This window comes from Drosophila mojavensis, unplaced genomic scaffold (genome assembly GCF_018153725.1).
Source record: "Drosophila mojavensis isolate 15081-1352.22 unplaced genomic scaffold, ASM1815372v1 contig_19, whole genome shotgun sequence".
In the NCBI taxonomy this organism is placed as follows: Eukaryota; Metazoa; Arthropoda; class Insecta; order Diptera; family Drosophilidae; genus Drosophila; species Drosophila mojavensis.
The window spans coordinates 5954452-6098630 of record NW_025318726.1 but is presented as its reverse complement, the minus strand read 5'-3'; the positions used below and the strand labels follow the sequence as shown (position 1 = coordinate 6098630).

Below are 144179 nucleotides of genomic sequence, written 5' to 3'. Positions count from 1 at the left end.
CCAGCTCCCGCCACGCGAGGTAGGAAGCGGCAGGGAGCACTGTCCCTCCGTCCCTAATCCTGCCTCGAAAGTCGCGTCGCGAGCCAGGGAGCCAGAGGAACTATGGACGAGAAGGGGCAGCCGATGTGAAGACGTGGGGCCGAAGCCGACTCCGCGACGCCCGTTGGAGAGCGATGCAGTTGAGAATCGCCGCCGCGGTTCCACGCGAGTCGCATGTCGCTATATTCCTGGGGCCGTGGAGAACAGGCGTCGACTGGCAGATCCAGTCTATCGGTCGGAGCGGGCGAGTGGACGGCCCTGGGTGGACCGCCGAGACCGGTATGCTGGATCCCACGCATGCCCAAACGTCGCTGAAACATCAAGCTGTGGTGGGACAAGTAGGAGACGGGCGAGCTCAGCGGAGCCGCAACCGAAGTGGCGAAGACTGGACGATTCCCGCATGGGTGGATCAAACCACCAGCGAGAGCTCGGTGATGTCCGCGAAGGGTGACTGTCGGACGAGGCGTCCGGGTCGAGCGTCGAAGATGGCGCGGAACGAGAGGCGTTCCTTCCGTCCTGCGGAATTGGACGGTGCGCCCGGCTGGCAGTGTTGCCGAAACTTTTTCAGCAAAAGTAGCAAAACCGAAGGCTGAAAGTAGCTAGAAGTAGCCAACTTTCTTCTAAAATAGCTGAAAAAGTAGCAAAAAAGAAAACAGTGCTGTTTTTTCATATAAAGTCAACTTTATTAATTTAATTCTAATAATATCTAATCTATGACCACCAGCTCGTCATTCTCACCATTGTTGCTTTTATAATTTGCCTTTTTAAGGTAGTTGGGTCGAACGCTATACTCATAGAAACATTTGCCATATCGGCGTAATCCATATGTTTTGTGGACATACAATCTTAATGAAACTTTCAAAACGTGATCATATGGCTAAAATGTGTGTACATTCCAAAGCACAAGTCTCTAGTACTTGAAATGCGTTTTTTACAAAATGATGGCGTCAATGGGTCAGGGTATAAAAACTGATAAGAAATGAATTTTGCATAGCATATTAGAAAGCTTACCTATTCTTCAGTTGTAGTATTAATTCTACACAAACCTCAGTACATTTACATTTAAAATATCGAAGCGAATTTTGTTATAAGTTCGCTTGCATTTTAGCTAAATTTAATATTTGAAAATAGCCAGATTTGTAGCTAATAGCTGTTTGAAAATTTTTGTAGCAATCGGCCTTAAAAAGTAGCCAGATCTAGCTACAAAATAGCTGATTCGGCAACACTGCCGGCTGGCACGAATCTGGAGGAGGAGGTTGTTGAACTAATAAAAAGAGAAGCTGGCGCCTGCAGTCGACGACATCGCCGCACGCGCTTCAAGGTGTCGTCGGAGAACGGCGTCTACAACGTTACGGTGGCGGCCACAGGAGCCGTGGTCGTCTCCTTATTAAGTAAGGGGGCGGCTCGCCTATCACCGCCTCACAAGATTAGTCGATAAGCAGAAATAGGTTTTTTAAGTTGAATTAATGAACACGAAATATGAAGTATTAAATTGAATTTATATAAAATAGGTTTTGAGTTGAATTAATGAACACGAAATATGAAGTATAAGTTGGATTTATATAAAGTTAGTCAATAAGCGAAAATAGATTTGGAATTTGACTTGAATTAACTAAATGTTGAATTGGATTTATATATTTTTTAAGTTTAGTTCGTTAAGGTTAAGGCTAAGATTTAGGTGTAGTAATTAGAGTTTAAGTTAATCAATTAAGCAGCACTAGTGTTTGTTTAAACTTGTAGTTGAAAGGGCCGCCCAAAGCGCTGATGATATATCGGCGATCGGTGGCACAACCGTGGGTGGAGAGTTTTGAGCGGAGAGTTGCGTCGCCGATGCCGAGCGCTTTGGGCGATCGAGAGAAAAAAGTGAGAGTCAGTGGGGGTTAAGCAGCAAAGGTCGTCGGACGACGAGGAGTCGGCGTTGAGCAGCAAAGGCCGTCGGACGCCGAGGAGTGGTGAAATTAAATTGCGCGAGTAGTTTCTTTGAAGAGTGGTTATATTAAGTGACTTGTAAAAATAAAGACAATTTGGCAACAGAAACAGAAGAAGTTGATCTATTGAGAGAAGCGGCGGAAGCAGATATGGAAGATTGATACAGGATCTGACGGCGGGCGGACGACAGCGAGCGGAGGATTCGATTGCGTAAAGATGCACGTGAGTGGTGGTTTCTTATTAATTTCCCCTCTTTCCCTATTCCCGGTCATATTACTAAACATCCCCCCCTCACTTTTCTCACTTCTCACTTTCTCACTTTTCAAATAAATATTCTTGTGAGAGTACCCTGGGCAGACTGAAAATTTACTACTTTACAGCTCTCAGAGGTCTTAGAACCAACACGGCGCCAGGCCCGGACGGGATCCCAAATCGTGCGCTAAAGCTAGCCCTCGCCTTGCACCCTAGGACGTTCGCCGAATTATTCAACGAATGCCTGATCCAAGAGACGTTCCCTACAAAATGGAAGACCCAGAACCTGGTGTTGCTCCCAAGGCTGGCAAACCACCAGACGAGCCATCTTCATACATTCCGATCTGCCTCTTAGACACCATAGGAAAGGTGTTTAAGAAATTGATCTGCTCTAGACTGGAGACTGCTATTGCTAGCGCCGGAGGCCTATCACCAAATCAATTTGGATTCCGGAAGGCCCGGTCAACAACGGATGCTCTAGAAAAGTTGTTGTTCTGATGGAGGCACGGGACGAAGCAATACTGCATCATCGCGACCCTGAAAGTTAAGAACGCCTTCAACACAGCTAGTTGGGATATGATACCGAATGCGCTGTCACAATATAATATCCCTAAATATCTAAAAGAGATAATAAAGAGCTACTTCAGAGGAAGAACACTGGTATACAATACGAGTGAGGGTCCCCAATCTCATACAGTGTCAGCTGGAGTACCCCAAGGCTCAGTGCTGTGGCCTCTCCTATGGAATATCATGTACGTCGGCGTACTGCGCTTGGAAGTACCAGCAGGTGCGCACACCATTGGCTTTGCTGATAATGTGGCTCCATAGGCAAGGAGCTTAAAGATACAGAGAATATGTGCAGCGAAAGTATCAATCGCATACGAAGCTACTTGACAGGAGCTGGGCTCGAGCTTGCGGCGCACAAGACGGAAGTCGTCCTAGTAAGCAGTCGCAAGAAAGTGGAGACTGCCAATATAAGGATAGGTAGCGTCACCATTGCGTCAAAGAGGGCGATTAAGTATCTTGGCGTCATGATAGATGCAAAATTAACGTTCCGCGAGCACTTAGAATATGTGCATAAAAAGGCAACTGATTCTTGTAGAGCTCTCTCAAGAATTATGCTTAACACGCGGGGACCTAAACAGCAACGACGTCTTCTTCTAATGAGCGTTATTAGGTCTGTCATCCTCTATGCTGCGCCAATATGGTCAAGAGCGATGGCAACGCCGAGCTACAGCCTACAGACTACAGAGTCAGCTGCGCTTTCAGGACTATCTCCGATGATGCGGCGCTTGTCATAGCCGGCATGGTGCCACTGGAGTACCTGGCGAACAGCATTGCACGATGGCAAAGGAAGTGGAATAGCTCAGCTAAAGGGCGGTGGACTTACAAGCTCATCCCGGAGCTCGAACCATGGGTTAACCGCAAACACGGCAAGGTTAGCTTCTATCTTTCGCAGATTCTCTCGGGCCATGGATGCTTTCGGAGCTATTTGAAGCGCTTTGGTCACGAGGAAAATGACGAGTGCCCCTGGTGCGGGCGAGGGCATGTGGAAGACGCCAACCACATCCTTTTCGTATATGGACGGTTTCTGGAGGAGAGGCGTCGTCTAGAAGAGGCACTGGGCCGCTACATCAGAGCGGACAACATAGTCAACGCCATGCTGGAATCGGAGGATGCTTGGGAACTAACAAGCACCTCGCGGCGACAGTGATGATGGAGCTGCGCAGAGTCGAGCGAATGAGAAGACGAGCTGTACCAGGCTAAGGTAGTGAATAGTGCTTGCGAAGCAATGCTTTACGGCCGTCCCGCAAGCATCGCGCGCTATCCGAGCCACCACTCAACTTGCAATTTGTAGTATTATAAGATTGTAAATAAACGAATATAAAACAAGTAAGAAAGCTCTAGTCGAGACTGCTCGACTACGAGATCCCCTGAACCCTTGGAGCAATAGATATTTCAATAATTTTTCGCGTCTTTCAGCTTACACAAGAAACACGCACACACACACACACAACGGCGCACGCACGTACGCACACACAGGCATACATACACACACACGCATACGGACACAAACGCATACACACACTCACATACACAAACACATACACACACATACACACGCATGGGCTGCAGTGTGCGCTTACTATGAGAACTTAATTGTTTAATAACTTTTTTTATGGACGTACGATCTTCATGAAACTTATAGATTATGATTATAACATGAATATGCATGTAATTGCTAAAGCACAAGTCTATAGAATTTGAAATACGCTTTTTACAAAATTGAGGGTGAGAGGGTGAATTTAGAGGTAGGGGTACATTTTAACAAAAACCGAAATTGTATAAATTGCATATAAGCATACATTAAAAATTTGGAGACTCTAGCAATAAAGGTGTAGAAGATATAATTTTATAACTGGTTTTCGATAAGGTTTTTTATCGATAAAAAAAAGATCGGGATGAGTTATCGATTTTTAATGATAAACTTGATATGCGCGCTGTAATTACGGACATTTTAAAAAAAAATTTGAAGTCTCTAGCTCTTATATCTTCTGAAATCGACGCGTTTATACATACGGACAGACGGACGGACGGACAGACGGACAGACAGACGGACAGGGCCAAATCAACTCAGCTCGTCGCCCTGATCAAGAATATATATACTTTGTGGGGTCTGCCACGCCTCCTTCTGCCTGTTACATACATTTCAACAAAAACATTATACACTGATTTCCCATTGAAAATGGGTTCAGGGTATAACAAGTAAGAAGACTCTAGTCGAGACTGCTCGACTAGGAGATACCCTGAACCCTCTAATCTGATATTCTAATCAGTCTGCACTTCTTTTCGACACACATACATACACACGCACGTATTAGAACGCGCTCTGCTAACTGCGCAGTAAGCAGCGACTGCGCTTGGGCTGCGCTGTAGTGTGGGCAACATTATAAGAATTTATTTCTTGAATAATTTAATTTCTAGACGTACAATCTAAATGAAACTTTTAGAGCGTAATCATATGGTAAAAATGTATGTACATTCCAAAGCAAACGTCTCTAGTACTTGAAATTCGCCTTTTACAAAGGTGATGGTGAGGGGGTGGATATAGGGGTGGGGGGTAAAATACAACAAAAATCGAAATTATATAAAATACATATAAGTCTACATTAAAAATTTGGAAGCTCTAGCTTCAAAGGTGTAGGAGATATTATTAAATAACTAGCTTTCGATAAGGGTTTTAATCGATAATAAAATATCGGAAGTAATTATCGATATATATAAAACAAGTAAGAAGACTCTAGTCGAGACTGCTCGACTAGGAGATACCCTGAACCCTCCAATCTGATATTCTAATCAGTCTGCACTTCTTTTCGACACACATACATACACACACGTATTAGAATGCGCTCTGCTAACTGTGCAGTAAGCAGCGACTGCGCTTGGGCTGCGCTGCAGTGTGGGCAACATTATAAGAATTTATTTGTTGAATAATTTGATTTCTAGACGTACAATCTTAATGAAACTATCAGAACATAATCATAATGCTCAAATGTATGAACATTTCAAAGCACAAGTCTATAGTATTTGAAATACGCTTTTTACAAAGGTGATGGTGAGGGGTTGGAAATAGGAGCGGGGGGTAAATTGTATAAAATATATATAAATCCACATTTAAAATTTGGAAGCTCTAGCTCTAAAGGTGTAGGAGATATAATTAAATAACTAGCTTTCGATAAGGTTTTTAATCGACATTTAAATATCGAGAGTATTTATCGATATAAAAAGAAAAACTTGATATGCGCGTGATATACACGGACCTAGGAAAAAAATGTCAAGTCTCTAGCTTTTATATCTTCATTATCATTAAAAATCGATAACTCATCCCGGTCTTTTTTTATCAATAAAAAACCTTATCGAAAACCAGCTATAAAATTATATCTTCTACACCTTTATTGCTAGAGTCTCCAAATTTTTAATGTATGCTTATATGCAATTTATACAATTTCGGTTTTCGTTAAAATTTACCCCCCACCCTTAAATTCACCCCCTCACCCTCACTTTTGTAAAAAGCGTATTTCAAATACTAGAGACTTGTGCTTTGGCAATTACATGCATATCTATGTTATAATCATAATCTGAAAGTTTCATGAAGATCGTACGTCCACAAAAAAGTTATTAAACAATTAAGTTCTCATAGTAAGCGTTCACTGTCGCCCATGCGTGTTTATGCTTGTGTGTGTATATGTATGTAAATGTTTGTGTATGTGTGTATGTGGCTATGTATGTGTGTGTGTATGCGTTTGTGTGTGTATGCGTGTGTGTGTGTGTGTGTGTGTATGTGTGTCTGTATGCGTGTGTGTGTATTTATTTTTATTTATTTTCTTAAAGCTATTGACAAAAACGAGAGTCAATTTTAATTTAAAAAAGCCTATACAAAGTACACGATATAATTTCAATAGTAACACCAACCCGATGGGGGTATTTTATTTGCCAGATCGGCCGGCTATGCCCACGTCTCACAGCCAAATATGGTCAGTGATACTATTGAAGCTATGAAAAGAAATTGTTAGTAAGAAAACTTAAAAAAATAAAATATTAAAATGTAGTTTATTAAACAATATTTAGCATACTTAAAATAATTCTTAAAATAATAATAAAAAATAAAAAAATAATAATAATAATAAAAAATAAATAAAATAAAATAAATAAATAAATAAAAGGAGTTAAAAAAAAAACAATAATAAAAAAAGAAAAAAAGAATAAAATAAGAAGAGATAAAGTATAGAAAAAGAAAAAGGCCGGTAATAAGAGAAGTTGCAAGAAAAGTTAATAAAAAGAATAAGAAATAATAAAAAGAAAAGAGTATTGGAAGAGGAACCAAAAAATTTAGACGACCCAACAAAGAGGACGAATCAATATCACCACTAATCAATTTATGCAGAAAAACAATTCCTAAAATTGTTCTGCGATTGGTTAGCGATGGAAGATCAATTAGCTGGAGCCTACTATGATAAGACGGTAATCGTAAATTACTGTCCCATCTAAGGTCTCTTAAGGCAAAGAGAAGAAACTGTTTTTGGACCGATTCGATACGATCCTGATACAGTTTATGTTGCGGAGACCATACGACAGAACAATACTCTAGGATAGGACGCACAAGCGAAGTAAATAAGCGCTTGGTAATAAAAGGATCTTTAAATTCCTTAGACCAACGTTTAATAAAGCCAAGCACACTTTTGGCTTCATTAATTATGGTAGAAATATGAAGATTAAAGTTAAGTTTACAGTCAAAGAACACACCAAGATCTTTGACTGTAAAGATGCGTCGTAAGGAATTATTGCTAATTTTATAATCAACAATTAGAGGAACGGTACGACTGAAGGTCATTGTCATACACTTTGAGCAATTTAGGTCAAGCTGGTTTGCCACACACCAAAGTTGAAATGCATTTAGGTCATCTTGAAGGTGAAGATGTCCATTTGCCCTGGAGTATGGAAGGCAAAGTTTTACATCATCAGCATACATAAATATAGTGGAATACGAGGTACAACTAGGAAGGTCATTTATAAAAAGGGAAAAGAGCAATGGGCCCAAATGGCTACCCTGTGGTACACCAGACGAAACAAAGATAAGTTTAGACATAGCTGTTCTCAGCAAGACTCTTTGGGTTCTACCCGTTAAATAGGATGAAATCCAAGAGACAAGACTGGGTGAAAATCCTAAGCGTTCAAGCTTAAGAATTAGTATGTAATGATGTACTGAGTCAAATGCTTTACTGAATTCCGTATAAATAACATCGGTTTGCATTTTTTTGGAAAAGCTGTCATTAACAAGCGACGTGAACTCAAGTAAATTAGAGGACGTAGATCGATTTTGAACAAAACCATATTGAGATGGTTGAATAATCGATTTGCAAAAATGCTGCAAGGCCGATGTTATGATTTTCTCAAATAACTTCGGAATAGCATATAATTTCGCGATGCCTCTATAATTGGAAATATCAGATCTTCCACCTTTTTTATATAAGGGAATGATGAAAGATTCTTTCCAAATTGAAGGGAACACAGAAGTATCCAAGGACAAGTTAAACAATTTTAGTAATTGTGACTGAAGAGAAACACTGCACTCTTTAATCACACAACTAGGAATATTATCAGCACCAGGAGAGAAAGATGATTTCAATGTCTTAATGGCTGCAGCCAGAGAGGATGCAGTAACTTTGGGAGTATTTATAGATCCATATTCAGGAAGAGAATAAGGATATGAGTTGCTGTAGAGATCAGCAAAAGAATAAGTGGATTGAAAAAAATCAGCAAATAGATCAGAGGAATCCTGATCATTGCATGTTTTTTCACCTCCAAGGACAAATGAGGACGGCAAACCAGAGGATTTACGCTTCGAGTTTACAAATGAGAAAAATTGTTTGGGATCACGAGTAAACTGACGTTTGCAACGTGTAAGATAATTCTCATAACAGCTAGAATTTAAAAGATTGAAGTTTGACTTGCCAATGGAATATTTGGACTAGTCAACACTTGAACCAGACTTTTTATAATTTTTAAAACATTTAGTTTTAATGTTTCTTAAGGTCGAAAGAGACTTGGTTAACCAAGGTGGCTTATTTGAAACTGGCGAAATACGGCAGAGAGGGACACAAACATCCAGAATAGAGTTTATGGTAGAATAAAAAAACTATGCTGCTAAATTAATATCAACCGACTCATATAAAATAGACCAGTCTGTTGAATTAATTAGTTCGTTAAGCAAAACGAAATTGCATTTACGATAACAGCGACTAAGTTTAGAAGGCATTGGAGTAGTAGAGGGAGGATTGTCGATAGTTAATAAAACCTCTAAAGTGGGATGATATATATCCTCAGGTAAGGAGAAAGGAGTTGATCTCGCGACATTAATGAGCGAATCATGATTAACAAACACCAGATCAAGAGTGCGATTAAGATGGTTTGAAATAGAGTTCATCTGAAACATAGACAGGTTAAACAATTCATCAAAAAGATAGTGATCAATTGTCGGAATAAAGTAATTTGCATTACAAGTTGAAGACCAAGAAGTGTTCGGAATATTAAAATCACCCAACACAAGAAGACAATCTCTATCATTTACATGTTCATTAACTTGTTTAATACAATTTATGTGGTGAGCATAAACTTGTACATCAGAAGAGGGAGGGATATAAGAACATGTGATGTATAATGAGCACGATGGCAGAGTTAATTTAACCGCTATAATCTCCACATCATAAAGGGACGAAAAGGTAAACAATTCAGAGTGGATAATGGACTTAACCGCAATTAACACCCCACCACCTCTGCGCGACGAACGGTCGAGTCTATAAATAGTGAAATTACTTGAAAGAATTTCACTATTATGAATATTACTACTTAGCCATGTATCAGTGAAAGCGATAATATCCTATTGTACACTGAAACTATGCAAGAAAAGACTTTTAAGTTTTGAGTTTAAGCCACGTACATTTTGATAAATCAGGGACAGCTGAGAAGAGGTTTGTAAGTAATTTAGTTTTTTGGTACAACGTTTGATGAAGATTGCACCGAAGGTAAATTTACTGAAATAGGCATCGATCTGTTACGATTTTTATACCCTGAACCCATTTTCAATGGGAAATCAGGGTATAATGGTTTTGTTGAAATGTATGTAACAGGCAGAAGGAGGCGTGGCAGACCCCACAAAGTATATATATTCTTGATCAGGGCGACGAGCTGAGTTGATTTGGCCCTGTCCGTCTGTCTGTCCGTCTGTCCGTCTGTCCGTCCGTCCGTCTGTCCGTCTGTCCGTATGTATGAACGCGTCGATTTCAGAAGATATAAGAGCTAGAGACTTCAAATTTTTTTAAAAATGTTCGTAATTACAGCGCGCATATCAAGTTTATCATTAAAAATCGATAACTCATCCCGATCTTTTTTTATCGATAAAAAACCTTATCGAAAACCAGTTATAAAATTATATCTTCTACACCTTTATTGCTAGAGTCTCCAAATTTTTAATGTATGCCTATATGCAATTTATACAATTTCGGTTTTTGTTAAAATTTACCCCCACCCTTAAATTCACCCCCTCACGCTCACTTTTGTAAAAAGCGTATTTCAAATACTAGAGACTTGTGCTTTGGCAATTACATGCATATCCATGCCATAATCATAATCTGAAAGTTTCATGAAGATCGTACGTCCACAAAAAAGGTATTAAGCAATTAAGTTCTCATAGTAGCCGCTCACTGCCGCCCATGAGTGTTTATGCTTGTGTGTGTATATGTATGTAATTGTTTGTGTATGTGTGTGTGTGTGTGTGTGTGTGTATGTATGTGTGTGTATGTATGTATGCCTGTGTGTGTGTATGTATGTGTGTGTATGTATGCCTGTGTGCGTGCGTGCGTGTGTGTGTGTGTGTGCGTGTTTCTTGTGTAAGCTGAAAGACGCGAAAAATTATTGAAATAGCTATTACTCCAAGGGTTCAGGGGATCTCGTAGTCGAGTAGTCTCGACTAGAGCTTTCTTACTTGTTGGGTTTAAATTCATGAACAAAGTGTTCTACAGGCACATTGATTTTGAACGAAGCAATTTCACGCGGTGTCGCAAAACTAAACTTCGATATAAAAACATTAGCCGGAATCTTGTTTGAGATAAAAGCCGATACTGCCTCGATGGTAGTGTCAGATGAAAGCCTAGATAAGAAAACTTGCTTTCTAGGAGAGACAACAGATAAGGTAATGCTATGAGAGGCTGACTTATTGTCACTCTTTGTTTGAGCAACAATAGAAGTAGCATCCAAATTTGGGCCAGGGGCTTGAGCTTCAATAGAAGCCTCAATAGGAGAAACAGATATGGGACAAGGTGAAGGAGGATCTAGAGAATTGGGAGCCGACGACAAAACAGAAGCGCAAGGTGAGGGAGGAGCAAGCGAATTAGGTGACGGTACTATTACAGAAGGAGTTACCGACAACAAAGGAGTATCCAATTGAGAGAGAGGACTTTCAAAGCCGTACTGATTTAAGATTTCCTCAGCAGCAGCCATGTCACTGGTCAACTGCATAGAAATCTTCTTCAGTTTTAAAAACTGAGACCTCACAGCACTATACATTTTAGAAAAGTTTATTTGTTTTTCCAAACAAATCGGACAAGACCAGCGTATGCCTCCACTACCAGCTTTAGTAGTAGACATAATCTTGTCCTATTCACGCCCAGTAAGACCTGCACACTTAGTATGCATCATGTTATCACACAGCCAGCAACTTATAAATTGCGCTTGTGCAGAATCAACTGTTTGCCTGAAAGTGCAAGCTTTTTTGCAGCAACTCATATTGGCAATCGGGATAGATCACAAAATTACTGAATGTAAACAGAAATGTCAAAACAAAGAGAGGTATAAATGTGTTGAGAGCGAGTCCAACAACAAACAGCCGTTACAGAGCGCAACGAAAATATATGTTGAGAGAGCGAGTCAACAACAAAAACAGCCGTTACAGAGCAGATCAAAAGTCCTCAGCGAGAGAGTATACTTGCACACCACAAAAATCAAAGATTCAAGAGAGGCAAATACAACAACCGTAGATAGTGAGAGCAACTTATGCACACACTCACACAAACTTAGAAAGAGTGAACTGGGGAGAGCGCCAACAAATAGAAACACTAAAGCAAAAATGCAAATAATAAAACTAATGAACCGACACTGCACACAAAGCTTCACAAATTAAAAAAGCAAATTATTAAAAACGCAGTGAACAACGGATCAAACCTTGCACAGGATAATATAGATAATTGCTATATACAACCGAACCGCAATTATGTGAAATTTAATAAAAATAATTAACTAAGAAAACAAGAATAATTGAAGAGCACAATAGTAAACACGTCTGTTAACTCTCACTGAGAACTCTCTTTTTGTTATGAGAATTTATTTGTTGAATAATTTCTTTTGTATACATACAATCTTAATGAAACTTTCAGAGCGTAATCATATGGTCAAAAAGTATGTACATTCTAAAGCACAAGTCTCTAGTACTTGAAATGCGTTTTTTACAAATTGGGGGCGAATGGGGCGTGGTATCCAAAATCTGTAAATTACAAAATCTTTGTATCCATTAACTTTATATACACCCCAATTTGAAGTCTCCAGGTCTAAAAGTGTTCAAATTAGGCTGAAAAAACAATGTCGATTTTTCGATTATTCTCGATAAAAAAGTTATCGGATGAGTTATCGAAAAAATAAAGCAAACTCGTACTGCCTATGGTATACACGAGAATGCATGCCAAATTTCAGTTCTCTAGCTCTTATATCTTCTGAGATCCTTTTGCTCATACGGACGGACGGACGGACGGACGGACAGACGGACAGGGCTATATCGACTCAGCTCGTCGTCCTGATCAAGAATATATATACTTTATGGGGTCTGCGATGATTCCTTCTGCCTGTTACATACTTTTCACAAAACCATTATACCCTGATTTCCCATTTTCAATGGGTTCAGGGTATAAAAACATAACTTCAACCGCACACCATCACCAGACAGTAGGTACCGTGGAACGAAGCCACAGAACACTTAACGAGTTCATACGATCTTACATATCAGTTGATAAGACAGATTGGGACATATGTTTAAGATACTTCGTATATTGTTTTAACACAACACCCCCTATGGCACATGACTTCTGTCCATATGAGCTCGTGTTCGGCAAAACGTCAAACTTGCCAAAAGATTTTAATAGCATAGATACAATAAAGCCACTTTATAATGTAGAAGACTATGCTAAGGAATCAAAATTTAGACTAGAACAGGCATATAAGAGAGCTAGGATAATGCTAGAAACAAATAAGAACAAGTAACAAGACTCTAGTCGAGACTGCTCGACTAGGAGATACCCTGAACCCTCTAATCTGATATTCTAATCAGTCTGCACTTCTTTTCGACACACATACATACAAACGAACGTATTAGAATGCGCTCTGCTAACTGCGCTTGGGCTGCGCTGTAGTGTAGGTAACATTATAAGAATTTATTTGTTGAATAATTTAAATTTTGGGCTTTACAATTTGCACAGGCTGTTGTGCACAGAAAGAATACATTTTCGCGACGAGCATGCACACACACATTTACATCCTTGCTACGTGTATGTGCTTTTGTGTCAATTCTTTCTCAATATTTTCGTCTATTATCAGCCCAAAATTTGCCGTTGGTCTGCCTTGTGAAGTGAGCACATGCATACATACATTTGTGTATGTGTATGCTTGTATGGGATGGCAAACTAATTGTCTCTGGATTTAGTAGTTTGTAAATTTTGTATGATTCGAATCGTAGGGTGACTATCAAATGGGCCATTATGACTTAATTAGAAATTTTTGACAATAATGAGTAAAGCTTGAGTATAATATGACATGTGTATTTCATATATTGCAAAGCATTTAATAAAGTTAGTAGTGTTTTACGATAATTTTTTCGGTTGAAAATGTGTATAAAATAATTTTAATTATGTATAATTATTTACGGATATAAACACATTTATAAACATGATTAGCAATAATAATATATAAATGTACTTATGTACATATGTATGTATGTTCATACATAGTACATCTGTGTAAAGTGGTTATGACAGTCCGTTAGACCGACCAAATGCAAATGCTGGGCTTTAAAATTGCTACAAGCAGCAAGAGAAACGCACGCAGGTCACAAATGCTCATACATGTAGCAAGGGACTACAAGTGTGTGTGTACTTGTCCGTCGCGAAATCATATTGTTTATGCGTATCAACGCTTTCATACCCTTCCCACGAATAACCATCGAAACGCTTACATTTTGTTTGCATGAACGTGACAAATGCTTTTATGATTTCGGTATACCCTTCACTCAAGAGGAAAGAGCTGGGATCGTCGCGAACAATATTCAATTTTTGTGCGCTGCTGCTATTCGAGACCATAGAGAGAGACCATAAAGAGAGGGAGAGAGTGAGTAAGGGAAAAAGAGCGCATAGCCGTGCTTCATTTGGTAATGCGTGCATTTCGTGGCAGCCGTCGCAGCACACTGATTTTGTCGTGCCTTAATTTCACTGCCTGAGCCTCAGAAGACCGGGCCGACCAAATACGAAGTTGTCCGGTCTGTTCAGCGCATTTTTTCGGTGTTGAAAAAGTTTGTTCTACATGTCTAGTCTATGTGTTCTCTGGTCAGTGATGTTGGTGAGGGTCTGGATATAGGGGTTAGGGGTAAATTTTAACAAAAACCGAAATTGTAAAAATTGCATATAAATCCACATTAAAAATTTAGCTTTAAAGTTGTAGGAGATATAATTTTGTAACGGATTTTCAATAAGGTTCTTTTTTCGATAAAAAATATCGAGTAGCTATCGAATTTTAAAGCAAAGCTCGATATCCGCGTGGTATACACGGACATTTTACAAACCAATTGAGGTCCTAGCTCTTGTATCTTCTGAAATCGACGGACGGACGGATAGACAGACAGACGGACAGGGCTAAATCAACTCAGCTCGTCGCCCTGATCAAGAATATATATACTTTGTGGGGTCTGCCACGCCTCCTTCTGCCTGTTACATATATTTCGACAAAACCATTATACCCTGATTTTCCATTGAAAATGGGTTCTGGGTATAATAATTCTAATTTTTATACTCATTCACGAAAGTGAATTAGTATATTGGTTTTGAATGTCCCTCTTTTCCGTCCGTCTGTCCGTATGAACGCAATTTTTTTCGGCGCTATTGAACCTAGAGACTTGAAATTTCGAATACATACTCGTGTATATCTCCGATCTATAAAGTATTAAGATTTTCCGATCCGCCTACTGGGGGCGTGGTAAATAGGAAAATGCATTTTCCAATATACCAGAAATCATGTTAGTTGAGCTAGAAAGCGTCGACCACCCAAGATCACGAGCTATGGCGGATATATCTCCGCCTATTAGGGGCGTGGCAAATCGAATAAAACTGTATCTCCAAAAGTTGATGGCTGAAAAAATTATATATCTACGCCTACTAGGACGTGGCAAATCGGACCTGAAAGATATAGTGATTTTTCGAATTCTGCTATATTTTAGGCACTATTGATGCTAGAAACCTGAAATTTGGTACGCGGGTTGACAACTCAAGTCTAACGAGCTATGGTAGATATGTGTCCGCCCACAGGGGGCGTGGCAAAACGCAAGTTTATATCTCCTAAAGTATAATAGCTATAAGTTTCAAATTTGGAAAATTATAGTTTTTGAACAAATGGCTTTTATATTTGCATCTAAAGTCAAAAATTGCATTTTTGTTTCTTGACAAACTTTATATTGTAAAACTTTACAAATTCAGAAATGCTGCCATGACTACGAGTTGCTAAAAACCTTTTAATGACTTGGAAATTATGTATCGATACGTCGGATATCTAACAGAGCGATATGGACAAAGTCGGGAGTACCATTCTGACAATTCCAGAATCAAGTAGGACAGACAGGAAATACTCAAAGGTGGAGGTGTGGTTTACAAGTATTATTTTGGGCCGGCCAACGCGCGTTTCCACATAGTGCTTAGTGCTTATAGTTTTTATTATTTTTCTTCATTAGAACATATTATCCCAATCAATGAGCTAGCATATTTGTAAATTAGAAACCACAAAACATCAGCACTTTAATGCGTTTATTCTGACAATCAATTTAATTGCATTCGAAAAGCTTATTCCTCGAATTTCGGAGCTGCACTCTTCGTCTTAGAATAATCTCTTATGGGAGAGTAAAACTGAAATTAGTCAAAAGAAAAAATAACAAATATACTGAAATATAAATGTGAATTGAATTTAGTACCTTATATTGCTTGTCCTTATATTCTTGCCATGGTTCAGGATTGGATGAGCGATTCCATGTAACATCCGGATTCCTTGTAGCTAGACGAGTCATATAATAAACGGCTCCAATCGCTCCAGCAGCCACGCAAACGTATAGTGGAATCAACTAAATATTAATAAAAAAAAAAAAAGAAAAAAATTCCCTTCAACTTAATATGGTTATGTAATATATGAAGAAAATGAAATTACTTACCGCTGGATTTTTTTTAAGACTTTGTAATCCGAGCCCCTGCATGATGTAGGTGTACTAGTTAGAGATAAATATTTACAAAATGTACATATATTAAATTAAATACATTGTCTTACTTCTTTACTTTTAATCAACTATGGATTGATATTAACTGTCTTACTGAGTGTTAGAGCTGGGCAACAATCGATGACACTATCGAGATATTTTTACCTCTCTGCACAATGGGTGATTTCTGTCATCGATATTCTTGAGATATAAAAATCACCTCACTAACCAGATTACACGCAGACCGGACCAGTGTTGCCGTTTAGGCTCATTTTCGGCCAGATCGGGCTAATTTCCGAGTGCGATTCGTAAAAAAAATTTAGGAATTGAGGATAGCGGAAAACCTGGATTATTTAAGAATCGAAACAGCTAATACTTATTTTGATTAATATCTCATATTAGTCACAATAAAGTTTCTCAATTACCGATCAATAGACAAATTAACAAGCTGGCAACTACACTAACCATAGAACCACTAACCAACATGGGAACACAAAATCATTTCACTTCATGCGCTCGGCCGAGATGGTCGACTGTTGAACAAATGGTCCCTCTGCGCTGAATGTTTCCCTTGTTCTCTCTCACTCACGATGCTCTCTGCTCTCTCAAATATGTACATATGTATATGTATGTATGCATGTGAACACAAGCAGCAGCTCACGAAAATTGAAATTTCGTCGCAGCAAGAACCCATGTCTTTCCTTCTGAGTGAAGAGTATTCCGAACTCTTCAAGCCGTATGCCATGCGTTTTCGTTATTCAAAATCATTCACACCATTCTAAGTTGACGGAGGCACACGCCAATGTTCATGTCCAATGCATACAAACAAACATATTCACACACGCACAGGTAAAGGCACACAGACATACAAATGCTTCTACAAATGATATCCCATAATTGTGAGCCGTGCATCCCATGCGTACACACAATCAAATGTATATACATACATACATATGTATTTGAGCACTTCACAAGATGGACAAAATGCAAATGCTGGGATTTAAAATTGCTACAGACAGCAAGAGCTTCGCACACAGGCATACAAATGTTCATAGTACATGCAGCATACTGTAAGTGTGTGTGCATGCTCGTCGCGAAAACATTATGCGCACCAACGCTTTCATACCCTTCCCACAAATAATAACGAAAACGCATGGCAAACGCTTTGAAAAGTTCGGTATACTCTTCACACAAAAGGGAAGGCATGGGTTCTTGCTGCGACGAAATTTCAATTTTCGTGAGCTGCTGCTTGTGCTCACATGCATACATACATATACACATTCGAGAGAGCAGAGGGCATCGAGAGAGAGAGAGAGCAAGGGAAACATTAAGCATAGAGGGATCTTTTGTTCAACATTTGACCATCTCGGCCGAGCGCATGCAGCGAAATGATTTCGTGTTCCCATATTTTCGTAACCCGAACCTAAAAGTTAGGAGCCGAGCGAATACGAAGCTTTACACTACTTGTCCGGTCTATGTGTTTTATGGTTAGTGATATTGATGTCCAGGGCTGCCAACTTTACGTTTTCCCGGCCAGATCTGACCTTAAGCGGGGTATACACAGTCGAATTTGTTACACGAACATGTTCGCCGCGTTTGCCTACTAACTATGCGAACATTTTCACGAACATGTTCGCGAACATCATTTTAAAACAAATTCTGGACTGTGAACATGCCAGCGGAAGAAAAAAAATCGAGCTTAATGGCAATGAATTTTTATTTAAAACAAAAGAAAGCACCTAACTTTACGCTTCTTTTTATTTTTTCCAGTTCTCGCCTTTATGAAGCATGCAGGCAATTTACTTTTGCTTTGATGACATTAAATGTGGCGTTTTCTTGGAAAACTTTATATTTTAATTATAATTCGTCCTATGATTTGTTGCGAAAGTTTTTATTTTTATAGTTTTTGCTTTTATTTTGAAAACAATCAAGAAATTTTCTGTTCATTTTGGCCTATGTTAACTGTTCGAAATATTTGTAGAAATGATGTTCGTGCGAACACTCGAATCCATTTTCGAACATGTTCGCACGAACATCCGTAAGATAGAAACATTTCTTTTTTTATGCGAGCACAAACGGCGATGAAAATGTTCGTACGAACACTCCTATCCACATTCGAATATTTGACGCACACAACATGATGCGGCGGGAAATTTGGCATTTTAAAATATCAAATCATCATTATTTAAAGTGCCTCCAAAGTACTTGAATATTATTGGCACAAACATTTCGTACACTGCCGAGGAGAAAATCGATTTCATTGAGCTAGATAATCGTGTGTCAATTTTCGAATAAAAATATAATTCATAACAAGTAAGAAAGTTCTAGTCGATAATTTCTTTATTTGTTATGTGAATCGCACAAATGATACTATATTACCAATACCAATTATGACTAATTGTTTGTTCCTTTTCCAGCCAACCTGTGTGACAGACACAATTTAGTTAGAGAGCATTGCGTATTGTGGCCTAGGTCGTGACAGCGATAGCACATAATACAGTCGGAGCACTGCCGGAAGTGTGGCAAAAATAAGTAAAGTCATAATAACCGATTTTGTATTTTTTGATGCTATTCGGTTGGAAACTAACCATAGGGACAGAATCCCAAAGATTTTTGAAAATAGATTAATTTTAAGAGTAGTTATGACCTCTTAAAGTTGGATAAATTTGCAAAATAAAGCAAAACATCGAAAAAATTTGTAAATGTCGCACTTTTTGACCAAAAGGAAACAAACATAATGTACGAATAGTTTTTATATTGGTATCGTTGGGAAGATTGGCTTATTCCCAACAAAATAAAAGAAAAACAAGTAAGAACTTAGCAGTCGGGCGTTACCGACTGCGGAATACTCATTCACATCCCATCAACAATTTAGTAGTTAAGATTCGCTCTAATACTGTAGAATATACAGGTTTTTCCGATTTGCCACGCCCCAACTGGGCGTAGACACATCATTTTTGGTCAGTTTTTAGAACGAGATAACGGTACCCTAACTGCAAAGTTTGAATGCTTACCCTCAAAAAAATTGAAAATTACAGGGTATTTTTCGATATGCCACGCCCCTAAGGAGGCGTAAAAATTTTTTGGGGAATCGATAGGGGAGGCTACCAGTAACTCAACTATCCATTTTAAAGCTTCTAGCTATTATACTTTAGGGCATATCAACTTTTGCGGTTTGCCACGCCCCCTGTGGGCGTACATATGTCCGACAAAGCTTTTTGGTCTTGGGTGATCAGCCCGAGTGTATATACAAAATTTGGGGTCTCTGGCATCAATAGTGTCCAAAATATAGCAGAACATAAAAAATCACTATATCTTCAGGTCCGATTTGCCACGCCCCTAATGGGCGTAGACTTATAATTTTCTTTTTATACCCTGAACCCATTTTCAATGGGAAATCAGGGTATAATGTTTTTGTTGAAATGTATGTAACTGGCAGAAGGAGGCGTGGCAGACCCCACAAAGTATATATATTCTTGATCAGGGCGACGAGCTGAGTTGATTTGGCCCTGTCCGTCTGTCTGTCCGTCCGTCCTTCCGTCCGTCCTTCCGTCCGTCCGTCCGTCCGTATGTATGAACGCGTCGATCTCAGAAGATATAAGAGCTAGAGACTTGAAATTTTTTTCATAAATGTGTAATTACAGCGCGGATATCGAGTTTATCATTAAAAATTGATAACTCATCCCGATCTTTTTTATCGATAAAAAACCTTATCGAAAACCAGTTATATAATTATATCTTCTACACCTTTATTACTAGAGTCTCCAAATTTTTATGTATGCTTATATGCAATTTATGCAATTTCGGTTACACACATGTTAACCATATGATTACACTCTGAAAGTTTCATAAAGATAGTCTTACTAAAAGAGAAATTATTTAGCTAATAAATTCATAATATTGCCCACACTGCAGCGCAGCCCAAGCGCAGTCGCTGCTAGCTGCGCAGTCAGCAGAGCGCATGATATACGTGCTTGTGGATGCGTGTGTATGCATGTGTGCATAAAAGAAGAAGAAGAATGCGTAGAATGGATGGTTCAGGGTATCTCTCACTCGAGACTGGGGCTTACTTGTTACTACTCTCTCTTTTCTGTCTCCATGGGGCCTCAAATCATCAAGTTCAGCAGCGCACAAAAATTGAAATTTGTTCGCGACGATCTCCCCAAACAATCTTTAAGCGTTTCGATAATTATTTGTGGGAGGGGTATGAGAGTATTGATGCGCATAAAGAATATGATTTCGCGACACACTTGCTACTTGCTTTATGAGCATATGTGGTCTGTGTGCGTTACTCTTGCTGCCTGTTCAAATAGTAAAACCCAAAATCTGCTGCTACAAGCAGCAAGAGCTTCGCACGCAGGCATACAAATGCTCATACATGAATAATACTGAAAGTGTGTGTGTGTGCATGCTCAATGCGAAAACATATTCCTCTCTCCCACAAATAATCATGAAAAATGATATGAAGAGTTAGGTGTACTATTCACACAGAAGGGAAGAAATTTTAATTTTTGTGAGCAGTTGTTTGTGCTCACATGCATACATACATATATATATTTGAGAAAGCAGAGAGCATCGAGAGAGCGAGAAAGCAAGGGAAACATTAAGCATAGAGGGATCTTTTGTTCAACATTTGACCATCTCGGCCGAGCGCATGCAGCGAAATGATTTCGTGTTCCCATATTTTCGTAACCCGAACCTAAAAGTTAGGAGCCGAGCGAATACGAAGCTTTACACTACTTGTCCGGTCTATGTGTTTTATGGTTAGTGATATTGATGTCCAGGGCTGCCAACTTTACGTTTTCCCGGCCAGATCTGACCTTAAGCGGGGTATACACAGTCGAATTTGTTACACGAACATGTTCGCCGCGTTTGCCTACTAACTATGCGAACATTTTCACGAACATGTTCGCGAACATCATTTTAAAACAAATTCTGGACTGTGAACATGCCAGCGGAAGAAAAAAAAATCGAGCTTAATGGCAATGAATTTTTATTTAAAACAAAAGAAAGCACCTAACTTTTCGCTTCTTTTTATTTTTTCCAGTTCTCGCCTTTATGAAGCATGCAGACAATTTACTTTTGCTTTGACGATGAGTTATCGAAAAAATTTGATAAACTTGCCTATGGTATACACGAGTATGCATGCCAAATTTCAGCTCTCTAGCTCTTATATCTTCTGAGATCCTTTTGCTCATACGGACGGACGGACGGACAGACGCACAGGGCTATATCGACTCAGCTCGTCGTCCTGATCAAGAATATATATACTTTATGGGGTCTGCGATGATTCCTTCTGCCTGTTACATACTTGTCACAAAACCATTATACCCTGATTTCCCATTTTCAATGGGTTCAGGGTATAAAAACGCATTTCAAGTATTAGAGACGTGTGGTATGGAATGTACACACATATTCGCCATATGATTACGCTCTGAAAGTTTCATTAAGTTCGTATGTCTACAAAAGAAATTATTCAACAAATAAATTCTCATAATATTGCTCACATTGCAGCGCAGCCCAAGCGCAGCCGCTGCTTACTGCGCAGTTAGCAGAGGGCAGGCTTATGCGTGCGTGTGGATGCATGTGTATGTATGTGCACATAAAAGAAGTGCAGAATAATTAGAATATCAGCTTAGAGGGTTCAGGGTATCTCCTAGTCGAGCCGTCTCGACTGTAGCCTTCTTACTTCTTTTTATCTAAAAATATGTGCTGCAAGCTTTATGTTAAATATTAGTGAAATTATGTCTAATGCACTCATGATGGAATTAATAAGTAACAAGGGGGCGGGGAGAAGGAGTGGTTTAATCGTAGAGAAAAGCATTCGAAATTCTAACTTAGTCTATCTTAGGTGTATGTAAAATTTCAACCTCCTAGCTCTATTTTTAGAATTGATGCCGATATTTCGGGCTTTTTTCCTATAGTGCAATGGAAACTTAATAACTATACAACAATGCCTTATGAACTACAAATGATAAGATATGAATAATAGCCTTACACACTCAGCAATAGAAGCACTAGATTTAAGAGTTGAAAATATGCATGAGTCTGGTTAAACAAACCCAGGCTCATAAGAATAAAGATGAATACGAAACTAAACACTATCATAACACTAACCTAAGAATACATAGACTAGACATCTAGAACAAAATATTTCCACGCCGAAAAATGTATTTCGTACATATTTGCTCAGCTCGATATTTTTTGGCGGGTTAATGAAAGATAACACGATGAAATCAGTGCTCTACAAGCACGCAAACGAAATGGTCCCGTTGTATGCGCTCTGCGTTTTTTGTCCAACTCTCTCACACTTTATCTCTCTTCTCTCTTTCTCTTTATGGGCTCTCAAATTATCAAGCTCAGCAGCGCATAAAAATTAAAATTTAGCTCTTCCTTTTGTGTGAAGAATATACCGAAATCTTAAAGGCGTTTGCCACGCTCATGCAAACAAACAGTAAGCGTTTTGATGATTATTTGTGGGAAGGGAATGAAAGCGTTGATGCGCATAAAGAATATGATTTCGCGACGGACATGTACACACACACTTGCTACATGTATGAGAATTTTTAGCCTGTGTGCGTTACTCTTGCTGCCTGTAGCAATTTTAAAGTCGACCGTTGGTTGGCCTTACGGCCTGTCATATCCACTTCATACAGATGTATGTATGTACATACATATGTATATTATTATACATAATCATGTTTATAAATTCGTGTATCGATAAAATACTATAATTATAAATAATTACAGTGGAATCCGGCTATAACGACTCCGCTTAAAGCGTCCAACTGGTTATGTCGGTTATCGGCTGGAAATTTTTCCCAGATGGAATATTTCCTCAAAATCTTCAAAAATGAGTAGTTCAATATTTCAACTATGAATGACAAAAAACTTTTTCACTTTAAATTAACGATTTAATAACGATTTCTTAAAAAGAAGTAAAAAACAAAGAAAAACAGCACCATTTGCTGTATCAAAATTATAGCCCATATTCATATTTTGGTAAAAAAAAAAAACCCTAATTCGTTGCGGATTGATGGAAAAATAATGTCAATACTTAGTCTGGCCTCCATTTGCCATAGTTAACTCAAAAATTCTCTTCCTTCTCGAAATTCTTGTCCTTTTCGAAACTTTGTCATTCATTTAGAATTTGCGTTTTAAGATATCCAACTGTCTCCAATTGGCAATTTTTGGTATACACACGTCTTGTTAGATTATCCCAGACATTTTCTATCGGGTTGAGATCTGAAAAACATAAATATGGAATGAGACTACTATCCAGAGTCTGAATATACTCTTCACTGTTCATTCGGCTCGTTACAAACTTCAATTCCCAGGTACCAAATGAAAAAAATGTTCCCCAAATCATGACGGAGCCACCTCCAAAGTCTGTCCTTGAAAAAAACATAGGATCCTTTACCAAATCATGCTAATAAGAATCAAGCCCATCAGGACCATCCAAGTTAAGCCATTAGACCATTAAGTTAAGTTAAGTCCCATCAAAAAATATGACGTGTAAGGGTAAAAATTTTTAAATATACTGTAAGCCAAAAAACGATGATTCAAACGCGCGGAGTAACGCGCGGTCGCAGTATGTCTTTCGGCAAAATCAAGTCGAGCAACCTTGTGGCGACTTAGCAACTTGGGTGGTTTGATCAGTTTAGATCTCTTTGTGATTCCTGAGCTCTTAAGTACTCGCCAAACAATCATCGCTGACATAGATTCGCCCACATGTGAGGCCAAAGCTTTACAAGCGGTTGAGCTGTTGCTGGCTTTCTTAATAATTTTGCGATTATCGTGAGCAATTAGTAACGGTTTTCGACCAGTACGTGTTCTTGATCCTTATTCTTCGGGGCTATCCAAAAAAAAATTTTAATTACACTTTGACTTCTTTTCAAAATTCGTAAAATACTCGAAATAGACTCTGCTGACTCGAAAAGTGAGAAAATACGGCCCTTTTCATAATAAGATAATTGTTTTCCCAGCGGCATCTCTTAAAAACTATCTAAATTTGCCTAATTACAATGTCTGTAAAGCCAAAAGTCTGTTCCGCAATTAAAAAACTAAAATTTGCGACAGTGGGCTATAATTATGATACACAAAAATGCAAGCGGTTCTTTCTTAGTTTTCCATAAATTGCAAAAAAATTTTGATAAAATCTACTGAACATGCTCCAGTCTATAAAGTGCTGTAAAATTTATTTTTGAAAAACCTTAAAAATGTTGTTACAACGGGCTCAAAGTTTAAGTTGCAGGGTGGGCTATAATTATGATAAGCACTGTATTTCAATGTTATGATTACGATTCAGCGATAGTCCATCGACAAGAAAAGTTATGGAACAATTAAGTTCTCATAGTAAGCCAACACTGCTGTCCGTGCGTGTTTATGCGTGCATGCCTCTGTCTGTATGTTTCTTGTGCAAGCAGAAAGACGCGAATAATTATTGAAATATCAATGCTTAGAAGGGTTCAGGGGATTTCGTAGTCGAGCAGTCTCGACTAGAGCTTTCTTACTTGTTATTATTATTATTTTATTTTTTTGGCTATACCTGATCTTCAGAGCACAACTAGTTACCAATGAAAATAGTAATTAATGAAGGGACAGTATACCGATCCACACCAAAGAAATATAAAAGATAAGTTTAATTACCAAAAGTATTGCTTGAACGATAATTTATTTAAATTTCGAAAATATTTACGTACTTTTACAATTTGTTAGTTAGATGAATTTAATAACATTTTATAGTGAGCAATAAATGTTAAACAATTTCATCCTATTCATGTTATAAATTTTACCTAAATTCATTTCAAACGGATACAAAAATGTACATTTTTCTTCCGCATAATAAATACGTTAAGTAGTGAAATTACGTGTCTTATTAATAAAAAAAAATTCATAAATGATCGGTAAGTTTATACAGATTTATCTATACAGCTTTACAAATCGTTATTTTTTCACTTCTAAAAGCAATATGTATTTTTTTCATTATTTCTCCTGCGAATATTTAAATACGATAATAGATACAGAAATTTTATGAGATTCTTATAATAAATTTGATTTTCAAATCTTGAATAGATTTTTTTTTTTTTTTAGGTTTCTTTCGAAGACATGAGAATGTAGTGGAATTGAAATAATATTCACAAAAATTAGAAAGAGTTTTATATTATATATATAAATTAAAATATGCAAATAAAAGCTACATTCATTCACAAACCCATTCACAAGTATGGAAGCTCTAGTCGAAACTGCTCGATTCGATCCCCTGAGCCCTTCGAGCAACTCATATTTAAATATAGTGGTGGATAAAGGGGTGGGTGGGTAGACTTGAACGAAAATCTGAACTCTATAAGGTAATCTACATACATTTAAAATTTGGCGACTCTAGCTCTGAAGATGTAGAAATATGAATTAATTACTGATTTTCGATATTGTTTTTAATCTATAAAAAATAACGGGACAAGTTATCGATTTTAAAGAAAAAAGTGCGCGCGTTGTAAATTTTAAGTGTCTAGCTCTTATATCGTCTGAGATCGACGTGTTCAAACATACGGACAGACTGACAAGGCTAAATCGACTCAACTCGTCGCTCTGATCAATAGTATACATATTTATTTTATGGGGTCTACCACGGCTCCTTCTTCTAAAAAAAAAAAACAATTTACCCTGATTTCCCATTTTTATTGGGATAAGGGTATAAAAACAAGGTAAGGAAAACCTAACACCATCAGTGGAGATGTGCGATGCATTCACAATGCAGATCTGAACTAAAGTATCAGCTGACAGTTATATTAAAGCTCTATCGCAATTGCGAATATCAGAATGTAATAAAGCACACACATAATCGCATTTGTACGAACATGCATTTATATAGAACTATATGTATATGCCATGCGCTCTTGTCAGATTCAATTGAAAACTTAATTTTTCTCATAGGATCAACATTTTCTACTTATGTGTGTATATACATATTTATCAATTTATCTTTTTTATATAGCTGTATACATACATACATGTATGTTCGCTATTGAATAAATTATATGAAAATGATCAGATTCATAGTCGGGTTTCAAAATAAAAATATTACGAATGCAACTATGCATATAAAATTAAACTAGCTCTAAATGATATAATAGATTTAATTTAATATTTGAAGTCCTATATGAGCAAAAATATTTTTTCACAGAGGATTTTAAAAATCTGTTTTTTTTTTTTTTTAATTTGCAAAAATGTATATATATTTATATGCTTCAATATGAGGATAAAATTGCTTAATATGTATATTGAGCATTTAAGAGCTTGACAATTGTGGTAAAAATAATTTATTTATTTAATTCAATATGTTCATGTTATTTACAACTGTTGGAGCACTAAGCAGTTACAAGAAACTCATCTTTTTTTATATAAAACTGATACCCTTTGAATAAATTTTGGTATATACATGTATCAGTTGAGATCGACTTATTTTAAAAGCTGGTGGGCTCGTTGATTGGCTACAGCTATTCTTGCTTCGTTAGATTCACCCTGCAATAAAAAATTTACAAAAAATACATATGTATAGCTTATTAGTTGTTTGATTGTATGAGTTAGAGATTAGGAAATACGATAGTAATATAAAATCAAATGAAGAATTTACTTTACATTTACTTTACAATAGGACATAATTTTGAATAATAATGAGATTCGTTGTTTATATATCGGCGAAAAGGGCGTGGTATCCAAAAATCTGTATTCGTAATCCTCTCAAAATATATACACAGTAAATCTGCTGTTTCCAGGTCTAATAGTGTTAAATTTAGGCAGAACAAAGAAAATCGATTTTTCGATTATTCTCGATAAATAAGTTATCGGATGAGCTATCGAAAAAATATGATAAACTTGTACCGCGTATGGTACTCACAAGTATGCATGCCAAATTTCAGCTCTAGTAACTTCTGAGATCGACGCACTCATACGGACGGACGGACAGGGCTATATGGACTCAGATCGTCGTGCTGATCAAGAATATATATACTCCTTCTGACCGTTACATACTTTTCACAAAACCAATTTATCCTGATTTCCCATTTTCAATGGGCTCAGGGTGTAACAAGTAAGAAAACTCTAGTCGAGAGTGCTCGACTAGATACTACCCTGAACCAAACTAATAAAAACGCACATTTAGTATGCTTAAAATTTCAATTTCGATGCATTTAAAAATATAAATGAAATAGAAAACTCATATAATTAAATATATACATATAAAATAAATTAACATCAGTTGCGCGCTCTGGGTTCGATCCTGTGATTTCTCGATCGAGCGTCACGCTGCTAGTCACATCGCCACCTCACTTTTCGAAGTTACGTTGGCAAAAATGAAATAGATTCACTGCTGCAGCGCCAGCAAAACTAAACCAAAGTAACTGCTGATGTGATTCTAAGAATGTGCTAGCTACTGCACGTGCGTTTCTTAATTGGCCAAACATTTTATTATTATACCCTGAACCCATTGAAAATGGGAAATCAGGGTATAATGGTTTTCTTGAAATGTATGTAACAGGCAGAAAGAGGCGTGGCAGACCCCATAAACTAAACTCCTCTATCGATGAACAAAAAAAAATTGTTACGTATTTTTAGGGACGTGGCACATCGAAAAATACCCTGTAATTTTCATTTTTAGAGCGTAAGCATTCATTTTATGTTACCGTTAGCTTGTTCTAAGAAGTGACCAAATGAATAATATACGACCACTAGGGGCGTGTCAATCAGCATTTGTAGTGTCAAATTGCGACATTTATATGCATGAGCCATCTATCTATATAACGGGATTTGAGCTCGCACCATAACCATGTTTGTCAAAATAACTAAAATGAACATCACCGGCCCCTTTACATAGAGCGCCACCGTCTGGCTTTTGACAATAGTAAGCTCAAGCTCGCACCTTCCCAATAAAACATCTTATATAAAATTCTTGTGTCACGGTGTTTGTTGTCAAACTCCTCCGAAACGGTTCGACCGATTCTCATAAAATTTTGTGTGTAGGTCGGGTAGGTCTGAGAATCGGCTAAATACAATTAAATACAATTAGAACGAAGAGAATCACGCTGATTCGTAGTCAACGACGTAGAGGATTGACCGACAACGTCAACAAGTACTTCGAGCATTTACATCACATTCAGTTCTTCGCCTAGAATTTCATTTTATGAGCTTAATGTTGAATGTTACGCTCATTCAAAAGTGGTCATTGGTACATTTGACAAGGAATGTCCTCACTGTTCACAAAAATTGAAGTACCGCGGGAACCATTGAACGGCCTCCCTATAGCTGATCCAGATTCTTCGCTGTTTTTGCCGTCGATTCGAAAATTCAATTCATGTTTTCCAATGAGATTGTTTGAAGCAATGGAAATAGTTAAAAATATTGCTGCAAATTTTTTTTTTTTTTTTTTTTTAATCTTTATTTGTTTATTTACAATCTATCCTTTTGGACAATCAGTAAATTGTTTGGCAAGCTTTAAAGGGGGGTTACAAAAAGTGAACATTGGCGGGGGCTAAAAGTAGCGGAATCACAATACGTATGTGTGTGGGGAACGAGGAACTATGAATTACTGGTCCGCAATGTGCGGGAGGTCTAGCGGATGGTGTCTTCTCAGTCTTCTGGTTGTGGCGCTATTGTCTAGTAGGTTGATCGCTAGAGGGTTGGATGTGCCTGTCCAGACGTGACAGGTAGTTGGTTGACAGTCTGGCCACTTTGTCCTTCACAAAAGGGACGCCAAGCACTTCGTGTAGTTCCACGTTAGTGGTGTAGATGTTGGCGTCAGAGATCAGTCGCAGGGCTTTGTTTTGGAAGCGTTGAATGAGATCACGATTGGTGGCGTTAGTGGTGCCCCAGATCGAGATTCCATATGTCCATAGGGGTTTTATAATGACCTTGTATATGAGAAGCTTTAGCCTTATTTTTAGCTTCGATTTTTTGCCTAGTAGCCAGAGGTGTTTTTTCAGTCTCTCGTCCAGCTGCTTACTTTTTGATAGCAGGTGGGGCTTCCATGTGAGTCTTCTGTCGAGAATGAGGCCGAGGTACTTTGCTGTTTCGCTTTCAGGAATAGTGGAGCCGTCTAGCTGGACGGGGGGGCAGTTTCCTCTTCTTAGTGCGAAGGTTGCGTGAGTGGATTTTTCGGCATTGACCATTATATTCCACCTAGTCAACCATGTGTTGACTAGGTCGAGCTGCCTTTGCAGTATGTTGGAAGCGATTTGTGGTGATGAGTCGCTGGCTAGAAAGGCTGTGTCATCAGCGTAGGTGGCGGTTAGCAGTCTGGCGTCCGGGACGATGGGCATGTCAGCGGTGTAGAGCGTGTAAAGCACTGGGCCCAATACGCTTCCCTGGGGGACTCCGGCTCTAACCTCTCTGATGTCGGATTTTTCGTCGCCACATTTTACGTAAAAACTTCTGCCGACAACAAAAGATTTAAGGAGCATGTAGTACGGTGCGGGAAGAGCTGCCTTGAGTTTAAAGAGCAGACCTGTGTGCCAGACTCTGTCGAAAGCCTGTTTGACGTCCAGAAACACCGCAGCGCAGTACTTCTTTTCCTCATATGCCTCCAGTATTTTCTCGACGATCCTGTGGCATTGCTCTGGTGTTCCGTGACATTCCCTGAAGCCAAACTGGTGATGGGGGATCAGACCGGCCTCTTCCAGTATTGGGCGAACTCTACGCAGAAGTAATCTCTCGACTACTTTGGAGAGTACCGCCAATAAACTTATCGGGCGATATGAGGCGAGATTAGCTCCAGGTTTCCCAGGTTTTCGGATCAGGATTATTCCGGCGCATTTACACTGGGTGGGGAAATGTCCTAACTGAAAGCATTTGTTGACTATGTTGAGTAGAAGTTCTCGACCAGACTGCGGTAGAGCTTTAATGGCAGGTACATCGACTCCATCATATCCAGGCGACTTGGATGCTTTGAGCTTGCGGATCTTTAATGACAGCTCTTCTGTGGTGACTGCGGGAATTGGGGGAGCCATCTGACAGGGAATGTCAAGGAAGTCCGCTGTCGTGTTTTCATCCTCGTTAGAGCACCTTGTAAATGGGGTGAAGGCATCGTGTAGATGGTTGGCAAATGCCGCTGCTCTTTCGCTGTCAGATCTGCACCACGTTCCATCTGCTCGCTTAACTGGGTCTTTTTTGGTCGTTGGCCTTTTGATGTTTTTAGTGATGCTCCAAAGGTCGTGTTGGGGGTGTCCTGGCTCCACTTCTTCTAGGAACTGGTTGAGGGATTGCCTTCTCAGGTAGTAGAGCAGCTCGTTGAGTGCTTTTGCAGCTCTGTTGTACTCTGTTTTGTCCCTGGGGTTACGAGAGTTGTGCCAGTTACGACGGAGGCGCCTTTTGTCGGCGACCAGAGCAGCTCTTTTATGGGATCTAGACGGAGGAGTGGCGTGAGAAACGGCGTTGTGAATTTCAATGTTGAGTTTCTCGACGGCGCAGTCCAGGTCGGCGTTGGTTGTTATTGCGAGCTCTGGATCTAAGCTGTTCTGTAACCACTGTTTGAATATCTGTATATTAGTATTACGTTTGAACAGTCTGCTACTCTTGGAGTGGGTGCAGGCAGGCATATTGACCAGTAGTTTGACAGCACTGTGGTCAGAGCACAAGTCGATTGCTTGGCCAGTGGCGATTTTGTGTTTCGGGATTCCTTTTGAAATGGCTATGTCCAGCACATCTGGGATCTTGTCACTGTCGGTGGGCCAGTAAGTAGGTTGGCCATCAGAGTGGGTGTCGAGAGAGCTTTCTATTATGCACTTGTACAGCGCTCTGCCTCTGCCTCTGCCTCTTCAATGTACCTTATACCGCTTCTTATTATGACAGCCGCTCCTCCGCGGGCAGTGCCATTTGGGTGGTTGACAGATATAACGTCGTAGCCGTTTAGGGTGAAGTAGGATTTGTGGGAAAAGTGGGTTTCAGAGACGAGGAGGATGTCCACGCTTCTAGTTTTCAGGCAGTGCTCTACCTCTGGCCTGCTTTTGCACAGTCCGTTTGCGTTCCAGATGATAATATGGAGATTTATTTGCATTGCTGGGCCACAAGTGACGTGAGCAGTTGCGTTATGGCTGCAAATTGGTCGAACAATTTCTCCATCATGGCTTCCAGTCGGTCCAGTCTGGAATTGGTTTGGGCGGGAAGAGGTGTGTGTGAGGCGTGAGGTGTACCTTGCTGTTGTGGAAATTGTTGTGTTGGCTGCTGTAGACCACGGACTTTACTGGCGTACGACATCCCGGGCACAGTAGGCTGTGAGGGGCGGTTTGAAGTTGTGGGTATGTGTCTAGGTTGTGGCGAGTGGAGCTCTTTGGCCTTCTGATAAACCTTGCAGCCTTTATAAGAGGCTGCATGGTTTTCATTGCAGAGAGCACAGCAAGGCGGGGCTTCACGACTCTTAGTGCAATCAATTGAGAGGTGATCCTGTCCGCATTTCACACATCTTGGAGGTAGCTTGCAGTAACGTTGGGAGTGGCCGAGTCCTTGGCAACGATAGCACTGCAGTACGTCCTTGCTTTTGAGCGGAGGCTCAACTTTTACAACGCATTGGCACAGGCGTGTGATGGTGAAAGCGTCCTTATTGTTGCTAGCTGGCTCTATGTTTACAAAGAACATTGACATGGGCTTTTTATTGTTACGGCTGATGGGGTTTTTGATTTCGAGCCCACGTACAGTATGTCCTTTAGTGGCTAGGTCTTCCTTAATGCTTAATGGGTCTGTGGAGTGATGGAGCCCCTTTACGACGATGCGGTAAGCTCGCTCGTCCTTCGGTTGGAAGGTTTGATAGTTGACTTTGTTGCCATTAAGATAAGCCTTAAGCTTCGAAAAACTTTCCTTATCGGGAAGATTTATCCGGACGCTGCTATCCTTGCCAGACTTATAGTCAAAATTGGTGTTGCCGATGGCCAGAGCAACGTCAGTGATCAGACCTTTAATGTCGCTAACATTCGGGATGAAGATTGGGGGCGGCTTGATCTGCTTGGCCGGTGCAGTCTGGGTGGCTGAGGTGGTTGGCAGTGGGTCCGTCGTCGTTTCCATATCGACTTCATCCAAGTCGTTATCGCTATCGTCAGAAAGGGCTGAGAACCGGTTCTCTCTGCTAAGACTGTTGACATAGTTTAAAAGCGCGGATTTGCGAAAGGGTTCTTTCCTTCTGGTTTCCCCTGGCTCCAGGCTGGAGTTGCTAGCTTCATCCTCACTCATTTCCTTGGTGTGTGGGCTCTTGGTTGAGGCTTTCTCGACCTTTGCTTGCTTGGCAGTAGAAGCACCTTTCGCTCTCTGCGCCTGTGGGATCCTGGTTGGCACTGTCTGCCAGCTTGGCTTGGAGGGCGCTGGATTGTACGACCCTGGTCGGTCCATGTTGCCCGTAGCGTGCGCCACAGGTGGCGGAAGTTTAAGCTGAACGGCTTAAATCAGTTGCAGGCGCTGTTATAATGTGCGCTTGAAAGGATGCTAAGGATACTGGTTGCGCCCGAGGGTATGCAACACTTACTGATGAAATTACGACCTTAGGGTATACTACACTTAGGTGCGCATCTCGGAATGACTAGCCAATCAGAGTGCAGTAACGGTGCTTGCTGATCGATATCAGCGAGATGCGCGTTATAAGCACTCTTCGCGTAGGTTTGTTTGCAAAAGTTTTGATCTGCTGTAAAGAAGCGGTAAATAGATATCACTTTGAACACAAGACCGGCTTTCAATAAATTGTCCGCGAGCACGTCCATTCAGTTAGACTGTCAGTTTGCTACTGATTGCTGCAAATGGTCAACAATTTGATTCTACATTCAAAATCAAAGGAAAAGTTTAACACAAAGTCGGTACATTGCTACAATGCCAATCAAACCTAAATTTTTAAAAATTTACTTTATGGGTGGGAAAACATTCCATTATTCGTTACTTCTTGCCGAGATACGAGCAAAAAAAAAAAGGCATTGCGTTAGCCGTTGCATCATCTTGCAGCTACTTTATTAGATGGATGCAGAACAGCTCATTCGGCATTCAAGCTGTCACTGAAAATTCAAAATAATCCAGATGCAGATTGTAACATTAAACAAGTACGAAAGCTCTAGTCGACACTGCTCGACTACGAGATCCCCTGAACCCTTCAAACAACTGATTTTTAAATAATTATTCGCACTTGCACACAGACACGCACACACACAGGCATACGTACGCACGCATAAACACGCATTGCCTCCAGAGGCTTGGTTTGGGAAATTAATTGTTTAATAACTTTTCTTCTGGATGGACTATTTTCATGAAACTTTCATATTATGATTATAACGTAGATTTGCATGCCAAAGCACAAGTCTCTAGTATTTGAAATACGCTTTTTACAAAGGTGATGGTGAGGGGGTGAATATAGGGGTGGAGCAGGGCCGAACATCACTTGCGTCGCCTCAACCATCCACACTACTGTTTTGCTTTTAGCTAGTAGCTAAAATGAATAACTTCATAAAAGCACAGTAACGACTAGAAAATCCCAGAAAAGAAAATCCAATTCTTAGAATATGCTAGAAGGCGCGCCTTTGTCTGTACGCATTGAATAAACGATGAATGTGTGCACATGTATAGGAAAATCGCGTTTATCTGCTACTAACTTGGAGCCGGTAACCAAAATATAACACAAGTAAAAACGTTGCAATCGGGCAAAGTACTCACTCACATCCCATCAGAAATTTAGATGCTAAGTTAAACTCTAATACTGTAGAAAATTCGGAAAATGCATTTTCCAATATGCCAGAAATCATATAAGCTGAAGAGCTAGAAAGATGAAATTTTGTATGTAGATCTGCGTCGAATACCCAAGATCATGAGCTATGGTGGATATATCTACGCTCATTTGGGGCGTGGAAAGCCGCAAAAGTTGATATCTCCTAAAGTATAATAGCTAGTAGCTTCAAATTCAGATAGTTAAGTTACTAGTAACCTCCTCTATCGATGACCCAAAAATAATTTTTACGCCCGTTAGAAGCGTGGCATATCGAAAAATACTCTGTAATTTTCACATTTTTTGAGCGTAAGCATTCAAATTTTTCAGTTAGGGTACCTCTATCACGTTCTAAGAACTGACAAAAAATGAGGTGTCTACGCCTAGTATGGGGATGGCAAATAGGAAAAACTGCATTTTCTACAGTATTAGGCGAAACTGAGCTACTAAATTGCTGATGGGATGTGAATGAGTATTCCGCAGTCGGTAACGCCTGACCGCAACGTTCTTACTTGTTGAAATATCAGTTGCTCGAAGGGTTCAGGGGATCTCGTAGTCGGGCAATTGCTTTCCAAATAAAAGTTATAAGCAAATATTAACGAAAGTACCAGTGCGTCTAACCCAAGACCAGCAGTGTATGTTAACTTCATTTGATTTTTTTTTTTTTCAGAAAGTATCATGAAAACAAATTATTTTCTCTGGAATACATATTATGCGTATTTAAAATGTAATGTACCTTGCGATTAACTCGGTCAATTTGACGGTTCTGATTTTCCAGCTCGGAGCCCATATCCAACGCCATATTCCGGAGATTACCTATCATGGTATTAACCTGGCCCATATTTTCTTCCATTTCATCTTCTCTTGCATCGTTTGTTATTCTGAGAACAAAATATAAATAATTGCATTAATTAATCTGTTATTTACAATGGAATAATTTGAAACCTTAGAAATTTTCTTCGTTTCGACGATTTACTAACTTTAAATTACATTAAATTATACAATATTTATACTCATTTTACTTTTGTGAAGTAAAATGAATATATTGGTTTTGTGCAATGTCCGTTTTGTTGTTCGTCCGTATGAACGCAGTTTATTTCGGCGCTATTGAAGCTAGAGAAATTTGGAACACATGCTCCTGTATATCTCCGATTTATAAAGTGATAAAATTTATCCAATCCGCCCACTCGGGGCGTGGAAAAACGGAAAATGCATTTTCCGATAGAAATCTGTAATTTAGTATGTAGATCCGCGTCGACCACCCAAGATCACGAGTAATGGCGGATATATCTACACCTATTGGGGCGAGGCAAATCAGATAAAACTGTATATCCTAAAGTTGTAAATCTAGAATGCTGATATAGATATAGTAATTTTTCGAATTCCGCTATATTTTAGGCACTATTGATGCTATAGAAAATTTGATGTATATACGCGAAATTGAAATTTGGTATATATACGCAGGTTGACCACCCATGTCCAACAAGCTATTATGGATATATCTCCCTAAGCGTAAGAGTTCAAATTTTCCTAATTATACCCTGAACCCATTTTCAATGGGAAATCAGGGTATAATGGTTTTGTTGGAATGTATGTAACAGGCAGAAGGAGGCGTGGCAGACCCCACAAAGTATATATATTCTTGATCAGGGCGACGAGCTGAGTTGATTTGGCCCTGTCCGTCTGTCCGTCAGTCCGTATGTATGAACGCGTCGATTTCAGAAGATATAAGAGCTATAGACTTCAATTTTTTTTTAAATGTCCGTAATTACAGCGCGCATATCAAGTTTATCATTAAAAATCGATAACTCATCCCGATCTTTTTTTATCGATAAAAACCTTATCGAAAACCAGTTATAAAATTATATCTTCTACACCTTTATTGCTAGAGTCTCAAAATTTTTAATGTATGCTTATATGCAATTTATACAATTTCGGTTTTTGTTAAAATTTACCCCCCCACCCTTAAATTCACCCCCTCACCCTCACTTTTGTAAAAAGCGTATTTCAAATACTAGAGACTTGTGCTTTGGCAAATACATGCATATCCATGTTATAATCATAATCTAAAAGTTTCATGAAGATCGTACGTCCACAAAAAAGTTATTAGTCAATTAAGTTCTCATAGTAAGCGCACCCTGCAGCCCATGCGTGTTTATGCGTGGGTGCTTGTGTGTGTGTATGTGTGTGTGTATGTGCGTGTGTGTATGCGTTTGTGTGTGTATGCGTGTGTGTGTGTGTATGTGTGTCTGTATGCGTGTGTGTCTATGTATGCCTGTGTATGCGTACGTGCGTGTGTGTGTGTGCGTGTTTCTTGTGTAAGCTGAAAGACGCGAAAAATTATTGAAATATCTATTGCTCCAAGGGTTCAGGGGATCTCGTAGTCGAGCAGTCTCGACTAGAGCTTTCTTACTTGTTTTTAGGTTACCGTTAGCTCGCTCTAAGGATTGGCCACTACTGCCACTAGGGAGTGGCAATCGGCATTTATAGTGCCCAAATTGCGACATTTACATATATGCGTGAGGCATTAAAACAAAAGCCAATTAAAAACAAGTAAGAACGTTGCAGTCGGGCGATACCGATTGCAGAAGACTCATTCACAGCCCAAACGCTGTCAACCAGAGTATATAGTGCAATTTTCAAGTCTAGTGCGCAGCAAAAAACACGGCATTTTGCCATTAAAATTGGAAAATCATCGATAGCTATTGTATTCAAATTACATACATATATAATTTATACAATTTTGATTTTTATTATATATGTATTTATATCCATACATTGGATACCGGCTTCAAGCTAACAGCAGATCAGCGCGATTTTCCTATGCTTGTGCACACACTCATCGTCTATTCTATGCGTACAGACAGAAGCGCGCCTTTTCTCACATTCTTAGAATTTCGATTGATTTCTGGACTTTCTAGCCGTTACTGTAGTTTTGTCTGATGACGCTCTCTTATTAAGCTATTCTATTTTAGCAACTGATTTCTCGATCAAAGCAGTGGCGCGGGTGCTAAGGGCGACACAAGTAATGTTAGAGTAGGGGAGGTTCGAACCTCTACTATGTTATTATTATTATTTTTTTTTCATACATATTTCGTTTTTTATAAAATAGATATTTTATTGGGAAGGTGCGAGCTTGACTGAATGGCACTTAATACTTTTCATTTTCTTAGTCGAATAATTTTATAAGTTTAAATTTGTTCTTCTTAAATAGCCCTCAAATACATATACGCAAATACATACATATGTATATATAATTATATATGTTTGCCTGCGCGCATAGCATCAAGCATTCCAGCCTTATACACGCGCTCATTTGTATGTGTGTATGTATGTACACATAAATGCGTGCTCTAGCATATTCTAAGAATCCCGTTGCGATTGATTTGTCTTTGCATTGTTTTTGAATTTCCAGCCACCACTCTGGCTTTTCTTTGCTATGTGGCGTCATAACAATAATGTGATTTCATTTTAACTACTATTGATCGAAACGACGCGGTGGTGCTGTAGGCTGAAGCGCCGGCGATCTTTATTTTGACAAACATGCTGTTTGGGTTGGGTGCGAGTTCAAATCCCGCTGAAAACAATTTTTTGTAAATTGCAAATTTTTTTATTATTTTAGCTTTTTTATATTTTATTAATTTTATAAAAATGTTTCCTTCCGTGCTATCAATGCCTATAAGCCTACTTATGTGTACATATACATAAATAGATGACTGACGCATATAAATGTCGCAATTCGGGCACTGTAAATGCCGATTGCCACGCCCCTAGTGGCCGTCGACTCCTCAATTTTAGCCAGTTCTTAGAACGAGCAACCGGTTACCTAAATGCAAAATTTGAATTCTTACGCTCAAAAAATGTGAAAATTACAGGGTATTTTTCGATATGCCACGCCCCTAAAGAGGCTTAAAAATTATTTTTGGGGCATCGATAGAGGAGGCCACCAGTAACTTAACTATCCAAATTTGAAGCTTCTAGCTCTTAAACTGTAGGAGATATAAACTTTTGCGGTTTGCCATGCCCCCTATAGGCGGACATATATCTACCATAGCTCGTTGGACTTGGGTGATCAACCCGCGTATATATACCAAATTTCAGATCTCTAGCATCAATAGTGCCTAAAATATAGCAGAATTCGAAAAATCACTATATCTTCAGGTCCGATTTGCCACGCCCCTAGTGGGCGTAGATATATAATTTTTTCACCCATCTTCATAGAATTAAAACATTAGCTTACGTGCAAGATTTCAGCATTCTAAGTTTATAACTTTAGGAGATACAGTTTTGTCCGATTTACCACGCCCCTAATGGGCGGAGATATATCCGCCATAGCTTGTGATCTTGGGTGGTCGGCGCGGACCTACATACCAAATTTCAGCTTTCTAGCTCTTCAACAAACATGATTTCTGGTATATCAGAAAATGCATTTTCCGATTTGCCACGCCCCTAGTAGGCGGATCGGGAAAATTTTAACACTTTATAAATCGGAGATATACACGAGTATGTGTTCCAAATTTCAAGTCTCTAGCTTCAATAGCGCCGAAATAGATTGCGTTCATACGGACAGACGGACAGACGGACGGACAGCAAGACGGACATTGCACAAAACCAATATACTTATTTCACTTTCGTGAATGAGTCTAACAAAAGTTTTATGCGGAGTTCCAACCACCGCAATCTACAGCCACAAGAGGTGTTGCGAATCGGCATTTGTAGCTCCCAAATAAGACATTTATCTGCGTATGCCACTAATAAATATATATAAATAAACTTAATAGATATTCATAATTCGAGAGAATCATTTTTATGAAATTTAAAACAAGTAAGAACGTTGCAGTCGGGCGATACCGATTGCAGAAGACTCATTCACAGCCCAAACGCTGTCAACCAGAGTATATAGTGCAATTTTCAAGTCTAGTGCGCAGCAAAAAACACGGCATTTTGCCATTAAAATTGGAAAATCATCGATAGCTATTGCATTCAAATTACATACATATATAATTTATACAATTTTGATTTTTATTATATATGTATTTATATCCATACATTGGATACCGGCTTCAAGCTAACAGCAGATCAGCGCGATTTTCCTATGCTTGTGCACACACTCATCGTCTATTCTATGCGTACAGACAGAAGCGCGCCTTTTCTCACATTCTTAGAATTTCGATTGATTTCTGGACTTTCTAGCCGTTACTGTAGTTTTGTCTGATGACGCTCTCTTATTAAGCTATTCTATTTTAGCAACTGATTTCTCGATCAAAGCAGTGGCGCGGGTGCTAAGGGCGACACAAGTAATGTTAGAGTAGGGGAGGTTCGAACCTATACTATGTTATTATTATTTTTTTTTTTTCATACATATTTCGTTTTTTATAAAATAGATATTTTATTGGGATGGTGCGAGCTTGACTGAATGGCACTTAATACTTTTCATTTTCTTAGTCGAATAATTTTATAAGTTTAAATTTGTTCTTCTTAAATAGCCCTCAAATACATATACGCAAATACATACATATGTATATATAATTATATATGTTTGCCTGCGCGCATAGCATCAAGCATTCCAGCCTTATACACGCGCTCATTTGTATGTGTGTATGTATGTACACATAAATGCGTGCTCTAGCATATTCTAAGAATCCCGTTGCGATTGATTTGTCTTTGCATTGTTTTTGAATTTCCAGCCACCACTCTGGCTTTTCTTTGCTATGTGGCGTCATAACAATAATGTGATTTCATTTTAACTACTATTGATCGAAACGACGCGGTGGTGCTGTAGGCTGAAGCGCCGGCGATCTTTATTTTGACAAACATGCTGTTTGGGTTGGGTGCGAGTTCAAATCCCGCTGAAAACAATTTTTTGTAAATTGCAAATTTTTGTTATTTTAGCTTTTTTATATTTTATTAATTTTATAAAAATGTTTCCTTCCGTGCTATCAATGCCTATAAGCCTACTTATGTGTACATATACATAAATAGATGACTGACGCATATAAATGTCGCAATTCGGGCACTGTAAATGCCGATTGCCACGCCCCTAGTGGCCGTCGACTCCTCAATTTTAGCCAGTTCTTAGAACCTAAATGCAAAATTTGAATTCTTACGCTCAAAAAATGTGAAAATTACAGGGTATTTTTCGATATGCCACGCCCCTAAAGAGGCTTAAAAATTATTTTTGGAGCATCGATAGAGGAGGCCACCAGTAACTTAACTATCCAAATTTGAAGCTTCTAGCTCTTAAACTGTAGGAGATATAAACTTTTGCGGTTTGCCACGCCCCCTATAGGCGGACATATATCTACCATAGCTCGTTGGACTTGGGTGATCAACCCGCGTATATATACCAAATTTCAGATCTCTAGCATCAATAGTGCCTAAAATATAGCAGAATTCGAAAAATCACTATATCTTCAGGTCCGATTTGCCACGCCCCTAGTGGGCGTAGATATATAATTTTTTCACCCATCTTCATAGAATTAAAACATTAGCTTACGTGCAAGATTTCAGCATTCTAAGTTTATAACTTTAGGAGATACAGTTTTGTCCGATTTACCACGCCCCTAATGGGCGGAGATATATCCGCCATAGCTTGTGATCTTGGGTGGTCGGCGCGGACCTACATACCAAATTTCAGCTTTCTAGCTCTTCAACAAACATGATTTCTGGTATATCGGAAAATGCATTTTCCGATTTGCCACGCCCCTAGTAGGCGGATCGGGAAAATTTTAACACTTTATAAATCGGAGATATACACGAGTATGTGTTCCAAATTTCAAGTCTCTAGCTTCAATAGCGCCGAAATAGATTGCGTTCATACGGACAGACGGACAGACGGACGGACAGCAAGACGGACATTGCACAAAACCAATATACTCATTTCACTTTCGTGAATGAGTCTAAAAATAAAAGAAGCTAAAACAACAACAAGTAAGGACGATGCAGTCGGGCTTTACCGATTGCAGAATACTCATTCACAGCCCAAACGCTGTCAACCAGAGTATATAGAGAAATTTTCAAGTCTAGTGCGCAACACTACACACACATTCGCACATTCTTAGAATTTCGATTGATTTCTAGACTTCCTAGCCGTTACTGTAGTTTTGTCTGATGGCGCTCTCTTATTAAGCTATTCTATATTAGCAACTGGCTGATCAAGAAAAGCAGTGGCGCGGCTGCTAAGGACGACGCAAATTATGTTAGAGTAGGGGAGTAGGTTCGAAACCTCTTCGATGTTTTTTTTTTTCATACATATCTTATTTTATTGGGAAGGTGTGAGCTTGAATGAATGGCACTAAATACTTTTCTTTTTCTTAGTCGAATAATTTTATAAGTTTAAATTTGTTGCTTCTTAAATAGCCCTCAAATACCTATACGGAAATACCTACATACATATGTAAATATGTATAAGTCTGCACGCATAGCATCAAGCATTCCAGCCTTATACACACGCTCATTTCTATGTGTGTATGTACACAAAAATGCGTACTCTAGCATATTCTAAGAATCTCAGTTGCGATTGATTTGCCTTTGCATTGTTTTTGAATTTCCAGCCGCTACACTGGCTTTTCTTTGCTATATGGCGTCATAACAATAATCTGATTTCGTTTTAACTACTGTTGTTCGAAACGACGTGGTTAGTTATTTTGACATGAACATGCTATTTGGCTTGGGTGCGAGTTAAAATCCCGCGGAAAACTCATTTTGTAAATTGCAAATTTTTGTTATTTTAGCTGCTTTTATATTTTTTTAATTTCATAAAAATGTTCTTTCCGTATTATGAATATCTATTAAATAGATGGCTGACGCATATAAATGCCGCGATTCGGGCACTATAGATGCTCCTAGTGGCCGTAGACTCGTCATATTTGGCCAGTTCTTAGAACGAGCAACCGGTAACCCAAATGCAAAATTTGAATGCTTACGCTCAAAATATACGAGGTTACTGGTAACTCAACTATCCAAATTTGAAGCATCTAGATCTTAAACTGTAGGAGATATAAACTTTTGCGGGTTGCCACGCCACCTATGGGTGGACATACATACATATATCTACCATAGCTCGTTGGACTTGGGTGGTCAACCCGCGTATTTATACCATATTTCAGGTCTCTAGCATCAATAGTGCCTAAAATATAGCAAAATTCGAAAAATCACTATATTTTCAGGTCCGATTGCCCACGCCCTCTAGTAGGCGTAGATATTTTTTCACCTATTTTTATAGGTTTACAACTTTAGGAGATACAGTTTTATTCGATTTGCCACGCCCCCTATGGGCGCCGATATATCCGCCATAACTCGTGGTCGGGTCGGGTGGTCGCGGATCTACATACCAAAGTTCAACTTTCTAGCTCTTCAACTAACATGATTTCTGGTATATCGGAAAATGCATTTTCCGATTTGCCACGCCCCTAGTGGGCGGATCGGGACAATATTAACACTATAAATCGGAGATAGATTGCGTTCATACGGACAGACGGACATTGTACAAAACCAATACACTCATTTCACTTTCGTGAATGAGTATAAAAACATCCTAAAAGGTTTCGAGCCTCCGCTACTCTAATATAACTTGCGTCGCTTTTAGCACCCTCGCAACTGCTCTGGTCAGCCAATAGATAAATTAGAATACCTTAATAACAGATTGTAATCTGAGTCAGATTACCTGACAAAACTACAGTAACAGTTAGAAAATCCCTGAATCAATCGAAATCCTAAAAATATGCTAAAAGTCGCGCTTCTGTCTGTACGCATAGAATACACGAGTGTACATGCACACACACACGCACACATACAGCCATACGCACGCACGCATAAACACGCATTGGCTGGTGGTTTACTATGGGAACTTAATTGTTTAATAACTTTTCTTAAGGGTGGACTATCTTCATGAAACTTTCAGATTATGAATATAACATAAATATGCATATATCTGCCAAGCACAAGTCTCTAGTTATTGAAACACGCTTTTTGCATTAAAAATTTTGTGACACTAGCTTTAAAGATATAGCAGATATGAATTTAACAAAACCTTTATACCCTGATTTCCAATTTTCATCGGGTTCAGGGTATACAAAAATATATGTATTGTATTATTATTTTCGTTTAAATTAACTTTGCCTATTCAACATACGCTGATGCGGCATTAAATTAATAAATCGTATTGCCACATTTTTTTGTGTTCATAAATGATTGGAGCCAGAGTTTCCGAAAAAGTTCAGCAGCTTCCAATAACTATAATACTCGTATTTTCCAATTTTAATTGGGTTAAGGGAATGAAAATACTGAACGAACATCAAGCAGAAAAAAAGAAAATGATACCTTCCAATATATCCGGCTTGAGCCATCATTCCGTTTCTATCATCCATTACTCTTTGCGGCTGATTGTTTACAACTTTTCCATCATCATTGCCTTTCCATGTACCGTCATCCTCTTTAAATGATTGGCTTCTGAAAAATGTAAATTTTCGATGTAATATTGGTCGGTCTTACGAATACAAATCAAATAATGTTTTGTATATCACGGTATAATGGTTTTGTGAAAAGTATGTAACAGGCAGAAGGAATCATCGCAGACCCCATAAGGTATATATATTCTTGATCAGGGCGACGAGCTGAGTTGATATAGCCCTGTCAGTCTGTCCGTCCGTCCGGGCGTTACCGACTGCGGAATACTCATTCATATCCCATCAGCAATTAAGTAGCTAAGTTTAGCGCACTACTTGGTGTAGACACCTCATTTTTGGTCAGTTCTTAAAACGAGCTAACCGGTACCCTAACTGAAAATTTGAATGCGTACGATCTAAAAAGGTGAAAATTACAGCGTATTTTTCAATTTGCCACGCTTCTAACGGGCGTAAATATTATTTGTGGGTAATCAATAGAGAATTGTTACTCAATTCCTATCAACTCAACTTCTCTATCGATGATTCAATCATATCGAAAAATACCCTGTAATTTTCACATTTTTTGAGGGTAAGGGTTCAAACTTTGTAGTTAGGGTACTGTTATCACGTTCTAAAAACTGACCAAAAATGAGGTGTCGACGCCCAGTAGGGGCGTGGCAAATCGGAAAAACCTGTATATTCTATAGTATTAGAGCGAAACTAAACTATTAAATTGTTGATGGGATGTGAATGAGTATTCCGCAGTCGTTAACGCCCGACTGCAACGTTCTTACTTGTTTAGATTATGATTATGACATGGATATGCATGCATTTGCCAAAGCACAAGTCTCTAGTATTTGAAATACGCCTTTTACAAATGTGACGGCGAGGGGGTGAATATAGGGGTGGGGGTAACTTTTGACAAAAACCGAAATTGTATAAATTACATATAAGTATACATTTAAAATTTGGACACTTTAGCTGTAAAGGTGTAGGAGATATCATTAAATAACTAGCTTTCGATAAGGTTTTTAATCGATAATATCGGGAGATATCGGGAGTAGCTATGGATATTTAGAGAAAAATTTTTCGGCTCCGTCCCAATCAACTATATACTGTCGTCCGCTTAATTTACCTGTGTGCACTATCGATTATTCTTTGCATAGTGCGTTTCATGTTTTTATACCCTGAACCCATTTTCAATGGGAAATCAGGGTATAATGGTTTTGTTGAAATGTATGTAACAGGCAGAAGGAGGCGTGGCAGACCCCACAAAGTATATATATACTTGATCAGGGCGACAAGCTGAGTTGATTTGGCCCTGTCCGTCTGTCCGTCTGTCCGTATGTATGAACGCGTCGATTTCAGAAGATATAAGAGCTAGAGACTTCAAATTTTTTTTAAAATGTCCGTAATTACAGCGCGCATATCAAGTTTATCATTAAAAATCGATAACTCATCCCGATCTTTTTTTATCGATAAAAAACCTTATCGAAAACCAGTTATAAAATTATATCTTCTACACCTTTATTGCTAGAGTCTCAAAATTTTTAATGTATGCTTATATGCAATTTATTCAATTTCGGTTTTGGATAAAATTTACCCCCCACCCTTAAATTCACCCCCTCACCCTCACTTTTGTAAAAAGCGTATTTCAAATACTAGAGACTTGTGCTTTGGCAATTACATGCATATCCATGTTATAATCATAATCTAAAAGTTTCATGAAGATCGTACGTCCACAAAAAAAGTTATTAAGCAATTAAGTTCTCATAGTAAGCGCTCACTGCCGCCCATGCGTTTTATGCTTGTGTGTGTATATGTATGTAATTGTTTGTGTATGTGTGTGTGTGTGTGTGTGTGTGTGTGTGTGTGTGTGTGTGTGTGTGTATGTATGTGTGTGTATGTATGCCTGTGTGTGCGTGCGTGTGTGTGTGTGTGTATGTATGTGCGTGTATGTATGCCTGTGTGTGCGTGCGTGTTTCTTGTGTAAGCTGAAAGACGCGAAAAATTATTGAAATAGCTATTACTCCAAGGGTTCAGGGGATCTCGTAGTCGAGTAGTCTCGACTAGAGCTTTCATACTTGTTTTTTTTTTTTTTTACAATTTGACCGATTGGGCAAAATCATTTTAGCAATTTCACTATATGTTATGTTTCTTTATTTAAAGCTTCGCAAATTTGAATTTTAATATAGAAAATTTTGTAAGAATTCAGCACATTTTTTTACTTTTCTTAATAATGGCACCTAAGCTAAAAGAGACATCGATAGCTCAGAGGAAAATTATCCTGCATTTGCATGATCAAGGCAAATTTTATGCATAAACTAGAGAGATAATGGAAAGAACCCGATTTTCTATTCGATGCTACGTACAGCGCTCCAAGGAAGCCCGCAATCTGCAAAGTTCATAAAAATACAGGAAATCCTTCGAAAGGTGCAAGTGAATCCCAAAATAACATCTACCCAGATTGCTGCTGAAGCTACAAAACAAATGCACAAGGCCAAATACAAAGTGCGTGTGGCTAGACGAAACCCGTGCATCAAAGGTGCTTATAAAAAGAAGCGTTTGGAATATTTTAGCAAGCCATCTGATTATTGAAGTCAAGGCCTGTTCTGTGATGAGTGCAAATTCAATATATTTCGATCGGATGGGCGTAAACTGCTTAGAGAATGCCGAATACTTCGTTTCACAAAAACATTATTACGCCAAGCGTTAAGCATGGTGGTTGTGGGGTGAGGGTCTGGGGTTGCATATCTGCTGCAGGTGTCCGCGAATTGGTATTTGGTGACGGTATAATGAACAAACATTTGTATCTAAGTATTTTGAGCAGAGCTTGCAAATGAGAGTAGAGCGTTTTTTTGTTTATTCTCTTTCTCGCATCATAACAAAAAAAAATTGTGTAGACACGTCTCTCTCTGTTTTCTTTAGCATCTGTTTCGCTCAGACGCAATGCGATCACTCATTCGTGTGACGCTCTCACATGAGTGTCGCGTAAAACTAACACGATTTTCCCTCACACAAAGCCTCTCAGCAAAAAACACTTTGACTAAAAAACTCAGCAGAAAATGTTTTTGCCTTCGTGTGCATGTAAATACACGCATACATACATACAAAAAGAACGCAGCAATCGCGCGTGATTACCCATACAAACGCAACTTACCGTTACTTCTTTAACTCAAGCAAACGATCAGTGTTTGACTTGAGGAAACGAAAACAGAAACAACTATCTCCCTCAGAGCGCGAGAGAGCTAAGCCAGACGCGACAAAAACAGTTTCTGTCTGAGTTTTTTTGACTGTGTCAGTGAAAGACACTTTTTTGCAGACAACGAAAAAGTGTTAACAATTATTTGCGAGCTATGATTTTGAGTGATGACCTTTAAAAATTTTTTGAAAAGCTACAACTACCAAACTTATTCACATTTTAACATGACAATGACCCCAAGCATTATGCCCATATCGTCAAAATAAGGCTGGCGTATAATACCACCTATGTGTTACCGCACCCACCACTATCTGGATAAGCGCATCTCAAAACGGGTAATAGCAAAACAAGCTGACCTAAAAAAAGCTCTTATTGAAGAATGGCAAAAAATTGGTGTAGATGTCACTCAAAAATAAATTTTATCGATGCCAAACCTATTATCAGCCATTATTAAAGTTTAAAGAATATATACCTAATGCTAATTATAATTATCAATTTTTTTCATAACATTTTTATGTTTTTATACCCTGAACCCATTGAAAATGGGAAATCAGGGTATAATGGTTTTGTGAAAATGTATGAAACGGGCAGAAGGAGGCGTGGCAGACCCCACAAAGTATATATATTCTTGATCAGCGCGACGAGCTGAGTCGATATAGCCCTGTCCGTCTGTCCGTCCGTCCGTATGAGTGCGTCGATCTCAAAAGTTATAAGAGCTAGAAAGCTGAAATTCGGTATGCATACTCGTGTGTACCATACGCAGTACGAGTTTGCTTTATTTTTTCGATAAATCGTCTGATAACTTTTTTTATCGAGAATAATCGAAAAATTGATGTTTTTTTTTGCCTAATTTGAACATTTTTAGACCTGGAGTCTTCAATTTTGCGTTGTATATAAAGCTAATCGATACAAATATTTGTAATTTACAGATTTTGGATACCACGCCCCCTTCTCCCCCAATTTGTAAAAAGCATTTCAAGTACTAGAAACTTGTGCTTTGGAATGTACACACATATTCATCATATGATTACACTCTGAAAGTTTCATTAAGATGTCTACAAAAGAAATTATTCAACAAATAAATTCTCATAATATTGCCCACACTGCAGCGCAGCCCAAGCGCAGTCGCTGCTTACTACGCAGTTAGCAGAGCGCAGGTTTATGCGTGCGTGTGGATGCATGTGTATGTATGTGTGCATAAAAAAAGTGCAGAATGATTAGAATATCAGATTAGAGGGTTCAGGGTATCTCCTAGTCGAGCAGTCTCGACTAGAGCCTTCTTACTTGTTTAATTTTTTGTTTTTGATGTGCCAATAATTTTGTTCAGCAAAATCGAGGTTTATTTTTGGTTATTGAATTTAATTTAAATCGAGGTTTATTTTTGGTTATTGAATTTAAAAAAGAAGTACGTTGAAGTTTTTCGCAATATTTTTACTGTATAATTTAATAAATACCCAATTCTATTTAGTAAATTTTTTGTTTCACTAAAAAAACGTTAAAAACAAGTACAAAGTTGCTTTAATGTTTAAAAAGTTTGCTGTGTCAATAATTTAGTTCGTCACTGTACATGCATAATCATGTTATAATCATAATCTACAAGTTTTATGAAGAAAGTACATCCACAAGAAAAGTTATTAAACAATTAAGTTCTCAAAGTGCACACTGCAGCCCATGCGTGTTTATGCAAGGCTGCTTGTGTGTATGTGTTTGTATGTTTATGCGTGTGTGTGTATATGTGTGTGTGTGTGTGTTTGTGTGTTGCAAGTTATGTGGCGGCTAGGATAGCGCGTTGCTTGCGGGACGGCTGTAAAGCATTGCTTCGCAAGCACTATGCGCTCGTCTTATTCGCTCGACTCTGCGGAACTCCATCATCACTGTGGCCGCGAAGGTGCTTGTTAGTTCCTAAGCTTCCTCCGATTCCAGCATGGCGTTGACTATGTTGTCCGCTCTGATGGAGCGGCCCAGTGCCTCTTCTAGACGACGCCTCTCCTCCAGGAACCGTCCACATACGAAAAGGATGTGGTTTGCCCTCGCCCGCACCAGGGGCACTCGTCAGTTTCCTCGTAACCAAAGCGCTTCAAATAGCTCCGAAAGCATCCATGGCCCGAGAAGATCTGCGAAAGGTAGAAGTTAAGCTCGCCGCGTTAGCGGTTAACCCATGGTTCGAGCTCCGGGATGAGCTTGTGCGTCCACCGTCCTTTAGCTGAGCTATTCCACTTTCTTTGCCATCGTGCAATGCTGTTTGCCCTGATAGCGTTGTGTCGCACAGGCGCGTGCGAATTCCGCTCCACGGCTTCGGCGACCAAGTACTCCAGTGGCACCATGCCGGCTATGACAAGCGCCGCATCATCGGAGATAGTCCTGAAAGCGCAGCTGACTCTGATTGCGCTGTCTGTAGATCGCGCAAATGCCCCGGCTGTAGCTCGGCGTTGCCATCACTCTTAACCATATTGGCGCAGCATAGGATGACAGACCTAATGACGCTCTTTAGAAGACCTCGTTGCTGTTTAGGTCCCCGCTTGTTAAGCATAACTCTTGAGCTCTACAAGAATCAGCTGCCTGTTTATGCACATATTCTAAGTGCTCGCGGAAAGTTAGGTGTGTGTTTGTGTGTGTGTGTGTGTGTGTGTGTATATGTGTGTGTGTATATGTGTGTGTGTATATGTGTGTGTGTATATGTGTGTGTGTATTTGTGCGTGTGTCTTGTGTAAGCAGAAGGACGTGAAAAATGATTGAAATAGCTATTGCACAAAGGGTTCAGGGGACCTCGTAGTCGGACAGTCTCAACTAAAGCTTTCTTACTTGTTTCAAATAACTTCGGAATAGCAGATAATTTCGCAATGCCTCTATAATTGGAAATATCAGATCATCCACCTTTTTATATAGGGGAATAATGAAAGATTCTTTCCAAATTGAAGGGAACACAGAAGTTTCCAATGACAAATTAAACAATTTTAGTAATGGTGATTGAAGAGAACCACTGCATTCTTTAAACACACAACTTGGAATATTATCGGCATCAGGAGAGAAAGATGGTTTCAGCGACCTAATGGCTGAAGCCAGAGAGGCTGCAGTGACCTTAGGAACCTTAATAGAACCATATTAAAAAAAAAAAAATCACTATATCTTCTGATCCGATTTGCCACGCCTAAGGGGCGTAGACATATAATTTTGTCATTAGACTTTATAAAATCATAACATTAGCCTACGTACAATTTCTACGATCTATCTGTAAAACTCTTGGAGATATATATCCGTACATATCGTAGATATATCCGCCATAGCTCGTGATCTTGGATGGTAGACGCGGATCTACATACAAAATATCAGCTTTCTAGCTCTTCAACTAACATGATTTCTGGTATATCGGAAAATGCATTTTCCGATTTGCCACGCCCCGAGTGGGCGGCTCGGACTTATTTTAACACTATAAATCCGGTATATGTTCCAAATTTCAAGTTTCAAAAAAGTTGCGTTCATACAGACGGACGGACAACAAGACGCACTTTGCACAAAACACATATACTAATTAACTTTCGTGAATGAGTATAATAATAAACTGCTCAATCAGCAGATATTCATCTGATGCGAAATCCATTAAGACTAACATAACAAAATCGCAACCAATTCTTCTTGCACTATGCAACCTATTAGCTTATTTGTAACGCAAGCAATTTTTTATCAGCTTCGTCTTCGTCTCAGCGCGCACTATGCTTGCGGGCGAGCGAATTCATATGATTTGTTCTACACAGTTTTCGTCTTCAGCTTCGTGTTCATCTTCTTCTTCGTCTCAGCGCGCATTATGCTTGCAGCCTAAGAGTGAAGTGTAACAGTACAGTTAATCTTAATATATATATATATATATATATATATATATATATCTTATATATAAGTTTAAAGAGTGGGCCACCATTCATTTTTGATACCCTGAACCCATTGAAAATGGGAAATCAGGATATAATGGATTTGTTGAAATGTGTAGGCGCATTTTAGTGCGAACTGCTAGCTGCTGTCAGTCGGCAGGATCGTCAGGAGCCCCCAGGCGTTAGTGGGCCGTCTTCAGGATGAAGACAGCCAGATGACAGCGATCGTGGCCATCGGAGCCACTCAGCAAAAAACTACGATCAACACGGGACCCTCAAGTAGGTTTATCAGCGAAAGGCTTGCTGACAGGCTCAGAGAAGTGGGCGTGGTGCGCGCCACACGGCGGTGCATATGTTTGGCGGATGGCAGCTGCAGTCATGTGGACTCGCAGCTGGAGACGAGGATCAGCCTGGGGAGTCAGCAAATTCAGATCCCGTTCCTGATTCTACCAGGCGTGATCGACGATCTGGTGCTAGGCTGGGATTTCTTGGCCAGCATGGGCACCATACTGGAGTGTGGCGGCGTACTCCGGCTGGAAGAGTATTGTGCTAAAGGCACGCTAGGTTCGTTTGAACGATCTAGAAGTCGTCAGGATTTGGTTTTGTAAGCTCCGGCGGTTCGCTCGGATATACAGGCCACTTCTACTATTAATATCACCTGGACCCGAACGGCACCTCGGCTGATGGTCATCGATGATCGTCGTGCGTGCGACGCGAACCCTTTGCAGAAAGAGGCCGACTATAGTCGAACCTTGACCCCTTTCCAGTAGCGTATTCAGTATTCACGTCGATGTGTGGAGCAACATGTATATGCATGTATGTGTTTGCATATAAACGCACAGGTAATACATACGTTCAAATACACTAATACGTGCATACCTATATTACGATTACCATCTAATCATAGTAGGCTTCAATTTTAGGGATTGTTTTTCTGCACAAATTGATTAGCGGTGACATTGATTCGTCCTCTTTGCTGATGCGTCTTAATTTTTCGGTTCCGTCCCGAACAACCAGACATTATCGTTTGCTTTACCTGTGTGCACTACTTTGGCAAATGCATGCATATCTATTTTATAATCATAATCTAAAACTTTCATGAAGAAAGTACATCCACAAGAAAAGTTATTGAACAATTAAGTTCCCATAGTAAGCAACCACTGCAGCCAATGCGTGCTTAAGCGTGCGTGTGTGTGTGCATGTGCGAATAAATATTGAAATATCAGTTGCTGGAAGGGTTCAGGGCATCTCGTAGTCGAGCAGTCTCGACTAGAGCTTTCTTACTAGTTTTTTTTAAACTATGGCGCAAACAAGTTGGTGTGAAAAATATAAGTAAAATATATGCACGAGGAAATGCAGCAGAATAAAATCGCTCAGAATGAAAGTGACGCGGAAGTAGATATGGAAAATCTTTTCTCTTTTCTCATCTTAATGAAAATGCATTACGATATTGTGCTGGGTATCTTCTCTACAAATTATAACAAAAAACTGATTGCGAAATTTGCTCAAATCTTATAAAATCATCGGAAGAAATGAGTATTTGATACTCTATAACAATTCGCATTATATAAATAGATATCTTAAATTAAAGGCCCCTTCTGACCATTTTTACAATTTGATAAAACTGCATTTCGAAAGAAAGAAACCATACATCGTTCCCCCCTATTATTTATTTATTTATTTAAAGATATTGACAAAACTAGAGTCAACATAAAATTAAAATAGCCCATAAAAAGTACAGCACATTATAACAATATTATCACCAACCCGATGGGGGTATTTTTTTTTTTGCCAGTCCGGCCAGCTATGTCCCACTTCACAGCCAAATATGGTAAGTGATACTATTGAAACTATGAAAAAACTATTAAAATGGAAAAATTAAAATTATATATTAAAAGAGCTTAACTATAGTTAATATAATTAAAATTACAATAAATCTTAAGGTAAAAGTATTAGTAAAGAAAAAGGAAAGTATTACCAATATTGCAAGAAATAGTAAAAAGAGCAAAGAATAAGAAATAACAAGTAAGAAAACTCTAGTCGAGAGTGCTCGACTAGATACTACCCTGAACCCAACAAATAAAAATGCCCATTTAGTATGTCTGAAATTTCAATGTATTTAATATATAAATAAATATGTATTTAAAAATATAAATGAAATATTAAACACATTTAATAAAATATAAAAATATTTTGAAACAATTAAAAAAGTTAACATCAGTTGCACCGATCGGGATTCGAACCGCGACTTCTCGATCGATCGTCATGCAGCTAACACACTACGCCACCTCACTTCGCCAAGTGGTGCTGGCAAAACTCAAATACCAAAACTAAACGAAACTAACTGCTGATGTGATTCTAAGAATCTGCTAGAATAACCAAACTATTAAAAACGCACATTAAGTATGGTTAAAATTTCAATTTCGGTGTATTTAAAAATATAAATTAAATAGAAAACTCATTTATCAAAATATAAAAATATTTTGAAACAATTAAAAAAAAAATAACATCAGCTGCGCCGATCGGGATTCGAACCGCGACTTCTCGATCAAGCGTCATGCAGCTAACACACTACGCCACCTCACTTCTGCAAGTGGCGCTGGCAAAACTCAAATAGATTCACTGCTGCAGCGCCATCTACCAAAACTAAACGAAACTAACAGCTGATGTGATTCAACGAATGTTTCTAGAAGAAGTTTGAATGTATTTGTGCACACGCATACGATGCTGTTGTAGCTGCTGCACGTGCGTTTGTTAATTGGCCAAATATTTGATTATTTTTTATTAATTTTTGACTGAACGGAATTTAATGAAACTTTCAGCATATGATCTACATATTATATTGAATATTTGTGAAATTTAAAAAAATAAATGAAAAATCATTCACAATTAGCTATAGTGGCATCTGACTTGAACTTGAATGTTTTTACTCGATAAAAACATAACGGGATGATTTTAAAAGCAAACTCGACGTCCGCGCTGTATATACGGTCATTTAAAAAAAAATTAAAGTCTAGCTCTTATATCTTCTGAAATCGACGCGTTCAAACATACGGACAGACGGACGGATAGACAGACAGACGGACAGGACCAAATCAACTCAGCTCGTAGCCCTGATCAAGAATATATATACTTTGTCGGGTCTACCACGCTTCCTTCTGCCTGTTACATACATTTCAACAAAACCATTATACCCTGATTTCCCATTGAAAATGGGTTCAGAGTATAAAAAGAAATGAGTTAACAAAAGACAAAAGGATAGGATCGAGAAATCACTACACAACATTGACAACAAAATGTATACCAGTGCTTATGCCTGGGCACTGTAGGTGATTTCCCTGAGATAAGCTAAAAGTAAAGATATTATTTTAGGAAGAGAGAGCTCTCAGGAAAATACGTGATAATATTTATTAAAATTAACACAAAGCACATGAAACGCACTGTGCAAAGAATAATCCCTAGTGCACACAGGTGAATGAAGCGGACGATAATGTCTAGTTGTTCGGAACGGACCCGAAAAATGAAGACGCATCAGCAAAGAGGACGAATCAATATCACCGCTAATGCAGAAAAACAATTCTTAAAATTGTTAAGATTCCTTAAGGCAAAAAGATGAAAATGTCCATTTGCACTGGACTACGGAAGGCAAAGTATTGCATCATCCGCATACATAAATATAGTAGAATAAAAGATACAGCTAGGAAGGTCAATATATGTAAGTGTATTGCGAACTGTAAATTCGAACATCGTTTTTCTGCAATTCATGCAGCACTCTAGTACATACATACGAATATATTAGAACAAGTAAGAAGACTCTAGTTGCGACTGCTCGACTAGGAGATACCCTGAACCCTCCAATCTGATATTCTAATCACTCTGCACTTCTTTTCGGCACACATACATACATACGAACGTATTTGAACTCGATCTGCTAACTGCGCAGTAAGCAGCGACTGCGCTTGAGTTGCGCTGCAGTGTGGGCAACATTATAAGAATTTATTTGTTGAACAATTTAATTTCTAGACGTACAATCTTAATGAAACTTTCAGAACATAATCATAGTGTTCAAATGTATGTAAATTCCAAAGCCAAGTCTCTAGTACTTGAAATACGCCATTTACAAAGGTGAGGGTGAGGGGGTGGATATAAAGGTGGGGGTAAATTACAACAAAAATCGAAATTATATAAAATACATATAAGTCTACATTTAAAATTTGGAAGCTCTAGCTCTAAAGGTGTAGGAAATATATTTAAATAACTAGCTTTCGATAAGGTTTTTAATCGATAATAAAATATCGGGAGTAGTTATCGATATATAGAGAAAAACTCGATATGCGCGTGATATACACGGACATTTAAAAAAATTTTCAAGTCTGTAGCTCTTATATCTTCTGAGATCGACGCGGACGGACGGACAGACAGACGGACAGGGCCAATTCGACACAGCTCGTCGCCCTGATCAAGAATATATATACTTTGTGGGGTCTGCCACGCCTCCTTCTGCCTGTTACATACTTTTAACAAAACCATTATACCCTGATTTCCCATTTTCAATGGGTCCAGGGTATAACAAGTAAGAAAGCTATAGTCGAAACTGCTCGACTACGAGATCCCCTGAACCTTTGGAATAATAGCTGTTTCAATAATTTTTTCGGACCACTCAGCAGGCAGCTTCAAGTGCCCATCATACCGTGAAGCTGCTCGTAAAATGAAATGTTAAGTTTCCTTCAGCTTAACTTAAATCATTGTGTTGCTGCCCAAGATCTTCTAGAGCAGACCATAAGGGAAAAATGTATAGACGTAGCTTTTCTCAGTGAGCCTCACCACTGTAGAACCAGCTGCCCTAGGACATGGGCAACAGATGCTAATGGCAAAGCGCAGCTGCTAGGAGATCTTTTTGCCCAGAGGCTACCTGGAGAATCCGGAGTATGACGTCAAGCGCCGGAGGCAGATGGTAGACGATGATCGAGATGCAGACTCTCTGCGCTATGGAGCAGACCGCGAGATGAATATGATTTACAACAACAGCCTGCCCGATCTGCGTGCCTACGCCCGCCCGTATCAATTCTGGAGCCTGGTGGAGTTGATGCACCTGGCAGAGGAATTCGAGGAACTCGAGAAGGACCGGGAGAGATTGCGGCAACGCGATTCATGGCCATGGACGACCCACAATGGGGCCTCTGCCGGCGTTGCGTGGTAAACATAAAAAAGTGACTTTAAGCAATTTACAAAAAAAAACAAGTAAGAAAGCTCTAGTCGAGACTGCTCGACTACGAGATCCCCTGAACCCTTTGAGTAATAGCTTTCAGCTTACACAAGAAACACGCACACACACACACACGCACACACAGGCAGGCATACATACACACACACACACACACATACACACACAATCATAAACACGCATGGGCGGCAGTGATCGCTTACTATGAGAACTTAATTGTTTAATAACTTTTGTTGTGGACGTACGATCTACATAAAACTTTCAGAACATGGATATGCATGTAATTGCCAAAGCACAAGTCTCTAGTATTTGAAATACGATTTTTACAAAAGTGAGAGTGAAGGGGTGAATTTAAGAGTGAGGGGTAAATTTTAGCAAAACCCGAAATTGTATAAATTGCATATAAGCATTCATTAAAAATTTTGAGACTCTAGATATAAAGCTGTAGAAGATATAATTTTATAACTGGTTTTCGAAAAGGTTTTTTATCGATAAAAAAAAGATCGGGATGAGTTATCGATTTTTAATGATAAACTTGATATGCGCGCTGTAATTACGGACATTTTACGGACAGACGGACAGACGGACGGACGGACAGACAGGGCCAAATCGACTCAGCTCGTCACCCTGATCAAGAATATATACACTTTGTGGGGTCTGTCACGCCTCCTTCTGCCTCTTACATACATTTCAACAAAACCATTATACCCTGATTTCCCATTGAAAATGGGTTCAGGGTATAATGAATTGATCTACGGGATAGTAGCCGAAAGATTTTTGAAAATCGATCAATTTTAAGGGTAGTTATAGCCCTTCAAAATTTGGAAAAGTGGCAAAGTTGTAAAAATCAGCAAGTTTTTGTGAAAAATGTTCCACTTGTCAATTGAATTTTAGGAAAAGTATTGTACCAATTTTTGCAGTGTTGGTTGCGATTTAAAGAATGGATTATTACTAATAGATTACAAATGTTAATGTTGTTAATACGACTTTTCATTGTAGAGCTTGTTTAAATTTACAAAACCTTTAAATTTTGTAGTTTTTACTACCTAAATTAGTCTATATCTTTTGAGTTCCGCCGAGTTCCGAGCATGGGCTTATACACACGTGTTACTGAAAATGTCCTCTTTAATGAACTTTTGGTGCCCCTAGGTGCCCCTTTTGGGTTTCTGTAGCAAAAAACTAACCCAAAATCGGCATAAAAACGCACTAAATTTACTAAAAAAGGTCACATTTGTCTGTAGCTGTATGCAAAACGAAAAATTTGGGTTCATTGGTAAGATTTGTTTTTTCACAAATTTTTTGTTTTTTATTTGTCTAAATAGTCATATTTACTGCAAATAATTAAAAACAAATTAATTTCAACAATAAATGTTTTAGTTTTTCATTTAAAAACATTAAATTTGGGACAAACATCACATTTTTTTCATATTTGAGGTTAGACTGTGAAGAGCAAGAGCAGGGCAAAGCAAAGCAAAGCAAGGCAAGGCAAAGGAAAAGGTTAAGGGCCTGCGTCGCACAGTAGGACGCGTCGGTTGATCAGCTGTCAAAGTGAACGATACACAAAACAGCCAAAAACAAAACAAGCAGCGACACCTAAAACAGTCAACAACAAATCAACCAGAGATACATAAAACAGCCAACAACAAAACAAAGCAACACCTTAAACAACGCAACGCAATAGAAAGCTTGCAATAACAAATGTTGGGCTCCAGCAGGACTGTAGGAAAAGGGTATCTGGGCGATGCCGTAACATCGCCTTGCCTGGAATCCAGCAATAAGGCGGGGAAGGGTAGAGCAGTCTGGATAAAGGAAATACAGGACCCGTTATATGCTGCCGCCTACGCAGCCGGCGGCGCGTCAACATAGGGTATAAAATAGGCATGGGCTCAGCCTATTTTTTCGACGAGACATGGAAAGTGAATGTACAGCAACAGACCGTGCGGAACTGGATATCGGCCGGGTGCACCCGGCAAATCCTTGGTTGGGCCAAGTGGGCACGCCGGTCCACACTCAGAGCACGTCTGAGTCAGGTGCGGCTGCCACCGATGAGCCTGCCTTTCACCCGCGGCGTGGCCCGGTGAGACGCCTGCCTGGATCTGGACCCGTCGTCCAGTGTAGAGTCGAGTGCGGCCACGTCCGGCTCATGGTCGCCAGCGCGGGAGTCACGCCAACCAGCGACGGTGTGCTGTGAGCAAGTCGAATAGTAGGAGTGGAATGTATATCCGAGCGAACCGCCGGAGCTTACAGAACCAAATCCTGGCGTCTTCTGGATCGTTCAAGCGAACCTAGCGTGTCTTTAGCACAACACTCTCCTAGCCGGAGTACGCTGAGCTGCACTCGGGCATTAAGTGGCAAGAAAATTTACATTACGTTCAAATCTAAATCACAGGGCATAAATTTGTTGGCATGAACTCACAGTCGTCTGAAAAAAGCCAGCTTAGACTCGAGTTAAACCGAAGATTCGTTACAATATCATAAAATAAATGAATTAATTACCTTTATTTGAAATTTAAATTGATTTGATGAAACAACAATATCAAACCCCTGATTCAGTTTTTCCCGGCCAATGACAATTGTTAAGGCAGTTGGATACATGCCTCTTTTTATTCCCTTAAACCATTGAAAATGGGAAAGCAGGGAATCGATAAATCATCCCGTTGTGTTTTTATCATAGCTCGCAAATGAGTGTGATCGTTTTATCTTATATGCTCCGCTTCGTAACATAACCGTTTTGTTTAGAATCGGGTTTTGTCAAGCGCTTTACAATGACTCATTCGTGTGACGCTCTCAAATGAAAGTCGCGTAAAGAGTAATATGATTTTCACTCACACAAAGACTCTTAGCAAAGACAGTTTGACTAAAAAACTCAGCAGAAATGATGTTTGCTTTCGTGTACTTGTAAATACATACATACAAAAAGAGCCAACAAATCCCGTGTGATTACCTATACATACGCAAGAGACAATTCGCTTCATTGAACTCAAGCAAACGATGAGTTTATGACTTGAGCGAAACGAAAACAGAAACAAGTAAGAAAGCTCTAGTCGAGACTGCTCGACTACGAGATTCCTGAGCCCTTCGAGCAACTGATATTTCAATAATTATTCGTACATGTACACACAAACGCACACACACAAACGGACACACACAAACATGCGCACGCACGCATACATACGCATTGGCTGCAGTGTGAGCTTTCTATGGAAATTTAATTGCTTAATAACTTTTTTTGTGGATGTACTTTCTTCATGAAACTTTCAGATTATGATTATAACATGAATATGCATGTATTTGTCAAAGCACAAATCTCTAGTACTTGAAATACGCCAATTACAAAGGTTAGGGTGAGGGGGTGAATATAGGGGTGGAGCTTAAAATGTAACAAAAACCGAAATTCTATAAAATACATATAAGTCTACATTTAAAATTTGGAGATATAAATAAATAACTAGCTTTCGGTAAGGTTTTTAATCGATAATAAAATATCGGGAGTATTTAATGATATTTAGAAAAACTCGATATGCGCGTGGTATACACGGGCCTAGGAAAAAAAATTTCAAGTCTCTAGCTCTTATATCTTCTGAGATCGACGCGTTCATACATATGGACGGACGAACAGACAGACAGACGGACAGCTCGTCGCCCTGATCAAGAATATATATACTTTATGGGGTCTGCCACGCCTCCTTCTGCCTGTTACATACTTTTAACAAAACCATTATACCCTGATTTCCCATTTTCAATGGGTTCAGGGTATAATAACTCTCTCGCTCAGAGCGCGAGCGAGCTAAGCCAGACCACTAACCACAGAACACATAGACCGGACAAGTAGTGTAAAGCGTTTTGCACACTATTTTTCGAGCATTAGTTCCCAGACCACTTCGTATTTGCTCGGCTCCTCACTTTTAGGTTCGGGTTACGAAAATATGGGAACACAAAATATGTATATATATGTATGCATGTGAACAGAAGCAGCAGCTCACTTAAATTGAAATTTCGTCGTAGCAAGAACCCATCCTTCCCTTCTGAGTGAAGAGTATTCCGAACTCTTCAAGCCGTTTGCCATGCTCGTGCACAATGTTTGCGTTTTCGTTATTATTTGTGGGAAGGATATGAAAGCGTTGGTGAGCATAATGAAAATGTTTTCGCGACGAGCATGCACACACACACTTACAGTATGCTACATGTACTATGAGCATTTGTATGCCTGTGTGCGAAGCTCTTGCTGCCTGTAGCAATTTTAGAGCCCAGCATTTGCATTTAGTCGATCTTGTGAAGCGTGCAAAACGCTTTATACTACTTGTCCGGTCTATGTGTTCTGTGGTTAGTGGCCAGACACAACACAAACAGTTTCCTTCTGAGTCTTTTTTATTGTGTGAGTGAAAGACACTTATTTGCAGACAATGAAAAAGTGTCAACATTCATTTGCGAGCTATGGTTTTCATAGATTAAAAAAATAAAGAATCAAGTCAGATACCAGTATAGCTAATTGCGAATGATTTGACTTTTTTTTTTAATTTATCAAATATTCAATAGACTATGTAGACCATATGTTTGGCCAATTAACAATTTTTGTTTATTTTTATATTTTCAAAATATTTAATTTTCTCAATTGCAACTAGTAAAAGTTCGTCATGTCATTAGTTTTTGCAATACATATGTACATATATGAGTATTAGATCCGACACATTATCCCCACTCCTATATTCACCTTCTTACCCACATATTTGTAAATGGCGTGTTTCAAATACTATAGACTTGTGCTTTGGCAAATACATGCAAAGCTATATTTTATTCATAATCTGAAGGTTTCATGAAGAATGTACATCCACAAGAAAAGCTATTAAACAATCAGGGGATCTCGTAGTCGGGCAGTCCGTACTAGAGCTTTCTTACTTGTTATTATATTAATTTTTAACTAGTTGACCCGGCGAACTTCGTACCGCCTAACAGTCAAAGAATGTCGTGTTACCTCTTAGCTGAACTAATTTAGGCTTTGATGAACGTAATACAATAATACAAAACAATATTAATATAGATACAAATATAATGGACATCAGTATCACTTCGACATCTCTGGAGATAAGACGTGCTGCATTGAAACCTCGCTACGCCAACGCAACAGCAAAAGCTTATCAGCAAACGCGCGACAAGCAAAAATCAAACCGCGAAGCAAACAAAACAAAAAAGCAAAAACAAACACACATCACAAACAGTTACATCGGGCTTGCGCCCAAAAACAACTAATATGCACGAGCCACCGGACATAAGCAAATACAAAAACACACATCTAAGCGAACCAAAATACATTGTTCTAAAGCGATACGACAATGAATCGTTCGAAAAAGTTTCACCGTTCATCATAAAAAAACTATTGACTATGCTTGCGGAGGAGAAGTGGAGACATGCAAAAAAAACAAGAGACGGCTGCCTACTAATTAAAACCAAAAACAATTTGCAAGCTTTAAAACTACTCAAACTCACCAAAATGATTGACATCGATATTACAGCAACAGAACATAAAACATTAAACTTTTCTAAAGGCGTTATATACAGTAATGATCTACGCAACATAAGTGAAAATATAATCCAACAAGAACTGAAACCACAAAAAGTAACTGAAGTACGTAAAATCTTAAAAAGGCAAGCAACATAAACTTAGAAGATAACACTCTCGTAGAAACTGGGCTCATCATAATTACGTTCGAATCACACAAACTGCTCGAAAAAATAGAAATTGGATACGAATCCGTCTATGTGAGACCTTACATTCCCCTTCCTCTACGTTGCAAAAACTGCCTTCGCTTTGGACACCCTACTAGCATCTGCAAAAGCCAAGAAACATATAAAAACTGATAGTAAACACATTAATGAAGGGGAACAATGCAACAATACACAAAGCTGCCTAAATTGTAAAAAAAAACCCAGAGCTTAATTACCAACACAGCCCAATTGATCGTAATTGCCCTACTTTCCGAAAACAACAAGAACTGACAGCAATAAAAATATCAGAAAAAGTAGATCACAAAACTGCAACTGATATATACTACAAAAGACATAATACACAGCTGAAAAATACTTATGCTAAAACGCTTGCACAACCAACAACACAAACATCAACAACACGCACACCAACCCACACACCATCCACTGCACAATATACACACACTCAAACTAGTGCCATACACCAACCCAAGCTCCTGAGGCAGAACGCAGCTACATCAGAACCAACTACATCCCGAACAACTATAAACCCACAACAACAACTACACCAAACCACACAAGAAGACATGGCAACCGACGCTAATCTCCCCAATATGGGAAAAACAGCGTATACCTCACAGCCTACCGAAGATCTAAAACTAACCACTCACTTTAAACCCTCTAAACTCCCTCTAACAAAATAAAAAACTAAACCTCCAAACAAGAATCAACACACAAATAATAGCGACAGCGACTCCATATAAAAAAAAAAAAAAAAAAACAAATTTTAAACTTAAACTCCAAACAAAACTAATACTCAATTGCATACACTAAAACTTAAAAACTGCATCAATGCTGAAAATACTACAATGGAACATCAAAGGCTACACAAACAATTACAATGAACTCTTAACCATTATTAAAAAATGTTCACGACAAATAATATGTCTACAAGAAACACACTATTACAACAAATTTTATCCCCACCCCAATAAACTACAAAATTTACACCAATAGAGCCACCAACCGATTTGGCGGCGTATCCATATTAATACATAAATCCATACAACACAAACAATTAAACCAGCCTGAACACTTAGAAACTCTCTTAATAGAAATTATATCAAAGACAAAAATCAACATACTATCTACATACATCCCTCCCAGTAAACCCTTTTCCCTCAAATGCCTACACGATCAATTTGAAACACACAACATCAACAGCAATAAAATTATTGTAGGACACTTTAACAGTCAACACCACAGCTGGGGTTCACCTCAAGAAAACAGAAGAGGCAGAATCTTATCAAAATTTATTCAAAACTCCAACCTTACCATACTCAATAACGGCTCCCCAACTCATTTCTCTACCCACAATACATTCACCCACATAGACCTCTCATTATGCTCCCCACAACTCACCCCATTCGCAAACTGGTAAATATTTAACGACCTACATGGAAGTGATCACTTTCCAATCCTAATCTCCTTATTCCCACAAACACAAACAACAAACTTTTCTCGCCCACTTTTCAAAATAAAAGAAGCCAACTGGCCACTCTTCGAAAAACTAACTGACGACATCAACAATATTATACCCTATAGCACAAACATTAATAAAGAAGCCGCATCCATAAACAAGATAATCCTACAAGCCGCCCATCACGCTATACCCCAAACTACCCCACACCACTACAACAAAAACACCCCCTGGTGGAATAAGACTCTCACAGAACTCAGGAAAAACAAATTCAAGACATGGCAAGTTAAAAAAAAAAAATATTAATAGCACTGAGAATCTTCTCAAATACAAAAGAGCCAATGCACTCTTCCGGAGAGAGCTAAAAATTTCTAAAGCAAGAGCCATGACCGAACTCACAACCACAATAGATCCCAATACTCCCTCCGACAAAATCTGGGCAAATATTCGACACCTCTGTGGACTGAACCCAAACAAATCAATACATTCCGTCATCGACACAACCAACAACACGGCAACTACCGACACAACCCAAATAGCCCATCTTTTTGCTCAACACTGGTCTGATCTCTCCAAAGACACCAACTTCAACTCAAATTTTAACATTAACAAATACACAGACAAATCATCAATTACATACCCAACTTGAAAGCGCAAGAGATAGAAACGGAAATCACACACATAGAACTAATATCTACCCTACAGTCCCTCAAAGGAACAACTCCCGGCTTAAATAGAATATCCTATACCCTAATCAAAAACACCTCCTATACACTGAAAACAGAATAGTAAAACTCTTTAACAATATTTTCAATAGCTACATTCCCGAATTCTACAAAACCAGCCTTATCATTCCCATATTAAAACCCAACACAAACAAAACAATAATAGCCAACTATAGACCAATCTCTCTCAATTGTTGCCTTTCCAAAACGTTGGAAAAAATAATAGCCAAACGCCTTTGGTGGTTCGTCACACAAAACAGACTGATACATCCAAACCAGACAGGCTTTAAACAAGGTAAATCAGTTACAGACAGTCTGATCTTTGCAGACCATCTGATAACTGGATCCATACAGTCCAAAAAGCACATCTCAGTCATTACTCTTGATTTTTCAAGGGCATTCGACAGAGTTGGAGTGCACACCATCATAGACCAGTTGATACAATGGAAAGTCGGCCCAAAAATAATTAACTTTATAAAAAATTTCATGGTAACCCGCAAAATAAAAACAGAAATACAAAACATTATAACCCGCCCCTATCCACTCCATAACGGCATCCCCCAGGGATCCCCAATATCTGTAATTCTATTCCTAATAGCATTCAATAAACTCTCCAGCATTATTGGCCTACATAGGGAGCTACAATTCTGTGCCTATGCAGATGACTTTTTCCTCTTCATCCCCCTCAAACAACAAAAAAACTTAACACACAACCTCGACAACCTCTTTGCCAAAAAAAAATAAATGGTGCACTTACTCAGGAGCATCCTTAGCTGTTAATAAATGTAAGCACCTCCACATCTGCCGTAGACATAATTGTACCTGTACAATACTGTCAAACAACACCCCCATTCCATCAGTATCGAACCTAAAAATATTAGGTCTTACCCTTAACAAAAAATATAGATGGGATTCTCACATCAAAGAATTACAGCCAGCACTAAATACAAAACTGAATATAATAAAATTCCTAGCTAACCCCAAACAAAATTGCAACACACACTCCCTTATAAATGTAACTAAAGCTATAGTCATATCAAAAATAGATTATGGCTTGTTTATATATGGCCATGCCCCCAAATCAACGCTCAATAAATTGAAATCTCTATTTAATGCAGTAATCCGCATGTCCCTAGGAGCACTACGTTCAACACCCATTCCCAACCTACTATTTGAATCCAACATACCAACAATAGAGCAAACAAGCAAGAAAGCTCTAGTCGAGACTGCTCGACTACGTGATCCCCTTGGAACCCTTGGAGCAATAGATATTTCAATACTTTTTCGCGACTTTCAGCTTACACAAGAAATACGCACACACACACAAACACTCACGTACGCACACACAGGCATACATACACACACACGCATACAGACACACATACACACACACACGCATACATACACAAACGCATACACACACACATATACACACACACTTACACACACAAGCAACCACGCATAAACACGCATGGGCGGCAGTGAGCGCTTACTATGAGAACTTAATTGCTTAATAACTTTTTTGTGGACGTACGATCTTCATGAAACTTTCAGATTATGATTATGACATGGATATGCATATAATTGCCAAAGCACAAGTCTCTAGTATTTGAAATAAGCTTTTTACAAAAGTGAGGGTGAGGGGGTGAATTTAAGGGTGGGGGGTAAATTTTAACAAAAACCGAAATTGTATAAATTGCATATAGGCATACCTAAAAAATTTTGAGACTCTAGCAATAAAGGTGTAGAAGATATAATTTTATAACTGGGTTTTCGATAAGGTTTTTTATCGATAAAAAAAGATCGGGATGAGTTATCGATTTTTAATGATAAACTTGATATGCGCGCTGTAATTACGAACATTAAAAAAAAATTGAAGTCTCTAGCTCTTATATCTTCTGAAATCGACGCGTTCATACATACGGACAGACGGACAGACGGACAGACGGACGGACGGACAGACGGACAGACGGACAGACAGACGGACAGGGCCAAATCAACTCAGCTCGTCGCCCTGATCAAGAATATATATACTTTGTGGGGTCTGCCACGCCTCCTTCTGCCTGTTACATACATTTCAACAAAACCATTATACCCTGATTTCCCATTGAAAATGGGTTCAGGGTATAAAAAGAGACATATTAACAATTAAAACTTATAAAACTCTATTGCATAGCTCAAATTCACCACTCCATAAATACCTAAAACAAAATAGTAACAAAAAAAAAACAAATTTACATCAGCCCTACAAAAAATCATAACATCATGTAAAAAACTAAATATCCCCTACCTCCCACCTCCAACTAAAACAATCACCCCACAATGGCTCTTTCCAACTTCTCTCATCAATACAACACTACAAAAATTTAACAAAGCCAATACTTCACCAAGTATATACAGACAAGAATTTCTATTACTTAAAAATAAATACAATAAATACCACACATTCATATACACACGGATCGCTGCAAAGCGACACAGCCACCTTTGCCATCACAACAGAGACCGAAGTCCTAAGAAGATCCACCCTACCACACTACTCATCTATTCTATGCGCCGAAACCTTAGCCATCCATCATGCAATAGAAATAATCCAAAAAGAAAAAGCAGGAAAATACATAATCTGCTCAGACTCCCTTTCATCCATTAAATCCATCTCCAACATCAACAACCTATACCCTGTACTTATAAGAACACTCCTTACCAAATCTTCCCCAAAAATAAAACTGCTCTGGATACCCAGCCACTGCGGCATTGAGGGGAACGAACTAGCCGACACTACAGCCAAAGACACAATAAAAATGCCCCTTCATTGTACCCCCAATTTTAACACAGTAGACATTAACAAATGCATTACAGACATACTAGCTCAAAAATTAAAGAAGAACATTCAATTATGTATGCAACGACTGGTACCGACAAATAAATACAAACCTAATACACATAAATACCTACTTAAAGAATATTAACCCAAAAACTGTTACACGTCGTGATCAAATCAAAATACTTAGACTCCGACTAGGACACACAATATTCTCTAAACAAGTACACTTCAACCCCGGCAACACACTACCATGCCCTAACTGCAACACCACCGCAGATCTGACCATCCAACACATACTGCTCAACTGCCCCGCCACATCAGACCTCAAAACCCAAATCTTCCACAACAACTGTCCCATGTCGCTCCTTTCTAACCCCTCTCCCGAAAACATACACAAAATAATAAAGTTTTTAAAATACGCAACATATATCAGCTAATTTAAAAATATAGCTTAAACAAAAAGATAAAATATTAATACAAATGTAAATAAAAATCGCACACTTATGTAAATATGCATATATAGGCAAGCCGAAGGCCTTAGTAGCCAGTGCTTTAATTGTTAAGTTAGCTCATAATTTTAATTATAGTTAACTGTTATAAATAAATAAATAATAATGGCAATGTCATTTTACCACAAACCGGGCGTTTCACCAGCAAGCTTCAATGCGCCACAACGCTGGCAAACAACGTCTATTGGACCAATGCAAACTAAACGATGCCAGGTGTAGTCGATGGTGCAAGCATATCGAAACGCTGCTCGATTCAAATCAATACTCAAACCATTTCTTCTTGCACTTCGACGATTTTTCCTTTGTTCATCTGCATGATAAGCTCGGCGATTTCTCGTTTCTAATCTAGCCGTTTCACGGGCTGCCTCTCTTTGCTCTTGTGTTCAAGAAGCACGAATTAAGACCCTTCTTTGCTCCAAATTAACGCGGCGCTATTCTCAGGCGATTTTTCGCTCTTCGTCAGATAATTGACTCACGATATTCCGTTGCCTAATTGCCTTACGGGTCCGCTGGGAAAGATTAGATCTTCTAGGACGCGGCATTTTTATACCCTGGACCCATTGAAAATGGGAAATCACGGTATAATGGTTTTGTTAAAAGTAAGTAACAGGCAGAAGGAGGCGTGGCAGACCCCACAAAGTATATATATTCTTGATCAGGGCGACGAGCTGAGTCGATTTGGCCCCTGTCCATCTGTCTGTCCGTCCATCCGTCCGTCCGTCCGTATGTATGAACGCGTCGATCTCAGAAGATATAAGAGCTAGAGACTTGAAATTTTTTTTTCCTAGGTACGTGTATATCACGCGCATATCAAGTTTTTCTATATATCGATAACTACTCCCGATATTTTATTATCGATTAAAAACCTTATTGAAAGCTAGCTATTTAATTATATCTCCTACACCTTTAGAGCTAGAGCTTGCAAATTTTAAATGTAGACTTATATATATTTTATATAATTTCGGTTTTTACAATTTACCTCCCACCTCTATATCCACCCCCTCACCATCACCTTTGTAAAAGGCGTATTTCAAGTACTAGAGACGTGTGCTTTGGAATGTACATACATTTTCACCATATGATTACGCCCTGAAAGTTTCATTAAGATTGTACGTCTAGAAATTAATCAGGGTCTAAAAATTATATATCTACGCCTAGGGGCGTGGCAAATCGGACCTGAAGATATAGTGATTTTTCGAATTCGGCTATATTTTGGACACTATTGATGCTATATACGGTATATATACGCGGGTTGACCACCCAAGTCCATATATGTCCGCCCATAGGGGGCGTGGCAAACCGCAAAAGTTTATATATCCTACAGTTTAAGAGCTAGAAGGTTCAAATTTGGATAATTTAGTTACTGGTAGCCTCCTCTATCGATGCCCCAAAAATAATTTTTACGCCTCTTTAGGGGCGTGGAAAATCGAAAAGTACCCTGTAATTTTCACATTTTTGAGCGTAAGAAATTTTGCATTTAGGTTACTGGTTGGTCGTTCTAAAAACTGGCTAAAAATGAGGAGTCTACGGCCACTAGGGGCGTGGCAATCGGTATTTATAGTGCCCATATTGCGACATTTATATGCGTCAGCCATCTATTTATGTATTTGTATACATAAATAGGCTTAACAGGCATTGAAAGCACGGAAGGAAACATTTTTATAATATTATTAAAATATAAAAAAGCTAAAAAAACCAAAATTTGCAATTTACAAAATGAGTTTTCCGCGGGATTTGGACTCGCACCCAAGCCGAATAGCATGTTCATGTCAAAATATCTAAAATAAAGATCGCCGGCGCTTCAGCCTACAGCACCACCGCGTCGTTTCGATCAACAGTAGTTAAAACAAAATCACATTATTGTTATGACGCCACATAGCAAAGAAAAGCCAGTGTAGCGGCTGGAAATTCAAAAACAATGCAAAGACTAATCAATCGCAACGGGATTCTTAGAATATGCTAAAGCACGCATTTATGTGTACATACATACACACATACAAATGAACGCGTGTATAAGGCTGGAATGCTTGATGCTATGCGTGCAGACTTATACATATTTACATATGTATGTAGGTATTTCCGTATAGGTATTTGAGGGCTATTTAAGAAGCAACAAATTTAAACTTATAAAATTATTCGACTAAGAAAAAGAAAAGTATTTAGTGCCATTCATTCAAGCTCACACCTTCCCAATAAAATAAGATATTATAAAAAAAAAACATCGAAGAGGTTACAAACCTACTCCCCTACTCTAACATAATTTGCGTCGTCCTTAGCAGCCGCGCCACTGCTTTTCTTGATCAGCCAGTTGGTAATTTTAGAATAGCTTAATAAGAGAGCGTCATCAGACAAAACTACAGTAACGGCTAGAAAGTCCAGAAATCAATCGAAATTCTAACAATGTGAGAAAAGGCGCGCTTCTGTCTTTGCGCATAGAATAGACTATGAGTGTGTGCTTATGTATAGGATAATCGCGCTGATCTGCTGCTAGCTTGAAGCCGGTATCTAATATATGGATATAAATATATATTATTAAAAGTCAAAATTGTATAAATTATATATGTATGTAATTTAAATGCAATGATGCAATGATCATAGCAATAGCTATCGATGATTTTCCAATTTTAATGGGGTCATGCCCTGTTTTTTGTTGCGCACTAGACTTCAAAATTGCACTATATACTCTGGTTGACAGCGTTTGGGCTGTGAATGAGTCTTCTACAATCGTTATCGCCCGACTGCAACGTTCTTACTTGTTTAAGATATACTCTCCTAATCGGGGCGGAGACATATCAGATCTCGAGTTATAAGTGTAGGAACACATAACACGACTTTGTTTTATATATATAGATGAAGGGGCCATACAAAAATCAGAATGTCAGGTGCAAGAAAAAAGATAGCCAATATGCTTTTCATTATTATAAATGTATTTCAAACATGTAAGAAAGCTCTAGTCTAGAGTGCTCGACTACGAGAACCTGAACCCTTCGAGCATAGCTATTTCAATCATTTTACGCGTCCTTCTGCAAAAACACACGCATACACACACAAGCAGCCACGCATCGATCTCAGAAGATATAAGAGCTAAATTCTTGAAATTATTTTTTCTTAGGTCCGTGCATATCACGCGCATATCGATAACTAACCTTATCGAAAGCTAGTGATTTAATTATATCTCCTACACCTTTAGAGCTAGAACTTCCAAATTTTAAATGTAGACTTATATGTATTTCATACAATTTCGATTTTTGTTAAAATTTACCCCCACCCTATATTCACCCCCTCACCCTAACCTTTGTAAAAGGCGTATTTCAAATACTTGAGACTTATGCTTTGGCAAACGCATGCATATCCATGTTATAATCATAATCTGAAAGAAGAAGACAAAAGTATGTACATCCACAAGAAAGGTTATTGATCAATTAAGTTCCCATAGTAAGCAGCCAATGTGTGTTTATGCGTGCGTGCGTATATCTATGTGTGTGTGTACATGTACGAATAATTATTGAAATATCAGTTCGAGCAGTCTGGACTAGAGCTTTCTTACTTGTTGTTTAATACATTTTATAAGTTTTTTGCTTGCATGCACCTGTATATGAATATGCAGTGCTTAGCATAATTATAGCCCACCCAGGAACTTAAACTTTGAGCCAGTTTTAACAATTTTAAGGTTTTTCAAAAATAAATTTTACAGAACTTTGTAGACTGGAGCATGTTCAGTAGAATTTATCGAAATTTTTATTCAATTTATGGAAAACTAACAAAGAACCGTTAACTTTTGCTCTGCGCTAGCATTTTTGCTTGAATTTTTGTGTATCATACTTATAGCCCACTGTCGCAAATTTGAGTTTATTAAGTGCGGAACAGACTTTTGGCTTTACAGACATTGTAATTAAGTAAATTTAGATAGTTTTTGAGAGATGCCGTTAACCGTTACTAATTGCGCACGATAAACGCAAAATTATTAAGAAAGTCAGCAACAGCTCAACCGCTTGTACTGCTTTAGCCTCACATGTGGCCGAATCTATGTCAGCGATAACTGTTTAGCGAGTACTTAAGAGCTCAGGAATCATAAATAGGTCTAAGCCGACCAAACCATCCATGTTGCTAAGTCGCCACAAGGTTGTCCGTCTGTCTGTCTGTCCGTCTGTCCGTATGTTTGAACGCGTCGATTTCCGAAGATATAAGAGCTAGAGACTTGAAATTTTTTCTAAATGTTCGTAATTACAGCGCGGATATCGAATTTATCATTAAAAATCGATAACTCATCCCGATCTTTTTTATCGATAAAAAACCTTATCGAAATTAAGTTATGAAATTATATCTTCTACACCTTTATTGCTAGAGTCTCCAATTTTTTATGTATGCTGATATGCAATTTATGCAATTTCGGTTTTGGGTTAAATTTACCTCCACCCCTAGATTCACCCCCTCACCCTCACATTTGTAAAAGGCGTATTTCAAATACTAGAGACTTGTGCTTTGGCAAATACATGCATATCCATGTTATAATCATAATCTGAATCATAATCATGACGATCGTATGTCCACAAAAAAAGTTATTAAACAATTAAGTTCTCATAGTAAGCGCTCATTGCCGCCCATGCGTGTTTATGCTTGTGTGTGTATGTGTTTGTGTATGTGCGTGTAAATGTTTATGTGTATGTGTGTGTGTGTGTATGTGTGTGTGTGTGTGTGTGTGTGTTTTTTTTTTTTTTATATTCATTTATTGACAAACTTATATAACAAATTGCAAGTTGCGTGGTGGCTAGGATAGCGCGCGGTGCTTGCGGGCACTATGCGCTACCTTAGCCTGGGACAGCTCGTCTTCTCGATCGCTCGACTCTGCGGAGCTCCATCATCACCGTGGCCGCGAAGGTGCTTGTTAGTTCCCAAGCTTCCTCCGATTCCAGCATGGCGTTGACTAAGTTGTCCGCTCTGATGGAGCGGCCCACTGCCTCTTCCAGACGACGCCTCTCCTCCAGGAAATTATATCCACATTCTTTTCGAATGTGGTTGGCGTCTTCCAATTGCCCTCGCTCGCACCAGGGGCCCTCGTCAGATTCCTCGTGGCCAAAGCGCTTCAAATAGCTCCGAAAGCATCCATGACCCGAGAGGATCTGCGTAAGGTAGAAGTTAACCTCGCCATGTTTGCGGTTAACCCATGGTTCAAGCTCCGGGATGAGCTTGTGCGTCCACCGCTCTTTAGCTGAGCTACTCCACCTTCTTTGCCATCGTGCGATGCTGTTCGCCCTGACAGCGTTGAGTCGCGTAGGCCCGTGCGAATTCCGCTCCACGGCTTCGGCGACCAAATACTCCAGTGGCACCATACCGGCTATGACGAGCGCCGCGTCATCGGAGATAGTCCTGAAAGCGCAGCTGACTCTGATTGCGCTCAGCCTGTAGATCGCGCAAATGCCTCGGCTGTAGCTCGGCGTTGCCATCGCTCTTGCCCATATTGGCGCAGCATAGAGGATGACAGACCTAATGACGCTCATTAGGAGGAGACGTCGTTGCTGTTTAGGTCCCCGCGTGTTAAGCATGATTCTCGAGAGAGCTCTACACATATTCTAAGTGCTCGCGGAAAGTTAATCTTGTGTCTATCATGACACCAAGATATCTTATCGCCCTCTTTGACGCAATGGTGACGCTGCCGATCTTTATATTGGCAGTTTCCACTCTTTTGCGACTGCTGACTAGTACAACTTCGGTCTTGTGTGCCGCAAGCTCAAGCCCAGCTCCTGTCAACCAGCTTCGTATGCGATTAATACTTTCGCTGCACATATCCTCTGCCAATGGTGTGCGCGCCTGCTGGTAGTTCCAAGCGCAGTACGCCGTCGTACATGATGTTCCATAGGAGAGGCCCCAGCACTGAGCCTTGGGGTACTCCAGCTGACACTGTATGAGTTTGGGGACCCTCACTCGTGTTGTATACCAGTGTTCTTCCTCTGAAGTAGCTCTTTATTATCTCTCTTAGATATTTAGGGATATTATATTGTGACAGCGCATTCAGTATCATATCCCAACTAGCTGTGTTGAAGGCATTCCTTACATCCAGGGTCGCGATGATACAGTATTCCTTCGTCCCGTGCCTCCATCTGGTGCCTTGAATAGCGGAAGTGGCCAGACCAACAACTTTGTTAAGCGCGTCCGTTGTTGACCGGGCCTTCCGGAATCCAAATTGGTTTGGTGACAGGCCTCCGGCGCTTGCAATCGCAGTCTCCAGCCTAGAGCAGATCAGTTTCTCAAACACCTTTCCCATGGTGTCTAAGAGACAGATCGGTCTGTACGAAGATGGCTCATCTGGTGGTTTGCCAGCCTTGGGTAGCAATACCAGATTCTGGGCTTTCCATTTTGCCGGGAACGTCTCTTGGATCAGGCATTCGTTAAATAATTCGGCGAACGTACTTGGGTGCAAGGCGAGGGCTAGCTTTAGCGCACGATTTGGGATCCCGTCCGGCCCCGGAGCTGTGTTGGTTCTAAGACCTCGGAGAACTACTGATATTTCTTCCTCTGTAACTAAAACAATTTCAGCAATTTCAGTGCTCGTTGAGCCCTGATCAGCAGACTCGGACTCAGGGGCGTGAATGGAGCTTAAACTTTCTGGAAAGAGTGTTTCCACAATCGATTTAAGCTCCAGACGATCCGTAGGCTGCACCTGCCTACCTGCGTATAGTCTTTTAACTACTATCTTATATGCCCTGCCCCAAGGGTCATATTCGGCTGAGTCGCACAACTGTAAAAAACATTCTCTTTTGCTTGCCCGAATGGCCTTCTTCAGCTGTCTTCTAGCTGCCTGGTAAGCTAACTGTTTCTCAAGAAACGTTGGCCTACCGCGAGCCTGTTGGTAGCTTCTTCTCGCCTGGATGCATTTGCGACGAATGTCACCTATTTGCGTATTCCACCAATACGTAGGCTCATGTTGTCGCGTGAACTGCTTGCGGCGTAACATGCTGCTATTGCAGGCACTCTGTATTTGGGCTACCATTTGGCATGCTCTGGCCTCAGCATTACCAATTGTACCCAGAGACTGAATGGCCTCTGAAAAGACCGCGGGATCAAAAGTATCTAGCCGATACGACTCCCTCCACAATGTTGACGCCCTGGCAGGTGGCTCACCTATTGTGAACAGAAGTGCCGTATGATCGCTGCCTGTATAGCTATCGCAATGGCTCCAGACCCGTATCCCGCCCGACTGAAGGTGTACTCATGGCCAGTGTTGAGCAGTGCAACATCTAGTGTCGCGAAGATCTCCAGTAGGATACGACCTCTGGCATTTGTTGTGGGGCTACCCCATTCTAGCGCCCAGGAGTTAAAATCTCCAGCTATAATGGCCTTCCGACCCCTAGCATTCACTGAGCTGCATGCTGGGGGCCAGATAGCAACTGTAAAGCCAAAAGCTACCATATCGGCCACGTACGAACCCAATGTGTGTGTGTGTGTGTGTGTGTGTGTGTGTGTGTGTGTGTGTGTGTGTGTGTATGTTGTAAGGCGGCTCGATGAGCCACCTCACATAAGTCGTTTTCAAATGCCCGCGCAAGTCGCAGCGATCGGCAATGCAACCATGGTTTCTTCTTTCGCGGCGAAAAGTTCAAAGGGCCCGAAGCTGTGGTGAGTTGCATTGCCGACGCCGAAGCGGAGCGCGCGGCCGAGGTGTGGAGGCGGCTGGAGAGCGATAGAAGTTTTAATTAGTGAGTGACAGCGAGACTGAAAGTTAGCGAGCGACAGCGAGACTGAAGGCTAGTGGGTGAGCGCGACCATAGTTAATAGCGAGATTAAGAAATTAAGAGAGTTGTGAAATAAAGAGATTGTGAAGAAGTGAATCTGTGTGTGTTTTATTTCTATCAGGCAACTAATAACTAACTAATGGTGCTAGTAGATCCCATTTCCCCCCTTCCCTCCTCGTTGCATATTTCGTCATTTGGCCGAGGCGCATCCCGGCATTAAGTAGTTAAAGTAGAGAACGCGGCTATGCCCGTTCGCTGAGAGGCCAAACCCTCAGCATTGCCCCCGTTGTTCCCTATGCCCCCCCTCTCCGAATTCCGGTCACAGCGAATCACAAATTTTCTTGTGGTATCCACCCTGGGTAAACTGACGCTGCCCCAGCTGGAAAATTGGATCCTTACAGTGTGTGTGTGTGTGTGTGTATGGATGTATGCCTATGTGTGCGTGCGTGCATGTGTCTATGTGTGTGTGTGTGCGTGTTTCTTGTGTAAGCTGAAAGACGCGAAAAATTATTGAAATTGCTATTACTCCAAGGGTTCAGGGGATCTCGTAGTCGAGTAGTCTCGACTAGAGCTTTCTTACTTGTTTACTTGTTATACCCTGAACCCATTTTCAATGGGAAATCAGGGTATAATGGTTTTGTTGAAATGTATGTAACAGGCAGAAGGAGGCGTGGCAGACCCCACAAAGTATATATATTCTAGATCAGGGCGACGAGCTGAGTAGATTTGGCCCTGTCCGTCTGTCTGTCTGTCTGTCCGTCTGTCCGTCCGTCCGTCTGTCCGTATGCTTGAACGCGTCGATTTCCGAAGATATAAGAGCTAGACTTCAATTTTTTTTTTAATGACCGTATATACAGCGCGGACGTCGAGTTTGCTTTTAAAATTCGATAAATCATCCCGTTATGTTTTTATCGAGTAAAAACATTCAAGTTCAAGTCAGATGCCACTATAGCTAATTGTGAATGATTTTTCATTTATTTTTTTAAATTTCTCAAATATTCAATATAATATGTAGATCATATGCTGAAAGTTTCATTAAATTCCGTTCAGTCAAAAATTAATAAAAAATAATCAAATATTTGGCCAATTAACAAACGCACATGCAGCAGCTACAACAGCATCGTACACTCAAACTTCTTCTAGAAATATTTGTTGAATCACATCAGCTGTTAGTTTCGTTTAGTTTTTGTAGATGGCGCTGCAGCAGTGAATCTATTTGAGTTTTGCCAGCGCCACTTGCCGCAGTGAGGTGGCGTAGTGTGTTAGCTGCGTGACGCTTGATCGAGAAGTCGCGGTTCGAATCCCGATCGGTGCAGCTGATGTTAATTTTTGTTAATTGTTTCAAAATATTTTTATATTTTCATAAATGAGTTTTCTATTTAATTTATATTTTTAAATACACCGAAATTGAAATTTTAACCATACTTAATGTGCGTTTTTAATAGTTTGGTTATTCTAGCAGATTCTTAGAATCACATCAGCAGTTAGTTTCGTTTAGTTTTGGTAGATGGCGCTGCAGCAGTGAATCTATTTGAGTTTTGCCAACACCACTTGGTGAAGTGAGGTGGCGTAGTGTGTTAGCTGCATGACGATTGATCGAGAAGTCGCGGTTCGAATCCCGATCGGTGCAACTGATTTTAACTTTTTAAATTGTTTGAAAATATTTTTATATTTTATTAAATGAGTTTGGTATTTTATTTATATTTTTAAATACATCGAAATTGAAATTTCAGACATACTAAATGGGCATTTTTATTTGTTGGGTTCAGGGTAGTATCTAGTCGAGTACTCTCGACTAGAGTTTTCTTACTTGTTTTTCTTTAATTCTTTTTAAGATATCGTTAAGTTTGAAAAAGTTTTTTGCCATACATAAATGAAATATTGCACTACTCATTTTCGAAGATTTTGGCGAAATATGCCATTTGGGAAAATTTTCCAGCCGATTCGTTTAAGTGGATTAAAAGTGGGCTACAATTATGATAAGCACTGTACATATATGAACGGTGCTAGGGATCGAAAATCGCATCCCATTTTGCCGACTGAACTGACTGCTAGGGATCGAAAATCGCATCCCATTTTGCCGACTGAACTTAATCAGGTATTACTTTTCTTTAAAAATGCATTCTGATAGGCAAAATGAACTCAAATCAGGTGCTTAAAGATAAGCGCAAATTACCCGCCAGTCACTATACCACACACATATATGTGTGAGTTACTCGCCGGCCACAGTGCCACAGAGTATTGGGAAGTGCACTTGATGGGGTTTAAAAGTGCTACAGGCAGCCAGAGCTTTGCACACAGGCATACAAATGCTCGTAGTACACGTAGCAATGGACAGTGTGTGTGCTAATCACGAAAACATTTTCATTATGAGCACCAACGCTTTCGCCTTCCCACAAATAATAACGAAAACGCAAACATTTTGCATGAACTTGGAAAACGATTTGAAGAGTTAAGTATACTCTTCACACAGAAGGAAAGAAACGGAAGTCTAATGCGAAGAAATTTCAATTTTTGTGAGCTGCTGCTTGTGCTCACATGCATACATACATATACATATTTGAGAGAGCAGAGAGCATCGAGAGAGAGAGAGCAAGGGAAACATGAAGCATAGAGGGATCTTTTGTTTAACATTTGACCGTCTTGGTCGAGCGCATAAAGCGAAATGATTGTGCTTTCGAATATTTTCGTAGCCCGAACCTAAAAGTGAAGGGCCGTGGAAATACAAAGTGGTCTGGGAGATAACGCTCGAAAAAAGTGTGCAAAACGCTTTACACTACGTTTCCGGTCTATGTGTTCTCTGGTTGGTGATATGAATCTACATTTAAAATTTGACGGAAAATATAGCAGCAATAATTATATTACTGATTTTCGATAAGATTTTTAATCGATAAATAATAACCGAACAAGATATCGATTTTTGGAAACGAATAAACTCGATATCCACGCTATATACCTTTTGAGATAGACGCGTTCAAGCATGCTGATAGACGGTTAGACGGACGGACAGACAGACAGTCAGACGGACAGGGCAAAATCGACTCAGCTCGTCGCCCTGTTCAAGAATATATATACTTTGTAAGGTATGCCACGCGTTCTTCTGCCTGTTACATACATTTAACAAAACCATTACGTATGCACAGTGACGAACTAAATTATTGGCACAGCTGTTTTAAACTTTAAACCAACTTTGTAACTGTTTTTTTTAACGTTTTTTTAGTGAAACAAAAAATTTACTAAAAAGAAATGGGTATTTAATAAATATTAAATAAATATTATGTATTTAATTATACAGTAAAAATATTGCGAATAACTTCAACGTACTGAAGAAGATATAAGAGCTAGAGACATGAAATTTTTTCTTTGGTCCGTGTATAGCACGTGCATATCGATAACTAGCCCTGTTATTTTGTTATCGATTAAAAACATTATCGAAAACCAGTAATAAATTTATATCTCCTACATCTTTAAAGTTAGTCTCCAAATTTTTTATGTATACCTTTATGCATTTTATACAATTTCGGTTTTTGTCAAAATGTACTACCCACCCCTAATTCACCCCCTCACCATCACATTTGTAAAAGGCGTATTTCAAATACTAGGGACTTGTGCTTTGGCATATCATATCCATGTTGTTGTATGTTTATGAGCTTTGCAGATTGCGGGCTTCCTTGGAGCTTCGTATAGAAAATGGGCTTCTTTCCATAATCTCTCCAGTTTATGCATAAAATTTGCCTAGATCGTGCAATAGCGATGTCTCTTTTAGCTTAGGTGCCATTATTAAGAAAAGTAAGAAAATATGCTGAATTCTTAAAAAATTTTCTATATTAAAATTCAAATTTGCGAAGCTTTAAATAAAGAAATATAACATATAGTGAAATTGCAAAATAATTTTGCCCAATCGGTCAAATTGTTAAAAAAAAAAAAAAAACAAAATTGATATTATTCAGAAAAATGTCTGTTTAATATTTACTTATTGCAGGGTAGTACACAAATGCCGCAACATTTTTCCATCCCACTGAGGTTTTTTTCAGCCTCTCTCATGTCGGCATTAATTTGATCCATGCCTTCTTCAATTCGGTCAAGTTGTTCTAAAAAGAAATATAAATGATATATTTTGTACCGATTATCATTGACTTACAAATAATACGTTATTATACCCTGAAATTATTGAAAATGGGAAATTAGGGTATAATGGTTTTGTTGAAATGTATGTAACAGCAGAAGGAGGCGTGGCAGACCCCACAAAGTATATATATTCTTGATTAGGGCGACGAGCTGAGTCGGTTTGACCCTGTCCGTCTCTCTGTCTGTCCGTCCGTATGTATGAACGCGTCGATCTCCGAAGATATAAGAGCTAGTCACCTTAATTTTATTTTTAAATGACCGCAGATGTCGAGTTTAAAATTTGATAAATCATCCCGTTATGTTTTTATCGTTTAAACCTTTTCAAATTCAAGTCAGATGCCAGTATAGCTAATTGTGAATGATTTTTCCTTTTTTTTAAGTCAACGTTATCGACGTTAAAAAATAATAAAATGTTTTGCTAATTAACAAACGCACGCGTAGCAGCTACAACAGTTTTCATATAAGTGCACACATACATTCAAACTTATTCTAGCATATTCTAAGAATCAAATTGCGATGATGTGTTAGAATTCTAAACGGTTAGTTTAGTTTAGATTTGCTAAATGGCGCTGCAACAGTGAATCTATTTCAGTTTTGCCATCAGGATTTCGAAACGTGAAGTGGCGTTGTGACTAGTGGCGTGGCGCTCGATGGAAAGGTCTCGGGCTCGAGTCCAGAGCGCGCAATGGATATTTATTGTACTCATTGACGAAAGTGAAATGAGTATATTGGTTTTGTGCAATGTCCGTCTTGCTGTCTGTCCGTCCGCTATTGAAGCTAGACTCTTGAAATTTGGAACATATACCCGTGTATATCTCCGATTTATAAATTTAGTTTAGTTAAAATTTTCCTGATCCACCCACTAGGGGCGTATCAAATCGGAAAATCCATTTTCCGATATACCAGAAATCATGTTAGTTGAAAAGCTCCTCTATCGATGCCCTAAAAATAATTTTTACGCCTCTTTAGGGGCGTGGCATATCGAAAAATTCCCTGTAATTTTTACATATTTTGAGCGTAAGAATTCAAATCTTGCATTTAGGTTACCGGTTGCTACGGCCACTAAGGGCGTGGCAATCGGCATTTATTGTGCCAGACATTTATATGCGTCAGCCATCTAATTATTTATTTGTACATATAAATAAGCTTCATAGATATTCATATTACGGAATGAAACATTTTTATGAAATTTAAAAAATATAAAGGAAGCTAAATTAACAAAAATTTTCAAATTACAAAATAGAGTTTTCCGTGAGATTTGAACTCGCACCTAAGCCAAATAGCATGTTCATGTCAAAATAACTAAAATAAAGATGGCCTGCGCTTCTGCCTACCGCACCACCACGTCGTTTCTTAGAATATGTATATGTATATATGTATTTGAGGGCTATTTAAGAAGAAACAAGTTTAACTTTATAAAATTATTCGACTAAGAAAAAGAAAAGTATTAAGTGTAATTTATTCGATCTCGCACCTTCCCAATAAAATATCTATTTTATAGAAAACGAAATATGTATGAAAAAAAAAAAAAAATAACATCGAAGAGGTTTCGAACCCGCGCCACTGCATTGTTTGATCAGCCAGTTGCTAAAATAGAATAGTTTAATAAGAGAGCGTCAGCAGTCAAAGTACAGTAACGGCTAGAAAATCCAGAAATCAATCGAATTTCTAAGAATGTGAGAAAAGGCGCGCGTCTTTGCGCATAGAATAGACTATGAGTTTGTGCACATGTATAGGAAAATCGCGCTGATCTGCTTCTAGCTTGGATCCTGTATTCAATAAATATATAATAAAAATCAAAATTGTATAAATGATACATACATACATACATGATATGTAATTTGAACATCTTAGCTGTAATGATGCAATGTTGATAGCAATAGCTATCGATGATTTTCCAATTTTTATGGGATCATGCCCTGTTTTTTGTTGCGCACTAGACTTCAAAATTGCACTATATACTTTGGTTGACAGCGTTTGGGCTGTGAGTGAGTATTCTGCAATCGGTATCGCCCGACTGCAACGTTCTTACTTGTTTTTTAATTGTTTCAAAATATTTATATATTTAATTAAAAGAGTTTTCTATTTCTCTTATATTTTTAAATACATCGAAATTAAAATTTTAACCATACTGAATGTTCGTTTTTATTAGTTTGGTTCAGGGTAGTATCTAGTCGAGCACTCTCGACTAGAGTTTTCTTACTTGTTTAATTTGGAGAGAAAATTGAGTCGTTTGCCTCATAAAAGGTATCAATATTCAGCATTCCTGAAAGTGTATCTCGAGCTTGATCACATGTCTCGTTTTCCTCACAACGTAGATATTTTCTTCCTCATCACTGCGTTTTAAAAATAGATAACACAACAACCAAACTTCGCGTCGTCTGTAAGGTTATTCGGTGAATGACATTCTAATGTCAGGTCATGTCATTCAGCCTAAATTGATCGACTACGCTTTCGATCCGGCCCAGTTGCACTCACCGGCGATGTTTGCAAAATGTAATTAAGTAATGAATGTACCGGACGAGGACATCTATCTGTAATGTATTCTATGAAGGAATTCTCCAGATGATGAGTTATAAGCTGATAAGGTCACATATGGAACAAAACCAGCGTAATTCTTGTATATGAGTGGTACGAGAGCCTTTCGTCGGCACGTCACATTGCATGGCTGGATATCTCCAGTAACTTTGGCAGCGACCCAGGAGTGCCTTCTGGTGGAAGACCCAGTTCATGAAGCCTCTTTGGACAGCTACTTTTGCATATGTATCAAAGCTTATAAAAAAGGGTCATTGTCCAGGAGTAACTCTCGCAGATCCGGAACGGCACGCATATACTTTTGAGAATGATTCAACGAGCCCATCTCTGGAACGCCATAACTACGCTTCGAGCTAAAGGAAAGGTTCCGTCATCCAGTTGTCTTGCCTCTCTGTCGCAGTTCCTTGATGAAATTTGGGTGGTACGCGGTTCAAAAACACTTCGATAATTATTTTTCCCAAAAGTCATCTAAGAGCTCGAGCCACCATCATGGAGTACCATCAGCGAAACTTGTCCCCGAGCAGTGCTAGCTTTGGCTCATTCCCAATATTGGGCGATTGGAGGTATGAAAAATGTAGCCAATGTAATTCAGAGATGGCACATTTGCATATCTACCCAAGGATCGCGTCGATTTTTTCAGACCGTTCTTTTATGATTCTGAGGCACGAAACAAGGCTCTTGTGAAATACTGCGTCTGTGAGCTTATTTGTTTTGGTACGAAAGCCATCAGGTTAGAGCTAGTCAAGGATTTAACTACCAACGCTTTGTATGCACCAGAGAAAGGCTAACCCAAATATAGTCTAACAATGCCACCAATTTTCTTGGCGCCCACAACCAGCTTCAGGAGTTGAAGCGTCTATTCGTTTCCCATCCAAAGGCTGTGAACGGTGGTTCAACTTCATCCTTCAGCGAGCCCAACCTGACAGTGCATATTGGGCCAGCGAGCCGATTTTTCGACGAAAATTAAAGTTTTAAAGCTAGGTTCTTGAAAATTGGTACGATATGATAGTATCGATACACATAAAAATATATATATTTTTCAGACCGATCTGTCGACGCCTTCCTTAGCCGCCCATATGAGATTAGTTTCCTCTTATTGATACTTGTACGGTAATTAATAATGCGAGCACTCATTAAATTCAATTTTAATTAATTTTTTAACACTTAACTTTTAATATTAATAAGTAAAAAACAAATAAGAAATCTCTAGTCGAGACTGCTCAACTACGAGATCCCCTTCAAGCAACTAATATTTCAATAATTATTTGTTTATTTCTTAAATAAGCTTTTTACAAATTTAGGGGTGAGGGGGTGGATATAGGGATAAAATGCATTTAAATAAATTAAAAATTAAATTAAACTTGGAGACAGTAGCTTTAAAGATGTAGGAGAAATACTTTTATAACTGATTTTCGATAAGGTTTTTAGTCGATAACAAAATAAAGGGATGAGTTATCGAGATAGTTATAGAACCATTATATCGATTTTCCATTTTTAATGGGTTCATCATATACAGTGCTTATCATAATTATAGCCCACTTTTAATCCACTGAAACGAATCGGCTGGAAATTTTTCCCAGATGGAATATTTCCTCAAAATCTTCAAAAATGAGTAGTTCAATATTTCAACTATGAATGGCAAAAAACTTTTTCACTTTAAATTAACGATTTAATAACGATTTCTTAAAAAGAAGTAAAAAACAAAGAAAAACGGCACCATTTGCTGTATCAAAATTATAGCCCATATTCATATTTTTGTAAAAAAAATCCGAATTCGTTGCGGATTGATGGAAAAACTAATGTTAATACTTAGTCCGGCCTCCATTTGCCTTAGTTAACTCAAAAATTCTCTTCCTCATTGAAACCACTAAATTTAATAAAAGGTCCTTTTCGAAACTTTGTCATTCATTTAGAATTTGCGTTTTAAGATATAGAACTGTCTCCAATTGGCGATTTTTAACATACACCCGTCTTGGAAGATTACCCCAGACATTTTTATCGGGTTGAGATCCGAAAAACATGCTGGCCAGTCAAGGACATCAACATGACATTCCTCCAAACACTCTTTTGTACGTCTTCACACATGGATTCTGGCATTAACCTGTAGGAAAACCATTGGTTTCTTACATAATTCCCTTAAATATGGAATGAGACTACTATCCAGAGTCTGAATATATTCTTCACTGTTCATTCGGCTCGTTACAAACTTCAATTCCCAGGTACCAAATGAAAAAAATGTACCCCAAATCATGACGGAGCCACCTCCAAAGTCTGTCCTTGAAAAAACATAGGATCCTTTGCCAAATCATGCTAATAAGAATCAAGCCCATCAGGACCATCCAAGTTAAGATTCTTCCCATCAAAAAATATGACCTGTAAGGGTAAAATTTTTTAGATATACTGTAAGCCAAAAGACGATGACTCAAACGCGCGTAGTAACGCGCGGTCGCAGTATGTCTTTCGGCAAAATCAAGTCGAGCAACCTTGTGGCGACTTAGCAACTTGGGTGGTTTGGTCAGTTTAGATCTCTTTATGATTCCTGAGCTCTTAAGTACTCGCCAAACAGTCATCGCTGACATAGATTCGCCCACATGTGAGGCCAAAGCTTTACAAGCGGTTGCGCTGTTGCTGGCTTTCTTAATAATTTTGCGTTTATCGTGAGCAATTAGTAACGGTTTTCGACCAGTACGTGTTCTTGATCCTTATTCTTCGGGGCTATCCAAAAAAAAATTTTAATTACACTTTGACTTCTTTTCAAAATTCGTAAAATACTCGAAATAGACTCTGCTGACTCGAAAAGTGAGAAAATACGGCCCTTTTCATAATAAGATAATTGTTTTCCCAGCGGCATCTGGCAAAATGGGATGTGTTTTTTTAACCCTTGCACTCGTGCATACATATGCAGGTCAAGTTGACACCTTTTTAAAAAGATGAATACGTAAATAGGTCAAATTGATCATTTTTACAAAAATTTGGATTAATCAGGTACCACATTTTTAAAAAACATTCATTCTGATAGGCAAACCCACGATCATTGAATGAAATCAGGTACTTAAACATAAGCGCGCCTCTTCAATCAAAGCCCAAAATCGTTCACACCATTCTAAGTTGAGGGAGGCACACGCCAATGTTCATCTCCAAAGCATACAAACAAAGATATACACACACGGACATGTAAAGGCACACAGGCATACAAGTGCTTCTACAAGTTATATCCCAAAATTGTGAGCAGCGCCTCCCATGCGTACACACAATCAAATGTATATACATACATACACACATATGTATGTGAGCACTTCACAAGATCGACCAAATGCAAATGCTGGGATTTAAAGTTGCTACAGGCAGAAAGAGCTTCGCACACAGGCATACAAATGTTCATGGTACATGCAGCATACTGTAAGTGTGTGTGTGCATGCTCGTCGTGAAAACATTTTCATTATGCGCACCAACGCTTTCATACCCTTCCCACAAATAATAACGAAAACGCATGGCAAACGGTTTGAAAAGTTCGGTATATCCTTCACACAGAAGAGAAGGCATGGGTTCTCGCTGCGAAGAAATTTCAATTTGTGAGCGGTGCTTGTGCTCACATGCATATATACATATACATATTTGAGAGAGCAGAGAGCATCGTGAGAGAGAGAGAGCAAGGGAAACATTCAGCGCAGAAGGATCTTTTGTTCAACAGTCGACCATCTCGGTCGAGCGCATGAAGCGAAATGAGTGTGCTTTCGTATATTTTCGTAGCCCGAACCCAAAAAGTGAAGAGCCGAGCAAATACGAAGTGTCTGGGAGATAACTCCCGAAAAAAAGTGTGCAAAACGCTTTACACTACTTGTCCGGTCTATGTGTTCTCTGGTTAGTGGTTCAGATTATGACAAGTAAGAAAACTCTAGTCGAGACTGCCCGACTGACTATGAGATCTCCTGATCTCTTCGAGCAACTGGTATTTCAATAATTATTCGCAGATGCGTGTGCAACACACGCACATGCACAGACATACGCATAAACACGCATTGGCTGCAGTGTGAGCTTGATTTGCGAACTTAATTGTTATACCCGGCTAAAGCACAAGTCTCTAGTATTTGAGGGGTGGGGGGTAAATTTTGACAAAAACCGAAATTGTATAAAATGCATATAAGTATACACTTAAAATTTGGAATACTCTAGCTTCAAAGATGTAGGAGATATAAACTTATTATACCCTGAACCCATTTACAATGGGAAATCAGGGTATAATAGTTTTGTTAAATGTATGTAAAAGGCACTAATTTACTCCCTCACCATCACATTTGTAAAAGGCGTATTTCAAATACTAGAGACCTGTGCTTTAGCAAATACATGCATATCCATGATATAATCATAATCTAAAAGTTTCATGAAGAAAGTACATCCATAAAAAAAGTTATTGAGCAATTAAGTTCCCTTAGTAAGCCACCACTGCAGTCAATGCGTGTTTATGTGTGCGTGCGTATCTCTGTGTGTGTGGGTAAATAAATTTATTACTGGTTTTTATACCCAGAACCCATTTTCAATGGGAAATCAGGGTATAATGGTTTTGTTGAATGTATGTAACAGGCAGAAGAAGGCGTGGCAGAGCCCACAAAGTATATATATTCTTGATCACGGCGACGAGCTGAGTCGATTTGGCCCTGTCCGTCTGTCCGTCCGCCTGTCCGTCTGTCCATCCGTCCGTCTGTCCGTATGTTTGAACGCGTCGATCTCAGAAAATATAAGAGCTAGAGACTTGAATCCTAGGTCCGTGTAGAGCACGCGCATATTGAGTTTTGCTTTGAATATCCATAACTTGCCCCGTTATTTTGTTATCGATTAAAAACATTATCGAAAACCAGTAATAAATTTATATCTCCTACATCTTTAAAGGTAGAGTCTACAAATTTTATATGTATACTTATATGCATTTTTTACAATTTCGGTTTTTGTCAAAATTTACCCCCCACCCCTAATTCACCCCCTCACCATCACATTTATAAAAGGCGTATAGGGACTTGTGCTTTGGCAAATACATGTATATCTATGTTATATTTAAACAATTAAATTCCCATAGTGAGCCAACACTGCAGTCAATGCGTGCTTAGGGGATCTCGTAGTCGAGCAGTCTCGACTAGAGTTTTCTTATTTGTTATGTTTTCATTATCATTTTTTGTTCAGTAAAATTTAATTAAAATAAATTGATTATGTTTTTCTTATTTAGTTTCTCATAATAAAAAATTATTTTACTATCCACTTTTAGTCTTTATTCAAAATTCTTCATCATTTAACAGCCTGGGAGGGTCCCGACCTTGTCACAGTATGACAATTGGTTGGTTTATAATTTGTAAGTACTAAATAAATCTAGTTTCAAAATTTCATAATAAAATTCCAACGCAAAGAATTTTGGACACCATTTCCATATAGCACCGTCCACTGTGCACTGCAGCGCAGCCCAAGCGCAGTTGCTATTTACTGCGCAGTTAGCAGAGCGCGTTGTTATACGCGCATCTGGATGCATGTGTATGTATGTGTCCATAGAAGAAGTGCAGAATGATTAGAATATTAGCTTAGAGGGCTCAGGGTATCTCCTAGTCGAGCAGTCTCGACTGGAGCATTTTTACTTGTTAATAATGTTTTTAGTCGATAACAAAATAAGAGGACAGTTTATCGATTTTTAAAGCAAAACTCGATATGCCGTGGTACACTCGGACCTAGTAAAAACAAGTAAGAACGTTGCAGTCGGGCGTAACCGACTGCGGAATACTCATTCACATCCCATCAGCAATTTAGTAGCTAATTTTCGCTCTAATACTGTAGAAAATCCAGTTTTTCCCGATTTGCCACTCACCTACTGGGCGTAGACACCTCATTTTTGGTCAGTTCTTAGAACGATATGTCACGCCCCTATAGAAGCGTAAAAATTATTTTTGAGTCATCGATAGAGGAGGTCAATAATAACTCAACTATCCAAATTTGCGGTTTGCACGTCCCCTGTGGGCGGACATATATCCGTCGACGCTTTTTGGTCTTGGGTGGTCAGCCAGAGTATATACAAAATTTGAGGAGTATAGTGTCCAAAATATAACAAAATTTAAAAAATCATTATATCTTCAGGTCCGATTTGCCACGCCCCTAATGGGCGTAGACATATAATTTGGCATTAGACTTTATAGAATCATAACATTAGCTTACGTGCAATTTCAATGTCAATTTCAGCGTTCTAGCTTTCAGCGTTAAACTCTTGGAGATACAGTTTTATCCGATTTTCCACGCCCCCAATGGTCGTAGATACTAGCCGTAGCTAGTAATCTTGGGTGGTCGATGCGGATCTACATTCCAAATTTCAGCTTTCTAGCTCTTCAAGTAATATGATTTCTGGCATATCGGAAAATGCATTTTCCGATAGTGTGTTCCGGAGATATACTCGAGTATGTGTTCCAAATTTCAAGTCTTTAGCATCAATAGCGCCAAAATAAACTGCGTTCATACGGACAGACGAACGGACTTTGCACAAAACCAGTATACTAATTCACTTTCGTGAATGAGTATAAAAATTTCAAGTAGGGAAAGACGGACGGACGGACAGACGGACAGACGGACAGACGGACAGAGCCAAATCGACTCAGCTCGTTGCCCTGATCGCCCCTGAACCTTTCGAAGAATTGATATTTCACATTAATTCTTCGAGTCTTTTTGCTTACACAAGAAACACACACTCACACACAGAAAAACATAGGGATGCAAGCATAAACACGCATTGGCAGCAGTGTGGGCTTACTATGAAAATTTAATTTTTTTTAAACAATTCTTGTTGATGAACTATGGTCTTGAAGCTTTCAGGACATAGCATATACATATGTACATGCGTGTATATGCCACAGCACAAGTAAGAGACTTGAAATACGCCTTTTACAAAGGTGATGGTGAGGGGGTGGATATAGAGGTGGGAGGTAAATTGTAAAAACCGAAATTATATAAAATACATATAAGTCTACATTTAAAATTTGCAAGCTCTAGCTCTAAAGGTGTAGGAGATATAATTAAATAGCTAGCTTTCAATAAGGTTTTTAATAGATAATAAAATATCGGGAGTAGTTATCGATTTTAAAGCAAAACTCGATATCCGCGTGGTATACACGGACATTTAAAAAAATTGAGGTCTCTAGCCCTTATATTTTCAGAAATCGACGTGTTCAAACAGACAGCTCGTCGCTCTGATCAATAATATATGTACACTTTGTGGGGCCTGCGAAGATTCCTTCTACCTGTTACATATTTTTAACAAAACCATTATACCCTGATTTCCCATTTTCAATGGATTCAGGGTATGAAAATGCTTATCGATAAACAAGTAAGAAAGCTCTAGACGAGACTGCTCGACTACGAGATCCCCTGAACACTTCGAGCAACTGATATTTCAATAATTAATCGCATATGCACACATACACGCACACACACAGACATACGTACGCACGCATAAGCACTCATTGGCTGCAGTGTTGGCTTACTATGGGAACTTAATTGTTTAATAACTTTTCTTGTAGATGGACTATCTTCATGAAATTTTCAGATTATGAATATAACATAAATATGCATGTATTTTCCAAAGCACAAGTTACTAGGATTTGAAATACGCCTTTTACAAATGTGAATTAGAGGTGGGGGGTAAATTTGGACAAAAACCGAAATTGTATAAAATGCATATAAGTATACTAAATCGGCAGTTTCACTCAAACCCTCATCGAGATAAGACGTGTTACTTCTTCGTTTCCGTCTTATCAGTTAGATCAGACAAACAAACAAGTGCACATAACAGAATACGAAAACTATAAAACAACAAGATGCAAGAGTCACAAGCCAAAGCGCTGGGCTTGAGCCCATAAAACAACAACAATGCTTAAGCCGCCCGACATAAACACAACAACAAAGTTAAACTACACCAAATTTCAAAATCTAAACAACCCAAAATACATTGTAATCAACAGAAAAGACAATAAATCCTTCGAAAATGTATCACCGTTCCTAATTTAAAAAAACAATAGACTACACATGCAAAGGAGAAGTTGACATATGCAAAAAAAAACGATTCGGACATCCAATACCGATCTGCAAAAGCCCAGAAGAAACATGTAAAAACTGCTCTCAAACTACACACATCACTGAAAACGAAACGTGCACCAACGAGAAGTGCTGCCTAAATTGCATAAACAACGCCGAAGTCGACCCCAAACAGAGCCCACTTGATCGCAAATGTCCAACATTCCTGAAACAACAAGAACTGGTAGCAATCAAAACTACAGAAAAAGTCGACCACAAAACAGCGCTAGCAATTTACCACTCTCGCCATAACCCGCAACTTAGCAACAGCTACGCGTCAACATTGACCAAAGTGACAACAAATCAAGACGCTCACTCAACAATGTCAAAAACAAATACAGCTACGGCAACACCAACTCCGACCCATTACAAAAAAACATCACCTGCCCAGCAAACGATCACATCATCCCTACCCATATCTTACCACGATCTACTAACAGAGCACCCAAGGACCTCAAGGACAAGCACATCGCACCAACTACATCGCAAAGAAGACATGGAAATGGACGTAGACGACCTCGCCAACTCACAAAACCTAACAAGCGAAAAAAACAAATGACCTTAAATTAAGAATATTCCCTAAAGAAAAAAACAATACCCTTGCAACAAGTCTCAAACCCACAAAATCCAACGTACCAAGTGCAAAAACCTCAAAAAAAGAAAACACAAAGACAACAACGACAGCGACAGTATTTAACACTTAAAATAACAACGGCCCTACACGCTGTAATTATTACAAAAATAATCTCACAATACTCCCACATCCCTTTCTTTAAATATATATAAAACCAAATGACCTTTAAGATCGTTCAATGGAACATAAACGGTTACACAAATAATTACAGCGAACTACAAACAATAATTAAAAAACACACGCCCCTTATCTTATCTCTACAAGAAACACACATAATACACCCCAAATCCATACCCATACCAAACAACTATACCTTAATTACAAAAAACTGCTCACCCATGGGGGCGTAGCTCTACTAATACATAATTCCCTACAAACTCGAAAAATCTCGCTGAACGTCGACTTCGACGCAGTATGCGCAGAACTAAAGTCAAGCCTCAAATTCAGAGTAATCTCAGCCTACATAGCACCAAATAAGGGATTTTCTATGAGCAATCTACAAAATGTTCTAGAAACCTCAAATATACCCGTGCTAGTCACTGGCGACTTTAATGGTTGGCATAAAAATTGGGGCTCAAACACGAATAATCACAGGGGTAAAATACTGGAAAAATTCATATCACAATCGAACTATATCCTACTAAATGACGGTTCACCAACTCACCTTAGCACCCACAACACACTAATAAATATCGACATAACCTTTAGCAGCCCAATCTTACAACTTGATAGCACATGGTACACAGAAAATGATCTCTTCGGTAGCGACCACTTCCCTATCGTAATTAACCTCTTTAACTCTTATTCAACAAGACCACAACACACATCTTTCAAGCCCATTTTCATCAACTGGGAACGATTTTCAGAACTCACAGAAGAATACTCATCACAACTAAAACCAAGCTCAAGCATAAACAAAGAAACAGCCATAATACAAAAAATAATTATAACCAGCGTACACAAAACAATCCCTCAGACACACCCTACGTCTAAACCACACAACGTACCTTGGTGGAACAACAACTTACAAAAACTTAGAGACGATAAAGTCAAGAAATGGCACATACTAAAAAGAAACATCTGTACCCAGAACATCATACAATTTAAACGAGCGAATGCCAAATTTAGAAGAACTCTAAAAGAAGCTAAAAAACATAGTATTCAAAAATTCACATCTGAAATAACACCCAACACACCCCCAAAATCAATTTGGAGTAATATGAGACGCTTTTGCGGCATAAACCCCCAAAAACACATCCATTGCATCCTAAACCCCGCAACAAACCAAAACACCACCAACAAAGCAGCAATAGCAGAACTCTTCTGCAAAAACCTTTCAGATTCTTCATCCGACCACAATTTCTCCATGACCTTTATAAATACAAAACAGGCATCACTGAACAACCTAACCAACCACACATATATCCCCAGCAAGAGAGCTACATAAATAGAAAAAGAAATAACACTAGTCGAATTTACATCAGCTCTAAACACAAATAAAAGGAAACACACCCGGACTAGACAGAGTAAGCTACGCCATGATAAAAAATCTGGACAGAAAAACCAAATGTCGAATAATCAACGTCCAAAACTCTATACCAAACAATTACATCCCCCAAATTTAAGGGAATAGTATAATAATCCCAATCTCAAAGCCCAACACAGACAAAACATCACTAAACTCCTACCGACCAATATCACTTAACTCGTGTCTATCAAAAGTACTAGTCGAAATTGTAGCAAAGCGACTGTGGTGGTTTGTCTCTAATCCATACCAGTCAAACAGGATTCAAGAAGGGGAAATCTGCTATAGACAGCCTATTGTTGATAGACCATCTACTAGCAAGATCCATCTCCAGAAGAAACCATACGTCTATAATATCCCTAGACTTTGAAAAAGCTTTTGACAGAATCGGACTACACTCAATACTCGACCAACTCACGGAATGGAAAACGGAACCCAAAATACTAAACTACATTAAAAATTTCATGACGAACAGAAAAATTACAGTACGAATAAACACCGACATCTCCCCCTTCCAACCCATCCACAACGGCATCCCCCAGGGCTCGCCACTCTCAGTAATCCTTTTTGTAATAGCATACAATAAACTCGCCGAAAAGCTCACCCAAACTCACCCAAATATCAGCCTAAGCGCCTATGCAGACGACTTTAATATAATACTTAAACTAAAAAACAAAAAAAACATTAATATAAACATTAACCCAATAGTCAGAACCATACTTAACTGGGCCGAATACTCAGGCGCCAAGCTACCAACAAATGCAAGTACATGCACGTCTGCAGAAAGCACAACTGCAAGTGCTTATTATCAACAGGAAGCATACATATCCAGAACGTCGCATCACTAAAAATACTTGGACTTCACTTTAACAACAATTACAGATGGAACAAACACACGGAACAACTCACGCACTCCCTTCAGCAAGCAATTAATATAATAAAATGTCTCGCAAGTCCTAAATTCAACTGCAACACACCCACACTTATAAATGTCACAAAAGCAATACTAAATTCCAAGGCAGACTACGGCCTTCCCATCTATGGACACTGCCCTAAAACTACTTTACGACCTATAAAATCAAAAATCAACACAGGCCTCAGAATCGCCCTTGGGGCATTCAAAACCACACCCTCCCAAAACATTCTATTCGAAGCCAGAGTCCCCCCACTAGAAGACAGACGCGAACTACTAACAGCCACCCTCGTTAAAACACTGATCACAGCGAAAAATTCCCCACTACATAAAATACTAAAAACATACCGACCACCTAGACGCTCACAACACACCTCAACAATAGACCTAATAATAGAATATAGCAAAAACCACAACCTACCCTTTCAGCCCGCAAAACTCCTTTCTCAGACTACTACTCCATGGAATGCAAGCCAAATAAGCACAGACACGAAACACAGAAACTTTAATAAAAAACAAGTAAGAAAGCTCTAGTCGAGACTGCTCGACTACGAGATCCCCTGAACCCTTGGAGCAATAGATATTTCAATAATTTTTCGCAACTTTCAGCTTACACAAAGTAATACGCACACACACACACACACGCACGTACGCACACACAGGCATATATACACACACACGCATACAGACACACTTACACACACACACGCATACATACACAAACGCATACACACACACACATACACACACACATAAACAAACACATACACACACAAGCAACCACGCATAAACACGCATGGGCTGCAGTGTGCGCTTACTATGAGAAGTTAATTGTTTAATAACTTTTTTTATGGATGTACGATCTTCATGAAACTTTCAGAATATGATTATGACATGAATATGCATGCAATTGCCAAAGCACAAGTCTCTAGTGTTTGAAATACGCTTTTTACAAAAGTGAGGGTGAGGGGGTGAATTTAGAGGTGGGGGGTAAATTTTAACAAAAACCGAAATTGTATAAATTGAATATAAGCATACATTAAAAATTTGGAGACTCTAGCAATAAAGGTGTAGAAGATATAATTTTATAACTGGGTTTCGATAAGGTTTTTTATCGATAAAAAAAGATCGAGATGAGTTATCGATTTTTAATGATAAACTTGATATGCGCGCTGTAATTACGGACATTTTAAAAAAAATTTGAAGTCTCTAGCTCTTATATCTTCTGAAATCGACGCGTTCATACATACGGACAGACGGACAGACGGACGGACGGACAGACGGACAGACGGACAGACGGACAGACAGACGGACAGGGCCAAATCAACTCAGCTCGTCGCCCTGATCAAGAATATATATACTTTGTGGGGTCTGCCACGCCTCCTTCTCCCTGTTACATACATTTCAACAAAACCATTATACCCTGATTTCCCATTGAAAATGGGTTCAGGGTATAACAAGAAAGAGGACTCTAGTCGAGACTGCTCGACTAGGAGATACCCTAAACCCTCTAATCTGATATTCACTCTGCACTTCTTTTCGGCACACATACATACACACGCACGTATTAGAAGAACGCGCTCTGCTAACTGCGCAGGTAGCAGCGACTGCGCTTGGGCTGCGCTGTAGTGTGGGCAACATTATAAGAATTTCTTTGTTGAATAATTTAATTTCTAGACGTACAATCTTAATGAAACTTTCAGAACATAATCATAATGTTCAAATGTATGTACATTCCAAAGCACAAGTCTCTAGTACTTGAAATACGTCTTTTACAAAGGTGAGGGTGAGGGGGTGGATATAAGGGTGGGGGGAAAATTACAACAAAAATCGAAATTATATAAAATATATATAAGTCTACATTTAAAATTTGAAAGCTCTAGCTCTAAAGGTGTAGGAGATATAATTAAATAACTAGCATTCGATAAGGTTTTTGATCGATAATAAAATATCGGGAGTAGTTATCGATATTTAAAGAAAAACTTGATATGCGCGTGATATACACGGACCCAGGAAAAAAAATTTCAAGTCTCTAGCTCTTATATCTTCTGAAATCGACGCGTTCATACATACGGACGGACGGACGGACGGACGGACGGACGGACAGACAGACGGACAGGACCAAATCGACTTAGCTCGTCGCCCTGATCAAGAATATATATACTTTGTGGGGTCTGCCACGCCTCCTTCTGCCTGTTACATACTTTTAACAAAACCATTATACCCTGATTTCCCATTTTCAATGGGTTCAGGGTATAAAAACACATGCCCACAAACATACAGAGCTGAATTCGCTCAAATTAAGGTCATAAACAACCTTAAATACACATACATCTATACAGATGGATCTCAAAACAACACTACCACCACCTTTACTATCACAAGTGAAGCCGATACCATAAAAACATACCTCCTACCCCACTACTCCTCCGTCTTTTCCGCAGAACTCATCGAAGTAGAAGCTTTAGAGACCCTAAAATACAAAAGAGGCAATTTCTGCATATGCACCGACTCACTCTCTATCGCAGAGATAGACGCAATTAGCAATCCAAACAATAACGATTATTATCCTGCATATGCTCGTAATATTATGCACAAATCCTTCCCCAAATTCAAACTACTCTGGGTGCCCGGGCACGTGGGAATAGTAGGGAACGAACTAGCAGATACCTCTGCCAAAAATGCAGCGCATCAGCCCCTAATAACAAAGGAAAATCTTAATGTACAAGACATAAAACAAGTAAGAAGACTCTAGTCGAGACTGCTCGTCATGGAGATACCCTGAACCCTCTAATCTGATATTCTAATCAGTCTGCAATTTATTTGTTGAATAATTTAATTTCTATACGTACAATCTTAATGAAAGTTTCAGGGCGTAATTATATGGTGAAAATGTATGTACATTCCAAAGCACATGTCTCTAGTACTTGAAATACGCCTTTTACAAAGGTGAGGGTGAGGGGGTGGATATAGGGGTGGGGGGTAAATTACGACAAAAATCGAAATTATATAAAATAAATATAAGTCTAAATTTAAAATTTGCAAGCTCTAGCTCTAAAGGTGTATGAGATATAATTAAATAACTAGCTTTCGATAAGGTTTTTGATCGATAATAAAATATCGGGAGTAGTTATCGATATATAAAGAAAAACTTGATATGCCCGTGATATACACGGACCTAGGAAAAAAAATTTCAAGTCTCTAGCTCTTATATCTTCTGAAATCGACGCGTTCATACATACGGACGGACGGACAGACAGACGGACAGGGCCAAATCGACTTATCTCGTCGCCCTGATCAAGAATATATATACTTTGTGGGGTCTGCCACGCCTCCTTCTGCCTGTTACATACTTTTAACAAAACCATTATACCCTGATTTCCCATTTTCAATGGGTTCAGGGTATACTATAAAACAACAAGATGCAAGAGTCACAAGCCAAAGCGCTGGGCTTGAGCCCATAAAACAACAACAATGCTTAAGCCGCCCGACATAAACACAACAACAAAGTTAAACTACACCAAATTTCAAAATCTAAACAACCCAAAATACATTGTAATCAACAGAAAAGACAATAAATCCTTCGAAAATGTATCACCGTTCCTAATTTAAAAAAACAATAGACTACACATGCAAAGGAGAAGTTGACATATGCAAAAAAAAACGATTCGGACATCCAATACCGATCTGCAAAAGCCCAGAAGGAACATGTAAAAACTGCTCTCAAACTACACACATCACTGAAAACGAAACGTGCACCAACGAGAAGTGCTGCCTAAATTGCATAAACAACGCCGAAGTCGACCCCAAACAGAGCCCACTTGATCGCAAATGTCCAACATTCCTGAAACAACAAGAACTGGTAGCAATCAAAACTACAGAAAAAGTCGACCACAAAACAGCGCTAGCAATTTACCACTCTCGCCATAACCCGCAACTTAGCAACAGCTACGCGTCAACATTGACCAAAGTGACAACAAATCAAGACGCTCACTCAACAATGTCAAAAACAAATACAGCTACGGCAACACCAACTCCGACCCATTACAAAAAAACATCACCTGCCCAGCAAACGATCACATCATCCCTACCCATATCTTACCACGATCTACTAACAGAGCACCCAAGGACCTCAAGGACAAGCACATCGCACCAACTACATCGCAAAGAAGACATGGAAATGGACGTAGACGACCTCGCCAACTCACAAAACCTAACAAGCGAAAAAACAAATGACCTTAAATTAAGAATATTCCCTAAAGAAAAAAACAATACCCTTGCAACAAGTCTCAAACCCACAAAATCCAACGTACCAAGTGCAAAAACCTCAAAAAAAGAAAACACAAAGACAACAACGACAGCGACAGTATTTAACACTTAAAATAACAACGGCCCTACACGCTGTAATTATTACAAAAATAATCTCACAATACTCCCACATCCCTTTCTTTAAATATATATAAAACCAAATGACCTTTAAGATCGTTCAATGGAACATAAACGGTTACACAAATAATTACAGCGAACTACAAACAATAATTAAAAAACACACGCCCCTTATCTTATCTCTACAAGAAACACACATAATACACCCCAAATCCATACCCATACCAAACAACTATACCTTAATTACAAAAAACTGCTCACCCATGGGGGCGTAGCTCTACTAATACATAATTCCCTACAAACTCGAAAAATCTCGCTGAACGTCGACTTCGACGCAGTATGCGCAGAACTAAAGTCAAGCCTCAAATTCAGAGTAATCTCAGCCTACATAGCACCAAATAAGGGATTTTCTATGAGCAATCTACAAAATGTTCTAGAATTCTCAAATATACCCGTGCTAGTCACTGGCGACTTTAATGGTTGGCATAAAAATTGGGGCTCAAACACGAATAATCACAGGGGTAAAATACTGGAAAAATTCATATCACAATCGAACTATATCCTACTAAATGACGGTTCACCAACTCACCTTAGCACCCACAACACACTAATAAATATCGACATAACCTTTAGCAGCCCAATCTTACAACTTGATAGCACATGGTACACAGAAAATGATCTCTTCGGTAGCGACCACTTCCCTATCGTAATTAACCTCTTTAACTCTTATTCAACAAGACCACAACACACATCTTTCAAGCCCATTTTCATCAACTGGGAACGATTTTCAGAACTCACAGAAGAATACTCATCACAACTAAAACCAAGCTCAAGCATAAACAAAGAAACAGCCATAATACAAAAAATAATTATAACCAGCGTACACAAAACAATCCCTCAGACACACCCTACGTCTAAACCACACAACGTACCTTGGTGGAACAACAACTTACAAAAACTTAGAGACGATAAAGTCAAGAAATGGCACATACTAAAAAGAAACATCTGTACCCAGAACATCATACAATTTAAACGAGCGAATGCCAAATTTAGAAGAACTCTAAAAGAAGCTAAAAAACATAGTATTCAAAAATTCACATTTGAAATAACACCCAACACACCCCCAAAATCAATTTGGAGTAATATGAGACGCTTTTGCGGCATAAACCCCCAAAAACACATCCATTGCATCCTAAACCCCGCAACAAACCAAAACACCACCAACAAAGCAGCAATAGCAGAACTCTTCTGCAAAAACCTTTCAGATTCTTCATCCGACCACAATTTCTCCATGACCTTTATAAATACAAAACAGGCATCACTGAACAACCTAACCAACCACACATATATCCCCAGCAAGAGAGCTACATAAATAGAAAAAGAAATAACACTAGTCGAATTTACATCAGCTCTAAACACAAATAAAAGGAAACACACCCGGACTAGACAGAGTAAGCTACGCCATGATAAAAAATCTGGACAGAAAAACCAAATGTCGAATAATCAACGTCCAAAACTCTATACCAAACAATTACATCCCCCAAATTTAAGGGAATAGTATAATAATCCCAATCTCAAAGCCCAACACAGACAAAACATCACTAAACTCCTACCGACCAATATCACTTAACTCGTGTCTATCAAAAGTACTAGTCGAAATTGTAGCAAAGCGACTGTGGTGGTTTGTCTCTAATCCATACCAGTCAAACAGGATTCAAGAAGGGGAAATCTGCTATAGACAGCCTATTGTTGATAGACCATCTACTAGCAAGATCCATCTCCAGAAGAAACCATACGTCTATAATATCCCTAGACTTTGAAAAAGCTTTTGACAGAATCGGACTACACTCAATACTCGACCAACTCACGGAATGGAAAACGGAACCCAAAATACTAAACTACATTAAAAATTTCATGACGAACAGAAAAATTACAGTACGAATAAACACCGACATCTCCCCCTTCCAACCCATCCACAACGGCATCCCCCAGGGCTCGCCACTCTCAGTAATCCTTTTTGTAATAGCATACAATAAACTCGCCGAAAAGCTCACCCAAACTCACCCAAATATCAGCCTAAGCGCCTATGCAGACGACTTTAATATAATACTTAAACTAAAAAACAAAAAAAACATTAATATAAACATTAACCCAATAGTCAGAACCATACTTAACTGGGCCGAATACTCAGGCGCCAAGCTACCAACAAATGCAAGTACATGCACGTCTGCAGAAAGCACAACTGCAAGTGCTTATTATCAACAGGAAGCATACATATCCAGAACGTCGCATCACTAAAAATACTTGGACTTCACTTTAACAACAATTACAGATGGAACAAACACACGGAACAACTCACGCACTCCCTTCAGCAAGCAATTAATATAATAAAATGTCTCGCAAGTCCTAAATTCAACTGCAACACACCCACACTTATAAATGTCACAAAAGCAATACTAAATTCCAAGGCAGACTACGGCCTTCCCATCTATGGACACTGCCCTAAAACTACTTTACGACCTATAAAATCAAAAATCAACACAGGCCTCAGAATCGCCCTTGGGGCATTCAAAACCACACCCTCCCAAAACATTCTATTCGAAGCCAGAGTCCCCCCACTAGAAGACAGACGCGAACTACTAACAGCCACCCTCGTTAAAACACTGATCACAGCGAAAAATTCCCCACTACATAAAATACTAAAAACATACCGACCACCTAGACGCTCACAACACACCTCAACAATAGACCTAATAATAGAATATAGCAAAAACCACAACCTACCCTTTCAGCCCGCAAAACTCCTTTCTCAGACTACTACTCCATGGAATGCAAGCCAAATAAGCACAGACACGAAACACAGAAACTTTAATAAAAAACAAGAAAGAGGACTCTAGTCGAGACTGCTCGACTAGGAGATACCCTAAACCCTCTAATCTGATATTCACTCTGCACTTCTTTTCGGCACACATACATACACACGCACGTATTAGAAGAACGCGCTCTGCTAACTGCGCAGGTAGCAGCGACTGCGCTTGGGCTGCGCTGTAGTGTGGGCAACATTATAAGAATTTCTTTGTTGAATAATTTAATTTCTAGACGTACAATCTTAATGAAACTTTCAGAACATAATCATAATGTTCAAATGTATGTACATTCCAAAGCACAAGTCTCTAGTACTTGAAATACGTCTTTTACAAAGGTGAGGGTGAGGGGGTGGATATAAGGGGGGGGGGAAAATTACAACAAAAATCGAAATTATATAAAATATATATAAGTCTACATTTAAAATTTGAAAGCTCTAGCTCTAAAGGTGTAGGAGATATAATTAAATAACTAGCATTCGATAAGGTTTTTGATCGATAATAAAATATCGGGAGTAGTTATCGATATTTAAAGAAAAACTTGATATGCGCGTGATATACACGGACCCAGGAAAAAAAATTTCAAGTCTCTAGCTCTTATATCTTCTGAAATCGACGCGTTCATACATACGGACGGACGGACGGACGGACGGACGGACAGACAGACGGACAGGACCAAATCGACTTAGCTCGTCGCCCTGATCAAGAATATATATACTTTGTGGGGTCTGCCACGCCTCCTTCTGCCTGTTACATACTTTTAACAAAACCATTATACCCTGATTTCCCATTTTCAATGGGTTCAGGGTATAAAAACACATGCCCACAAACATACAGAGCTGAATTCGCTCAAATTAAGGTCATAAACAACCTTAAATACACATACATCTATACAGATGGATCTCAAAACAACACTACCACCACCTTTGCTATCACAAGTGAAGCCGATACCATAAAAACATACCTCCTACCCCACTACTCCTCCGTCTTTTCCGCAGAACTCATCGAAGTAGAAGCTTTAGAGACCCTAAAATACAAAAGAGGCAATTTCTGCATATGCACCGACTCACTCTCTATCGCAGAGATAGACGCAATTAGCAATCCAAACAATAACGATTATTATCCTGCATATGCTCGTAATATTATGCACAAATCCTTCCCCAAATTCAAACTACTCTGGGTGCCCGGGCACGTGGGAATAGTAGGGAACGAACTAGCAGATACCTCTGCCAAAAATGCAGCGCATCAGCCCCTAATAACAAAGGAAAATCTTAATGTACAAGACATAAAACAAGTAAGAAGACTCTAGTCGAGACTGCTCGTCATGGAGATACCCTGAACCCTCTAATCTGATATTCTAATCAGTCTGCACTTCTTTTCGACACACATACATACACACACGTATTAGAATGCGCTCTGCTAACTGCGCTTGGGCTGCGCTGTAGTGTTGGTAACATTATAAGAACTTATTTGTTGAATAATTTAATTTCTATACGTACAATCTTAATGAAAGTTTCAGGGCGTAATTATATGGTGAAAATGTATGTACATTCCAAAGCACATGTCTCTAGTACTTGAAATACGCCTTTTACAAAGGTGAGGGTGAGGGGGTGAAAATGGGAAATCAGGGTATAATGGTTTTGTTAAAAGTATGTAACAGGCAGAAGGAGGCGTGGCAGACCCCATAAAGTATATATATTCTTGATCAGGGCGACGAGCTGAGTCGATATAGTCCTGTACGTCTGTCCGTCCGTCCGTCCGTATGAGTGCCTCGATCTCAGAAGTTGCAAGAGCTAGAGAGCTGAAATTTGGCATGCATACTCGTGTGTACCATAGGCAGTACAAGTTTATCATATTTTTTCGATAAATCGTCCGATAACTTTTTTATCGAGAATAATCGAAAAATTGATTTTGTTTTTTTAGCCTAATTTGAACACTTTTAGACCTGGAGACTTCAAATTTGCGTTGTATATAAAGTTAATGAATACAACGATTTTGTAATTTACAGATTTTGGATACCACGCCCCTTTCTCCCCCAATTTGTAAAAAACGCATTTCAAGTACTAGACTTGTGCTTTGGAGTGTAGACATATATTCACCATATGATTACACTCTGAAAGTTTCATTAAGATCGTATGTCTACAAAAGAAATTATTCGACAAATAAATTCTCATAATATTGCCCACACTGCAGCGCAGCCCAAGCGCAGTCGCTGCTTACTGCGCAGTTAGCAGAGCGCAGGCTTATGCGTGCGTGTGTATGCATGTGTATGTATGTGTGCATAAAAGAAGTGCAGAAAGATTAGAATATCAGCTTAGAGGGTTCAGGGTATCTCCTAGTCGAGCAGTCTCGACTGGAGCCTTCTTACTTGTTATTATATACATATTTATATATGTACATACATATATTGAATTTCGGCTCCAAGCTATCAGCAGATCAGCGCGATTTTCCTATACATGCGCACACACTCATCGTTTATTCTATGCAGACAGAAGCGCGCCTTTTAGCATATTCTTAGAATTTCGATTGATTTCTGGATTTTATAGCCGTTACTGTAGTTTTGTCTGATGACGCTCTCTTATAAAGCTAATCTATTTTAGCAATTGAGTGATCAAGCTGAGTATTGGCGCGGGTGTTAAAGGCGACGTAACTTTTGTTAGAGTAGGGGAGGTTCGAAACCTCTTCGATGTTATTCTTTTTATACCCTGAACCCATTGAAAATGGGAAATCAGGGTATAATGGTTTTGTGAAAAGTATGTAACAGGCAGAAGGAATCATCGCAGACCCCATAAAGTATATATATTCTTGATTAGGATGACGAGCTGAGTCGGTAAAGCCCTGTCCGTCTGTCCGTCCGTCCGTCCGTCCCTCCGTCCCTTCGTCCGTATGAGCAAAAGTATCTCAGAAGATATAAGAGCTAGAGAGCTGAAATTCGGCATGCATACTCGTGTATACCATAGGCAGTACAAGTTTATCATATTTTTTCGATAACTCCTCCGATAATTTTTTTATCGAGAATAATCGAAAAATCGACTTGGTTTTTTCAGCCTAATTTGAACACTTTTAGACCTGGAGACTTCAAATTTGCGTTGTATATAGAGTTAATGAACACAAAGATTTTGTAATTTACAGATTTTGGATACCACGCCCCTTTCGCCACCAATTTATAAAAAACGCATTTCAAGTACTAGAGACTTGTGCTTTGGAACGTACACACAATTTAACCATATGATTACGCTCTAAAAGTTTTATTAAGATTGTATGTCTACAAGAGAAATTATTCGACAAATAAATTCTCATAATATTGCCCACATTGCAGCGCAGCCCAAGCGCAGCCGCTGCTTACTGCTCAGCAGAGCGCGTGCTTATAAGTGCATGTGTATGTATGTGTGCCTAGAGGAAGTGCAGAATGATTAGAATATCAGCTTGGAGGGTTCAGGGTATCTCCTAGTCGAGCAGTCTCGACTGGAGCCTTCTTACTTGTTATACTCATTCACGAAAGTGAATCAGTATATTGGTTTTGTGCAATGTCCGTCTTGCTGACCGTCCGTCTGTCCGTCTGTCCGTCCGTCCGTCTGTCCGTATGAACGCAATCTATTTCGGCGCTATTGAAGCTAGAGACTTGAAATTTGGAACACATACTCGTGTATATCTCCGATTCATAAAGTGTTAAATGCATTTTCCGATATACCAGAAATCATGTTAGTTGAAGAGCTAGAAAGCTGAAATTTTGTACGTAGGTCCGCGTCGACCACCCAAGATCACGAACTATGGCGGATATATCTCCGCCTATTGGGGGCGTGGCAAATCGACTAAAGTTGTAAACCTAGAATGCTGAAATTTTGCACGTCAGCTAATGTTATGAATCTATAAAGTCAAAAGACAATTTATAAGTCTACGCCTATTAGGGGCGTGGCAAATCGGAAGATATAGGGATTTTTTATACCCTGAACCCATTTTCAATGGGAAATCAGGGTATAATGGTTTTGTTGAAATGTATGTAACAGGCAGAAGGAGGCGTGGCAGACCACAAAGTATATATATTCTTGATCAGGGTGACGAGCTGAGTCGATATAGCCCTGTCCGTCTGTCTGTCTGTCCGTCTGTCCGTCCGTCCGTCTGTCCGTATGTTTGAACGCGTCGATTTCCGAAGATATAAGAGCTAGAGACTTCAATTTTTTTTTAAATGTCCGTAATTACAGCGCGGATATCGAGTTTATCATTAAAAATCGATAAATCATCCCGATCTTTTTTTAGCGATAAAAAACCTTGTCGAAAACCAGTTATAAAATTATATCTTCTACACCTTTATTGCTAGAGTCTCCAAATTTTTAATGTATGCTTATATGCAATTTATACAATTTCGATTTTTGTTAAAATTTACCCCCCACCCCTATATTCACCCCCTCACCATCACTTTTGTAAAAGGCGTATTTCAAATACTAGAGGGTTGTGCTTTAGCAAATACATGCATATCTATGTTATAAAGTTTCTGAAAGTTTCATGAAGATCGTATGTCCACAAAAAAAAGTTAAATTTCATAAAAAAGTTCTTTCCGTATTATGAATATCTATTAAGCATATTTATATGTACAAATACATAAATAGATGGCTGACGCATATAAATGCCGCGATTCGGGCACTATAAATACCGATTGCCACGCCCCTAGTGGCTGTAGACTCCTCATTTTTGGCCAGTTCTTAGAGCAAACAACCGGTAACCTAAATGCAATTTGAATTCTTACTCTCAAAAAATGTGAAAATTACAGGGTATTTTTCGATATGCCACGCCCCTAAAGAGGCTTAAAAATTATTTTTGGGGCATGGATAGAGGAGGCTACCAGTATCCAAATTGGAAGCTTCTAGCTCTTAAACTCTAGGAGATATAAACTTTTGCGGTTAGCCATGCTCCATATGGACAGACATATATCTACCATAGCTCGTTGGACTTGGGTGGTCAACCCGCGTACATATACAAAATTTTAGGTCTCTAGCATCAATAGTGCCTAATATATAGCAGAATTGGAAAAATCACTATATCTTCAGGTCTGATTTGCCACGCCCCTAGTAAGCGTAGATATAAAATTATTTCATTGAATTGAAACATTAGCCCACGTGCAAAATTTCAGCATTCTAGACTTACAACTTTAGGAGATACAGTTTTATCCGATTTGCCACGCCCCTAATGGGCGGAGACATATCCGCCATAGCTCGTGATCTTGGGTGGTCGATGCGGACCTACATACCAAATTTCAGCTTTCTAGCTTCAACTAACATGATTTCTGGTATATCGGAAAATGCATTTTCCGATTTGCCATGCCCCTAGTGGGCGGATCGGGAAAATTTTAACACTTTATATATCGGAGATATACACGAGTATGTGTTCCAAATTGAGTCTCTAGACTCAATAGCGCCGAAATAGATTGAGTTCATACGGATAGACGGACAGACGGACATTGCACAAAACCAATATAATCATTTCACTCTCGGGAATGAGTATAATCACTGATACTGAGACGATAATAAAGGCTACTATCGAATTCTTGTATTCATTTCGTGCAAGAAGATACATACATACATATGTATGTACATATGTAGCTCACCAAAACCCAACCGAAATTAGACTTCAATTAAGGTTAACGGCGAAGGGAACGTTACTGACAGGTCGGTGGATTACAATTATAAAATAGTATTAGTGTATTTTAATGAGGTTTTGTTACTGTGTCCATAGAACACATAGACCGGAAGAAGTAGTGTAAAGCGTTTTGCCCACTTTTTTTCAAGCGTTAGTTCCCAGACCACTTCATATTTGCTGGGCTCCTTACTTTTAGGTTCGGGCTACAAAAATATGGGAACAACAAGTAAGAAGGCTCCAGTCGAGACTGCTCGACTAGGAGATACCCTGAACCCTCCAAGCTGATATTCTAATCATTCTGCACTTCTTCTAGGCACACATACATACACATGCACTTATAAGCACGCGCTCTGCTAACTGAGCAGTAAGCAGCGGCTGCGCTTGGGCTGCGCTGCAATGTGGGCAATATTATGAGAATTTATTTGTTGAATAATATCTTTTGTAGATATACAATCTTAATGAAACTTTTAGAGCGTAATCATATAGTTAAAATGTGTGTACATTCCAAAGCACAAGTCTCTAGTACCTGAAATGCATTTTTTACAAATTGGGGGCGAAGGGGGCGTGGTATCCAAAATCTGCAAATTAGAAAATCTTGTATCCATGATTATTTGTGGGAAGGGAATGAAAGCGTTGGTACGCATAAAGAAAATGTTTTCGCGATGAGCATGAACACACACACTTTCAGCCCCTTGCTACATGTTGTGACCACTTATGTATATACCTGTGTGCGAAGCTCTTGCTACCTGTAGCAATTTTAAGGTCTAGCATTTGTATTAGGTAGATCTTGTGAAGTGCTCACATACATGTATACATTTGATTGTGTGTACGCATGGGATGCGATGCTCACAATTATGGGATATTACTTGTAGAAGCATTTTTATGCCTCTGTGCTTTTACATGGGCCTGTGTGCATGTTTGCATGTATGAGACATAAACATTGTCGTATACCTACATCAACTTAGAATTGTGTGAACGATTTTAGGTTCGAATTGCAGAATCATTCTGATAGGCACACGATCATTGATACAAAATAAGGTAGTTAAAAATAAAAGCTCAAATAATCATGAAAAAGCAAACATTTTACATGAGCATGGCGAACGATTTGAAGGTATACTCTTCGCACAGAAGGGAAGAAACGGGAGTCTAACGCGAAGAAATTTAAATTTTCTCTGCTGCTGCTACTGCTCATACGCATACATATTCATATTTGTTCAATAGTCTCGGCCGAGCGCATGAAGAGAAATGAATTTTGCTCCCATATTTTTGTAGCCCGAACCTAAAAGTGAGGAGCCGAGCAACTAAAAATTGGTCTGGGAACTAACGCTCGAAGAAAATTGTGCAAAACGCTTTACACTAAATGTCCGGTCTATGTGTTCTGTGGTTAGGGTAAGGGCCCTGTGCAAATTATAAATGAAATGAAACCTAGCTCCCAAATCTAAGGAATTGAACATTTTTGTTTCCTACTTGTTTTCTGCTTGTGTTATAGTTACCGGCGTCACTAAAGGCTTCTCTCAAATAATAATTAATCGTTAGTTTGAATTATGCTGTTATCATCAACATATTGAGTTAGTATGATTTAATTTTGTACAACTTTAAAAAAACGTATTTTCTACTTTTATCAGTTGTTAAAATTTGTCTATATCCTTTTCAATATCTTACCTCCTTGCTCGTCCAACATAACAATGCTTCGCATCCCAACTTCCGCACTCTGAATAGAAATACATGTTGATTTTTAAATTAGTACTATAATGGGAGATACCATCAAAATTGTTCTATATCAATTTTATTTCTATAACATTGTATAATTGTTTAGAACTTTTGAAATAATCGAATCCTTATCTATATCACACAAGTAGAATATGATACATTGATTAGTCAAGTCCGATAACTTTTAAAATCGGGCAAGCAATGTGCTAGATTACTAACCATACAAAACATAGACTAGAAATCTAGAGTAACGCATTTTGCACAGTAAAATTTGAGCATAATTTCCCAGACCACTTCACTCTATGTGTTCGGCCTGGATGACTTTTAAACGAGAGAGTATTGAGAGAGAGAGAGGGAGAACAGAAAATATTGAGCATAGTGAAACTTCATATGTATAAAAGACGAAACTAAATATTAGGGGCCTGAGCATATACGAATATGGTTAGTGGTTAGATGTAAACAATGTATGTAATATATCTGATTATATGTATGTATGTATATAGCAATAAAGAATAAAGGTCTAGCTTCATTTTTAGAAACGATAAAAATATAATGATCAGAAGCTTTTTAGAAATTAAATACGGAGATTTTGGAACTCACTATTATTGGAATATTATCCCCCTCCAACCAAATAAAAATAAACAATTTTTATACCCTGATCCCATTTTCAATGGGAAATCAGGGTATAATGGTTTTGTTAAATGTATGTAACAGGCAGAAGGAGGCCTTATATTCTTGATTAGGGCGACGAGCTGAGTCGATTTGGCCCTGTCCGTCTGTCTGTCCGTCCGTCTGTCCATATGTATGAACTCGTCGATCTCAGAAGATATAAGAGAATTGAAAAATTTTCCCTAGGTCCGTGTATATCATGCGCATATCAAGTTTTTCTCTATATATCGATAACTACTCCCGATATTTTATTATCGATTAAAAACCTTATCGAAAGCTAGTTATTTAATTATATCTCCTACACCTTTAGAATAGAGCTTGAAAATTTTAAATGTAGACCTAAATATACTTTATATAATTTCGATTTTTGTTATAATTTACCCCTCACCCCTATATCCACCCACTCACCCTCACCTTTGTAAAAGGCGTATTTCAAGTACTAGAGACTTGTGCTTTGGAATGTACATACATTTTCACCATATGATTACGCTTTGAAGACGTACAAACAGCGACTGCGCTTGGGCTGCGCTGCAGTGTGGGCAACATTATAAGAATTTATTTGTTGAATAATATAATTTCTAGACGTACAATCTTAATGCAACTTTTAGAGCGTAATCATCCAAAAGCACAAGTCCCTAGTACTTAAAATACGCCTTTTAGAAAGGTGAGGGTGAGGGGGTGGATATAGGGATGGGGGGTAAATTACAACAGAAATCGAAATTATATAAAATACATATGTCTACATTTAAAATTTGCAAGCTCTAGCTCTAAATATAATTAAATAACTTGCTTTCGATAAGGTTTATGATCGATAATAAAATATCGGGAGTAGTTATCGATATATAGGGAAAAACTCGATATGCGCGTGATATACACGGACCTAGGAAAAAAAGTTTCTAGCTCTCATATCTGTTGAGATCGACGCGTTCATACATACGGTCGGACGGACAGACTGACGGACAGGGCCAAATCGACTTACATACTTTTAACAAAACCATTATGCCCTGATTTTCCATTTTCAATGGGTTCAGGGTATAACAAGTCGAGACTGCCCGAATACGAGATCCCCTGAACCCTTCAAGCAAATGATATTTCAATTATAACAAAAACCGCAATTATATACAACGCATATAAGTATACATTTAATTTGGAGACTCTTTAAAGCTTTAAAGATGTAGGAGATATAATTTTATAACTGATTTTCGATCACGTTTTTATCGATAAAAATTATGGGATGAGTTATCGATTTTTTGAGATAAACAGGATATGCGCGCTATATATGCGGACATTTAAAACAAAATGTCCTATATAAATAAAACAAGTAAGAAAGCTCTAGTCGAGACTGCTCGACTACGAGATCCCCTTAACCCTTGGAGCAATAGATATTTCAATAATTTTGCGCGTCTTTCAGCTTACACAAGAAACACGCACACACACACACACACACACACGCACGTACGCACACACAGGCATACATACACACACACGCATACAGACACACATACACACACACGCATACACACACAAACGCATACACACACACACATACACACACACATACACACACACACACATACACAAACACATACACACACAAGCATAAACACGCATGGGCTGCAGTGTGCGCTTACTATGAGAACTTAATTGTTTAATAACTTTTTTTATGGACGTACGATCTTCATGAAACTTTCAGATTAAGATGAATATGCATGTAATTGCCAAAGCACAAGTCTCTAGTATTTGAAATACGCCTTTTACAAAAGTGAGGGTGAGGGGTAAATTTAGAGGTGGGGGTAAATTTTAACAAAAACCAAAATTGTATATATTGCATATAAGCATACATTAAAAATTTGGAGACTCTAGCAATAAAGGTGTAGAAAATATAATTTTATAACTGCTTTTCGATACGGGTTTTTATCGATGAAAAAAGATCGGGATGAGTTATCGATTTTTAATGATAAACTTGATATTCGCGCTGTAATTGCGGACATTTAAAAAAAAATTTGAAGTCTCTAGCTCTTATATCTTCTGAAATCGACGCGTTCATACATACGGACAGACGGACGGACAGACAGACGGACAGGGCCAAATCAACTCAGCTCGTCGCCCTGATCAAGAATATATATACTTTGTGGGGTCTACCACGCCTCCTTCTCCCTGTTACATACATTTCAACAAAACCATTATACCCTGATTTCCCATTGAAAATGGGTTCAGGGTATAAAAACAAAAAGGAGGAACGTTGCAGTCGGGCGTTATCGACTGCGGAATACTCATTCACATCCCATCAGCAATTTAGTAGCTAATTTTCGCTCTAGTACTGTAGAAAATTCAGTTTTTCCCGATTTACCACGCTCTACAGGGCGTAAACACCTCATTTTTGGTCAGTTTTTAGAACGAGCTACCCGAACTGCAAAATTTGAATGATTACGCTCCAAAAATGTGAATATTACAGGGAATGTCTCGATATGCCACGCCCATAAAGAGGCATACAAATTATTTTTGGGTCATCGATAGAGGAGCTTACTAGTAACTCAACTATCTAAATTTGAAGCTTTTAGCTATTATACTTTGGGAGATATAAACTTCTGCGGTTTGCCACGTCCCTTATGGGCGGACATATATCCGTCGAAACTTTTTGGTATTCGGTGGTCAACCCGAGTATATATACCAAATTTGAGGTCTCTAGCATTATTAGTAGCCAAAATACAGCAGAATTAAAAAATCACTATATCTTCAGATCCGATTTGCAACGCCCCTAATGGGCGTAGACAAATAATTTGTTCAATAATCTTTATAGAATCATAACATTATCCTACGTGCGTTCCAGCTTTAAAACTCTAGGAGATACAGTTTTATCCGACTTGTTACGCCCCCAATGGGCGTAGATACATCCGCCATAGTTTGTAATCTTGGGTGGTCGATACGGACCTACACTCCAAACTTCAGCTTTCTAGGTCTTCAACTAATATGATTTCTGGCATATCGGAAAATACATTTTCCGATTTGCCATGCCCCTAGTGGGCGGATCGAAAAAATTGTAACACTTTATAAATCGGAGATATGCACGAGTATGTGTTCCACATTGCAAGTACTAGTTTCCATAGCGCCGAAATAAACTGCGTTCATACGGACAGACGGACGGGCAGCAAGACGGACATTGCACAAAACCAATATACTAATTCACCTGGGTCCGTGTATATCACACGCATATTGAATTTTTCTGCCCAAATCGATAATTACGATATTTTATTATCAATTAAACTCCTTACCGAAAACTAGTTATTTAATAATATCTCCTACACCTTTAGATCTACAGTCTCCAAACTTTAAATATAGACTTATATGTATTTTATATAATTTAGGTTTTTATGGTAATTTAACCCCCACCCTTATATCCACCCCCTCAGGCGTATTTTAAATACTAGAGACTTGTGGACGCATTTCAATGTTAATATCATGATCTACAAGTTTCATGGAGATAGTTCATCAACAAGAAAAGTTATTAAATTAAAAGTTATTGCATTCCATGCGTGTTTATGCGAGATCTACTGTGTATATACCGTTGAAGGATACAAAGATTTTGTAATTTACATATTTTGGATACCACGCCACCTTCGCCTATAATTTGTAAAAAACTTTTTTGTGCTTTTCTCATAATATCTCAGTCAGTGCAGCCCAAGCGCAGTCGCTGCTTACTGCGCAATTGACAGAGCGCGTGCTTATACGTACGTGTGGATGTATGTGTATGCATATCTACATAGAAGTGCAGAATGAGTAGAATATCTCATAGTCGAGCAGTCTCGACTGGAGCCTTCTTGCTTGTTGATATCCATTTAATCAGGATTGGAGAGCAGATTTTCTTTTAGTATATTTAAATACATACATACATGTATGTATATACATATCTGCATTTAGAATAGATAGAAGCTTCGATACATTAGAAAGATAAAGAAATGATTTGGACATCTCGATAGAAGTCACTTTATTTTCTGAGCAGATATATGGGGATTCTTCTTTTTCACTTCCAGAATTTTCTCTTTGTGTCTGTCCATATTTTTGGTCGTCCGGCACGTGACAGTCGGCCGAATGACTTCCAAAACTACACTCGATAAATTACACTTTGTTTGTCGAGACATTTCTTTGAACTAATTGATTTCGACCTTGAATTTTTATACTCATTCACGAAAGTGAAATGAGTATATTGGTTTTGTGCAATGTCCGTCCTTTCCGTCCGTCTGTCTGTCTGTCCGCATGAACGCAATTTATGTCGGCGCTATTGAAGCAAGAGCGTGGCAAATCAGAAAATGCATTTGTAGATCCGTGTTGACCACCCAAGACCAGCAAGTTATGGTAGATATATGTACGCCTATTGGGGGCGTGGCAAATCGGATAAAACTTTGTTGTACAGCTAGAACGATGAAATTTTGTACATGCGCTAATGTTTCAATTCTATACAGATGATGAAAAATTATATATCTACGCCTACTGGGGGCGTGGCAAATCGGACCTGAAGATATAGTGATTTTTCAAATCCGGCTATATTATAGGCATTATTGATGCTAGAGACCTGAAATTTGGTATATATACGCGGGTTGACAACCCAAGTCCAAACAGCTATGATGGATATATGTCCGGCCACGGGGGGCGTGGCAAACCTACAGTTTAAGAGCTAGAAGCTCAAAATTTTGACCCAAAATAATTGTTAAGCCTCTTAAGGGGCGTGGCATATCGAAAAATACCTAGTCATTTTTACATTTTTTAGCGAAAAATACCCATTAATTATAACATTTTTTAGCGTAAGCATTAAAATTTGGGACTTATCTTGTTATAAAATATGAAATTAAACTTTTAAAATTTTTCCACCAAGAAAAAGCAAAGTATTAAGTGTTATTCATTCATTCATAGGCACACAAATGCCTAAGCAAGGCAGTACTTCATTTGGGAACGTGGCATTTCGTGGCAGCGTTCACAGCGTACGGATTTGAGCCGAGCAAATACGAAGTTGAGCAATCCCTTATGCACATTTTTTCGGCGTTGAAAAAGTTTGTTCTACATGTCTCGTCTATGTGTTTTTTGGTCAATAATAAAGGGCAATAGCTATCGATGGCTTCCCAATTTTTATGGGATCATGCCCTGTTTCTTTTAACGCACTAGACTTAAAAATTTTACTATATGCTTTGGTTGACAGCGTTTGGGCTGAGAATGAGTATTATGCAATCGTTCTTACAATGTTCTTGCAACGTTCTTACATGTTCTATATGAAACAAGTAAGAAACCTTTAGTCGAGAGTGCTCGACTAGATACTACCCTGAACCCAACTAATAAAAATGCCCATTTAGTATGGCTAAAATTTTAATTTCGATGTATTTAAAAATATAAATGAAATTCAAAACTCATTTAATAAGATATAAAAATATTTTGAAACAATTAAAAAAATTAACATCAGTTGCATCGCTCGGGATTCAAACCCACTACGCCGCCTCACTTTCACTGAAATTTATTCCCTGCTGCAGCGCCATCTAGCAAAACGAAACCAAACTAACTGCTGATGTGATTCTAAGAATCTGCTAGAATAGTCAAACTATTAAAAACGCACATTTAGTATGGCTAAAATTTCCATTTCGGTGTATTTAAAAAAAAAAAAATAGAAAACTCATTCATCAAAATATAAAAATATTTTTCCGATTTGCGACGCCCCTACTGGGCTTAGACACCTCATTTTTAGTCAGTTCTTAGAACGAGATAACGGTACCCTAACTGCTAAGTTTGAATGCTTACCCTCAAAAAATGTGAACATTACAGGGTATTTTTCGATATACCACGCCCCTAAAGAGGCCTACATATTATTTTTGGGTCATCGATAGAAGAGGTTACTAGTAACTGAACCATCCAAATTTGAAGCTTCTAGCTATTATACTTTATACGGACAGACGGACGGACAGACAGACGGACAGGGCCAAATCGACTCAGGTCGTCGCCCTGATCAAGAAATATATACTTTCATCAAACCATTATATCCTGATTTACCATTTTCAATGGGTTCAGGGTATAACAAGTAAAAAATCTGTAGTCGAGACTTCTCGGTACGAGATCCCCTGAACCCTTCGAGCAACTGATATTTTAATAATTCTTTGCGTCTTCCCATTCCATACATACATACCCATATGCAAATGTATTTACATATACATATGTATATACATGTATGTATGTATGTTTGTGAGCAAAAAATCGACCAAATGCAAATGCTGGGCTTTAAAATTACTACAAGCAGCAAGAGTTACGCACACAGGCCACTAATGCTCAAGTTTCCAGAGACTGCAAGTGTGTGTGTCTGTGTGCACACTCGTCGCGAAAGCATTTCCATGAGTATCAACGCTTGCATACCCTTCTCACGAATAACCATACAAACGCTTACATTTTGTTTGCATGAGCGTGACAAACGCTTTTATGATTAGGTATACCCTTCACTTCAAAGGGAAAGAGCTGGGATCATCGCGAACAAAATTCAATTTTTGTGCGCTGCTGAGTTCGGTGATTTGAGAGACCAAAGAGAGAGATAGAGTGAGAGAGAGAGAGTAGGACAAATAGCGCATAGCCTTGCTTCATATAAGAATGGGACCATTTCGTTTGAGCGCTCGCAACGAACTGACTTTGTAGTGTTGTATTTTCACTGCTCGAGCCGTAAGAGACGGAGCCGAGCAACTACGAAGGTGAGTAGTCCCTAATGCACATTTTTTCGGTGGTGAAAAAGTTTTTTCTACATGTCTCATCTATGTGTTCTTTGGTCAGTGATATGAATACATTTTCGCTGCTTATTTAATGAATAAATATTTGGGTAGTTATTATTTTTCCTAATGTCTTTTTTTTTTAAGTTTCCCGTGATTCTTACATTAAATATATTCCATTTGAGCATAATTTTTTAAATCGCTGTAAGAAAATTTATTTAATTAAAATTTGAGTGATTAAAATCTCAAAAAAGTCAAACACAAAAATTGTGGAACGTATCGATTGTATATATACATACATATATAATTATAATTTTTTATTATTAATTCTACGACCTTATATAAAATTGATGTATTCCATGAATTACATCTCTCTTATATTCAGCAAAAATTATATACATGTAAGTAGGGTTTGTAATCAACATATTATTTTATTTAAACAGATGCCGAATCTGAGATATGCAAAAATCAATGATTTCTCCAGCTCTGTAATTCTTAGTTTTTGTAGTTTAAATATTGTATTAAGTGTATATGTATCAATTATACCGCTTTATGATCTGTATTGCTGTAATTTGTAGAAAATCTATTCAAATCTTGAGTTTCATAATTTATACCCTATAAAAATGTGATATATTGTTGTGTTAGTAGTGGACTCACCTCCTTGATCATCAAGGGCTACAAGTGTACGTATTCCTGCCTCCTTGCTCTGGTGTGCAGCAAAATGTAAATAGTTTGTAGAAGTGTATAGATAAGTGTTAGTATTGTATAAGTATATATATTAATAATAGTTTCTATCTTGGAATTAGTATTTATAGTTCAGTTTAATAAGCATACATAAATAATGTAATTGAAAAAAAAAATGTATGGCGCAAAACGCGGAATTGCGAAAGTTTTCATTTCAGATTTAAACAAGAGGAGCACATAATCAAAAAGACGGATACATCTACCCACGTGACCCGTCAACACGCATTTTATTTGTCTTAAACTTTTACAGCTATAAGGTTAACACGTAAGAACCTTGCAGTTGGGCATTACCAACTCAAGAATACTCATTTACATCTCTTCAGCAATTTAGTAGCTAATACAGTAAAAAATGCAGTTTTTTCTGCCCCTACATGGCGTAGACACCTAGGTAAGTTCTTAGAACGATCAAACGCTCAAATAATGTGGAAATTACAGGATATTTTTTGATATTCCACGCCCGCGGCATAGCTTGTTAGTCTTAGGTGGTTAGCCCGAATATATATACCAAATTTCAGGTCTCTAGTATCAATACTGCAAAAACAAGTAAGAAAGCTCTAGTCGAGATTGCTCGACGACGAGATCTTTGCGTCACGCACACACACAAACACATAAACACACAAGTGAGGGTGTTGATTTAGGGGGAGGGGAGGGAGGGTGGTGTTTATTTTCAACAGAAACCGAAATTGTATAAAATTGATATAAATATACATTAAAAATTTGGACTCTGTAGCTCCAAAGATGAAGGAGATATAATTATACTCATTCACGAAAGTGAATCAGTATATTGGTTTTGTGCAATGTCCGTCTGTCCGTCCGTCCGTCTGTCCGTCTGTCCGTATGAACGCAATCTATTTCGGCGCTATTGAAGCTAGAGACTTGAAATTTGGAACACATACTCCGATTTATAAAGTGTAAAAATTTTCCTGATCCGCCCACTAGGGGCGTGGCAAATCGGAAAATGCATTTTCGGATATACCAGAAATCATGTTAGTTAAAGAGCTAGAAAGCTGAAATTTGGTATGTAGGTCCGCGTCGACCACCCAAGATCACGAGCTATGGCAGATATATCTCCGCCTATTGGGGGCGTGGCAGATCGGATAAAACTGTATCTCCTAAAGTTGTAAACCTAGAATGCTGAAATTTTGCATGTCAGCTAATGTTATGATTCTATAAAGTCTAAAGACAAAATTATAAGTCTACGCCCATTAGAGGCGTGGCAAATCGGACCTGAAGATATAGTGATTTTTTATATTCTGCTTTATTTTGGACACTATTGATGCCAGAGATATCAAATTTTGTATATATACTCGGGCTGATCACCCAAGACCAAAAAGCTTTGTCGGATATATGTCCGCCCACAGGGGGCGTTGCAAACCGCAAAAGTGTATATCTCCTAAAGTATAATAGCTAGAAGCTTCAAATTTGGATAGTTGAGTTACTGGTAACCTCCTCTATCGATTCCCCAAAAAATAATTTTTACGCCTCTTTAGGGACGTGGCATATCGAAAAATACCCTGTAATTTTTGAGAGTAAGCATTCAAACTTAGCATTTAGGGTACCGTTATCACGTTCTAAAAACTGACCAAAAATGAAGTGTCTACGCCCATTTGGGGCGTGGTAAATCGGAAAAACCTGTATATTCTACAGTATTAGAGCGAAACTTAACTACTAAATTGTTGATGGGATGTGAATGAGTATTCCGCAGTCGGTAACACCCGACTCCAACGTTCTTACTTGTTTTATAACTGATTTTCGATAAGGTATTTTATCGATAAAAAAGATTGGGATGATTTATCGATTTTTAGTGATAAACCCGATATCCGCGCTGTAAATACGGACATTTAAAAAAATTGAATTCCTTGCTCTTATATCTTCTGAAATCAACGCGTTCAAACATACGGACGGACGGACAGACAGACAGACGGACAAGGCTAAATCGACTCAGCTCGTCGCGCTGATCAAGAATATATATACTTTGTGGGGTCTGCCACGCCTCCTTCTGCCTGTTACATACTTTTAACAAAACCATTATACCCTGATTTCCCATTTTCAATGGGTTCAGGGTATAAAAATAAAAACTCGCACACACACACACAAACGCACATACCCGCACACAAGCACCCACGCCTAAACCCGCATGGGCTGTAGTGTGCGCTTTCTATGATAATTTAATTGTTTAATAACTTTTCTTATGGACAAACGATCTTCATGAAACTTTCAGATTAAAATTATAACATGGATATGCATGCATTGCCAAAGCTCAAGTCTCTAGTATTTGAAATATGCCTTTTACAAATATGTGGGTAAGAGGGTGGATATAGAGGTGGGGGGTAAATTTTAACAAGAACCGAAATTGAACAAGTTGCATATAATCTACATTAAAAATTTGCAGATTTTAGCTTTTAAGTTGGAGGAGATATAATTTTATAACTGATTATCGATAAGGGTTTTATCGATAAAAAATATAATATAATAAATAAAATAAATATTTATAATAATAGATTAATGAAGCAAGTAATAAAGATTAGCAGTGACGAAGAGTTCGCAGACGTCGAGCGGGAGGAGTCAGAGCAGGGCTCAGTTCGCGTCGAAGACGTGTGCAGTGACAATACGGATCCGTTCCCTCGCGAGGAGGCACGCAGGCGGCAGAGAGACCCTAGGTTGGGTAGGGAGTACTACCGTCCCCGAGAGGAGCAGAAGTCGCCCCGTTTCTTACACACGCTCTACCATTCATCAGTAAAAGTGGTCCACGACGCACAGTTGAACCTTTGCTCATTTTGCGTTACAAAAGTCATAACTTTGGAACCAAACAATATATTTAAAAATTTAAAAAGAATTCCATAGAGAATCCTTCAATCTTTAAAATGAAGGTGATGCGTTAACAGGTGGCTTCACAGTTTTACCTCAAAGATGAAAAACGTGATTTTATACCAAACATTCATGCATATGTATGAAAAACTTAAATATTATGTGTTGAAAATGATTTTATTTCAATTATTTACAGTAAATATGACTATTTAAACAAATAAACAGTACAAAATTTGAAAAAAAAAATAAAAAAATTTTTTTGTCAAAAAACCCAAACCCTTTGATTTGCCGTCGGCATTTCTACCTACTGCATGCAAACTTGACCTTTTTCAGTACATTTTGTGCGTTTTTATACCGATTTTTTGTTAGTTTTTTGGTATGGAAAACCAATCTGGCCAAATCGGCAGCCAATTTTTATGAATGTTGCAGAGAATACATTTCTTAACACGTGTTTATAAACCGAAGTTAGAATGTTGCAGAATGTAGAATAAATTAAATCCACTTTAGGTAAAACAAGTAAGAACGTTGCAGTCGGGATTTGCCATGCCCATACTAGGCGTAGACACCTCATTTTTTGTCAGTTCTTAGAACGGGATAACGGTACCCTAAGTACAAAGTTTAAATGCTTACCCTAAAAAATGTGAAAATTACAGGGTATTTTTCGATATTCCACGCCCATAAAGAGGCTTAAAAATTATTTTTGGGTCATCGATGGAGGTTACTGGTAACTTAACTATCTGAATTTGAAGCTACTAGCTATTATACTTTAGGAGATATCAACTTTTGCGGTTTTCCACGCCCCCTGTGGGCGGACATATATCCGACAAAATTTTTTGGTCTTAGGTGATCAGCTCGAGTATATATACAAAATTTAAGGTCTCTGGCATCAAAAGTGTCCAAAATATAGAAGAATTTAAAAAATCACTATATCTTCAGGTCCGATTTGACACGACCCTAATGAGCGTAGATATCTAATTTTGTCTTTAGACTTTATTGAATCAAAACATTTGCTAACGTACAAAATTTCAGCACTCTAGCTGTAAAACTCTTGGAGAAACAGCTTTATCCGATTTACCAAGCCCCCAATGGGCGGAGATATATCCGCCATAGCTCGTGATCTATGGTGGTCGACGCGGACCTACATACCAAATTTTAGCTTTCTAGCTCTTCAACTAACATGATTTCTGGTATATCGGAAAATGCATTTTCCGATTTGCCACGCCCCTAGTGGGCGGATCGGGAAAATTTTAACACTTTATAGATCGGAGATATACACGAGTATGTGTTCCAAATTTCTAATTTCTCTAGCTTCAATAGCGCCGAAATAGATTGCGTTCATACGAACAGCCGGACGAACAGCAGGACGTACATTGCACAATGTTCGAGGAAATGATATTTTAATAATTATTCGCGTCATAGGGGAACTTAATTGTTTAATCCTTTTTCTTGTGAACGGACTTTGTTTATATTACTTTTATATTGTGATTGTATTATTAAAATGCTTGCCAAATCACATGTCTCTAGTATTTCGATTACGCCTTTTACAGCTTTAATTTATCGATAAGATAATAAGGGGAATAGTTATCGTTTTTTACTCATTCACGAAAGTGAATTATTATACTCATTCACGAAAGTGAATTAGTATATTGGCTTTGTGCAATGTCCGTCTTGCTGTCCATCCGTCTGTCCGTCCGTCCGTCCGTATGCTTGAACATGTTGATTTTAGAAGATATAAGAGCTAGAGACTTCCATTTTTATACCTTGAACCCATTTTCAATGGGAAATCAGGGCGACGAGCTGAGTTGATTTGGCCCTGTCCGTCTGTCGGTCTGTCCGTCCGTCCGTCTGTCCGTACAAGAGCTAGAGACTAGAATTTTTTTTTAAATGACCGTATATACAGCGCGGATTTCGATAAATCATCCCGTTATGTTTGTATCGAATAAAAACATTCAAGTTCAAGTCAGATGCCACTACAGCTAATTGTGAATGATTTTTAATTTTTTTAAATTTCTCAAATATTCAATATAATATGTAGATCATATGCTGAAAGTTTCATTAAATTCCGTTCAGTCAAAAATTAATAAAAAATAATCAAATATTTTTCCAATTAACAAACGCACGTGCAGCAGCTACAACAGTATCGTATACGTGTGCACACATACATTCAAACTTCTTCTAGAACATTCACATCAGCTGTTAGTTTCGTTTAGTTTTGGTAGATGGCGCTGCAGCAGTGAATCTATTTGAGTTTTGACAGCTCAGCTTCCAAAAAAGAGGTGGCGTAGTGAGTAGCGGCATGACGCTCGATCGAGAAGTCCCGGTTCGAATCCCGATAAGTGCAATTGATGTTAATTTTTTTAATTGTTTCAAAAATTTGTATATTTTGATAAATGAGTTTTTTATTTAATGTATATTATTAAATACACTGAAATTGAAATTTTAACCATACTAACTGTGCGTTTTTATTAGTTTGCTTATTCTAGACGATTCTTAGAATCACATCAGCAGTTAGTTTGGTTTAGTTTTGCTAGCTAGCGTTGCAGCAGTGAATCTATTTCAGTTTTGCCAATGCAGCTTCCAAATCTGCCACTGTGCAGTGTACTGCACAGTATAAGCCTCATTGTGCTTGTTATACTCATTCACGAACGTGAAATGAGTGTATGGGTTTTCTGCAATGTCCGTCTTGCTGTCCGTCCGTCTGTCCGTATGAACGCAATCTATTTCGGCGCTATTGGAGCTAGAGACTTTTGAAATTTGGAACACATACTCGTGTATATCTCCGAATTATAAAGTGGTAAAATTTTCCCAATCCGCCCACGAGGGGCGTGGCAAATCGGAAAATGCATTTTCCGAGATGCCAGAAATCATATTAGAAATTTGGAATATAGATCTGCGTTAACCACCCTAGATCACGAGCTATGGCGGATATATCTCCGCCCATTGGGGGCGTGGCAAATCGGATAAAACTGTATCTCCAAGAGTTTTACAGCTAGAGTGCTGAAATGTACGTTAGCTAATGTTGTACGTTAGCTAATGTTTTGATTCTATAAAGTCTAAAGAAAAATTATAAGTCTACGCCTATTAGGGTCGTGTCAAATCGGACCTGAAGATATAGTGTTTTTTTAAATTCTGCTATATTTTGGACACTATTGATGCCAGAGACCTCAAATATTGTATATATAGTCGGGCTGATCACCTAAGACCAACAAGTTTTGTCGGATATATGTCCGCCTACAAGGGGCGTGGAAAACCGCAAAAGTTGATATCTCCTAAAGTATAACAGCTAGTAGCTTCAAATTCAGATAGTTAAGTGGTAACTGGTAGTACTGGAAGTAACCTCTTCTATCGATGACCTAAAAATAATTTTTACGCCTCTTTAGGGGCGTGGCATATCGAAAAATACCCTGTAATTTTCACATTTTTTGAGGGTAAGCATTCAAACTTTGTACTTAGGGTACCGTTATCTCGTTCTAAGAACTGACCAAAAATGAGGTGTCTACGCCCAATAGTGGCGAGGCAAATCGGAATTTCTACAGTATTAGAGCGAAACTTAACTACTAAATTGTTGATGGGATGTGAAAGAGTATTCCGCTGTCGGTAACGTCCGACTGCAACCTTCTACTTGTTCACATTCGTGAATGAGTATAAAAAGGCAAAATTTTGACGTTACCTAAAATGAAACTATCTTCTAAACTAATAAACAGAATGACATCATTATTCTTTTATTTTGTCGGGAATAAACCAGGCTTTCCAACGATACCAAGAAATCAACAATCCGTAAATTATATTTGCATCAGTTTGGTCACAAAGTGCAACTTCGTTTGCTAGATTTCGCGCTATTCCACGCTCTTCCGGCAGAGCTCCAACTGTGCGACGGCAGGGAACACTGTGGACCCGCAGGGGCGTGGTCTGGATTGAGGAGGCGGACTACGAGGAGAACGGCACCACAGATCCACTCTGCCAGCGCCGATTTAACACGAACCCTGAGGGAAGCCACCAACAGGAGTCACCCAGGGCAACGCTGCGGTACACGCCAGGAACTGTGGAGAACCGGGCTAGCCAGCGAGCCACCTTACATTGCTTTATTTGATCACTATAGCAAGGAGTTTTTGTAGTACATAAACTAGACAATCAGGTTTGATTTTTAGTTCGTAAGCCATTGAAGTTTTCATTTTCGTTTAGTTCCCGTTAGTAGTTCGCAAGTCACTGAAGTTTTGCGTTTTGTTGTAGTTTCCATTTGTAGTACGTAAGTTAGATAAGGTTTAATTTGTAGTCCATAAGGCATTGTATACAAACACGCATTGGCTGCAGCGGCGGCTTACTATGGGAACTTAATTGTTTAATAACTTTTCTTGTCGATTGACGATCTTCATTAAACTTTCAGATTATAATAATAGCGAGGATATGCATACATATGTCAAAACACAAGTCTATAGTATTTGAAATACGTCTTTTACAAATTTCTTGGTAAGGGGGTGAATATAGGAGATATAATTTTATAACTGATTTCCGATAAGGGCTATAAAATATCGGTCGATATTTAGAGAAAAACTCGATATGCGCGTGATGTACACGGACCTAGGAAAAAAAGTCTGTACCTCTTATATATTCTGAGATCGACGCGTTCATACATACGGACGGAAGGACAGACAGACGAACATGGCCAAATCAACTCAGCTCGTCGCCTGATCAAGAATATATACACTTTATGGGGTCTGCCACGCGTCCTTCTGCCTTTTATATACATTTCAACAAAACCATTATACCCTGATTTCCCATTTTCAATGGGTTCAGGGTATAATACAAAAAATTATTCGTGTTTCGTGAAGTATAAGTTACAAAAAGAGAAAATTAGTGATGAAGTTTAATTTAAGATTATTGAGGCTAATTTTCTAAATCTATTTATATATATAAAAGAAAGTTGTGTAAAAGTGCTCCTCCACTTATAACTCGAGATCTGCTGGACCAATTTTCATGGTGTTTGATTTGTTGGATTTGTCTCCGCTACGAGTAGGACAGTAGATCTTAAAAATACTGAAAAAATTTGACGAATACTTGAAAAACGCGGTTTTTACCTAAGGATTCAAATTTCCATTGATACTCAGTAGGCTTGATAACAGTGACAGTTTTCGGTCCTGCTCTCATATTATACAATAGTATAGAAGTAAATAAACAAATGTAGTCAGTCAGTCTACGGCACAGCCTCAGGCGAACCTGACTATTCATAAAAAAAAGCACATTTGATAAAAATAATACGCGTGCGTACAGAAGCTAAATATCTCGAAAGCTCAGGTATTTGCTTGTCTCAAACATAAATTTGTGTAAATTATTTATATTTATATTTCTCGATTGTCTTATGTGTTTTTTGTGCGAGGGCATATTCAGTATTACTATTAATAAAAATGCCGCGTCCTTGAAGATCTAATCTTTCCCGGCGGAGCCATAATGCAATTAGGCAACGGAATATCGCGAGTCAATTATCTGACGAAGAACGAGAAATCGCCCGAGAAAGGCGCCGCGTTAGTAACCGGCAAAGAAGGGCCTTAATTCGTGCTTCTCAAAGAGAGAAAGCCCGTGAAACGGCAATAAGAAATGGTTCAAGGATTGATTTGAATCGATATGATTGCATCATTGACTACAGCTTGAATCGTTTAGTTTGCATTGGTCCAATGGACGTTGTTTGCCAGCATTGTGGCGCATTGAAGTTTGCTGGTGAAACGCCCGGTTTGTGCTGCCTTAGTGGTAAAGTGACATTGCCATTAGTGGTCCCGCCACCAGAGCCATTGCGTTCCCTGTTTTATGGCGAAGCACTAGAATCACGACATTTCCTAGCGAACACTCAAAAATACACTGCCTGTTTCCAAATGACTCCATTTGGGGCGGAAATTATTGGAGACGGATATAATCAGACATTTAAGGTAATTTACGTTAAAAATTTTATTTTCTATGGTTTAAACACGTAAGAAAGCTCTAGTCGAGAGTGCCCGACTACGAGATCCCCTGAACCCTTCGAGCAATAGCTGTTTCAATCATTTTTCGCGTCTTTCTGCTTACACAAGACACACACACGCACACGCACACACACACACACGCGCATACACACACAGGCATATACACACACATCATACACACACACACGCACACACACAAGACACACACACGCACACGCACACACAGGCATATACACACACATCATACACACACACACGCACACACACAGAGATACGCACGCACGCATAAACACGCATTGGCTGCAGTGGTGGCTTACTAAGAGAACTTAATTGCTCAATAACTTTTCTTGTGGATGTAGTTTCTTCATGAAACTTTTAGATTATGATTATATCATATGTATGTACATATTTGCCAAAGCACGCCTTTTACAAATGTGATGGTGAGGGGGTGAATTAGGGGTGGGGTAAATTTTGACAAAACCCGAAATTGTATAAAATGCATATAAGTATACATAAAAAATTTTGAGACTCTAACTTTAAAGATGTAGGAGATATAAATTTATTACTGGTTTTCGATAATGTTTTTAATCGATAACAAAATAACAGGGCTAGTTATCGACATTTAAAAGCAAAACTCGATGTGCACGTGCTATACACGGACCAAAGAAAAAATTTCAAGTCTCTAGCTCTTATATCTTCTGAGATCGACGCGTTCATACGTACGGACGGACGGACAGACAGACGGACAGGGCCAAATCGACTCAGCTCGTCGCCCTGATCAAGAATATATTTACTTTGTGAGGTCTGCCACGCCTCCTTCTGCCTGTTACATACTTTTAACAAAACCATTATTCCCTGATTTCCCATTTTCAATGGGTTCAGGGTATAAAAAAAAAGAAAAACAAGCAAGAAAGCTATAGTCGAGACTGCTCAACTACGAGATCCCCTGAACCCTTGGAGCAATAGCTATTTCAATAATTTTTCGCGTCTTTCGCATAAACACGCAGGGGCTGCAGTGTTGGCTTAACTAAGAGAACTTAATTGTTTAATAACTTTTTTTGTGGACATACGATCTTCATGAAACTTTAGCATTAAAATACGCTTTTTACAAACATTGGGGTGAGGGGGTGGATATGGGGGTGGGGGTAAATTTTAACAAAAACCGAAATTGCATAAATTGCATATTAGCATACATAAAAATTATTATAAATTAAATAATTTGGAGACTCTAGTAATAAAGGTGTAGGAGATATAATTTTATAACTGGTTTTCGATACGGTTTTTTATCGATAAAAAAAGATCGGAATGAGTTATCGATTTTTAATGATAAACTTGATATGCGCGCCTGTAATTACAGACATTTAAAAACAAAAAATTGTAGTCTCTAGCTCTTACATCTTCTGAAATCGACGCGTTCATACATACGGACAGACGGACGGACAGACAGACGGACAGACGGACAGGGCTAAATCAACTCAGCTCGTCGCCCTGATCAAGAATATATATACTTTATGGGGTCTGCCACGCCTCCTTCTGCCTGTTACATACATTTCAACAAAACCATTATACCCTGATTTCCCATTGAAAATGGGTTCAGGGTATAAAAACAAGTAAGAAGACTGCTCGACTAGGAGATACCCTGAACCCTCTAATCTGATATTCTAATCATTCTGCACTTCTTTTCGGCACACATACATACACACGTACATATTAGAACGCGCTCTGGTTACTGCGCAGTAAGCAGCGACTGCGCTTGGGCTGCGCTGCGGTGTGGGCAATATTATAAGAATTTATTTGTTGAATAATTTAATTTCTAGACGTACAATCTTAACAACTTTCAGAGCGTAATCTTATGGTGAAAATATATGTACATTCCAAAGCACAAGTCTCTAGTATTTGAAATACGCCTTTCACAAAGGTGAGGGTAAGGGGGTGGATATAGGGGTGGGGGGAAATTACAACAAAAATCGAAATTATATAAAATACATATAAGTCTACATATAAAATTTGCAAGCTCTAGCTCTAAAGGTGTAGGAGATATAATTAAATAACTAGCTTTCGATAAGGTTTTTAATCGATAATAAAATATCGGGAGTTGTTATCGATATATAAAGAAAAACTTGATATGCGCGTGATATACACGGACCTAGGAAAAGGTAATCAGAGCAGATAAAAGACCAGCTGGAACACATGAACGCACATTTAATGCTTCAACAATCGATGAAGTGGCAATCCTGATTGTTGGTGAAAGCTTGGAAGCACGCGATATTGTGCTTAAGCGACGCAGTACTGGGCAACTACAAAGAATATCTGAAACGCACCGTTCATATGACGCTTTACAATACCCGCTGATGTGTTGGCAAGGAGACGATGGATATCACTTTAATATCAAAATGATTAATCCATTGAATGGTAATATCATTGTTTTCATTTTAACTTTATATACATTTGTGTGTTTGTTCTGCTTGCTTTTGGTACACAAAAAAAGTTATCACTCTTAATTTAGTAGAGCGTAGCTGTAAGAATCGTAAACCTATTAGGGGTTCTAAAATACAATTTTTACTGTATTTGTTTCAGGTAAGGAAACTACCAAGAAGGTTAGATGAATTATTACGCATTTCGTTTGATGATTCGTGAAAATTCTGACAATTATTTGTTGCGATTTCGTCGACTGTTTCAACAATACTGCGTTGACATGTACGTGAAAATCGAAACGGAGCGCCTAACTTTCATCTGCTTAAATCAAGCTATATTGCGTTCGGAAGAGTATATTCATTTACACGATGCAATAATCACAGAAGGAGATTTTGAAAATGTTGGTCGATTGACTATTTTACCAGCGACATACACAGGTAGCCCGCGTCATATGGATGCAATGACATATGCCAATCTTTGACTATTTGTGGCCTCAATCTAGAAAACGCGTGTTTTTCTCATGGTCAATTGTACGTGGCATGCTCACGTGTTGGCAAACCATCCGCATTATTTGTTCTTGCACCCGACCTAGAAACGAAGAATGTCGTTTACCACAAGGTGCTTGAATGAAAATCCGATTAATAAATTAATCAGAGTGTATCCCAACCTGAACAACATAGCTTTCAACAATTTTTTACCTAGAAATAATGGATAGGGCAATGCAATGTTTGCCGGGCCAGCTAGTATCTTATAAGTGAACAAGTAAGAAGACTCTAGTCGAGACTGCACTTCTTTTCGGCACACATACATACACACGAACGTATTAGAACGCGATCTGCTAACTGCGCAGTAAGCAGTAAGCGCTTGGGCTGCGCTGCAGTGTGGGCATTATGAGTTGAATAATTTCTCTTAATGTTGAACTATCTTTATGAAACTTTTAGAGCGTGATTATATGGTTGTGTGTACATTCCAAAGCACAAGTCTCTAGTACTTGAAATACGTTTACGTTACGAATTGGGGGCGAATGGGGCGTGGTATCCAAAATCTGTAAATTACAAAATCTTTGTATCCATTAAATTTACATACAACGCAAATTTGAAGTTTTCAGCTCTAAAAGCTTTAAAATTCGGTTGAAAAAACAAAGTCGATTTTTTCGATAAAAAAGTTATCGGATGAGTTATCGAAAAAATAAAATATGGCATACACGAGTATGCATGCCAATTTTCAGCTCTCTAGCTCTTATATCTTCTGAGATCGGTTTGCTCATACGGACGGACGGATGGACATACGGACAGGGCTATATCAGCTCGTCGTCCTGATCAAGAATATATATACTATATAGGGTCTGCGATGATTCGTTCTGCCTGTAAAAAAATGGGAATTCTATTAAGTACATAGGAATCTACATTTAAAATTTGGAAACTCTAGCTCTAAAGCTAGGTACACACGATGCAAACAATTTGCAGCAAGTTAAAAATAATTTGCAGCAAAAGTTTGCACAAATGTTCACACCAATGCAAATATTTCATGCAAATTACTTGCTTCAATCAATTTTTGTTTTGCACGCAAACTTTTGCATGACTATTTCGTGCAATATATTGCATTAATGTCTACACGTGCTTTCATTTTTTGTTTTTGTTTGCACTGCTTGCAAGTGACACTCACTTGCAAGTTCAGTTGAATTGAAAATTCAAGGAATAACGACGTGTTTATATTATGTCGGCACAAAAATCGAGAGTTGCTCCTGTTGCTATATTAGCAATTTTGATAAAACAAAAAAAATGAAAAGATCAAAGTCTGCCAAAAAAAAAAAAGTGGGGTGAGCGTCGGCGATCGACAGTGCAACCTTGCCCAGCGTGGTGAAAGCTCGCGAGAGAGGAGAGCTCCCGCTGTGGTGAAGTTGCATTGCCGTCGCCGAGGCGAATTGAGAATTAGATGGGGGAAAAAACACTTCTTTAAAGAAGTAAGAAAGTTGCAGTAGTAAGTAGATTTGGGATTTTAGCTGTAGACAAATAATTTTTGGCCAGTTCTTGGAACGACGCTTAAATAGCACTACTATAAATACTAAATACAACATAAAATTTGAACCTCTAGCTCTAAAGGTGTAAGAGATATAATTAAATTAATCATTTTCGATAAGGTTTTTAATCGATAACAAAATAACGGTATGATGACCTGAAAATAATTGTTACGCCTCTTATATATATATTTTTAGAGAATGATCTGACCATGACCATGGTGTGTCTAAGCCCAGTAGGGGCGTGGCAAATCGGAAAAAACTGTATATTCTACAGTATTAGAGCGAAACTTAGCTACCAAATTGCTGATGGGATGTGAATGAGTATTCTACAATTCTTACTTGTTTTATCTTGGGTAGTCAACGCAGACCTACATTCCGAAATTTAACTTTCTAGCATTCATTGCCGATTTTCCATGCCTCTAATAGGCGGATTGGGAATATTTTCACACGTTACAAATTGAGTGTATACGGGAATATGTGTTCCAAATGTCAAGTCTCTAGCTTTAAAAGCGCCAATCAAAATTGCGCTCATGCGAACAAACGGACGGACATGCGCAAAAACCAATAAACAAATACGCAAATGCCAGAGTCCTTAAGGAAAATGGCTTAGTTGTGAACTTCGATTTTACTATAAAGAAAATATAATGCTATATTGAAAAACTATTAATTAAAAGTATGACGCAAGCCATTAATTACATTGGAAAACAACTAGTAACAAGGCTCTAGATGAGATTGCTCCACTAGAAGAACCCTCTATGCTGTTATTCTAATCATTCGGCATTTCTTTTATGCACACATACACACAAATGCATCCACACGTGCATGTAAGCACGCGCTCTGCTAACTGCGCAGTAAGCAGTGTGGGCACTATCATGAGAATTTACTTGTTGAATAATTTCTCCTACAGTAGAACTATTGGCATAAAATTTTGAGAACATGATCATATGGTTAAAATAGGCGTACATTCCAAAGCACAAGTCTCTAGTTGGCGAAGGGGCCGACGTATCCAAAATCTGTAAATTACAAAATCTTCGTATTCATCAAATGTATGTATGTACAAAGTAAATCCGAAGTCTCTAGGTCTACTATTGTTTCAATTAGGCTGCACAAACGAAATCAATTGATCGATTATTCTCGATACAAAAGATATCGAAAAATATGATAAACTTGTACTAAGTATCGCAGCAAGCAAAATTTCAGCTCCCTAGCTCTTATATCTTCTGATATCGACGCGTTCATTCATACGGACGGACGGACGGATAGACAGACAGACGGAAAGGGCTAAATCGATTCAGCCCAGATCAAGAATATACAGTCGACTCTTGTTATTTCAAACCAGCGGTATTTCGAACCTCTTATTAATTCAAAGTTATCACGAGTCCCCTACAAAATCTCTTTATATTTCGAATTAAGTCCATACATTTTTATGCACTCAGTAATTCGAACTAAAAAATCATTGCTAAGATGCGGTAATTCGTACTCATATGGTTAAACACTCGACAATTCCAAGTAAGAACTTTGAATTTGTTTTTTTGGGATTCCCCTGAAACTAACTTTACTGTGCGTGGTTGCGTATTACGCATAAAACATAGGCACATTTTGCACGAATCGCTTTGCACGAATCGCTTCGTTAGTATACATATTAAAATTTTTAATTAGAGTCCTAAAAAGTATAAAAGTTTGACGATTGCTGAAAAGAAGAAACTAATTGGAAAAGTAGAAGGAGGTGAGAAGAAAAGCGAAGTTGCAAAAGACTATGTTCAAGTGGATATTTCAGGATCCCTAACCGATGATAAAATTTTATCTGCGACTGATACGAATGAAAAGAGCATCGATGAAGATTATACATCAGAGCCTTTGGCAACGGTGTCAGTTAAGGTAGCAAGAGCCTCATTGGATAACTTACAAAGCTTTTGTCTACAAAACGAAACTGATGAAACAGCATATCAGGCACTTTTTGTCTTTAAAAAAATTATTGAAAAGTCTGAACAGAAGCAATGTGCTTCGAAGCAAACCTGTATAAATGAGTTCTTTATAAAGCTTAATTAATTTGAGCATTTGTACATTACGTTAAATAAAAACCCTTGATAATTCAAAGCTTTATTTATTTTCTCTTAAAATTTCGAACCATTTAATATTTCAAACATTCGATAGTTCGAAATATTTTAGGAGTCCCTTGAATTTCGAAATAACGAGAGTCGACTGTATATACTTTGGGGTGGTCTGCGATGATTCCTTCTGCCTGTTACATACTTTTAACAAAACCATTATACCCTGATTTCACATTTTCAATAAGTTCAGGGTATAATTATATCAACTCTCAAATTTGAAAAAGATAAAGATTCCAAGCCTAAGAAGCCAATTATTTTATATGTAGGCAACTCTAAAAGTCTTGTAGAGTTCAATTCTAGAACGTAAATATTAAACCTAATTATATCAATGATTTGTAATCAAATACTATTATCACTGGTCACAATAATTTCAACCATTTCAAGCAGACAGAAATGCAGAAAATGAAGTGTTAAAAGACGCAAGTAAAACGTATCTTACCTCTTCGCAGAGAGCAAGCATTCGCCGCGTGCTTTCCAAAGACTGAAATATAAAACATATTTATATTAGAAATTATTTTAAAACGACTTAAAAAAAAAAAGACAGAAGCGCGCCTTTTCTCACATTCTTAGAATTGCGATTGATTTCTGGATTTTCTAGCTGTTACTGTAGTTTTGTCTGATGACGCTCTCTTATTGCTATTATATAGCAACTAGCTGATCAAGTAAAGCAGTGGCGCAGGTACTAAGGGCGACGCAAATTATGTTAGAGTAGGGGAGGTTCGAAACCTCTTCGATGTTATTTTTTTTTCTTCATACATATTTCGTTTTTTATAAAAATATATTTTATTGGGAAGGTGCGAAAACTCTTTTTTGTGAATTGCAAACTTTTGTTATTTTAGCTTTTTTATATTTTACTAATTTTATGAACAATTTTCCTTCCGTGTTATCAATGCCTATTAAGAATATTTATGTGTATGGCCAGTTCTTAGAACGAGCAAACGGTAACCTAAATGCAATTTGAATTCTTACGCTCACAAAATGTGAAAATTACAGGGTATCTTTCGATACGCCACGCCCCTAAAGAGGCTTAAAAATTATTTTTGGGGCATCGATAGAGGAGGCTACTAGTAACTCAACTATCCAAATTTGAAGCTTTTAGCTCTTAAACTGTAGGAGATATAAACTTTTGCAGTTTGCCACGCCCCCTATGGGCGGACATATATGCCCCAAAAATAATTTTTAGGGGCGTGGCATATCGAAAAATACCCTGTAATTTTCACATTTTTTGAGGGTAAGCATTCAAACTTCGCAGTTAGGGTACCGTTATCTCTTTCTAAAAACTGACCAAAAATGAGGTGTCTACGCCCAGTTGGGGCGTGGCAAATCGGAAAAACCTGTATATTCTACAGTATTAGAGCGAAACTTAACCACTAAATTGTTGATGGGATGTGAATGAGTATTCCGCAGTCGGTAACGCCCGACTGCAACGTTCTTACTTGTTTTGCTTGTGTCAGTGAAAGACACTTATTTGCAAACAACGAAAAAGTGTTAACAGTTATTTGCGAGCTATGGTTGTCGACGGGCTATCTTCATGTATCTTTTAGGTCGTGATTATAACATTGAAATGCGTGCATTTGCCAAAGCTCAAGTCTCTAGGACTTTAAATACGCCTTTTACAATTTTGAAGGATGATGGGTGAATATAGGGGTGGAGGGGGAACAATAACAAGTAAGAAAACTCTAGTCGAGACTGCTCAACTACGAGATCCCCTGAACCCTTCGAGCAACTGATCTTTCAATAATTATTCGCACATGCACACCCACAGGCCTACGCACGCACGCATAAACATGCATTGGCTGCAGTGCACTATAGGAAAACAAGTAAGAACGTTGCAGTCAGACGTTACCGACTGCGGAGTACTCATTCACATCCCATCAACAATTTAGTAGTTAAGTTTCGCTCTAATACTGTAGAATACCGATTTGCCACGCCCCTACTGGGCGTAGAGACCTTATTTTTTGACAGTTCTTAGAGCATGATAACGGTACCCTAACTGCAAAGTTTGAATGCTTACCCTCAAAATATGTGAAAATTACAGGGTATTTTTCGATACGCCACGCCCCTAAAGAGGCGTAAAAATTCTTTTTGGGGCATCGATAGAGGAGGCTACCAGTAACTTAACTATCTAAATTTGAAGCTTCTAGCTATTATACTTTGGGAGATATCAACTTTTGCGGTTTGCCACGCCCCCTATGGGCGGACATATATCCGACAAAACTTTTTGGTCTTGGGTGATCAGCCCGAGTATATATACAAAATTTGAAGTCTCTGGCATCAATAGTGTCCAAAATAAAGCAGAATTTAAAAAATCACTGTATCTTCAAGTACGATTTGTCACGCCCCTAATAGGCGTAGACTTATAATTTTGGAGATACAGTTTTATCCGGTTTGCCATGCCCCCAATGGGCGGAAATATATCTGCCATAGCTCGTGATCTAGCCTGGTCGACGCGGACCTACATTCCAAATTCAGCTTTCTAGCTCTTCAACTAATATGATTTCTGGCATATCGGAATATGCATTTTCCGATTTGCCACGCCCCTAGTGGGCGAATCAGGAAAAATTTAACGCTTTATAAATCGGAGATATACACGAGTATGTGTTCCAAATTTCAAGTCTCTAGCTTCAATAGCGCCGAAATAGATTGCGTTCATACGGACAGACGGACGGACGGACAGCAAGACGGACATTGCACAATACCAATATACTGATTCACTTACGTGAATGAGTATAAAAAATTCAAGTCTCTAGCTCTTATGTCTTTTGGGATCGACGCGTTCATACATACGGACGGACGGACAGACAGATGGACAGGGCCAAATCGACTTAGCTCGTCACCCTGATCAAGAATATATATACTTTGTGGGGTCTGCCATGCCTCCTTCTGCCTGTTACATACTTTTAACAAAACCATTCATTCAATGAGTTCAGGGTATAATTATTAAAATAAGTCAGAATATAATACAAAACTGTCAAAGTGTATGACAATTCAGTTGTACCCTGTAAAATTATTTAAAAACAAAAAAATTTTTTTCTTTTCACTTATATATAATTATTTAGAAAATTAACATCAATAACCTTAGTATTTTTCACCTAATTCGATATTCAAATTGTCTAGATCATGTTTATCTTCGTCTTCCTTTTGAATTTTCAGTTTCGCTTACTACTACCTGAAAATATAGTGATTTTTTTAAATTCTGCTATATTTTGGACACTTTTGATGCCAGAGACCTCAAATTTTGTATATATCTCGGGCTGATCCGCCAAGACCAAGAAGTTTTGTCGGATATATGTCCGCCCACAGGGGGCGTGGCAAGCCGCAAAAGTTAATATCTCCCAAGTATAATACCTAGAAGCTTCAAAATTAGATAGTTAAGATACCTCTTCTATCGATGACCCAAAAATAATTTTTACGCCTCTTTAGGGGCGTGGTATATCGAAAAATACCCTATAATTTTCACATTATTTGAGCGTAAGCATTCAAACTTTGTAGTTAGGATACCCTTATCACGTTCTAAGAACTGACCAAAAATAAGGTATCTACGCCCAGTAGATCGTGGCAAATCGGAAAAGCCTGTACTTTCTACAGTATTAGAACTTAACTACAAAACGAAACTTAACTACAAAATTGTTGACGGGATTTGAATGAGTATTCCGCAGTCGGTAACGCCCGACTGCAACGTTCCTACTTGTTTCCTATAGTGCAGTGGTGGCCTAATACGGGAACTTAATTATTATATAACTTTTTTTGTCGATGGACAATCTTCATGAAACTTTTAGATTATGATTATAACATGGACATGCATGCATTTCTCAAAGCACAAGTCTCTAGTATTTAAAATACGCCTTTTACAAATGTGAGGGTGAGGGGGTGAATATAGGGACGGACAGACGGAGGGACAGACAGACGGGCAGGGCCAAATCGACTCAGCTCGTCGCCCTGATCAATAATATATATACTTTGTGAGGTCTGCCTTTTGTGTTGCTCAACGTTACTTGTACATTCTAAAATGCAAAAAAGTTTATAGAAATTTAAAATTTTTACAAGATAAATTTGTTGCTGAAATACCGAAAAGTCTAAGACTCACGTGAAAGTAACTATTAGAGAGAAATAGTTTTAACATTTTATCAAACAATCTTCAATAATTATTAAATAGCTTTCGTTCATAAGGATAGAAGAGAATACGGGCGTTCAGATGTACTTACTAATATGCTATAATCTAATAACTCGATTCATTCGGTTTTGCAGGCCTTCATAAATAGTAAATTAAAATTAAAATAGTAGTTACCTCATCAGCAACACTCTGCGACTTAATCTGCAATTCTTCAAGTTCTGTTTTTGGGACCTGTGGACCAGGTATTTCATCCGAAGGCTCCGCTGGCATCCTAAATACAATAGATTATAGATTTTAAAAAAATTAATAATTAACAGCAATACAGAATTCAAAATATAGTTTTGAAATTATTATATAAAATATTCATATAAATAGGAAACTTCTTTCTTAATAGTACACTATATTTTTCGAAAAGTATATTCAGACGCTAACAAAAATATTAAATTTAATCTTTGCGTAATATACAAAGATTACCGGTCTGTTAAGCGCACTTATAAACATAGATTATTCTTTAAGTTTTATAATTGTATAAAATTATTGTAGGAATTTCATTTATTCATTAAGAGTCAATTTGACGATTTTAGTATTATAAAGGCTGATTTTAGTTTCACTTAAATTAAATTAATTAATTGAAAGTGAAATGTCATTACTGGATGCTATACACCTTGGCCCGCCGCAGAATGTTCAGGCGTGAACATACGAATATACGAAGATCATACATACGGATAGACGGACGGATAGACAGACGGACCGGGCTAAATCAACTCAGCTCGTCGCCCTGATCAAAAATATATGTTGTTGAGTCTGCCACGCCTCAGAACAGAACCATCATTAACGGTTATCAACTGGGTGTCGTCAACCATCAATATTTAAAGAGAAATATATGAAAGCATAATGGCATAAATATGACCTATAAAGAATCAATGAAAGTCGAAGTTACCACGCCATAGACACAGACCAACTTTATAGCTGGGAAACGAGACCGGAGACATCAAAGAAGGAAATGGCTTCATTTGGTGGTTCGACCACAATGGAGGAGTTGGTAAACCTTGTGGAAAAAAGAGTTCAAAGAGTAAGGCCTCACATTGAAGGGGTGTAGGCCAACATTGAGATCAGCAACCAGGAGGAAATCTTTAGATATAAATAAATGCTAGATTTCCTCTAGAACAAAGTCCAGTCAACGCCTATTTTGGAGGTAAAATATGATAAGCCTATCTGACACTTCCTCACTTTAATGGAAGTCCAAAGGAGTGGAGAAGTTCTTCGAGCAGTTCACCAGAATTATTCACAACAGAAAGGGTATCAGCGACAAGACGAAACTGATATACCTAAAAATGTATCTCAAAAGAGACGGTCAACGAGTCATAAGCCATTTCTCAATTGGTGTGGGTAACTACAATGCAGCGTGGAACTATTTATGCAATCCAGTATATATACCTATACATACATACATATGTAAGTTTGACCCTTAGATGATATTTCTTCTGCGGAGACTGCAACGGCGACTGAAAGTGCAGCTGAAGAGAAAAGCGACAATATCGACTCAAACTCTCCAAATCACATGGGCGGAATTGCCAAACATGTGGCATAAAGTCGAAAATTTCATGGTACCAATTAAAAGTTATATTCCAATGTATTCAAAGTAGATTGCCTATATATGAAAGATCAATAAATGTTTTGCTTAAAATGCAACCCTATCTTTGTGATTCAGCTTCAAAAGCCAGAGTATGTAGAATAAATAACAAAGAAAAAATGTGTGTTAAAATTTTCTACATGTTATATATTTATATTGTTTTGTATAGTCTAAAAAGACAGAAATTCAGTGCAATGTGTTAGAGTAGAACTTTCTGTAGAGTAGAATTTTATCCTCTGCATGTTTCTGCGATATGAAATGTCGGTTAAAATGAAGTAAAAAGTATGCATTAAAAGTTAGAAATAATCCTCTTGCGCTCTTGAGCTACTTTAAATTTGTAGATCAGCTTAGGTTCTGTCATGCAACGCTACTATACGTATGGATTGACAGCGGCCGCAACATAATCGTACTGACAAACTGGATATTTGACCTATTGACGGAATACTCGCTTACAAATGAAAATATAAGTGAGATTAAAAGGAAAACCAGTAAAAAAGCTCTAGTCGAGACTGCCCGACTACGAGATCCTCTGAACCCTTCGAGCAATAGCTGTTTCAATCATTTTTCGCGTCTTCACATATACATGCACATGCATATACATTTTCATGAAACTTTCATATTATGATGACAACATGGATATGCATGTATTTACAAAGCACAAGTCCCTAGTATTTGAAATACGCCTTTTACAAACGTGAGGGTGAGGGGGGCAATTAGGGGTGGGGGGTAAATTTTGACAAAAACCTAAATTGTATAAAATGCATATAGCTTTAAAGATGTAGGAGATATAAATTACTGATTTTCGATAATGTTTTTAATCGATAACAAAATATGGGGCTAGTTATCGATGTTTTGTGATGAGCTCGATCTGCGCGTGCTTTATACGGACCTAAGAAAAAAAATTATAATTAAAAGTTTAGATCATAGATCACAAATAATAACTTCATCAGTGATGCCGGTAGGCTGTCTTGGGTAACAACAAAATTTTACAAGCATGACCGGCTATTGCATGCTCGACACGGATAATATGATGAATGTATTGCACAGATCCATGGGCTCTTCTCCCCTCATCTCTAGCATAGCTTTTAAAAACAAAAAGCAGCCCGTTATAAAACTCAAACCCATCCGCTTAATGTCATAGAGCTCTTAGATACGCCCCATTTTGATACCCTCTCAAATATTCAACATTTAACTGATGATTACAGTTGTAATGACGATTGTGATGATGCTGATATGGATGATATTAATCGATATGCATTTGACTTATTTGTACTAATTTTGCAATAAATTGTTCGAATGAGTTTTATAGTCAAATATATAAATTAAGATCTGTTATTAAGTATCATTTAATGAAGTCATGAATTCCTTTACTAGCTTATTACATAAGAGATTAAAAAATACCATGCTTATTAAAAATTGTTGCATATTTTTTAAAGCTTTTACAATTTCATTTGAGATTACGTATACGCTTAGTTCCCATATACGGGATTTTCTCATATATCAACTTAAAATTTTGTATACATATTTTTATACTGATTCACGAAAGTGAATCCGTATGAACGCAATCTATTTCGGCGCTATTGAAGCTAGAGACTTGAAATTTGGAACACATACTCGTGTATATCTCCGATTTATAAAGTGTTAAAATTTTCCCGATCCGCCCACTAGGGGCATGGCAAATCGGAAAATGCATTTTCCGATATACCAGAAATCATGTTAGTTGAAGCTAGAAAGCTGAAATTTGGTACGTAGGTCCGCGTCGACCACCCAAGATCACGAGCTATGGCGGATATATCTCCGCCTATTGGGGGCGTAAAAAATCGGCTAAAACTGTATCTCCTAAAGTTTTAAACCTAGAATGCTAAAATTTTGCACGTCTGCTAATGTTATGATTCTTTAAAGTCAAAAGACAATTTATAAGTCTACGCCCATTAGGGGCGTGGCAAATCGGACCTGAAGATATAGTGATTTTTTAAATTCTGCTCTATTTTGGACACTATTGATGCCAGAGACCTCAAATTTTGTATATATACTCGGGCTGATCACCCAAGACCAAAAAGCTTTGTCGGATATATGTCCGCCCACAGGGGGCGTGGCAACCCGCAAAAGTTGATATCTCCTAAAGTATAATAGCTAAAAGCTTCAAATTTAGAGAGTTAAGTTACCAGTAACCTCTTCTATCGATGACCCAAAAATAATTTTTACGCCTCTTTAGGGGCGTGGCGTATCGAAAAATACCCTGTAATTTGCACATTTTTTGAGGGTAAGCATTCAAACTTTGCAGTTAGTGTACCGTTATCACGTTCTAAAAACTGACTACAAATGAGGTGTCTACGCCCAGTTGGGGCGTGGCAAATCGGAAAAACTTGTATATTCTACAGTATTAGAGCGAAACTTAACTACTTTATTGTTGATGGGATGTGAATGAGTATTCCGCAGTCGGTAACGCCCGACTCTTCATGAAACTCTCTTACTTGTTATACCCTAAACCCATTGAAAATGGAAAATCAGGGTATAATGGTTTTGTTAAATGTATGTAACAGGCAGAAGGAGGCGTGGCAGACCCTATAAAGTATATATATTCTTGATCAGAGCGACCAGCTGATTGGCCCTGTCCGTCTGTCTGTCCGTCCGTCCGCCCGTCTGTATGTATGAACGCGTCGATCTCAGAAGATATAAGAGCTGAAGTCTTTAAATTTCTTTTCCTAGGTCCGTGTATATCACGCGCATATCGAGTTTTTCTCTAAATAGCGATAACTACTCCCGATATTTTATTATCGATTAAAAACCTTATCGAAAGCTAGTTATTTAATTATATCTCCTATACCTTTAGAGCTAGAGCTTCCAAATTTTAAATGTAGATTTATATATAATTTAGATTTTTGTTGTATTTTACCCGCCACCCCTATATTCACCCCCTCACCATCATCTTTGTAAAAGGCGTGTGCTTTTGGATGTACATACATTTTCACCATATGATTACGCTCTGAAAGTTTCATTAGGATTGTCCGTCTAGAAATGAAATTGTGGGTGAAACTTCAGATTATCAATCTAACATACATAGATATGCATGTATGTGTTTGCCAAAGCACAAGTCCCTAGTATTTGAACTACGCCTTTTACAAAGGTGAAGGTAAGGGGGTGAATTAGGGGGAGGGGAATAAATTTTGACAATAACCAAAATTGTATAAAATGCATATAAGTATACATATACAATTTTGTGACTCTAGCTTTAAAAATGCGGGAGATATAAATTTATTACTGGTTTTCGATAATGTTTTTAATCGATAACATAATAACGGGGCAAGTTATCAATATTTAAAACAAAACTCGATATGCGCGTGGTATACACGGACCTAGGAAACAAAATTTCAAGTTTCAAGCTCTTATATCTTCAGAGGTCGACGCGCTACATACATACGGACGGACGGACAGACAGACGGACAGAGCTAAGTCGACTCAGCTCGTCGCCCTGATCAAGAATATATATACTTTATGGGTTCTGCCACGCGCTCTTCTGCGTGTTACATACTTTTAACAAAACCATTATACCCTGATTTCCCATTTTCAATGGGTTCAGGGTATAATAAGCCATCGAAAAATATAGCAACCTCGAATGTGTATAATAGCGTATTATGGATATATGTATGTATGTATACAGGAATGTGTATATACAGGAATGTATGTCCATACATACATACATATGTATGTATGGACAGACGGAGAAGCTAACATGCATATAAACGCATGAACATACATACATACATTCATAGCTAGACGCATCTGTCGGTGTATAGCTTATTTTAAAGCTTAAGTCAGCAAGCGTAATAAGAATGGAATGAAACATATTTTATTTCGTAACGAACAGGGAAAAAACGTATCATAAGTGTATGCGCATTACTGTAGTGGATGTATTTCGTACATAGGTCAATCTAAAAATTTTTGTAATTCGACAATATTAAGTAGAATATTAAAAAATAGGAAAAGAATATTGATTTTAGGGGTGAAAAATTATCTATGTATGTATGTATGTAATTAAACGCATGATATTGTTATTGATTCTGCGCACTTTTTAGAATGACTGTATGCATATTTAATAAATCTAATTGAAGATAAGAATACGATTGTTTAACATAAAAAATTATATTAAATGAAAATCGAACATTCACCTACATTTATCTATTATTTTTACCCATAGTGTAATTAAGAATATTTTTCAATTTTTTTAACTTACTTGATTTAAATAGATTTTTAGCGTTGATTAAAATAAATCTTGCACTTATAAGTATATTTATACTTATTTAGGATATAAAAGTCGACTAAGGAATAAAATTAACAGGACAATTTTCCGCTCTGATAAGAACAAACGATACTTTGTACAGTTCTTTTCCACAATTGTTTCTCTACCCTTTAAAAGACAAAAGCGAGGAATAGTTGGTTTTAAAACACTTTGTATGATGCACATTTAGAAATTGATGATAAACTAAAAAAATGTTCATAATTATTGTATACCATTAATGATATAAAACTGATATAATTATTAAAAGTGTAAATGATATATATATATATTTATATATTTTAAGTACACAAAATTTGAGTTTTAATATAATTGTTATGATAAAATATAAAAGGTATTTAAAATTAACTGTTACATTAAATGTACCAATTTTGTTTTTTATTTTATTGGTAAACATGTTAATAAAATACATCAAACATAATCGAATTATAAATTTATGTTTCATAAAGGGTATTTTATAGTCGTTGCATGTGGGTGTGACTCCCTCGATAAACATAGTATTTGCGCGCGCATTGTTTACAGTGTTGCCATTTATTCTAGAGCACAAAAAGCTGGTATATCTGGAAGGATATATGTATGTATATATAAGATATAACAAAATTCTTGACCTTATTTTTGACTCGAACTCTCGTTCGAATTAGTAAAAATTAGATACATATATCGATCATTATACCCTGAACCTATTGAAAATGGGAAATCAGGGTATAATGGTTTTGTGAGAAGTATCTAACGGGCAGGAGTCATCGCAGACCCCATAAAGTATATATATTCTTGATCAGCACGACGAGCTGACTCGATATAGCCTTGTCCGTTTGTCCGTCCGTCCGTTCGTCCGTCCGTATGAGTGCATCGATCTCAGAAGTTTTAAGAGCTAGAGAGGTGAAATTTGACGTGCATACTCGTGTGTACCATACCACTTACCAGAGAGCACATAGACTAGACATGTAGAACAAACTTTTTCAACACCGAAAAAATGCGCTGAGGAGACTACACAACTTCGTATTTGCTCGGCTCAGTGTCTTGAGGCTGAAGCAGTGAAAATATTGCACGACAAAATCAGTGTGCTGCAAGCGCTCAAACGAAATGGTGCCATTCTTATGTGAAGCACGGCTATGCGCTAATTGTCCTACTCTCTCTCACTCTATCTCTGTCTATGGTCTCTCAAATAGCAGCAGCGCACAGAAATTGAAAATTGTTCGCGACGTTCCCAGCTCTTTCCTTTTGAGTGAAGGGTATACCGAAATCATAAAAGCGTTTGTCACGCTCATGCAAAGAAAATGTAAGCGATTCGATGGTTATTCTTGGGAAGGGTATGAAAGCGTTGATACGCATAAAGAATATGATTTCGCGATGGGCAAGAACACACACACTTTCAGTCTCTGGAAACATGTGTGAGCATTTGTGGCCTGTGTGCGTAACTCTTGCTGCCTGAGCAAATTGTAATGCCAAAATTTACCGTTGATACATTTGCATACATATGTGTATGTATGTATGAGATGGGATAATAATTGTCTGGCGATTCAGTAGTTTGTCAATTTTGTATGGATTGAACTGTAGAGTGACTGTCAAATGAGCCTTTCTGTCTTTCAAACTACATCTGAGCAGTGTTTAAAAAACTGCGAACAGTTTTCGCAGTTCTGTTATTGCTTGAACTGTTGCTGCGAGCATTTTCGACAGTCGCAGTCGCAGCAAAAGCAAACACATTTCTTGATCAGCAGCGCAGCGCTTCGGGAATCGACAGCTTCGGCAGTTTTGAGAATGCTAGAACTGTTGATGCGTGAACTGGCGACAGTCGCTGTCGCAGCAAAAGCAAAAAACAATTCTTGATCAGCAGCGCAGCGCTTCGAACTGCGTTCACTGGCGATAGTCGCAATCGCAGCTAGAGCAAAAACTGTCGACTGCCGAACAGCACAGCAGACAGCTTCCACAGTTTTTGCCTTGCTTTGTTTTGGTAACTTTTGTAACTGTAATTGCCGAAGTCACTTGCGGCATACTTTTGTAGCAATGAAACAGATCGTAGGCGTAGTCTTGTATTAATGTGCATCCGAGCAACAGCAAAAATGTCACGTAATAAACAATGTGATGTTTGGAGGGATTTTGATACCAATGAGGAAACATGCAAAAGCAAACTGAAAACCAATCGAATTTCAAATTTAAAAGCTCATGTTGTCAATGTACATCATTTGAAAACGACTCCTCCTTCCGAACTGTCGGAAAACTCTTCTATTTGTTCGTCGTCTAAAATTATACGAAAAAAAAAAATTTAAATTTAAATGAACAAAAAGCAACTAATAAGGTCATACATTGGGCTCGTTACGTAGGACTCCATACCGTTCAATGTGTTAAATTCTGATAATATGCGAAATATTTTAAACCCAATTTGTGACGGCTTCAAGGCAACCGACGGAAAATCAATTTGTTTAAACGCATCAAATTGCAAGAAAACTTTAGAGATTGTTGCTAATAATCTACGCAAAGACATGAAATATGAATTGAAAAACAAATTACTTTCACTTAAAATTGACAGTGCTTCGCGGCTATCTCGAAACATTTTTGGAATAAGTGCGCAATTTATTAGCGAACTGGAAGTAAAATCCCGTATTTTAGGGATGGTCGAACTAAAAGGTGACGGATGTAGCACAAGCAAAAGCCTCGCTATGGAAATTATTAAAATATTAACAAAATATGAAGTAAATCTAAAGCAGATAGTATCAGTTACGTCTGATAATGGCGCGAATATGCTTAAAGCAACGAAAATATTGTCTGTTGTGTCCGGAGAAGAAATCGAAGAAAATGAAGTTTACAGTAGTGACGAATACTTAAAAAAAAAATCGATCTCATAGAAGAAATGCCAGAGATGACATTGGGCAATATTCAAGTTTGTCGCTGTGCTGCTCATACTGCGCAGCTTTGCGCTCTAGATGTGACTAAATTTTCAGCCATCACAAAATACTTATTCACTTGTCGTAATTTGACGAAATATATTCGAAAACCATCTAACGGATTTCGTGAAAATTTTGAATTTGAAACACTGAAGATGCGTCAACTGGACTGCCCAACTAGATGGGGTTCAACGTACACAATGATTGAAAATTTAAAAGCAGCAAAGGACGTGCTAATGAAAATTGAATCAATTAAAATTAAAATTTCGAAATTGACTCCTTTTGGGAGTTCATTGATAATTACACTCTCATTTTTAATCCGCTACAAAAAACTATTAAAATATTTAAACAGGAGCAATTACATTATGGTAATTTTTATGCGCAGTGGCTAAAGTGCAAAATATGCACTCAAAAAATTATACAAGATGCAACCCAGCCACTTACGAAACAAATTGGTGAAAAAATATTGGAATCTTTTAGAAAACGTACAAATAATTTAATGCGCAATGATAGTTTAGTTGCCTGTTTATACTTGGATCCTCGGTTTCATCATACCATTTCATGAATAGAAAGAAATGAAGCTGTAAAATATTTGAAATCTTTATGGGCTCGGATAGTTGAGGTCAATTAAGGCGTTGTGGCGGGCTTTACAACTAATTCAACTTCCCATCATTCTAACGTTGACTTTTATGACA

The 144179-nt window shown here is 38.4% G+C and overlaps 1 protein-coding gene and 1 long non-coding RNA gene across 5 annotated transcripts; one reads left to right on the top strand and one right to left on the bottom strand.

Moving 5' to 3' along the window:
- The first annotated feature begins 15269 nt into the window (after positions 1-15269).
- Positions 15270-16412, top strand: LOC122756891. The gene is made up of 2 exons (XR_006356751.1): positions 15270-15718; positions 15815-16412. It is a non-coding gene; the product is annotated as an uncharacterized LOC122756891 (long non-coding RNA).
- Positions 16413-26630: 10218 nt separating this feature from the next.
- On the bottom strand, positions 26631-140720 carry LOC6571998 (synaptosomal-associated protein 25). Of its 4 annotated transcripts, none has more exons than XM_015166122.3 (8): positions 140540-140708; positions 134847-134943; positions 130998-131039; positions 107065-107113; positions 78663-78780; positions 43368-43496; positions 34783-34927; positions 26631-26848 (listed from the first exon to the last, which is right to left on the bottom strand). In XM_015166122.3, the coding sequence occupies exons 2-8, from the start codon at positions 134940-134942 to the stop codon at positions 26786-26788; spliced, it is 642 nt and encodes a 213-aa protein (XP_015021608.1). In that variant the 5' UTR covers position 134943; positions 140540-140708; the 3' UTR covers positions 26631-26785. The 4 variants fall into 4 exon arrangements, with proteins under 4 accessions (XP_015021608.1, XP_015021609.1, XP_001998152.1 ...); XM_015166123.2 differs by lacking the exon at positions 140540-140708 and adding an exon at positions 115167-115215 and having other exon boundaries at positions 134847-134894; XM_001998116.4 differs by lacking the exons at positions 107065-107113; positions 140540-140708 and adding an exon at positions 115167-115215.
- Between the last annotated feature and the right edge of the window lie 3459 nt (positions 140721-144179).

Coding starts and splice junctions, on each gene's coding strand:
- LOC6571998 (XM_015166122.3), bottom strand. CDS start 134,942: ATGCCAGCGGAGCCTTCGGATGAAATACCTGGTCCACAGGTCCCAAAA. Junction 131,040..134,846: donor CGCAGAGTGTTGCTGATGAG/GTAACTACTATT, acceptor TTTATATTTCAG/TCTTTGGAAAGCACGCGGCG. Junction 34,928..43,367: donor CAAGCCGGATATATTGGAAG/GTATCATTTTCT, acceptor TTTTGTTCTCAG/AATAACAAACGATGCAAGAG.